This window comes from Pelecanus crispus, chromosome 10 (assembly GCF_030463565.1).
Source record: "Pelecanus crispus isolate bPelCri1 chromosome 10, bPelCri1.pri, whole genome shotgun sequence".
Taxonomy (NCBI): Eukaryota; Metazoa; Chordata; class Aves; order Pelecaniformes; family Pelecanidae; genus Pelecanus; species Pelecanus crispus.
In genome coordinates this window covers 33,610,376-33,732,271 of record NC_134652.1, presented here as the reverse complement: position 1 = coordinate 33,732,271, position 121,896 = coordinate 33,610,376, and the positions used below count along the sequence as shown (strand labels likewise).

Here is a 121,896-nt window from a genome sequence, read left to right as displayed (position 1 = left end):
CATTAGCATCTGTACCTTCACTGCTGCAGTTTTGAAGTCCAACACAAAAAGCAATGGAAACGAGTCTGCCTGAAAATTTAAAATGCTTCAAAACTTCCCAATAGTATTTGTTTGAAACTTGACTGCTCACCAGAAGACAGCAGAGACTAGAGCCAAGCATGGGAGAGCCAAGATCGAGGAGAGGTGAGCAGACACCACCAGCAGCCAAGAAAGGCAGCAGTGCCAGAAGTGTTATTTCCAGTCTCCAGTCGTGACTTTTAAATCTCTTTAAAAAAATCCTTCAAAGCTCTCGTCCACACTAGCGGTTCTGGATACTCTCCACATTAATCACTCCTAGGAAAAGAAGTGAACATTGTGCTTGTGCAAGCAAAAAGCTCATGAAACCGCATGTAAAATTTAAAAACTAGCCCCTTCTAGCATTTGGAGTCCAAAAGTATAATGGAAAGAAAGCACTGAGTCAACAGTGGAGCATCTGCAACCACTTTCAGTGAAGATGGAAGATAAATCAGTGCTGGAGGCATGCTCAGGAGGAGCCTTCCTACGTGACAGATGCCTTCAGCATTCCAGCTTGCTGGCTATTGTCAACGTTTGGTGCAAGGACAAACACTGCTGGGACAAAGATAATTTTAATATAGCTGCACAAAAATATCTATTGGCCCACAGGGATTAGTTAGCTAGTTGTCTCCCATCCAGTTTCCAAGCAAGATCCAAATCTGTCAGCAATTCAGCCTCACTTACCATGTTAGCTTTGTTTGTACTGATTTCTAGATGCTGGACTACATAAAAAAATATCTTCCAGTACCAAAAGGATCAGGATTTTTAGTGCTGAACTGACATTGCTAAGTATCCAGTGCTGCATTCAAGCTATTTCAGAGGAAGGATCTTTTTTGTACCATGCAATAGCAACTTCACATTTGAGATGAGCTTAGGCATGAAAACGGAGGCTTACTCTTGAGAAACCAAAGACTGTTCTGCTGCATGGTGGAAAGACTCCTACTAGAGGAAAAGGTTGTGAACATTTTGTTGTATCTGAACTTTAATTTTCTTTTGCTTTAAAATGGATTTACTCTTGGGTTCCATCTTCTTTTTCCCTTCATACATTCACACATCACACACAGCAAGATTTACTGTCTACTGAAGGTCTCTTATGTTACCCTTCCCCCAAAAATCTTACAGCTTTTCCACTTCTCTTCTATACAGTCCATATACAGCATGAGATTGCATTTTCCATGGATGGCTTTAATTTTGGAAACCATAACCTAGTGCCATGTGCATTTCAGGCCTCTTCAAATCTTCTGTCCTTCACAGATGACAAACTGTGATTTTTTATCATAACAAAAAAAGTGTAACAACATCTGTATGAATTCATTGTCCTAGGGTTATTACATTAGCGGCAACACTATTTCTTAAAACATTCATCACCTATTGTTAGAAGTGACAAATTTTTACTTCATTATATAGTTGGTTCTTTTTCTCATATTATGTTTTGCTTTTTCCATCTGTTAGTTTCCATGAAGTTGCAACACAGTTTTGGCACAATCTAGGTAATTTCCATCACAATGTATTCATATTCATATTTTCGTCAAACATCTGGAATCATTCTGCATTTCTCAGTAGAGCAAATATTGCCCAAGTCTTACTCCTTAGAAGAGTAGAGAAACTTGACACTAGAAGATGCTTTGACTAATGCCTAAGTTTCTGCATCTTCATAACCAAGTATCTCCATTTCCCAATACAATTCATATCTACTCCGATTCAATTCAATGTCAAAAGAAGTTCATAGAATACTTGTTGTAATTACAGCTCAAGATAGTCTAAAGAGTGCTGGGAATAACAAAACAATACACTGTAAATATATTTACATGTAATTACAAGAATTTCTCAGTATTTTCTGGACTATTTATTAAAAGAAAAAAACAACCAACAACTTGAGAGTTTGCAAACAATATTTCTCCTTCGAGGCTGAAAACTTGCTTTTTGATGAGAAGTTATGAGTTACTTGATTTTGCTTTTCCTTATGGCTGTTTTGCTATTAAACCTTATTACAGTAAGTAGTTTAACATTTGAGTATGTTCTTTAATAGCATACTTTCTTCAAAATAAGAGGAAAAAATAATCTAATTAATGACCATTAGCTCCTCCTAAGAGTTGTGTCAATATTAAAAAATGGTAAATATTCTAATACTTTAGCTTGATTTATAGAATAGAATATTTCAGTTGGAAGGGACCTACAACGATCATCTAGTCCAACTGCCTGATCAACTCAGGGCTGACCAAAAGTTAAGCATGTTGTTAAGGGCATTGTCCGAATGCCTTAAACACTGACAGGCTTGGGGCATCGACCACCTCTCTAGAAAGCCTGTTCCAGTGTTTGACCACCCTCTCAGTAAAGAAATGCTCCCTCATGTCCAGTCTAAACCTCCCCTGGCACAGCTCTGAACCATTCCCACGCATCCTATCACTGGATCCCAGGGAGAAGAGCTCAGCACCTCCCTCTCCACGTCCTCTCCTCAAAAAGCTGCAGAGAGCAATGAGGTCACCCCTCAGCCTCCTTTTCTCCAAACTAGGCAAGCCCAAAGTCCTTAGCCACTCCTTGGAAGCCATGCCTTCCAGCCCTTTCACCAGCTTTGTTGCCCTCCTTTGGACGCATTCAAGGACCTGAACATCCTTCTTAAATTGTGGGGCCCAGAACTGCACACAGTACTCGAGGTGAGGCCACACCAACACTGAATCCAGCGGGATAATCACCTCTTTTGACCAGCTGGTGATACTGTGTTTGATGCACCCCAGGGTGCAGATTGCCCCTTTGGCTGCCAGGGCACACTGCTGACTCCTACTGAGCCTGCGTAATTTATAAAATTTAAGTAATTTACAAAATTCCTGTGTTGATTCACAAAATCATGTAAAACATTAAAATCAGGAACACTATAAACAAACTTCTGTATGTCTGTAGCACAGGAAACAAAGACAAACCCCAAATTTTCCTTAATACAATGGCAAATCATAATCTGCAAAAAGTTCTTGTAATTTCTGGATTTAGTTCCAGATATAGAAGTGCCCCAGACAGTATCTTAAGCCAAAAGAAAAATAAAAGAAATTTATACCAAAAGAATGAGTTTATTGTGTGGTGCTTTTCAGGTTTTCCTCACTCACAACTACGCCCAATTCAAAAGCAGAGCTCATTTATGTTTTAACCATTTCAGGCATTCCGTAAACACTTTCCCTAGCTGCCTACATATCTTTATAGTTCTCCACTTTCAGAGAAGCTGCTGAAAATATTGTAGAACACCAATAATGCATATTGCAAAAATTTCTAGAAGTCCACTTGCTTTTCCATCTTCTCAAATCCCAAGAACCTTTGCAGCAACTCCAAATGAAAGCCAAACCTTTCTTTTGCTCAGATGTCTGTAACACAAAGCAAGCCGGTTCTTCAAGTACAAAAGGTAGCTCCAGCAGTGTCCAGGCTTGTCTGGAATCAAATACTTCTTGGCTTACTTCACAGTACAAGCACAAATTTCTGAATATCCTTGCCTACCACACCTTCCCTGACTAGCCTGCAACAGTACTCATACACCTTTTGTAACCATGTTTTCCAGGGCTTTGGAAAAGTAAGTCTCCTCCACCAAGTGTTTGATTGGAGTGGGGTCAAACAGTAAGGACAGATGTCTCACTGTTAACCTTTACGCAGCTTGGAGAATCCACCTCTTTTCTCTTGTGCATTGGCAACATTTCTCAGTAGGCATCTTCCTCTTTGGACTGGAAATCACCAGTTGTGCTCTTCTGACTGGTAGCAGAGAGAGGTGATGAGCACCCGGACTGCGAAGCTTCTTTGTTCAGGGAACAATCCTGTTCATGCTGTGCCATGCCAGCTGCTGGGAACACTGCTCGCACTGCGGGGAGAGCAGCCATCTAGCTCTGATGCTCCATCACCGTCCCTCCTCTGCCCCACACCATCTTTACCACTCTGCTGACTGAAGCCGCATGGTGGTCCACTAGGAGCAATATACCCAAATAAGTGGTCCACAAAGGAAACTATTTGTTTCAGACCTCTGTAGTTCACTATCACTCAGGCATCAGAAACGCCGAGCAATTTGCAAGTCCACCTGCCTGTGCAATTTCCACATAGTTCATGCCAATGCCTTGTGAATTGGTATTCAGCCCCATACCCTGCAGTTGTCCTCAACAGAAGAGCTTGTTGACCTGTCCCTTTCCCAGACTTGTTCCCACATCTGCAAATCCCAGGAGGTACTCAGGAAAATAACTCACAGATCTTTAAAAGGTCAGTGAGCCAGGAATACTGTAATTTAAGTGGAGATCTGTGTGTATAAAACAGTTAACAAAGAAAACACATTAGGCTGGAATAATGAAATGCCCGAATGCACTGAGTGAGGTAAGTAATATTAAACTTGTATCACTACACGTCAAGCAAACAGACAAGACTGATGTAACATTATGTACATATCACCTCAGTGTGAAAGCTATGCCTCTTGCTAGATTCTGACTGGTTGTGTGGCCAGCATCCCAAATAAAGAATATCTATTTTTTTTTTTTTTCCACTTTACACCGGAAGTCATAGTATAATGACCATCATGAAAGAGTACGTACAACTGTCCTGCTAACCACACTAACACATGTGTAGTCATTAAAATGGGAAGACCAAAGAAAGAATAAAACTCATGTAAGAGAGAGCATTAAAACCTGCTAGGAATTGAACCTGAGATAATTTAACTCCTTTCATATTCATTTTTAAGGAGAGGTATCTCAAAAAAAAACCCAAACAAAACAAAACAGTCTCATTTAAAAGCCAGACAAACACATTGTATGTGATATAAAAAGAATAGTAAAACACACAGAGCATTAGCATGTGAAAGAGCAATTATGTCAAATACTGCTTTTTATATTTTATTAACAAGCAAGCATCCCTGGAACCGGGTCTATATAAAAAATACTTCATTAACCAATCAGAATACAAGGGAGTTATAGAAATTTATTTTATGCAACATTGATTAGTTTTGAAAATTCCCATTTTTAACGTTTTAATTTCATCTTTTATTTTAAAAAAAAAAAATCACTAAAAGGACACAACCCACAAAAATACAATCTGTATCTGCTCTATATTTACAGATAACTGGTCACTATTAAGGCACAGATTTAAAACTAACATTTTTATGTAGCAAGTCAAATATTTGTGCATAATATAACACTAACAATACGGTACGCTGTACTGTCATATTCCCTTTGTGGAATCAAAATAAGTGAGAAATTTTTTTCTTCCAGTGTGTTCTTTTTTTAATGTGAAGCCCTATTGAAAAATAATGTTGTTAATGGGACATTCTTCACTTTGGTGTAGATGATATAAGCACTGCTCAGCAAAAGACCACATCAACTTAACACTGTAATAAAATCAGTTTCTGAGTATAGTACTGTCTAGACACATAGTATGTACTTATGAAAGACTAAAAGTCTAGGAGTGTAAAGGTTTTTTGATGCTTTTAAGTTTAGGCAAAATAAGCAAGAAGGGGTTGCAGAAAATTCTGTACAAGGTGTTGCTGAATACTTATTTAATTAAAAATACTTTATAAAATTAACATGACTGAATACAGTTTGATTTGCAAACACTGGTCTTGCAAATGCAAACATTTAAATGACAGCTTATCTGTAAGCACATAAGAAGTCCATTAGAATGGAACTATCTACATGCTTAGAAGTAAGGACAAGTGTAAATAGTTCTAGCGTTAGAAGTTGTGGCTTCCACAAGGCTTTCCATGAAGTTGCTCTTGCCCGTGTAACGTACATACACACAAATATCTCAGATACGTGGATACTGACTTTTGGCATTTGAGCACAGTAACATTGATGTGAACAACTGTGTGTGTACAAGATGCAGTTTTATCCATTCAGATCTCTAGTACAATATTTAAACCACAGGAAGCTAAATGCTACTTGATCTACAGGGGAGGTCACCCAGCTATACACCATTAAGTAGATATGGCTGAAACAAGTACTGAGCAGTTATTTCTTGCTAACCGCAACAAGACTTCATATTATTGCTTGATCATCTATGCCCTCAAGTAACAGTTTCTTTAAATTCCCTTTGTGTGTGCAAATTTCTCTATACGTCATTTTGTATTGTCACCTTAAAAGAAAGAATTATCCACGGAAAGTGTCAAAACTATTTCTCACCCATTTTTGCATAAAAACCAACTACTGTAAATGTTATTCTAATGCCTTCTGTTAAGAGCACTTGACAGTGGTTTATGTCCATCTCAAAAGGCTTGTACACTGAACATAAATAATACATTACAGTAGAGGTAATTCACAATATTTCTTATGGGAATGCTTTTCAACAAATTAATGCTTGGAAACTTCATATTGCATTGCAGAAAGAGGCACTTTATGAATTCCTTCATTGTATCAGAACCCTTCATAAACCCATAACAAGACATCTGTAAAAACAGAGGAATAATATTGCCAAATTATTTGGACTTTCACAGTATAAGACAGCAATAGTTAGCTCTAGCCACTTATTATATGGACTCTTTCTGTTGAACATAACTTGTTTCAGAAATAGTTCATCTCCAGAGTTTTAAACACTTCTGCAGCTGACAATTACAGATCTAGATTGAACAAAACAGATGCTATTACACCTACTTTATGTAGGTCACTTAATTGCTGCATGCATAGTCATGTAAGTAATATGCGTCATTTATTAAATGGCAACAGTGCTGTCTTGTCAAATTAGATTAGTTGTCTGCTTAATCAAACTGACAGCCCAGAGCTCTAGTTTGACAAATGCCTTTCATTCTCTACCATAAATCTGCAGTAGATCAGTTTAATCTGTTACGTATTGTAGGTGTATAGAATCTAAAAATAAAAGTCTGATATAAATAAGTGTCCTTTAGTGGCAGGGTACTAAAAATAGCCCTTTGCTTTGAGACAACCATTAAAAACAGTTTTAGCGTAACAGGCAGCAGTTAAATATGATGACTGCAAAGGGTTAATATTGCAAGGTCCATTTTGGTCTTTCATTGCATCTGTTACAGTGAGTGAGGATTACTGCAAGCAGCGTTAGACTGCTTCATAAGAGCGTAATAGGACTGGTCCACTACCAAGTGGCTTGATGTTGGAACAATCTCTTTAGATAACTACCGGGGAGACAGAGAGAGGGAAAAAATCTGCATAAGAACCAGTTTCTAGTACCATTATAGTGAGATGTGACTTAATGCAGGAACACCTGAAAAAAATTTGATTAGTGCCAATATAAAAATCGATATGGAAATGAAAGAGAGAAATAAATTTCCACAGGACAAGAAATCAGAACATGTAAAGTGCAGAAAGACCTCAATAATTATTTTAAGCAGTACCAGAAAAATCCATCTTGATAAAACCAAAATCTATGCTCTCTGGCATCCCAGCTCTTCATTCTTCCTTCATTCAACAAAGTAAAAATTCAGTGCATACATTATAGTTATAGGTAATAAAATACTAAACAAAGAACCCTATATTATTATTATTGCAAATTCTGTCCAATCTACACGAGTAAAACGTAACCCACATTTGGTGTTTGGAAAGACGACAGACAAAACGTGTTCTTTTTTTGTTTTTTGGCACAGTATCGTGCAGACAAAATGCTTTGGTCCTTGACACCCAAACTCCCAAAGTGCAGAGGGTGGTGTGCAGTGAAGGCTGTCCACAGGATTGCCATGTCCATCTTTACAGCTGACTTTGAGCCACAACTTACTGCTACCAGCGACCACTGACACTAGCAATGTCCGAATGATACTGACGCGGCAGTCTTCCACTAGCTCCACCTTCCAGGAATGAGGCGCGTATGTTTGATGGGTCAAAGAGCTTTCTTCGGTTTTTATTCAATTCTGTAAAGGGCACACACAAAAAAGAAAATCTCTCATCAGAAATTAATTTTAGTATTTTGAACTAAACCAAAAGCTAAACTTCTATTTAAGCAAACATAACATTTTAGACAGAACAGTATGAACTGAAAATGTCTGCGAGGTACTCGTTCAATTGAACAGTTCAACAGGATAGTAACAGTGCCAGGTTAAGACTCAGAAAGGCTGGCTTGGGATGCAGGCATCTATTTGGTGCAGTTCTTAATTGGCACTGATACACTGTGCAGTAGATAACATTTTGCAATATTGATTTAGATCCAATTGACAAGGCTAACACACTTCAAAAAGGTTCTGCTATAACGCTCAAAGGCTGCAATCTTCTGGAAGGTACATGCACACAGAACGTACGGCTGCAGCACAACCATGCAATGTAAACTGAGATGACAGAAAAGCCTGTTAGCAACTTGATCATTTCTCAATGCACGATTCTTTATTTCAAACACAACACTGAAGCAATATTTTAATAAGGATTTTTAGAAAAAACAGATGCTCACCTCTCATTCAAACAGGCACCCTAAGCTTGTATTAGCAAATGCTCATCCAAAATGTTTTTCCTTTCCCCACTTTTCTATTCTTGTAAACAAACTCTATGATAGATACAAATCACTGAAAGTTTACATAGGTTTTCATGACTGCTATTGAACTAAGTACATTGCATTTTTACCCTCTTTATGCCACCATTTTAAATTCATAGAAAACATTCACTAATGTCATCAGCAGGAGAGACGCATTGGGGAGAAGAGTGATCTAGTGTCACAATGAAGCATTTGAAGAAAACCCTTCCTCTGATACAGATTCATTGCCTAGAAAATGTACTATGAAATCTCATGCTTTTTATTACAATTAGAAAAAAATCTAGTCAGGCATCTTACAACGCATTGTAAGAAATTATATTTGGCCTTCATCTTTCTACATGTAGGGTACAAGACAACCTTTTAATTAAAGTGGGCTGGAAAATATCCAAATAAGAGCTACATGTTTCTTTTCAAACTTACACATTTTGCAGAAACAACTGGCCTTGGGGGGGGGGGTGTGTGTGTGTGTGTGTGTGTGTGTGTGTGTGTGAGAACAACAACCAAAAAAACCAGACCAGAACCAAAGCCCCCCAAAACCCAGGCAGTTTTTCCCAGTAGGATGATTGCTCTGCTAATCAATAAAGTGGAGGACAGGGAAACAAAAGCCTGAAAATGCCAGTTCCGACCAGTATGTAGTGCTGTTCAGACTCCGCAGAGCCGATAATCCCAGAGCTTCTAGGACCCACAGTTTTGGGGCATAAAACAAAGTTCAGAGTCTGCTGTGAAACAGACTTTCTACCAAGCTCCAACTTTACAAGGGGACACAGGAATATGCAACTGAAATCTTACTCTGTAATGAGAAACCTCTATCAAGCCTGGTTTTAAGTGCCTTCTGATGAGGAGCAAGCCAATATAACCTCTGTGGACTAGATTCTTAATTTTCAGTCTTTACAAGATCCTTTTCTCAACTATAAACACACAACTCAAATGAGAAGAATACAAACAATACTTAAAATCAACAAATGATAATCTGTGTTATTTACCCGAGATTGCAAGCAGCATTTTTCTTCTGGCACCAAAAGTGGTAATTCCTAACTCTTTCAAATCTTGATCAGTAAGAGTAAGGAATGTCTGCAGATCAATCTAGAGTAAAAAGAAATAGGAAAATTATGCAAAACAAGTCTCTCCCCAAAAGTATTAAGCCGTAAATGTGGTTCAGAATAGCTTCACAATTTTTTTTCCCTACTGCATTTTACAGTTATTCTGCCAACCTATTCTTTGCATGTAAACATCGATCATTGCTTTCCAATGGCTTCTTCACACAGTTGCTCAATTTGCTACTCTGCATTTCTGACAGATAAAGAGAAACTAAGAAGCGAACAGTTTTAGCAAAGCACAGATCAATTAATCTTATTTATTTGTGACTCTTGGGATTTTGAGTATTTACCACAATTGCTACAACGTACTTGGGAACAGCCAGGTATATATGTCTGTAGATATGGTAGGTGCCTCAGACTATAGCAGGTTAGCAGAGGATGATTGCCCAACTACTGGTGATGCACTTGAGTTAAAGCACTGAGTATTTCATGGCATTCCAAAGTGTGCGCAACCATGTGCGCTTGTGGTTTTTTTGCTCCCAATACAATTCACAGAAACGTAGTGGAAAATTGTTTAGTTTTCACTCTGGGCAAACTACTTGGCTCATCTCACACCTAATCAGCAATTCCAGGTAAGAAACACCAAAACAAAACCCCACCTGTCAAACAAAAGCCATCTTTAGTGTTAGAAACCAACAGAGCCATCTCTTCTTTTTAGGAGAGTGACTAACAGGAAAAGATTAATGACTGCATAATATGACTACTATGGAACATGCAGGGGAGTACAGAGGAGATAAACCTGAGGAACTGTACACGGAATTAACTGAGGCACAGCTGGATTTATTCGCTCAGACTGATGATTGACCTTGCCACTTTCAGACTGGTTGCAGGCAAACCCTGGTGTCTATCCCATACCTGCCAGTGCTTTGCAATCCAAAAAGAGTTCATTAGCTCAGGTGCAGCCAGTTCCTAAGCGCTTTTGTGCAGTACTGCACAGGAGTAAAATTCTCCCTCAGCGCTTAAGCAGCATGAGTAGAGACAGACAAGAAATGCTGGCAGGAAATGCACCAGATCCAGCCGCCCCTGGGCTGAGCCAGCAGCAAGACACTTCAGTGGACTCAGGACGATTCTGTGCGTGCATACACGAGTGACTTGGCGCACAGAAGAAGGTATAAATTTGCCTCATGTCTGCCCTTGGAATAGTGAAGTACACACTTCAGTGTGCCCCTGGCGAGTGCAGCTTTTCTCTTGTGGAAGCAAATCTGAGGCTCTGGCATATCAGAGCAACTCGTGCAACATGAATGGAAGGTCCTCTTGGAGTTTGTTCTTCATGAACACACACACGGTTCTCTTAACGACATGGTGGTCTGTGCAAAAACCCACTTTGTATGGTCTATTAGGAGAAAATACACAGGTGCAAATCCAAGACCAGCAGCTGGTGGAGACCTCACTGCTGATGAAGTTGCGAAACAGACATGTGGGTCCAGAACACAGGAAGATGCCAAATCCAGCTATGGTCCTTCCCCTGTACCACAGGAGGTACTGACACAACCCACATGGACGTCTGTCTTGCTCCCTAGTACACCCAATTCCAGTGGTGTGACACATACAACTACAGTGCTTTCAGGATAAGCTCAGGGGCTCTGTGTCTAAGCCAGTAAGTCTTGCAGCTGGGCTCACTGTAGTTTTGTGACACAGTTAAATCTGTCATCAGAATAAACTATCTGCAGATAACCAAGTTGACTCTATCTATATAGTATTTTACGGATATGAAATACTACCACTTGGACTAAACTGAGACTAGTTGGTGTGGAGGTGGCAAGCTCACAGAGATGACTGACCATATCTCCCTGTTGGGAGTGGATCAAAGGGAGTCAACTGACAGACAGAGGAAGAGGAGAGGGATGAGTACATGTGACTCCAGCACCAGCTGAGACAAGACGTTGCTACTGAGTACAGACTGGATTTCCATAACCTATACATAAAGTTGACCGAAAGTTATTCAATTCTAGTTAGCATCCTAGTTTACAAGTAGGACCCAAGGTTTAAACTTCCTTAAATGAAAAAACACCCAACCAAACCCCCCAAAACACCCAACACCCTAGTTTAATTCTTTGTTAAGTATAAATCAAAGGTGCAGGACAAAATAGTACTCATGTCCAGGCTGGCTATCTGGAAATTGAAAGACATAGGATACAGCTTTGAAAGAAGAACTCACAAAAATCCTGTCACAAAGTGAGACTTCTTAGTGGCTTTGGTCAAGAGACAGAACTACAACTATTGCTGGAAAACATGCTACAAACACAAAGGTGTCTTTCAAAGGAATACTAACCTCTTGCTGTTGGAATACGTCTGTGTATTTGCCCAAACCAAGTTTGCTGAACAGCTCAGGCAGATCAGATCCCTTGAACAAACTGTTCAGGTTACAGCCATTGCTTCCTGTCAGCGAGGAAATGCAGTCCATGTAATTACTGCTACTGAGATAGTGTTCAGCTGAAAGGGAAGTAGTACACTTTTTAGTCACATCACAGAAGTGCAACATTTTCTGTCATATCAACATTGTATTCAATTAGATCATTAAATTAAACAAACTATTGAAATCTATTATTCAGCAAAAAAAGCCTCTCGGTGGTCTGAGACAATGAACAGCACAACGCAAAGTTTTTGTTAATTAAGTTCCAGTGTGTGTTTTCTATAGAAAAAAAAAAATTGCCTCATGTGAACTGTTACATGCATACAAGTCAGGAACTTATACAGGGGAAAGAGCTGCAAGATCCCATTGCTTTTCCTCCTCTTCAGCCCTCTCCTTTTCTCCAGTGAATATTTTGGAAAACATCATCGCACACAAATGCAACCAGCCCCTTTTGGTCTGGATGGAGAGAAAACCATGCTGAAGCAATTCCTGGTAAAGGATCTACCTAGTAGTCACATGATTTGGCTATTATTTTAGTACAATACAGACAAAAAATAAATGCAATAGTTTTATAAAAGACTAAAACTAGAAATACACTCCCTACACAATTTTAAATTACATTCCTAAAAGGTATACCTTTTAAAAATGTTTCCAGTGTGAGGTTCTTAAAAAAACCTCAAGAAAACAGATTTAGCAGTGCAATCCCTTTCCTCTGTGTGTGCATACTGATAGTATGTAATCACATAGTTCATAATTATTTTTCCTCATGCTGCATAAGAAAAGGATAGTTCCCAGGGAGTGCATCAGGCACTTGTGTAAAAGGGGCCATTGTGAGTGCTCTCTCCCTTGTTACAGACACAGGAAAGAATAACAGTGAATACATAAGAAGCTTGCAGGAGGTAAAGAATACTTTCCCAGGTGAGTAAAATTAAGATTGCCCCAGAGACTTATACTATGGCTTCCACTATAGAATGCCAATAGGATGTGAAAACCACCATTTTTCACAACTGGCTACGCTACATTTCCTATTTTCTGGGCACAGACTAGTTAGAAGCATTTGGATTTACAGAGTTTGGAGAATTTCTATCGACCTCAGCTCCATTTTGGAAAAGAGTTTTAAAATACAGTAAACTGTTCAGTGTTGAAAATGTGAACATTAAGTTTGACAAACAAAGCAACAACTAAGTTGATGTTTTAGACTTTAAAAGGTCTTCAATTTCTTCATTATCAGAGTAAGATAGCACTAAAAATACCCAAACAGAAATTTATGATCCTACACTCAGGGCAGATAATGCAAGATCATGTACTGAAAACAGAGTATTAAGAAATACTTCTTACTGGTGCCGTCAGGAAGCATTATCTTAAAGAAGGAATTCAACACTACTATGCAATTGTGTCAATGAAGACTTGCGTTTTAGTACTCTGGCACCTATTCATTCAGGTAAATACATTTTTCCAGCCCGCTGATAACTATTTCTTTTGTCCCTCCACACATTTCATTCTCTGGGAAAGCTACAGCTGCTATAGAAGAGGTTCCCCCACTACCAATGTATTTACATTTCTAATTTTTTTCTAGTGCATATATAAATACATTTTTAATCCTTACTTTGATTAACCTAGAGCTTCCATTTTTGTTCAATTAACTTGGAAACATCAATAGCTTGATTTCAAAGATAAACTTTTCATCTTTTTTGTTCTATGAGTACTTACAATATGGTATGCAGCCATTCACAGCTGAACTAATGTGCTTTTTAAAATCATAAATAACTACAAGTACAGCAACCATGAATATTTTCTCTAATTGAAGCTATCATTTCTTCTGATGTCCAACTTTTACTATCTGTGTACTTTGCAGTTAATCTGGGATTTAGGTTTTATTCACCTTTATAAGAAATATGAAACAAAAAAGTAAAAACAGCCATAGTAGTTATTTCCCCATGATGCAGTTAGTTAGTACGGACCAGTATTCTCTACCTCCATTTTTCACTCTTCGGAAAGGGGTATATTAAGTTATTAAAAAAAAAAAGAAATTAAGTTTCAAAGAGTTCAACTGAAGTAAAATTTTGATTTGTAAGTTCTAAACTTTGGTTAAAAAGTAATTACAAAATTTACAGCCTGTATCCACAGAAACCAGTGTTTAAAATCATGTGCTAGGCCATGCCAAACATATGGCTAGTCTTATTTTATCACCATAAAGAGAATCATGCTTTAAAATTCAAGATCAGCACAGATTATGACTTCTCCACCAGCAAGCAAATAACCCAATAAAGACCTGGCTGTTGTTCTTGCATCAATAACAGAGAAGAATGATAGTAGTCTAGAAATAAGCTTTCATATAGGTCTGTTTTCAGTACACCTTTAAAATCCCTTCCAAGACAGAAAAGAGCTTTCAGCAAGAATGTCCTGCATTTAAAAAATTTCCTTATAAGTTTTCCTTTTGGACCATTATTCATATATCACATTACACAATCTTGCATATGCTTTCAATTTGTAAAATAAGTTTACTTTACAGGTGCTGGTAATTTAAATCCCTAGGGATGTCAGGAAACATTTATATTAAAATAAATATTCATTGATATCAATATGATTTTTTTTAAAAAAAAAAAATCAGATCTTAAGGAATTATTAACCTGATTTATTTTGTTTCCTTTTGGGGCTGCCAAGTGAGGAGACAAATTCATTATGAGCTGTGGGTCCAAGCCCATTACGGTCTCTCCAGTTATCAGATTCACTGCCACTTCCCAGGTGCTCCCGACTGTTGGACCGTGAGAGAGACATCGATGAACCCTGTAAATCAAAAAAAGAAAGTTTGGGCAGAAAACAGAAGTTTCATTGTGACTCAGATGTTTTCTTTGAAGCAGCTCAGTTAAAAAAAAAAAACCAAAACAAAAATAGCTTTTAATGCCTGCAAACATTCTTTTGGCAGTTGATCAATAGTCAAATAATTGCAAACCGGACACAAAAACAGCAGGTGTGCTTAAAACATATGCAGATTACAGATTTTAAGCAGAAGTTATTTAAAGACCATGCTTCAAAATAAATTGCTCAGTATTTCCAAGTTTGTTTCCAAAATGTTCCATGGTATCAAATTCCCACACAAATCCTAGACAAAGCAGCCTATTGACTATATCTCTTCACGGGGAAGGAAACATAACAGAACATCAACCTGAAGATAAGCACATCAAGTTCACAATACTTGGCAACAATATGGTACACAATACAACAGCAATTCTGCAATGGTTTGTGAATTTGCAGATTTTTTTTTAAAATAGATTTTCATATTGCTGTAAAGTACTAATTATCAACTCTCATCACTGTGGGTCAAAATGTTCCAAAATAAGGCATCAGTATTCCCAGAAAGCAGTAGGTAACTATGGAATTGGGTGGGGATGTACTCAAAAAAAAAAAGGATGGACATTACTGATACCTTACTCTTACATGAACTAAAAATTATGGAACCAAATGAACAATTTAATTCAATACACATGCATCAAATTCCAACTGAAAAGCGTAATTTAGGAGGCAGCAATCTTTTCTACTATTCAGGAAAATTGACACAACTGAAGAAAAACAGGCTAAAGCTCCTTGTCATTGGCAAAATCAGGAAGGCGTAAGCCATGTTTAGTATGACTCAACAAATGAAATAAGACAGGAATTGACTTCAAGTCTTACAGAAAAGCAAGAAGAGACAGACTCTTGACATTATGTTAGATCATAGTGATGGCTAAGAGTTGTGAAGTAAAAATAAAAGACATCATCCAACATTTCTGGAAAACTGAATGCACAGTAAAATATCACAGTGAAGATGAAATATGTTTGGTGAGCTTATTTTACAAATTAGTTTCCCAGACATTAGACTCTAATACCACTCCTATATCTGTTCAAAGACTTTAGCACATGACCCTCAAACATGCATATGTATGAAGAAGTGTGGTGGCACTGCCTCTAATACCAATGATGTTGAAGACTGCTAAATAGAAGAAGGATACAAGAAATCCAAGTTTTTTAGCTTCCCCAGATGTTTCCACAATAGCTCATACCAAATAATGAAAACAGGATTCCTAACACACTATCATTTCACTGGAAAGAGCTAAGCCTGTGGTTTGCACACGGGCAGACCCTGAGTGACTAAGACACAGCGTTCTTGGTTAGAATGACATGCCTGCTTAGAGACTTTTAGCAGTGATCATAGTTTGGGGGAAAACCCCATGCTAGCTCAACCAGTATAGAAAAGTATGTAAAAAAAAAAAAAATCACAGATTTTGGTTGTAGCTTTTTCTCTCCTCCTAGTTACTACTGCAAGCTCATTACATCTATCCAAACCTATTACACGTAGTTGAATGACACAAAAAGTTTACATGTCAAGTAGGGAACACCAAGGCACATTTTTACCACGGTTGAATACTTCTTTTGCACTGAAAGATAGGTATATCCTAGAGAAAAGCTGTCTGAAGTCCCAGTCCTGAAAAAACATACCATTTACATTTTACATAACTAGGACAAAAATGAAGAAAAAGGTGTCTCTGCAGAAGTTGAGAAAGATTACAGCAAAGAAACACGCTAAAAAGCAACTTCAGAACGCCTTTGAAAAGAAAGGAACATAAATTCCCTGCAAGATTCCCATGGTGGGACTCTGAAGAGACTTGCTGGATCCTATGGCTGCAATCTCCCTGGGAAATTTCTGGGGCCAGTGAATAGTGCAAACGGAGCAAGCTCTTCCACTTCTACAGCTTTGTCATCAGAACAGAAGATGACCTGCAGCCATTTCTTGTTCTAACATTTTGCTCCACCATGCAGTGATTCACATTATATAGTTTACCTGCTATATACACATTGTTTTAATTAGGTTACAAAATTTCTACCTCTTGTCTACTACTATTGAGACATTTGGTCCCATAAGTTGTTTTAAGTTTTTTTAAACAAATATATTTTCAGGAGCAGACTTCTATAAAGCTAAGTTTGTGTGTTAGGCTGAATGTATTCCATATGCCTTAATATTTATGTAAGAAACATTTTTGACAATAAAAAAAGTATTTAGAACCCTAAGAGGAAAGCTAAGTCTAATCTGCAAGACTTCTTTTTACAAAAGTTACAGGCATTTCTCAAGAGAAACAAGTGTATCATTCACTAAAAATAAAGTTTCCATTATAGTTTTTTATACCTCGTATGTAGTTGTCATAGATGGCTTGTAGGATACATGATTTGCTCTTCTGAGTTCCTTGATAGTTTCTGCAGGCATAGATTTAGAGAACCCCAGACCACTCCATGTATTTGTTGGAGTTCTCACTTCCGTTACAACTGGCTTCTTTAACATAGCTGAAGAAAATACAGCAACAAATTAGTAAAGGTACTGAGATGATAACCCTGAAGTCATGTATGCTAACAGACTTCAACCCACCAACAGGTAAATTCTAAACACCTCCACTTGCTACGCAGTTTGAATCCTGCCCTTCCTTAAGGCTATTTACTCTGTCACAAGATAGTTAACCCCCACAGGGCTTTGGCAAGGAAGCCAAAAGAACCATATCCATTTCAAAAAGGTGGTTTCTGGTTTTCTTTTGGTGTGGGGGTATTTGATTTATTTTTAACAGGGTCAAAGATATGGTTAAGTCCCTTATCAATTTTGAAACTTAATTTACCCCTGAAATAAGGAGCAACTGTGTCAATGACAAACATCTTAAAGTTTAATTTTCATTCAAATAAAATCAAGTATTACAGCTGTGAGGTCTCCGAAAACAACATGGGTCATTTGATATGGATATACTCAGAGAATATCACATCTGCAAGTTGTTTATACTGTTTTTTGTACTATGCTGATATTAAGAAATTTTTGGAACATGAAATCTAGTATACAAAAGTTTCACTATCAGCTTTAAATTTGATTAAAAATCAGATTACAAAACTGAAACTCCAGAAAATTCTTTCAGCTGTGTACTAACAAACTTTTCAGAAGTCACTTTTATCCGCATACCTTTGGTTGCCAGTAGCTTCTTCTGTTCATAGTCAAATGCCTAAAAATTAAACATGCAGAAGATAGCTTAATTGCCATTCTAACTAAATGTCATTCCAGTACTCAGCTCTTTGTAAAAACAAAGGTTTTGAAAGTGGCCAGTGAATACAACTAGGAGAAACCTGAAGTACTGCACAACAATTTGACAGTAGTTCAATTAGAGCCTTAGTTACTTAAAGTGTTCACTCAAACATAGACAACAAAGATTTTAAATAACTATCTGATATCCACTTGAGTGAGGCTGCAACAATATTTACAAGCTGTTTAGGCAGAATTTTTCTTTAATTCTTTTTTTAATAAGACATTTTTTCAAGCATAGTTTTTCTTCCTCAATCATCTGTTCTTTAGCATTTAAAACATTCCTGAACAGTACAAAAAAGATAATATATTATCTTAGACAGCAAATCTGTGCACCACAGATGTGTTCAATAATTTTCTTTCAAGTTTAGTTCTTCTCCATGCACTCATCTTCTGAAAAGAACCTAAGTTTTGAAAGAATTAAAAAAACCCTTGTATTTCCACTACCTATGACAATGGAATATTTGAAGCTTAAATACCCCTGGTTAAGTGAGTTACACTTCTTTCAATTATGGATTAGCAAGTTTAAACATACACATAAAACTACAAAAATGCAGTATCTAGCCTGAAGCGTTAAATTCACTACTTGAAGTAACTAGAGCTGTGATAAGGAAAAGGGCTGCAAAACACTAACCTTAATCTTGTTGCACTACTCCATGCAGTCTAGTTAAGCCCACGCCGATAGATCTATACTGAAAATTACTCTGTTACTACTGCTTGCCAAACACAAAGGGGTCTCTCTCTTTGGGGAGATTTGCAATAACATGGACGTGGTTTATAGCTTAACTAAGCCTAGCACTATACAAGTAGGAACAGTACAAGAAAAAAAAAGGAGTATATGTACAGATCTGTATTTGTAAAGCAAAACCAGTGTAGTTACTCTAGTAAATCCCCCTGTACTTGAACCTGAAGCTGTAGGAAAAAAACCAACCCTCTGCTGACACTGCTTATGAGAAGTTGTAAAATGGCTTTTGTATATATCATTCTCTCTTCTCAAAGCAATGATATAAGTTGGGGTTTTTGGGGTGGTAGGTTTTTTTTTTTTTTTTTTTTTAAACACACAAATGATGCTTGTGTAGACTAATAGAGCCATGCAATTTATTCTGTACTTAAATTTTTCCTATTCAACAGAAGCCTAAGGACTTTTTTGTCTTCAAGACTTTTAGTTGACAACCCACTCTTTAGTTGAAAGAGTTAACAACTTTGCTGGGAAATGCTTTTACTGAAATGGTAATGGCAAGTCAGTCTGCTGGTCAACAGTCACCTTCGAATTCCATGGTAATGTCACTTTGCAATTACCAACTATTGCACTAGATTTGAGTTTATTCAGGGAAACATACCTGCATATTTACATATGACGGCTGTGGAGCTAGACGTGCTCTCTCAGAGTTCTGCTGGGCAGCTGCTGCTCGCTCTGCTGCCCGTTCACTTCCAGGAGCCTTTTTATCAGCCATGGGACTTTCAGAAGCACTTAACTCTGCGTCTGAGAGCAGCCTCTCTGCGGTACTGCAGGAGCAAAGTCGGTATTAACTCCAGTCTTCTTTTTCACAAGCAGTGAACATTCAATGCAATTTTGATAATTGAGCTTTACCCCGAGAAGTCTGGCAGCAAAATTCAAGATTTTTGTCTCAGCTTTCCCTTACCTGTTTCTCTGTCAGCGAAACAAAGCATGTTTTGCTGCTTCCTATATTACCAAGTATGAGGCATAGTTTACAGATTTAGATTTGAGCAGTCTGGTATCTGGAATTATCACATGCAATCCCTACACAGTGTGACTTCATACTGTTTAGCCTTGCTCAGGCCAGCAGCTCAGCAGTTCTAACAGACTGCTAGAGTAGGATAAGAGAGGTGCCTAACGGGGACTAAGGAAGTTAAAACAAGTCCTACTTAGTTTTAAAGCCTCAATAATTGCAGTCGTACATGCCAAAGCACCTCTTAATATAATCATTTCTATCTAAAAATCAGCCACATTTTATGGCTATTTTACAGGAGTATAAACTCCTACTTCAAAGCAAAGTGACCATGTTTTAGGTGCTGTAGACTACCCCAAAAAAGTGCCCTAAGGAAACTGTGAGCACTATATCCTCAACAAAAAGAACAAGACATACAAACAACTAAGTGACATATAAACAACTGAGTCTGGTTAGCAGGAATCCTTGGATTTCTAAACTATGAGAGCAGAATTAATGAAATAAATATTATAGCTTTAACAGTGTAAATACATCAGGTAAGAGAAAACATGCATCTCAAGAGAGTGATGGTGAACAGTTCCCAAAAGGAATACTGAAAACACTACTTAAAAGTAGATCGGACAAAACATTGCGTTAGGCACAAAACCTGTGTTGCCAAGAGATATTATGACTCAAAAGAGCCTTTCCCACTGCTGGCTCATTAAAAAAATAAACAAACAAAAAAAATTATGGAGACAAGTGTTTGAGAACATGCTGTTATGCCCCGAATATGGTTAGGTTCTAAGAAGAAAAACAGCCTCAAGTACACACAGAAGGAAAAAGGCTGTCAGTTAGGAATTGTTCTCAAAGCAACCAATTAAAAAAAAAAAAAGTGCAAAAATGTATCCTTTAGAAATAGGTAATGAGAGAATGAGAGTTGCTCTGAAAAGAGTCCCCATTCTGAAACAAGTCCTCACCCTTTTGAGGGAGAGGAAAGGCATTTATTTTTTTCAAACCAAAGACAAATACTTAGGATGTGCAAAAAAGTATTCAAAGTTTGCAATTATCAAACTGGAGGGTGTATTAGTGCCCAATGTGATTAAAAATGAAGCCCAATTTAAATCAGCTCTTTGAGCATCTTATGACTGAACCACCCCTTCTACCTACAAAAACACGTTAAGTATTTTTACATGGCAAAAGTTCCAGTAATCTGTATTTGCACATTTAACTTACTGTAAATGAGAGTTTTTGGTGCCTTGCAGTAATTCAACTGTTTGTCTCTTAGAACAGGCCTGTTTGGAAGAGCTCATCATCTGCTTCAGATCGCTGGTATTTGCTGAATGGGATGGACTTCTTGGCATGCCTACTTCTACAAAAGCATCATTGCAGCCTACAAGACCAATAAAGAGAATAGTTAAACAAAAACCCTCTTATGTTCTAGTGAACTTCCTGAAGGAAAGACAACTATAGAACAATACCTGTTCTTCCTCCTTACAGAATTATTCTAGTCTTCAGGGAAAACAACTTGGTCAAGGTTAGGAAATCAGAAACGTACGTTTAAACGCACAAAAAAAGGTGTTAGTATCCACATGTATAGCAGACACACTAAGTATCTTCTTTTTTAAAAAAAATTATTTTAAGGAATATTCTGAAGATTGGCAATCAAGTAACTAATTATTTAGAACAAATTTGATTTTATATCCAGTTTTAATCAACCTTGCCAGGTAGGTGCTCAGGTAACTTTTGCTGGAATAAAAGCTCCCCACTTAATGTTCAAATACATTTAGAATGTGTTTTTACAAATATTTACCACCTTAATTGGGCAATGTACCTTTTATTCAAATCAGCATTTCAAATGACCACAACCCTTAATAAAAGGACATCTCCTTGTTGATCAGTATTTGCAAGGGAAACAAGGCCTTTACATAGATTTGCTCAAGTCTGAAGCGGAACTGGCTTTCCCTCTTTCCAAGAATGACAGGAACCGTTAATTAGCTCCTTTAGCTCCTAAAAGGCAGTGTAACTCAAGTGTTGTTATAAAACATGCAAATAAATCCTGCTTGCCAGTGTCATTTAGGTTTGATCTACACATAATTTTCTGCAATAACCTTCTCAAAGGCACTAATTATTTCCTTTCATTAAAAAGCAAAAATACAACATTGTTTAAACTGGCAGAGATCATTTTAACCAATGAAGTTAAGCTGCTGTAAAACATACTAAAATTCTCATAGGTTATTTCCCTCTGCTCTTAGGGAATAAATAAAATGTTACAAGTGAATTTACGTTGACTTAAGGCATTTCTATGAACAGTACAGCTCAGATACTACAACTTCCATTCACTTTCTTTGACAACAAATCTGGGAGATCCAGCAATATGTTCCTTCAACATGGCTGCAAAACCAATGCGCAGGCGATATATCTACATTTTTGATTCATGAACTGTACATAGACTGCACAAACACTACCAGACATAATAACAAGATACCAGAATTTTACCTTCTGCACTATTTGACTTGGCAGCTACTTGTTCTGAGGCACCATGAGTACTTGTTTGTCTTACTGGATCACTGTGGTTTGTGCTCAACACATTTTCTCCTAGCGATGTGGCAGACAGTGCAGCATACTTGATATTTGAGGTCTGAAATAATTGTCAAAAAAACACTAAAGTGATTGTTATGCTTAAGGAAGTATGAAAAGAATTTCCCTTTTCTACCTGATGCAGGAGAACAAGAAATTCTTTCCCGATACAGGAGAACAATATGCTTGAATGCTCCATTTTTCAATCTTTAAGTCATATTTTAGAAACGCCACTGTTCTATTTCTAAACTTAGTAGCTTTAAGGATCTACTAATGTAGTTAGTTTTCTCTTTCAGCTCTTCTTAGCAGAGGTTTCTTACAAACAGATCTGGTTCTCCAGAGATAACATCACTTACCTTTACATGACCATTTAAAGAAGGTGAGCCTTTTTTACTCTCTGATTGCATGCCGTTGACGTGGACCTCAACAGGAGTCAAGCCTGGCGGTGGAGATGGAGTGTTCTGACTATAACTAGGTACTCCAGACAACAGAATACTAGTTAAGGTTGCTTGGGCGGTAGATGGTATCATTAGGTGTGGAATAGCAGAAAAACCTGTAACAAAACTTGGTCATGTTCCGATTCAGTTTCTCATTCAACTTTCTCAAGTGCTATAGTACTTCATATAAATCTCTGTGTGGCTTTAATACATCACTAAACAAGTTTCCTTTAGAACTGCATGCCAAAAACACAATGGTTTATCTAACCATTACTTTGTAGGTTAACATAGTTTTCTATATAAAACAGATCAAAACATTGCCTGTGACAGCATGTCATAATTTTTTATTAAATTATAACTTTAAATTTGGATATTTATTAATCTGCGCTAAGATAAACTTAAGAATTATTAAAGCTCTAAAGAACGAATGATTCTGGACTTTTCAATTGTCATTGCACAATTCATTTAATTTAACTTCTACCAACCTGTGGCATTCGTATTAGCAAGAGATGTTGCCCATAACGTGGGACTAGGCGTGCCTGAACTTGGACTCTGTAAGGGACTCACGGAGCTATTAAGGGCATTCAACAGAGAGTTTGGAGCAGTTGAGGTGTTGACTGACAGGGCTGTTGGACCTAAAAGGCCTGCAAAAAAAATTATACAAGTGAATATTTAGTTAAGACTTACAGAAAAACATTTTTACAAAAGTACCAATTAAAACCAACCAAACAAAAACCCACTAAACTGCACAAGCACGTATTTTGCCAAAAAAAATTTTAAAATTAAACCTGCTGTTAATTTCATGCAGAGAACACATTAAGAACAAGCATTCTTAAACTGGGAATCATATATCCAAGAAGAATTGTAGCATCTCTTATTTCCTTCTACTGGACTCTAACTATTGTCAGAGCAAAGAGTCTGCACTGGCTGCTTCTCAGCCCCACCATCCCTTTGTATCCCCTTCATTGCTTCCGTCAGTTTGATTCAAAGAAGCATCACTTCGAGAACAAGCAAGCAACTGCACTTCACAACCTTACTTTCATTTCAAACAACCTTTTTCTCAGCAGCTCATATGAACGAATCACTACTTCCACACTAAGAAGTATTCAACTCCTTTTTGCATCTTCAATACTGACTGCAAATCATCCCCCAAATGCATTGTTTATTCTCAAAGCACTCCCTCAAACCAGCTCTTCATGTGAGAGCATTCACAAGGCAGCTCAGCACTACATTCTTTAAAAAGGTAAAAACACAACCCCAAAGTGCAGGCCTGACAAGAACAGCAACAAAAGCATCATTAAAAGCCACAGTCAAATGGCACAAACACTTGTCCCCGTGTGGCTCCCAAGAAATCATCTGACATGGAACTATGCAGCACTCCTGGATGGCAGGCCGCAAGGGAGCATGGTGGTTACATGAGAACTCCAAGTTTCAAGAATCAGTGTCATGATTTGTCACTAAATTCTTCTGGATCTGCTTAGTTTTCTACACATTTCTGATAATAGGGTATTTGAAGAGCTTGAAAATGAAATTGTAATTCCAGTCTGGACTATGCTTTTCTATAAAACTACATTAAGATAAAAAGCGTACACATTTCTGTCCTAAATTTCAAACTGATAAGTAAGGTCTCAACTAGTAGCACATGCATCCCTCAACTACAGTGAGACACAGCCAGAACTGAAGTGTGGTGTAATCTATGTTAATTTTCATGGTACTGTTAACAGGCTTAAGTACCTGCCCAAATTCAGGACAGCCTGAGACGTCACAATATTACCAAAGAAGAAATTTGATTTGAGATTCTTCTGAAAGTTGTAAATGCAATGTCCTACTTCACCTGTATTACCCTCCCTTTCACTTTCAGCTGGGTGGTTTGCAGGCTTCTGGAGAATTTTCTACAGAGATGAGTCACACGGCTGATTACGAAAGCCTTAGAGGAAGTTTTATAAAAACAATCCCTTGAAAGGCCAGATGCTTTTGGAATTCTCTAATGCTTTAACACGATACCTTGCAAAACACAACTCTGGTCCTTTTTTCTAGCACAAGTGAAGTAAGTTTCAAACAAATATATATCTATTAAAAAAAGTATAAACATATGTATAGAATAGAATGCATACCAAGCCCAGTGAGTCCTAGTCCTGCTGAGGACAAGATATCCAAACCAGGACAAGACAGACCAACAGGGCACGAGACAGTAGAGGGATTTGATGCTATGGTAACTCCACTACTTTCAAGTCCCAAGAGACATTTCCGTGCCTCGTACATATTTAAGGCATTTCGTTCAACACTTTTTACAATCACAGACTGTAGGGAAATAAACAAAAAAAAAAAAAAACAAAAAGGAAAACCAATGAGTAACACAACCTTATAACATGGATCTGCACTGCACACAACTCTTCTTAATACTCCCTCATGGTTATCAGTAACACAGCAGTGTGAGACAGCATGAGATAATGTCCATCAGCAACTCCCCAAAGTCAGTGGCCTTGATGGTAATTTTAAGGATGCACTTGGCCATGAGAATGATCAAAGTCCTTTCTGTCTAAGAAAACCAATTATTATTGTACCTTGGTGCTATTTGGTATATCAAATCTTAAGTGCCCCAAGATCTAGAGAAGTGAACCGATGATTAAAATCTTGTCTTCTCTTTTATCACAGGGTCTATACCTTGAAGTGGACAACAGAGTTGTTCATATTTAATTCAGCTATTAAATTCATGGCTGTCTGAGAATAAAGTAACGCACACCTGGAAAATTATATTACAAAAACCATTATTTGTTTCTTGTACATTCTCTACATGATGTTTCTTCGTATTGATTTTAAATATCCCTACACAGAGACGTTTACTTATCGACACAATGCAATGGTCATTTAATATTTTGAAATTTTTGTCTGTTACGGCATTCTGTACAACAATGCAGATAACTGTGAGAGTCCCCTACCCATACTCGCCTGAATATTTTACAATTAACATCTCCCATTAGAGGTATTTTCTAATTCTGTTTCTTGTGGTTCTTCTCAACATCTTGTGTAGAACAGTCAGACTTTTCTCATAGTCATATTATTTGGGGGTTTTTTGGTTTTGGTTTTTTTTTTGTTTGTGTGTTTTTTTTTTTCTTTCTTTAATTCTGATTGGTAAAGAACACTGCAGTTATGTGGGGGAGCTGCAATTTAAGATGAATTTCTTTAAAAACAAATCAAAAGTAGTTCTAGTCAGATACAATTTATTTCCTCATAGTTTGTTTCTTTTATTCAGTATGTTCCATACAAAAGCTAATCTCTGTATTGTCAAATATTTAATAACAAGGTCAAGTTACCATAAAGGAGAGCTGTTGTAACATTTAAACTGATATTTCAAGCATAAAATACACACGCCTTTAACAAGTTTATGATCCATTAAGTTAGGGAGGAGAGGCAGACATGTCAACTCATGAGCTCTGAAAACTTGTCATGAAAGCCTAAAAGGAATGTTGTACGTTCTTTTCACCAACCTTGCTTGGTTGCTTTGGCTTCGGCTTAATGCTTATGAAGACATCTAACTGCTCCATTAGCTGCGTTATAAACTGTGGTTCTACTTCAATTTCTTCCTTCATATCAAACATAAGCACAAGAGGAAGGCAACCCTGAAAAGACAAGATGCAAAAATTCATAAAACTTAAAACTTGCCCTTTTCCCATGAAAATGTTAGCAATAAACTGAAATATAGAGATTGTAACACATGTACATCATGATACAGTAAGTTCAGAAAAAACACCAAGGATGAAATTTTAAGTAAAGCCATTTCCTTGTATGCAAGAGTATGGGTGTAGCTTTCCACCCTGGGATTCTGAACAAACAGTTTGGTGGTATAAGGGCAAAATGATTTGTTGAATATTTGACGTTCCAATCAGCACATACGTACCCTGCATTAGCTATTTATACAGACTTAGAGGTGTCTGGAGGATTCAAATTCAGAAACTGCTATTACCAATTAAATCAGAACAAAAAATTGTCCGGAATTGTTAGCAGGACTGTCACATACTCAAATGACTCATGTTAAACTATGTTTGAGATAAGGAAACACAATTCTGAAAAAATTTCTCTGTAAGTCACCACTGCCTAAATTTTAACTTTTACCTTTCTCTTCCCCTGTCCTAGATCAGCTAGGTAAGTATTTTCCAGTGATATGGATGACATCTGAAACACCTGAAATACTAAAACTGTAAGTAAAAAAAAAACAAAACAAAAAAACCCCAAACAAACAAGTACACCTAAAAAAAGCCCAAACCCCCAAAATAACAAAAAACTCAAGGTCACAGGATATCTAGAAATTATTAGATTGCTACTTCTCATAAATAGAGGGTACAAAGTCAATGAAAACCAAATCCTACTTTTCATCAATTTAGATTCACAATAAACATAGTATCATGTGTATCAGGAAAAAAGCTACTATAAGATACATTCAAGAATTCAAGAAAGGGGTTTTATTTAATCAGTTTCCTGCTTTTGCTTCAGAATGAAAAGCAGCAAATTGATACGTTTATTCTTCAGATCACTAGTTCAATGTAATTTTATATTTAAATAGAATTTCTCAACAGTACCACCTACAGCTACACAGTACTTCCCAAACTTAAAGTAGTTTTAACTTAAGGAAAACTAAAGCAAGGCATCTTAACTATTTTGACTTCAGAAAGACTGACAAACACAGCTTAACTCCACAAAGTGAACTTGTCTGAAATGAACAATTATGAATAAAATCTTTTTAAAACCACCGAAATCAATAATCAAGGATTTTACAGTAACAGAACTGCTGAGAGCATGTCACACTTGGATGTTCCAAATGTTTTCGTAAAAAAGTTACAGAAAGTAGTATCAGAAGGTCTCACCAAAAGCCTGCTGAATGAAAATGCAACTAAAGGTTAACGGGATAAACAGGAAAGACAAAAACTTCAAAGTTGAAGTGTCAGGTTTTATAAGCATATTAAAAGGCTCAGTTTTTACACTACTGTTTTGTTATTGTATGTTTAGAGCACCTACATGGTGATGATGAGAGGAACAGGACCAAATAATGTTCTTTGACAGGAAGTGAGTGAACAAAACTAAAGTTGTCAATGTCTTCTGCAATTAAATATAGTACAGTCCTCATTATTAGATGCAAAACTAACAAAAAGTAAGCCTCAGTATTTTTTAGTGATGCTCAAAATACAGATGAAACCAAATGATTTGGAATGAGGGGAAGACATAGAACAAGAACATTTTAAACAAGTCTCCAAACCCCTCTCGCTTAGATAAGTATTTAATTTTAAATCACTAGGTATCCTTTCTTACTTTTACAATTTGCCCTCATCACTACTATGAGTATATTACAGTTTCCACTTAGACATACTACTAAGCAATTTTTAAAGATAGCACCAATACATTACATATGTCCTACTGTAAGGTATCTACACACTGCATTGCATTTTCTGTTGATATTGTAAACTCTGCCTCAAATCTAGTCTCTTATGAGAATTACAGATCACAACAGTTTAGTAGTTCAGAAAAAGCGTTATGGTATTTCTTTTCTTGGTATTGATGTTCAGACGCTTCTAGATAGTTATTCCTAGGAGCTCTGCAGAGATCAAATCACTTTTTAAATCACCTCTCCAATTCCATAGGACACTCGTGCTGCCTAGCTGTGAGCCAGCATCAGCTGTTATTCTGACTGAATAACAGAGGAACTGGCAGAAGGCAATAATAGCAATGGTGACCACAGTGAGGAGGCCAGCATGCAGCTGCACCTTGTAGGAAATCACTCCACAGCACAGAAATCTCATTCCACTGCACAATGCCCAAGAAGAAAACAAGTCAAGTGAAATTTACTTCAAAAGCTGAGAATGACTGCAGCTATCTATCTGTATGTAGGTATTAGCACAGCTGGCATATTTAAGTGTTTTTATCTGAAGCTGAAAAATACTGGTTTTACTAAGTTAGGAATTGGAGGTGAGTTTTTATCTGGTTGGTTACTTCTACGCTCAGCTTTTCAAGTTTTTATTGTTTAAAAAGATATATTCCTTCTTTGAATAACTTGCTTGTAAAACTTGTTTTATCTACAAAGCTGGAAACAACAGTTTCAGGACATATAATGCCTGTGAGGTGAAACAGGCCAAGTCTTCTGTTCAGTACAGTTCTTACAGGGTGTATATATAGTGGATGTGATTTGGGATACTAAGTTGTACTGATGTGTTTGGAATTATTAAATCAAACGTCAATATTTAAAAAAAAAAACACGGCCCTCACATAATTCTAAGTTTTGAGAGTCAAGGTGTACTTTGAAGTTCATATGAGAGCTTGTTGGCATTTCCTTCTACTTGGCGAACCTCCAGAAAAGTACCACTTAAACCTCACCAAGGAAATACATAGAATAAGGCTATCTCTTAGCATTTACAGACAATAATAGCCTAGAATATAATAATCATGAATATAACTGTACAAACAGAAAGGCACCATGTTTTTGTTTTCCACTCTACAGCAAGGCACAGTGCGAGGTAAGAGGTGTGGACTTCTGGAATTTTCTCGTATCTTGGTTTATCCTGATACCAGCTTTGAACTGGATTTGAATCCAAGCCTCCCATGTGTTGTTTGTAAATATCCATATATATGAAAATCCACGTACAAACATTAATACTACAACAATGCCTAAAGGCTCCTGTGAAGCCTAAAGACCAATATAACAAAAACCTGTACAAATAATAATACTACTACTAATAATATGCATCACCAGAGCTATTTTTATAAAACGCCTTATAGTACTGAGACTATGGTACTAGAAAGAATGTAAGACTGCAGAATGAGTAAGATACTTCCCATGGTTCCCCAGCTTCCTTGAAAGCTCGCCTACACAGGAAATAAGAAATTCCTGCTACTTCCTCCCAAAAGAAACCTACTTACCTGACAAACATGGAAAAGGCAGGTTGGCAAAACAAAACAAACAACCCACCATCGAACAACAACAAAACTCTCCAAAAATCTGCCTTCTACTCAAACACATATTGTTGTGGTAAATTTAAATTGCTTATGTTGCATTTATATTGCCAAGGTCGTTTTTCAAATCACGATACCAGAGATTACAAATATTTTAGACAACTACAAACACTCACAAAACACTGACAAAAATAGAGCATGAATCAACTTCTTGCAACGTGAGTAGCAACCCTTCCTCTCTAAGGCTAATTTACATTTGATTGATAAATACATGCAGAATGAGCATATTTTCTATAATCTGGCATATTTTTCAAGCAAGTTTCACTGAAAGTATTTACCATGAGATATTGCCTGGCAAGACAGACAGACTCAATTGTGCCCTGGAGGTAGACGGTGGATTTCTTCTGTGGGTTACTAGGGTCAGGGAAGTGGATCTGAGCACCAGTCCTCTGCATGATATGTTTGATGTTACTGCCATTTCGACCCATCATAAAGAGATGATGCTGCGCTGCAATGTCTAGTTGTGTGCTCACAGGGATTGCAGAGGCCAGGCTCCCAGCTAGGTGTTCTAAAAGCATGGCTGTTCCTTCCTGCGGGGGAAATGCAAAAACCCGGTGAAACAGTGCTCACAGGCACACAAAATGACATTTCCTTACTTGTCATGCATTCTACATTCAAGATAAAGAAAATCCTGTTTTGCTTAAAAACCCGATTGATTTGTTAAAGGTAACAGATGGACTAAACTCTACCTACTATTCCCATTTTATGACCAAATGCAGCATTTAATTGCCATGGCAAAAGGCAGTAAGAAAACATCAAACAGTTTGGTCCCCATAGACCTTCTGTGCCCACATATAGTAATAAGAAAGTCAACAGAGATTTATTTGGGTAGGTATACTTGCAAATTTGTCTTTCAATTTTGGCCTCAGATGTTCTTACTGGCTTGAGATACACCCATCTGAAACCATATCAATTTGTCTCACTGCCAGTTGTTAACAAGGAAACTTTTATATTTTAGGATAAATAGGCTCATGGCAGTTCCTTTATTTGACTTGTCAAATCTGCATCTCCCAACTCTGGTTTTGCAAGACCAGTTTTACTGACTGTTAGGGTAACTTTCAAGGTTATATATTTGAGTGCATGTTGAGAAGATCAGAGCATGAAGAATTCATGGGGGTATTTTTGTTTTGTGATTTTTTTTTTTGGTGGGTTTTTCGGTTGTTGGTTTGGGTTGGTGGGTTTTTTTTTTGTTGCTTGTTTTTTAATTTAAAGATGTGTAATATCAACACATATCTCAGAATTGCTGGAAACCCGAACAGGTGTGCAAGGGATGAAAAACAGATTAAAAGCTTCACACAAGCAATGCTAAAGCCTAAACTTAAAACTATTTTCTATGCTTTTTTACACCTCACGTATACCAGTTAAGATTAAAAAAATCCCAAACCCTCAGGCTTCAAAAGTGATTCTACAATAACCACATGTACTGATGAGGCAGGATGTAACATTAATATAGTTCTTAACTATCTAAATTACGATTATATTTATGACATGCAGAAACCTAATTAAGAAGACACATTACCTTCACAGCACTAGTGTTATTTTGTGACCCTCTGACAATGACTGTAGCACCATACATTCGAGAGCGTTGTTTAAAGGAAACTGAAATATTATATGTCTGAGATATATGCTGAATTGTGGGAGAATTAGGATCTGGGATTGGCTGGAGAATTCCAGCAATAGGCAATTCAAACATGAGTACCAATGGAAGCAGCTCCTGCAACAACATGAAAGAGCAAATATTGAAAACCGAAATCGTACTAACTAAAACTACAACAGTTTTGTTACTGAACCATAATGTATTAGTCAGTGATGATTAAATTGACATAATGCATCTTCTGCCCATGGGTCACTGATAAAAATATCAGCATATCTGGAGTTGGAAAAAGGCACTGATTTTTCCAGGGACACAAGGGTTTTTCAGTTTTCTGTGGGCTTTTTGTTTGTAGGTTTTTTTTTCCTCCCCCCTGTCCTGGTTTTGGCTGGGATAGAGTTAATTTTCTTCCTAGTAGCAGGCACAGTGCTGTGGTTTGGATTTAGTAGGAGAAGAATGTTGATAAAACGCTGATGTTTTAGTTGTTGCTAAGTACTGCTTATGCTAGTCAAGGACTTTTCAGCTTCCCATGCCCTGCCAGGTGCACAAGAGACTGGGAGGGGGCACAGCCAGAATAGTTGACCCAAACTGCCCAAAGGGCTATTCCATACCATATGGCATCATGCTCAGTATAGAAACTGGGGGGGGTTGGCTGGGGGCAGCGATCGCTGCTCGGGGACGGGCTGGGTATCGGTCAGCGGGTGGTGAGCAATTGCATTGGGCATCACTTGCTTTGTATATTGTCATTATTATTATTTTATTGTTACTATTATCATTACTATTTTCCTTTGTTTCAATAATTAAACTGTTCTTCTCTCGACCCAGGAGTGTTTTTTTCACTCTTACTCCTCCGATTCTCCCCCCCATTGCATCGGGGCCGGGGCAGTGAGCGAGCGGCTGCGTGGTGCTGAGCTGCTGGCTGGGGCTAAACCAGGACACCCCCCAAAGTAGCAGGATCTTGTGCAACTATGTAGCAACAATAACGACAGGTCATTTTCTATACTTACCCATGCAGACCTGCAAACGGGTCAGTATTTATAAAACTTCCTACAGACGTCTCTTTTCTGTCATGGATTAATTTGAGCTCTGATGTCAGCTACAAAGCTATGTAAACTTCAGCGCCTTTCATGACTGCCAAAACCAGGGTTGTGTAAGTGACATACCTGACTACAACAATTGTGAAAAAGCCTTCCTAATTTATTAGATTTATTATCCATGCCAAAACACACACACAAACCAAAACTAGAAGGTAAAGATGGAAAAGTACTATGAGTGGAGAATGGAACTGAATTCCACCAAATTATCTGCAGAAATTATACATGAAAATGGTTAAAATTAAAAAGGCAGCAATTGCCTTTCCCGAGTCATAGATTCACACAGGATGCCTGAGCTTCTACAGGCCATCTGTGGAGGGTAAGTTAAGACGCAGTTTTAGACACAGCATGGGATACTTTACATCTTGCTTATACTGTAGACATCGTGTTCAAGATCCACCTTAGGCTAGTTAAAAATTGGGCCAGAATGTGAATCACTGTTTTTATAATACCCTTTGCATTTTACCTTATATGGATACTCACGTTGTTCCTATATTTCTGCTGTCATTAGACAAAGCCAGACAACCCTAGGGTTCTCAAAACTATATATATATTTTTTTTTCCCTTTCAGGTGTTTTCAAGGGTACACTATACTGAAATAGACTATTACCCGAATTCTAACTCTTGCGGACTCCACTCCAGCTGGCTGTCCTGCAATGGACACCTGGAAGAGCAAGAATATAGAAAACATAGTGTCACATTTTCAAATAATGCAGTGGAAAAGTTATTCAGATACCTGTGTTCTCTGTTTAAAAAAAAAAATTTTAAAAAAATCAACACTTATTTCACACCTGGTAACATCCTAAGTGTTCTCTAAACAGTAGCTGAAAACTAAAACCGGTTTAAAAAAAAAATAATTTATGACTATTATAGCAGCTTAGGTTACATACGCTTAAACAACTGGAAAAAATTGATACATCAAGCAATACAGCTGTTTGGATCAAATAATGGAATTACTACTGTATACATGTGCTCAATGCTAATATTCAACACCAGTAGGTTTTCTTGAATGTTTTGAAATGACTGTATTTTGCTCAGCAGCCACTAGGATGCACAAGAAGGAATTCTAAATAATGTGATGAAAGACTTGAAAGTAAACGTTCCAGTAATATTAGCATTACACAAGATGTACAAGTCAGGTTCAATGACTTATTCTAATGAAGTTGAACTCTTACAATAGGACATTAATTTTTGCTAGATATCCACCAAGTCTAGTTTTCAACTAAGTTACACCATAAGCCAAAAGCACCAAGAAATTAATCAATATGCTAAATAAGTCAGGTGTCGAACAGGAAAAAAAAATTTACAAAAGCAGTGCTTTTCATACTGCTTCTCCACCATTCACATAAAGTTGTTGACTTCTGTATGCTCAAAATAATTTTAGTTTTAAAAATTAAAATTATTCATGAGCCATCACAAATTGTTTCCGTTTTTAAAGATTTGCTCACTTAGGAAGTCCCATGTTTTCCATACAATGTAAATACCAAAAACTTATTTCCCTTAACGTGAACTCACCTGTCCACAAAAAACCCAAATTGATGAAATAAGTTTAGAAATGTTTTATACTCCTAGGAATTACAGTATGAGTTAAAATATTAAACAATACTTACTTGGTTGCTTTTCTCTGCTTGATTATTCCTATTTGAGTCTGGAAAATGGATATGGCATCCTGTTTCCTCCATCACCTTTTTAATATTATTGCCACCTTTACCTATCACATGAGAATGTTCTGTATGTGAAACATCCATCTTCAAGGTTACCCGATTGCTCTGGAAATCAAGCACCCATAATTAGATGTGTTCACAGCAGAACCTGAGTATTTTCGAATAACTTAACTGCAAGAATGACATTCAAAATTGTATTTCCCAAGTATTTTTGCAGAGGCTTAACTTACTTAGCAAGTAAGATGTTTTTAACACAGATCATAGTCAGATGCTAAACAATTCACATTTTCTTTCCAATGAGGAAACAACGTGGAAATAAATACCCCAAAACTACATCTTCAAAAAATGTCTACGGCTTTTAAAATGTGCCCTAGCTTTTATCAACTGTGACTTAAATGTCCTTTTGCAATCCATTCTAATTTTTTTTAATTCTGTGTTCTTTCAGCTGCAGTCACATACCCCTGTCTGATTTGAAAGGATCATATGATGAAGACTTTGGCAAATCACAAAGCCATGGGACCTAAAATAACAGGATTTTTTCCTCCTTTAATAAACATATCAAGTTTTTCTAGTACATCAGTTTTTCAAATATACCAACACTGCCTGTAGCTGTTCTTAAAAGCTATATTGTTAACAGTCCATAATAATGTTGTTAATAGTTGTTCAAGCAATTGCGCTTATCACTGGAGCGTTCCTTTTGGCAATCTGTTTAGAGAATCAAAAAGTTGGCATACAATTACGCAGAAGCCATATACGCTGCCCCAAAGGACTTGCTACTGGATGAAAAGAAAGTCTAATGAACATGAGACCCCTGGCCAAAATTTAGACATTTTAGAAATTCTGGTCCTAGTGTTTCAGACTATAAGAATGCAGTTAAAAATAGAACTGCATAAATGCTCCTAAAACTGAATTTAAACAAAAACAAAATTTTAGGTTCGCTAAAGTGGCCTTATAATCTACTGTTTGCGGTGAAGCTGTATTTCAGATTTTAAAGTAAAAAACCCAATCCGATGAAGAAACTATGTATGCTTTTAGCCATATGGCTGGAAATATTATTTCTATGTAGTTCAAATCTGGAAAAAGCGCTTTAAGCAAGTATTTTCTTGTTCATGTTTAAATATGTGTGTATACACCAAATATCAACATCCAGAAGGAATATATTGGAGGCTTTGCTTTGGAGCATCCATAAATACCTTCTGTTTAAATGAGCCCATTTAAAGAGATCAATGTCACCACAAAATTAGGAGTTAAGGTGTCATTCTAAATAAGTTCTTTCTTACTTTTGTGTCCAAGACGGACATGATTTTCTCTTTTGCTTCTTTAACATTTTCCTTTTTTCCAGAGACTTTAATATGGGGATCTATAAAAGAAATAAAGACTTGTAAGAAAAATACTGTAAAATATCTATCAAAAAATTCCTCACTGTTTAAATAAATTTGAATCCATTACTTATAATTCAGCAATAAACTGTACCACCAACCTTTAGGATTCAGCTAAAAACCAAATGTATCATTCCATCCCTTCAGCCTCACAGTTAGGATTACCAGATGAGTTTATTAAACTTGATAACCAACTTAACATAAATAGAAATCAAATGCCAAATGTACATCAGTATTAAAGACATTGTCTGCAATGCAATTATGTAGCTAAGCCATCATGTCTTCCCAAACAAATATTAACAGAGAACAACTAGAAGTTTTCTTGACAGCCTTAGTCAAGCTTAACGCAGACAATGTCTAAAAAAACAGCCCCCACCAAACTCAAAGCCATCCTCATCATCACTTTCTTGTATTTAATTAGTGTCTAGAACTATCCTTTCCCTTTTAACCTGGCAATAAAGGTGCCTCCACCAGAAGTTTTCTGACTGCAGTTATCAAATAAAATTTAAAGTTACACTCAAATAATAAATCAAATCTTTGAAGTGTCAAGTATATAAATTAATATTCACTACTAAGGTATATACCAGCTGATGGCAGCTTTTGCCCAGTGAGTGCTAAAACTGTTGATTCTACAACACAATTCAGTTTACATTGGAATTTTCAGACCATTGTCCTTAAACAGGAGAAGGTGGTGTGCTGAGCTATCAGGCACAGTTCTGAATCCTGGAATATACACCTGGTTGGAAAGTACAGAACTGACTCTGGAACTCAATCAAGTATCAATTACTCAAAAAAGTGTGAAAATTACACATTAGCTAGTTTAGCAGCACCATCTGGTGTCCAGAAGCATAAAGTGCCACAGTGCAAAATTACTTTCAAAACATTAAATATAGGTTCAATTAAAACAGACAAAAAAATCCCCAACTAACACCTAAATTTCTAAGTATTAGAAACAAGGATATGATTTTGTAGGTGATACCTATTTCTCTTTCCCCAGTTCTTGAGTCCTCTACCCTTTTGCAGTGTAGTAGTGCTGCTTCTCCTGTGATAGGATGAATGTTCTCAAAAAGCCCCAAACTTCTAAACCCTCTTCTGGCTAATGAATTAAATCTAATTCATTATGCTAGACAGATGTATACATCTTAGGGTATATAAAAGTAAGTATATTCTCAATGGCAGGAGAAAACATAGCCATAATGCAACATATCTGCCTTTCCCATCATCGCAGTGATTGAAATCACTTCACTACTAAAGAAACGCCAAATAATACAACTTCAGATTGTAAACCTGTTGTATTCAATTGAAAATTGAAACTGCTTAAGCCATGCCCAGCTACTCTTTTTGTTCCAACAATAAAAAACCTCTAGTCTTTACCACTAGGAAGTTCTGAGCACTTTCAGCTGGGGATACAGAAATGATGAAGGAACACAGTATTCACTGCCAAGTCCCATGAAAGTCAAGAAAAATGCAGCATTTTGAGTTCTGAGAAACGGATATATTTCATTTTTAAAAGTGGGAAAACTGTAGTCGCAAAAACACGGTATCTGCATAGAATCTACAGAAGGTCCAAAAATCTGCTGCTTCAGCCTTTTCACAATGGAGCAAAGTAAAAAAAAAAAACCCAAAAACCCAAGAAAAACCAAAAAACCCAAACAAAATAGTCTTAAGGGCAATTTTTCTTTTCTTTTTTGAGTTGACAGTAAGCCATGTGGTTCTAATGTGTTTAAGCTGTGAATGATACTTGAAGTGGATGTCGCAGGCAGAAATTCCCAGAAGCAGATTCTAGCACAGTATGTATGCTCCAAGTGCTCTTTAGAGGCAACCAGAAAACACACAAAACCAGACCACCACCACTTTGGGGCTGATTTTCACATATTTGTAAACATTATATTTTAATGCACATTTAGTCACAAGTATGAAAAACAGCTGAAATAAGCCTGGCATCCTATTACTACCAAAGAAGATTACTACCATTCCATAATACTATTTGTTTAGCCATGGGTAAAAACACATTTTAGAATACCTATTTTTTCCATTTCTCACCTCAATTAGATGCCTCTTTTTTGTTGATACTGACAGCTTCAGCAAAAAATCCCATATTTCTACATTTATCCTTTCTTTGTTCTTTTTAGAAGGAAAAAAGCTCAATTACTCACTTTAAAAACAAAAGCAAAAAGAATCCACAAAGCAAAAAAGAATCCACTGACGCCAGTGACAATTTGAAAATATGCTATGAATACTTTCAAAATTGATCTTAAGTACCCTCTCCTTACTTGACTTCTTCTCAATGACACAGTGGTTGGTAATGGATATGAAGCAACTTGTTTTTAAGTTAACAGAATTCTTCCTTTGAGACTCGCTTACTCTTTCCTTCAAGGAAACACAACTTGGATATGACATCCACATCAAAATTTTGCATGAGAAGAGTTACTTGCAAGTAACAGAGTTTGAATTCTTTGAACTGGTTTTGCAGGAGTTGAAAGTACATTGAAATTATGTATGATCTGCAAGTAAACCAACAGGTACCCAAATAATTCTGAATCAACAAAAAAACAGATCACTTTAGAAATTGCTTAAAAATTCAGAGGGGCAATTAGATCATATAATCTGATTTTCTGTACATTAGACCCTTACATTTGTTAAATATACCTCTCCATGGAATCAATTTGCTTGTTGGCACTGCAGTTCCTGTGGAAAATGTGGAAGAGAGGAAAATTGTCTGCTCTAATGGTTCATCAGCTTCAGCCTCCCAGATTTGTGACATGGCTTGCACTTAGGCTCACTGGTTCTCGCGCTACCTTTCCCCCTGCCCCGAGATTAAAGAACTCTTATGCTTCAATAGCATCTTCCAGTGAAGGTCCATATATGCTAAGCAAATCACCTATCATTATAGCAACTCTTTTTCTGAGCCCAACCCTAAATAATCTAATTTGACCAATCATTAAGAAAAAATGAGCTAGAGAAGCTGCCTGTCTTTTTCCATGGCTGAATTACTTATTTTTCAAGTAAAGGACTTTCTGGTTTTAAACACGATACCACAGGAGATGATCAAAAGGCAAGGTTCTCCCAAACTTCTTGGAAGACCATGCTGCATTTGACCTCATACAACCGCCTGCTAAATGGAGAAAACCTGTCACTAATGGAATCAGCATTTACCTTCAGTTTCAGCCTTCTGGTTAATCTGAACTATTTTGTAGAAAAGACTGAAACTAGATCATATCTGAAAATTGTTTTCAGGATTTCTGAGTAGGAATGAAATGACTACGTAAGGTCTTACAAGGGAATAATTAAAACAGTTGACCTAAGCTCTCTAAATGTTTTCTGAAGCTGTTACTACCAATAAGGAGCCAAATACATTAAAAATGGTTCCAGAGAATCTGTGACATTTTGGCACCACAAACTTATGGTGTTCAGTACTTGTGTATGACAAGTGATGTCTGTTTGCTGTTGTATATTGCATATGAGGCTGAAAATAAAGCTTTTTCCTGCCACCTATTGTCCAGGTGCAACTATTTATTCCATGGATTTACAGTTACATTTTTTAATTTAGAAAAAAATCTACTACCTTGCCTTAGTACCAAGACAAAAATATTTGTTGGATAAAGCTCTACATTAATATTTGAAATACATACAGGGTGCAACTGTAGCAATGTATTCCCAACAAAGTCCAACACACGATAATTAGCACTCTTAAAAGTCTGAAAGTCTGAAGAGGCTTGCCAGGCATAAAGGTATAGCAGGTGTAATGTATATATAGTGCTGCCAGTACAGATAAGCATAAAGTAACTCACTCTCCGGTCAGTATCTAGACTGACCCGATTGACCACAGCACGTGCACAGTCTTAACTAGAATAAGACCACCTATTGAACAAGACCAACCCATTCCCACAGAAATGGCTCTTGGTGAGACTAGGGCCATAACAAAGCCATTTTTGTCCAGATGACAACTGGATCAGATCACCAAGATGTTATGCTATTCTTTATCCCTGAGAAACACTGGTTTTGGTACCTGCTTTTACTGGAAGAAAATCCCATTCCCCTGCCTTTTTTTTTGGTTTTTTTTTGTTTTTTTTTTTTTTTTTTAAGGTTTTGAACGCAACTGGAAGTATATTTTAAGTAAAATCAGAGTTACAGCAAAGAACAGATGCCTACCATACCATGAACGAAGAAATGAGACACCAAAGCTTCACAAGCTATTTGCAAACACAGAACAATGGCTTCAGAAGATGTCTGCATGCTAAAAGCATATAAGGGCCTAACGCTCTAAGTACAAGTGTAGTATCAGAAACTGGAAAAGAGTTTGACTCATAAGAAACCACACGACTAGTGTCTTGCAAAATATAAAAAATTTCATTGTAATCTATCTTTTAATCTATTTTGATGGGCAGTATCTTTTTCCCTAAGAAAATGGAAAAGATAAATTTAATTTAAAAAAAAATTCCCCCCTGCCTTTTCAAGAATGGGGGAATATTTACATTAATTAGAAAGCTAAAGTTACACAACAGAAAATGCTGGAAATTTTTCTCAACAGTCTTGATTTTGCCAGATTCCTGCCTTGAAGTGGCCTTTTATTGCTCCTATCCTCAAATTCCTCACTCCACACTTTGGCATAGTTTCCACCTCCTCGGTCTTTGTCCACAGCTATACCAGCAAGCCTCCAGCTTTTTTGCTACTATTGTGTGCAACATCTCAGTAAACAAAATAAAATTCCTCCAAGCAAAAATACATTTGTGCCAGTGCAAATGCATCTACACTAACTTTTGCCAGGCAAGAAGTATTTGAAATAATTAAGACATTGAACTGGGTAGGCCTCTCCTGCAAATCAGACATCACATTTAATGTCTGGGCAAGCCCTTCAGACCACAGCTATGCATCTAGCTTGTTTACAGGATGAACAGACTCTACTTAAGTTACAGAAATGCCACTAGTCTAAAAATAGCTAGACAACTAGGCAACACCAGGGCAGATGACAGTCATTCTTAATAAGTAGTTGATTAAGATCTGAATAGCCCATGAGTATTACAGAACTTGAGCCATTCAAAGAAAAACAAAGACAAAAAAGACCTAGCAATTTTAAGGACAAGTTATGAAAATATCTGTCCCAAAATTACTAGCAAAAACACAGTAAGCCATATGAGACATTAAAACAAAAAGAGAAAGCCAAATGAACACATATAAGTTGGTATGTTCTCAACTGAAAGAGCGAGTACATTATTCACCCTACAACAAGATGAAACAGAAGTCTATAAAAGTGAATTAATCAGAAAGGTCAAGTAGGACTTCCAAATTAATATGGAAAAAGAGATAATTGAATTGAAACAATTTATTTAATGCTTTTAAATAAATTAGGAGAGACTGTCCATATAGTTGTTAGAGTGGATATTCACTGACCAAACTAGATGGATGCATGAAAGCCAAGATAGACTTGAAATACGCTCAATCTATTCCCTTGGAAAAAAAAAAAAAACCATCAAGGCTAAAAGCATGCAGCAAATGCTCATGATTAAGGGCATAAGCAAAGTAACTTGACTGAGTAAGAAAGGAAATTTGTCACTTGGGCATTTCTTGCTGTTGGCTTATCAGTTTAAAAGAATTCGCACCCTCTCTCCAATGCACCTCAGTGCACTTACTTCACCTCCCCGTATCTAAACCACAGAAGAAAAAAGATACTCATGTATTAAGGCAGAATGGAATGGGCTATTTCCCACTGCAGACTCCCCGTATATCCTCAGACATATCACTGAACAACATAGGGGTTTTTGTTTCGGGTTTGGTGGTGGTGGTGGGGTTGTGTAGTTTTTTTGGGGGATTTTTTTGTAGTTTAAATTAGACTGCAGCATCATCAGCTCTGAACAAGATTTCAACTTGCTAACTTGAGCATGATCAAAAGCCTACCCAGAGCATCACAAAACTCAACACGGGCTGCAAGCAATTAATAGTGTCTTCAGAGTAGACGTATCCTGAGGCTCTGGGCGTTCTAAGGGATCTGTTTGTTGTGGGCAAACAGCTGATTACGAAACATCCTTGGAAAGAGCTAGATCCACTGCCTATATATGCGCGCACATTTGAAAGACTCTGTATTCTCAGAACTTTTTGACTGTTAACTTTCCCCCTTACTGGCATCTAACTCCAAACCATCTTTAGAAGAGTTTCTGTTCTACTTAGAATACGTTGCACTGCTTGTGCCACAGGTCCAGGGAATAGCAGTTTACACGCAACCCTTTGCTCTTTTAACATTTTGATTGCTGTTATGTAGTCACCTGAGGAGCATTAAATATCAGAGCATTGCTTTGCAATCCCACACCGTAACAACTGTATGATGGTGAAGCCTACTATCCCCTCCTTACTTCTCTCCAGCATTTATAAAGATACATATATATACACACACGTATACATACACAGACACACATATACATAAATATTCATGAAGCAGAGACTGGGTAAAACACAACCAACCTTACACACCCACATGCACAAAACCTAAGAAATGCTGTGCAACATCTGGTAGAGCAAAGAATCTTGTTTCTCAAAAATTTCATAGTGTAGTTCAAAAGAAAACTTCAAAACCTGTAAGAAGCTACTTGAAGTGGCTACTTGAAGTGAAATAGTTGTTTGATGCAGCCTCACAAATGAAAAGAAATAAAATGAGGTGCAGTTCCACATGAAATCATAGCTGAATCCCACATCCGGGTCTCTTAGCAGGCTTAAAACATCCCAGCAGAACACTGAAAATTAATATTCAGAATGCCCAGAATTAAGTGAAAATTAGCCAGAAACATCAGATAAGCTTTAAAAAAAAAAAAAAAAAGATTACCTGTACAACTTATTATTTTTGGAGAAATAAACTACTGATGACTGGATTTCGGACCCAGTGACAGAGGAAATGAAGTTGAAAAGACTTCTCTTAAAGCATAAGCAAAGAGGTAAGACAAGGAAGAGGTAACAGAACACATGGCAATTTAAACAGAAAAGTGACCGGATTTGAATGGAGAAGGGGAAGGCCAAGGTGGAGAAGAAGAAAACCTGAAACAAGAAATGAGAATGAATTAATTGTAATCACCCAGAGACTCCATTTCAGTTACACAATTTTAGTTTATTACCACCATAATTAGCTTAAATTCCTTATTTTACTTTTTCTAAGAAAGGTCATTAGGGACATTTTATAAATGCATTCAGACACTAAAAGGCACATGCCATGCCATGCCACAACTCTGCTACGTCTTGGGCAGTTGTTCTTCAGCCTTTGCCCTAAGCAGCCACCCAAAGCAAGGCAATCTCTCAGCAGGACACAAAGTCCATTATGTCTTATTTTTTCAGCATGGAACCAATGAATTCACAGTTCATTACTTAAATGTCTGTTGCCATTGTATCTCAAAGCACAAACACAGAACTCCAATGCCTGGGAAAGAAAATAAGAAATAAAGGGAAGAAAAAAGCTATAGTATTATAAGACCAACTTAACAGAGGACTTGAAAAAACCAACCCACAACATTCCTATCAAAAATAACACCATTATATCTTCACTGCACACAGACTCGTATTCAAGGCTACAATTTTGATGCATAAACCTCAAGATAATTTTAGTTTCTTACACACACATTTGCAAAAAAGTCATTGTGGCTGTGTTTTGCTAAACAAAAAGCATCATAACATCTGACTCACGAGCCTAAATGCATGCCTCAGGCTCAGCCTTCTTTGCAAATTCTCCCACATCCAAATACAACTACACTTACTTTGCATCTTCATGCTTTCTGATTACTGCTGCACCTTTTAATGTCTTATTGCTCTAACTGACTGCATTCCACTGTGTGAGCTGATTTTTACACAGCCATTGGAAAGTATTAATTCTGTGGCTGGAACACGAGCATGCAGCTAGTCTTCAAAGACCACTGCACTTGATACACCTGAGTGAACAGGACAAACAGGACTGTCCTCTTGGAATTACTATGAAATGAAATGTTATCAGAAAGATGGAAACAGATGGTTCTTGACAGGACATCAGACACCTGGTGACTAAAGCCAAAGACAGCTAAACGTAATATTTTTGGTTACCATTACAAATGCTCTATTACTTTCTCTGCTTTAGTATCACACTTCTACAGTGAATTGGATTCTCCCCATAGAAGTTTCCCTTCCCTGGATTATTATATTTTTAGAGGTTTTATTTCAACTGTGTTTCTGATGAACATGGTGAATGGGGTTTTTTGTTTTGTTTGGGTTTTTGGGGGGAAGTGTTGGAGAGTTTTGTGTTTGTTTCTTTTCAAATACAGAGAAAAAAAGAGTCCAATAAACATCCGTACAACATTCCTGAGAGCTAACCAAGTAGCAACAGCTACATGAAGTACATGAAAATGATTCTTATTTCAAGTTACAGCAAAGCATAGTCAGATCATGCATTATGAGTGTATTTGCCTTTCAAAGAAGGCAAAATTTCTTTTTGATACAGAAAGTTAGACCATTGTCACATACATTACATTTCTATGTCTTGGGTTTGAAATTGAAATGTTAGATATCAATACATATTTTGAAGTTATGATAATATTAAAGTGCATGAAATTTGACTCAAAATTGCTATGATTGTTATCAACTAGTTTCTGCCATTCATTGAACAAGATAATTTCTTATTTTTTTAAAAGCACAAGGTGCATTTCCGCCCCCCCCCCCCACCCCCCCAGCCAGCATGGCAATGTAAATGGCCTTTTCCATGCATCATAGAATCATAGAATCGTTTAGGTTGGAAAAGACCTTTAAGATCATCCAGTCCAACCATTAACCTAACATTACCAAGTCCACCACTAAACCAATCACTGCTGTGCAGGCTGTAGTGTCCAGGAAGAAAAAAGCAAATAGGCAGATAGGGGAAGTTGTGTTTCCATCTTTCTTCTAAATCCATTTGTGATGCACATAATCAAGAAAAAAATTAGTCATCTAGTGGAAATTATTTATGACTGTTGAAAATGTCAGGATGCTTTTATACAAGCAATTTTTGATACTAATACTGAATTACACATTTTAATCATACAATAATCTACCAGTTCTTGGCTTTTAGCACAGTAATATTCACATGGCACTGTAACGGTTGTATATCTTATATTAAAAAGTTATTCTTATTCACAGATATTAAATTATTTTCTCCAGAATGACAGGCACTTTGCAGCTGATGTGAGAAGTGAACCTTCATCTCCTGAAGACCACTGATCTACTTAAAATCTTCTGCTTTTCTTTTCAGGGAGGGGTTCATAGCAAGTAAACAATGTTGTTCCTCTGTAAGAGTAATTTCTTTGTGATATGCTAAAAAACACCCAAACCAACAGAAAGATGTCAAGTGTTGCCTTTTAAATCAGGAAACCATCACTCAGCTGTCCTCAGGTGAATTTTCCCTGCATCACTTCTCTCCATCTGTCTCTCTCCAGTATTAGACCAATAGCAAAACTCACCTCTAGAAAAATTAACCTCCTGTTAAGCATGTGTGATGCAAATTTCAACAGCCATTCTGATAAATTGCTTTTTGTGTGCCCCAAAATTGAGTTTAAATACAAGGATGGGGATCACAGAGTGGAAGACTGCACCAGGCTCTAGTTTACATGTAAATGCAGTATGGAGTACATTGCAAGGTATCTGCGAATGGCTAGAAGCTGCTAAAAATCCAAACCCAATATATTAGCTAATTCTAACTTTCGCTGAAAGATTGTGACAAATTTGTATTCCCAAGTAATTTAATTACAATGATAAGAGCTTATATTACTACATTCCAGGGCTTGAAATTTCAGTTTTTACTACAGTTACTGCCAAGCACTCTCTCTGGATGTCGAGCCCCTTGATAATTCCCTTCATATTACAACTGTGTTTGTATTTTGGCTCTCCCTTATCTGCCTAAGTATAAGCAAATTGCTGTTCTTTATGGCAAGTACAGCAAGCCCTAATCCAAAATAGAAAAGCCCCAAACTTTGTTCGTACTCTTCTGACACGAATGAACACAATTCAAATCAATGTGCTGTAAATTTAATTAAAGTACCATGCCCACCTGCTGGCTTCGTTGCTACTTACAATTTTTTTCCTTGAATCATTCAGGAATGTGACCATAAATGTATTGTATCTTTTTCTGAGCTGATACAAATTTGTGATTTTATGTTTTTGCATGGAACCAGCATTCGTTGCCATAGGCATACACACACCAAGCGCAGAAGAATCAACAAGCTAACTGCAAACAAGATAAAAGGCTCAAGCAAATGTGCCTTTCTTTAAAAGCTTTCTCAGTTGTCACCTACACTGCACGCAAAGAGGGGAGAATTAATTGATCTGGCTGTTTTCTGAAATGGTAGCAATCTGGAGGCTCGTTTAAATAACTCCAGTAAATGAAATATTTGCTGCCAGCTGCTGGCACGAGGGATGCTGCAGATTTGTGCGTGTCTAACTGCTCAGATCAAAGACAATCAACATGGACTCCTGCGGCCAAGTTTCGAATGGCCTGGGACAGTCTTCTGTTCATTTATTTATTGCAAAACAGGGAGGAGTCATCTATGCTTGGGTCAGCTCCTCCAGAAACAAAAGAAATAAATGAACTCGTGATCTAAACACAACGGTTCTTTAATTTTTAAAGTACACAATTATAGGGTTTGGGGAATTTTTCTTCAGAATATGAGAAACAGTATGCACTGACAGTTTCTCATTTACAGAGAAAGTTAACAAAAAGCAGATGTAGCTCATAAGACAGCGACTGCAATACATGCTGTAATTAATCTAGCATTCCAAACAATAAACACAATGTCAGCAAGAGACTTGCTTTAAATCTTTAAGTCAATTATGTATTGATTGCTTTAACAACACATAGCAGAAAATATTTACCATTTACAAAGTTGTGTTAAGATAAGCAATAGTTTAAAAACTGCAACAGGTAGTCTGTAGGTTAATTCGGAAGCTTAGCAGCAAGTACCTAAGGTGAATGCTTGGAGAACTATTAAAACGACAAAAGTTTCTTTTCCTCGATATATTCGCAAGCCAAACATCATAAACACAGGGAACAGCTGAACTGTTCCAGCTCTGTATCTCAGCCTGAGGAAAGCAGCCACCCACAAAAGAGAGGATGGATATTTTGTGCGCATGCATGCATTTCAGATCGCAAAATATGCAAATATTCTCAATCTTGGCAAATTATAGAAAAACTAGACTAGAAGATAGCGAGGTACAGGACTTTTGTGCCTTCAGGTAGAGAATATGTACACTGAGAAAAGGGGTGGCAGTGGTGTTTCATCTGAGATGCTGAGAAAGTTGTCTTTCAAGTTCTATATTCACAGTTTAAAGTAAAAAAAAAAGTTTCCAGTCTTAGTTTTCCACTAATTGTTTCTCTATAGCAAAAAAAAAACCCCACCCTACAGCCCCTTTCCAGTATCTCATACAAATCCATCATGTCACGTCAATTTAAACCAGGAAAACACAGAGCAACAGCTGTGGACAAACATAAGACAGCTGAAAACTGCCCCCACAGCTTACCTGTCTATTTGTGGGAGAAGACAAATTTTCCATTAAGTGTCGAAAAGTCAAGTCAAATTCTAGCTCACACAGTAAAAAAAAAAAAGTAAGAATTGGTAATTCAATCAATAATAAATTTATGCCATACTCTTGCCTTCAACTGATTTTACTGTGACAAATTTCAACCAGAATTAAACAAAGAATTTTTGCAAATACCTGCTTTTGTTTACTGCTACCAGGCATAAGAGTCACTCCAAAAATTACCTGCAAACACAAGACTTACAAAACAAAGACACTGCTTGAGAGAAACTCAAAAATATAACCTAGCACTCCCCATACACTACCATGACAGTTTAACTCCTGAATAGCAATGCTGGGCATAGGATTATGTCACTATTTTAATTAGCAGCTATGGTCTTACATATCTCACTGTCTAGATAAACTTTAGCCTGCCCATGCCAACAAATAAAAAAAAAAATTAGAAAAAGCTGTATGATTAGCGTGATTAAGCCAGTGGCAACTGGAGGTCAGCAAGTGAGGGGGGAAAAAGTCCATTTTAACAGCAGGAAGTAGAGATTTGCAACATTTTCAAAACAAAACTCTTCAGCGTCCCAAATGCAAACCCCCTGTCTCCCAGAAGTCCCAATTTACTCATCCGACCCTCTGGAGTCCCACCTTCCTTTGGAGAGGCACAGTAGCTTTAAAAAGCAAACTCTCCATCCCCTCCCAGCAATTTCATAGCCTGCCCTTGCAGCTCAGCAGAAGTCTGCGCTGCTTGTCCTACAGCTTCCTTCTCCTCCGCTTTAGCGGGTGGTGGAGCGTGGACGTGCAGAGCTGTCCTACGGCTCTTTATAACTACTCACTCATCTACTCCAAGCATTTGCACTGCACCTGACCGGCTTTTCTCCACCACTTGGCTTTAAATACCCAGGCACTGCTAATAGCAGAATACTGGTTGTGAAATAATACAGCTACACGTGGTTGGGGCCATGGCAGGAAAAGTGACAGGAAGTTAAGAAAAGCCAAAATTTTCTGCAGAGTCTAGCCCGGGAAGGAATGCTCCCCCCAGCACTGACTCTCAGGCCAGCTCTGCGCTCCCATCTTTTCCCCGCCAGCAGACGAGAACAGAACAGCAAAGGACACTGCTTGCAAATACAGATTGAGGAACCTAAATTTAGGCACTCAAATGTAAGTTACCAGACATTTGTTTTCAGCTGCTGCTGAAGTCAGCAGTGACCATGGTTCAAGTTTTATTTACTAAAATGACAAAAGAGGAAGAAGCAAAAAATATGCAAAAAAAATTCCCTATCATTGTATATTTGGGGGGTGGGGGTGTTAATTGCCAAGAAGCTCTTACTTCTTGACAATTTCTTCCTTTAGGCTGATAACGCTATTTAGGCTGCTAAGTAGTATTTTTTAATATGATGAGTCAGCTGATTAAAAGCATAATCCATTTTGCCATAAGCTCATGGACCTTATTATCTCTTTGGTCCTGTATTTTACCAATAATTAATGCTACAAATGGCCTTCTCTATAGGAGTTTTGTTTGTTTATTTTTCTTCTAATCCCCTCACTCTGGAGCAAACCCCATCTTTACTTAATCCCAAAGAATCCCAAAGCCTGCTCCCCTCTTTACTGCACCGAAGTGCGCTGTCATGGCTGTTCTACATGGATTCCTTATTGCAGCGTCCTTCAGTAAGCATCAAAATCAGGATCAGTTCTTTTTTTAGAAGTCTCAGAAGTGAAGGACTGAACTATTACAGGTGGTCATTTAAGCCACCTTTGTGGCAGGATCTAGTAGACTAAAGCACTGTTGATAGTTATTTAATCTGTCCTGAAAAATCTCCACTAGTAGGGACCCCAAAGCCTATGCAACTTATTACAATAATTAGCTATCCTTGTCCTCCCTAAAATCCAAGAGAAATCTCTGACAGAAATGTTTGCTTTTAACCCTAAGTAGACATTGACAACAATCACCTTCTTCCTATTCCTACATAGCCTTCATTGTTTTTCTAATTATATATAACATTACTTTTTTTTTTTTTTTCTTTTTAACACCCCTCCCAATTCTGGTTTTCAAAGCATCTCCTTTGCTTTCCCTTAGATTTTCTCCAAATTGTCCAAACTCTGAAGACCAGCACTGGTAACTGGCATGATTTCACAGCTGAAACCGGTTTCAGGCAAATTTCCTACAAGCAGACAAGAAAACAAATACTGCACCCAAAACGCTCACGTTCAGTGGTTCCGCCCCCCCCCCCCCCCCCCAAAAAAAAAAGTGTATGCTCATTCTGACATTCTGAAAGTTTGGATTTCTTTGAAGTGACCAAATGTATATCTATAAGCAAATCAATTCATGTTTGTAATTCTCCACATGACAGTACCCACAGGCAGGAAAGCTAATGTGAGCTTAACTTCTCACTGCACTCCATTACCATAGAAATGGGAGGTGAGACATATACACAGGAATGTATTTTGCACAAGTATAACTTAGCGTAACTCCCCAAATTTATTGCTAAAAATCTTGGTGGGAACTGTTTAGCATTGTAATATTTTAAGCAAGTTCCACAAAACAGCTTGTATTTTCTTGAAGCCCAATATTTTCTCAGCTTACTTTCTTGGCTATTATTCTCCTCCAGCATTGCTAAACCAAACAGTTTACATTATTTGACATTGCACTGGACACAAATCTAATAAGCTGGATGACAGCTGCACTCAAATTTAAGCCTTTTTATTGCTGTCTTGTTTTACTTGTGCATGTTCTAATTCTGTTTTGCGATTTTTAGCAGAAAGTGCCAATACCCTCAACTCCCATGGACTAGAAATTACTGTTTTGCATTTCCACTATTTTAAATCATACATATGTTTCAATGCAAGACGAGACATCTGTTAAATGTTTAACAAATTGAAACTGCAGTCATCTAAATTGCATCTTTATGGAAGGAGCACAAATATTAGAGATGAGAATAGTGACATGTTAGATATTTAATCACTGGTCTAGGACAGTAATGAACGTCTGCATCAATACAGTGGTGTTTACCACCTTTTCCCCAGGATATTCATCAAGCAGAAACTTCAGAATTGTGCCCAATCTCATTTCAAAGACTAGGATATGTATTGGAAGTCCATACAAGACACCTATGAGCACTGGGCTGTAATCTTCTTCTCCACTTCTCAGTATATACTTTTTCACCTGGTCCTTAGTCTAGACCTTAGTCTAGTCTACCCTTGATTGGCTTAGAGTAGACTCGGTAGTGTAGGTTAATGGTTGGACTGGATGAGCTTAAAGGTCTTTTCCAACCTAAATGATTCTATGATTCCCCCACACCTTCCTCCTTCCACCTCCCATCTGTTTTCCCATTATCTTTATACCATCTTCATCATTTACTCTTTATTATTCTGCTCTTTTGAAAGCCTAATTTCTTTAAGACTCCCACTCTAACCTCATGTTTCCTGCCGTTCATTTGCTGAATCATATCTACCTCTTTCCATCTTCAGCCTCTTCATCAGTCTCTCATTACCTCTCCATGTCTCTCGCTTCCCCCATTCCACTTAATTTCCAATTTTTTCCTTCCCCACACCTTTCCTCCCATTAACAAGAGATCGTTTGCCTTTCCCTTTCACAGGAGTTAATCTAGGGAGTGTGTGGTGCCAACAGTTCTCAGTGACTAGCCTTGGTTGATAAACATTGCCAGATGGTATCAGCCTCACTAGTTAAACTATACCAGTTCAGCAGCTTCAATTGCTGCCGCACAGCCAAAACTACAGGCTACCAGAGCTCTCGACAAGAATTTACCATAAAATAACAATTATTTTGTAACTGCTAAAAATCAGGGGGCAGGAGGGAAGAATCACAAGAACACTACTTATGCCCTGGATTTTGTTTCCTTTAGATCTGACTTGCTTTACAGGAAGTGTTAGTCTTGCCAAATAATCAAGGAATAAAATGACTAGCACAGTTTATACAAAGCTAAGTTTGTACAGATGAAAAGCTTAAAATTCTGAGAACCATATTATAGTTATTTTTCAGATACTCCCTCCTACTGCTACACCAGAAAAATCATATGATTCAAATTATAGTTTCCAGAGGAAGTCATTAAAGAGACTTTCTATCAATGATAGTTTCGTATGTTTTCACTTGGTCTTTGGCACAGACTCAGTCTATATTTAGAATGCACAGTACAAAGAATGTTTGAAACCAAAGCAATTTAAGAAAAAAAAAATCATAATTTCATTTATAATACAAAGAGATTTGCAGAGCCAGGATGATATTCACTTACACTGTAATTCTAGACAGTTTATAGGGGTTGCACAGGTTTGAAGAGGGGAATGCAGTAGCCAGCCCCACCTGCAAGTGCTGCCATCAGCAAGAAAGCCTGGAGCATCAGGTGAGGCACTGGCTTGCTTTGAAGACCACTGGTCTTTGGCTGGCAGTTACAGAAACACAGTATTTAGAAACTGGAAAGACTACAAAATCTTTTTATCAGCTACAGAATATCACACATTAGGTATTATTCCTTCAGAGTATAAAAGTGTAGTGTTCTCCCCAGTAATACCGGTGGGCATATGATTTATTTAGTTATTTTTTAAAAAACTGTGACAAGATCCTTAAGTGGATTTCTGCTATGCATGCTAGTTTCTCCATGCTTTTGAAAGCTCTTTTGGGGTCCTGGCCTCTGCCGCTCAAGCAATTTTTATTGCAAATCAAAACAAAAATTTGAATCACATTTACTATCACTACCATTCACTGACCAATGCTTAATGCATACTTGATGTGTTTAAATTAGCATCTTCAACTAGGCTTGCAATAAGTTTTTCATGTTAGTGTCAAACGTTTGCATACAATAACGCATTAGATGGGCATAAAGGACTTCTCAACATCCCCTGAAACCTTCCGAACCATTACGATTTAAACACATGGAAACAGGAGTGAGTTATATTTAAAAAAAGATCAAACATGACACTTCCTCTTTCTCAACACTTTTCCAACCAAACCCAGGAAAAAGTACATGCTGAAAAACAAAACCAACAAAAACATACTATGGGCTTCAACTGACATTTGACACCAAGAGTTTATCTTTTCATGAAAAATCCTAAAGATTATGAATAATCCTTTCTAAAAAGGAAAAAAGTATTAATGAGTGGTAACAGTTAACAAGCAGATACCATATAGCGTTACAAGCAGATGACTGCAGCCTCCCCAAGAGCTGCATTCTAAAGCCTGACAGGCTAAAATAGATAACTGATTGATAGGAATTATTGGATCATCATTTTCTGTATTCTGATGATTGTCACCGATATTGCAGACTATCAATGAATTTTTGTAATCTTGCTGCTTTTGAAAATGCCTGTTTGGTTTTACATCAGAGCAAAATCAAGTCAGATAAACCAATTTCAAGCGATTCAGAGGACACCAGTTACAATCCAGCATAATTAGAGAAAGGCACAAAATAATTGAGCAAGTAGCTCTCCATCTTATAAAGAACTTCCAAAATGAATGTATTCTGCATTTCAGATTATGTAACTGTTCAGTTTGATTTCACTTAAGTTGCATGATTTTAAAAAAGCTAAATGAGGTGCCCCATTGATCAAGTTAATCCATTTTTACCCACAGGGAAATGCAAAACAGCATTAGTTTTGCTGTAGAAAGGTCAAGCAGGAAAATAAGTTTAATGCCATTCTAAGGAACAGAAAAAACTTGCAACTTCCCAGATCATGTACCACATCTGACTGAAGTTCTATTTTATGAAGCAACTGCAGATATAAGAAATTATCTTCCTCCCCCCCCAAATCTTGTTAGCACTTTCAAGAAACATTACAGAGCCTCCTTTATCTCCTGACATGACTACCTTCAATATGCAGAAACATACTGTTGTGAAATTCATGTGCTTCTAAGATATGAGTGTAATTTTTTCTTAAGAAAAAAATCTACTTATATACACAGTTATCAGCTGGACAATTGCATAACAGGATGAATCTTTTTTCTTGTTTTTAGTGAGGTCAAATGAAAGCTGCAAAGGAATTTTGCTCCACACATAGAGAGCTGACACAGAATACCCAAACCAACGGTTCTGTTGTCATGGGCACCAACAAGGAAGAAAACATCTAAATGCCAAGATTTTCAAGAAAACCTTTACTGAACTGGTACAAAGTCAGACCTACAACTTTTACCTTGGGAACAAAAGCTAAATAGCTTTAAGAAAAACGCTGCTGACAAAAGAGCACAGGCCTCAATAAACCAGCAGCCCTGAATCCCTCTCCATCAGTGGGTTTGACACCAGGGCATGCCAGGCTGGAGGGCTGAGCTGCCTAGCAGGTAGCTATGGAGGCAGAGGGGCAGACCTTAAGCATGCAGTAAGGCAGGAAAGATAAGGCAACTGTGCTGTTTAGCAGCTGTGAAAACAGTCTCCCCAGTTTCATTTCTAGCAAACTAGTAGTTACTAGTCTTCCCTTTAGGAGTACTTGGAAAATGCACATCTGAGTGCAGCTTTGTCGTTATCCGCAATGTACAGAATAAGGTTGTCCGAGGGGTATGGCAGTCAAAAACCATTGTGCCTACTGCTGTTGTGTGAACTGGTCTCAAACTGATGCACTAGGAGCCCATTTCCACTTATGGATGGGGAAGACACATGGAATAGCTTCAAAAGCTCATCTTACAGCACCTTTTTGCTGACCTACGTGTAACCAGGTAGAGAGCTCCTCTCCTGAGGAACAAGTGCCTACAGCACATAGCCATCAAGTTGTCACCTCCACCCACCTTACCTGATCCGTTATTGGCAGTGGACTATTCCCCTTGCCCTGTAAAGGTGGTGACCCACAGGAACAAGGGAAGGCACCCAACAGCACTGCGAGAGCCTGAAACAATCCTCAGATCAGCAGCAGTGACAGAGCTGATGGCAGAGTCCCAGCTGGTACACAGTATGTTTTCTTTGCAAGAAGCGGCAGGACACTGGGCAATCTGAACCTGTGTGTCCACTCACCTGCCCCAAATTCAATGCTGAGACAACAAAAATTAAAACTTGATCATGAACTAATACAAAAGTTACCTTTGTTTTTAAGCACTTAAGCATCTAAGTACTTCAGAGGCTTAGGTGCTCTCTTTTCTGCATCACTTTACAACCCTAGTTAAAGATGACAGAACAGGCTGTGGTTGCTCAGAAGTGGACACCACTCCATTCGTTTTCGGTTCCTATCAAGAGTGAAGGGTACAGCTTTGCAGGACAGTTGGCTCAAGTTTCAAAAGCATCTTAGTGGATTAGAAGTTAAAGTTTATCAAAAAGCTCCATATACCACTACAGGTCTCCAAGGGCCTGACTAATTCCCCCCCCACCTTTTTTTTTTTTTTTAATTGAAGCTTAAGGCTCTAAGCCAATTAAATGGCTATTCATAGCGCTAAATTTAAGGTAGGAAAATTAGTTGATTATATCCCATGTTCACCCTCTTCCACCCTATTTGTTTTGGGTGTTTTTTTTTTTTTGTGAGAACAGCAGAAGCTACAATTATTATAGCTAGAAACAACACACAAAGAGATGAAAGTAGGTCAAGAACAAAAGTTGACCAAAACTATGAAAAATTACTGTTACAAGTACTGTTTTATTAACAATTCTGAAGTATTTGATAGTCCTGTGATGCCGTGTGACCTTGTCAGGTGGGGCTGGCTTAGCGTTTAAGACTGACGTGCAAAATAGAACTCATTGCATTTACAGAAACACAAACTATGAAGTCCTTTTACAGTAATTTACAGTAAAGAGTATTTTTCTTAAGCTTAAAGACTGATAAATTAGCTACACAGATACATACTGGCAAGCATACAAGCAATTCCAGCACATTAAGCTCTGCTTTCCATTATTCACCACATCATTTTTATGCAGTTTCAGAGATTACATATGGTTATGAATGAAGAGATTGACATTTTAGAAGTGAATGAAATTATAGGAGGGCTTTTAGAACTTATGCACATGAAGACTGTTAACACACAATTTACATGGGCATATTCTTTAGAAAAGTAGCAGGACTCACTTTTATATTCAAAGAATTAAGATCAAATCAAGTCTAAGAAATTTAGCCTTTGCAAGAAAGTGTTTTCATGCAACTTAAACCACCTCTGAAATATACAACCTGTAATTTCTTTTATAAGAAAAAAAAAGCCCTGATGCAGTAGCTCAAGTCTATATGCAGATGTAAATTCCCCTTCCTCCTGCCCTAAGATTTAAGGCTCAATTTGCCAAGCGGAAGTGTATATAATAAATACCAATTGAAATATTTCTATGTTCAGGTTGCAGCCATAAACTGTCTAAATCTATATAAAGAAGTCTTAAGACTATTCTTAACCTCGGTGTCCATTTTCACAGGAAAGAGTTGCTTATTTTCCACCATTATATGTATAAATATATGCACACCTTCACATATATCTTTATTTTAATTTTCCAGACTATACTGATTTTCTCCATGAAGAATTCAGTAATTCAAATATTAAAAAGCTGATATTGTACTGCCTCACTACATTGTACAAACAGCAAAGAGGTTCACACACAACCAGGCTAGCCTGACACAATCAACTCAAGTTTAAGAGAGTACCAAAATAGGTTAGATATTTTAATCTGGTCATTTTTTGAAATGCCAGTTTTATATATATAGATGAGTTTGAAAAAAAAAAAAAAAAAGCAATTCTTGAAAAAAAAAAATAAATAAAAGCAATTCCTCCTTACCATTCACTTCTAGGAACACTTTTAGAAATGGTCTTACAATATTGTACAGAATGTAACCATTATTGAAAGCAATGCACAGGGACAGAATTTATTATAAAAGAGCTTTTGCTGTTTAAATCAATGGGTTTTCATAGCCCTGTATTGGTTCTTGGATTGCGAAGAGGTTGTGGGGTTTGTTTGCTTTTCTGGTGGTTGTTTTTTTGGTTTCTTGGTGCAGGTTTGTTTGGTTTTTTTTTAAATCCAAAAAAACCAACCAAACAAGAAACACTACCTGCACACCCACAACCAAAATGAGAAGATCTCTGAGCTCAACAGGGGTAATTAATAGATACTTTGTTGCCAATAACTGCAGTTTTTCCACAATACAGCTAGTTCTAAATTACTTTTTAACTAAATTAAAACAAAATTAAAAACAGGCGTAGTATATATGCATTGTGAAAAAGGAAAAGAGAAACTAATCTCTCTTGAGCCCAGAATAATTAAGCCATTTAAGGAAAACACAGAATTAAAAAGCTGTGTCATGGCTGTAACTATATTAAGTAGGGATAACATGCACATGTAAAGCCTGAGAAGAGGAAAACACTGAAGACTTTAAAAAAATAAAGCAATCCTACCAGTCCGTGTTCTATACGCATACACACACACACACACACAGCATAGCATTAGATATTCAAGCTGCAAGGCCTTCAGTCTTGTAGATGCCAAATTGCTGGAAATGGAGTGTACAGTTTTCAACTCATGGCGTTATGTAAGACAAAGAAGTAAGTAGCCTAAACTAGTAGGTAATTTTTAGCTACTTTTATGCTTGTTTGACTAAGCTCAGACTTGGCCAATTTCTTGGGGAAAATTTCAGATTATATAACTGCACTTTGCAAACATGCCAGCCTCTGAAGTACACCAAACCACCTGGTATTTACAAAAAGATTAAGTATGTAACTGCAAGTTTAGTAGCATATACTGAAATCCTTTTAGTATTCCAGCGATAATTGAAAGCAGAGGAATCTACTGATTTCTGTAAACTTTGCATTTCTTACAAATTCTCATAAATGCAATGAGACAGAATCCCCTGAAGTGAGGGTCCAAGACCACTTCATGTCACACAAACACTTTTTACCGTACTCCAAAGTTTCTCAACTGCTGCCTCATTAGGTTCATTGCTTTGCTTCGGGGTGTTTTGGTTTGGTGCTTGTTTTGGGGTTGTGGTTTTTTGTGGGGGCTTTTTTGGGGGGGTGGGGAGTGAAAATCCAGAGATCTCCAGACACACTAGGCTATGATGCTGTTTAAAGCTCATGTAACTGCTACAGAACAGTGCTGTACAGGGTTATTAACTCTTCCATTTTCACTGACATTTCACCATAAAATATTGGGTTTGAACACGACCATTGACAATGTCTTACTTGCATCCATTAATACATTGGAACAAACAATTTGAGGTTTTATCCACACTTTTTTTGGCCATGTGTTTCACTGAAATCTCTACATGGGAAAGGAAGTCTCTCCTTCGTACAAATGTGGGATTCAGCTCAGTTCCAATATTGAAAGCAATATTGCATAACAGCAAAGGATGCGTTTATGTTTTAAGAAATTATGTAATCTCTCCAAGGAATATGTGTGTAAATTATGAAGTGTCTGCACATGGAACACTAAACTGGCAAGTACAATGCTGAACGGCTCTTATGTTAACCACTTCTCCATGTATGATATTTTACTATAAGAGATTTAGCATTGAAAGCAGTTTTCACTCTGTTCAAAGATTTTGTTGACAAACTAAATTGAGAAAATTAAGTATTTCTAAAGAGAAAAAGAAACTATCTGAAAAGTATAAAATCAAATTGGAGATTTATCAGAAAACCTATGCCAAAGAAAATAAATAACCCAGCATTGTATTCGCGCACATTCATATGGCTGCACAGCCTGACACCACATCTTTTCTCTCTCTCCCTCCCATTCTTCCTGTGAAAATGTAAACTTCAGCTTTTATTACAATATTGGGAAACAATTGAAAGTTGACTTAAAGGTCTGAAACAGAGATTACTTTTTAGCTTACTCTTGATATCTAATGCAGTAACTTGCATACAAGTCTGGCCTTAAGCTCAGTGACATTTCTGTTTTAACAAAAAAGTAATTCTCTAGCTTTTATCATAATGCTTCCTGGGATGTGCAAAGCTCTGCCCTTGTGTCTAAACAACATTCAAATAAATGGGAGCAATATTTCACTAATTTGGTTAAAGTCTCTCAGTACAGTTACTTGCCTCAAATATAGTATTGCAGTTGCTAACTTTATTTTGCATATTGTCTGAGCAGCTTAAGACGCAAAGAAGGAAATAGTGGACTCTGCTTGCAAGATAGCTTGCAAAAGGCAAAGTTTAAGGAAAAAGTGTAAAACCAAACTCTCAGGGAATGAATCCGTGTCCACTGCTAGTTATTGCTGCCTTCCTTCTCATGTCTTCCGTGCCACTGTTTCCTCCCCTCCTGCCATTCTCCTTAGATACGAATTTGACATGTTATGTACTTGACTTGCCTTTGAGATATGCTAATGAAAAATAGCATGTAATAAATATTTTGCTAATAGAAACTGGTTTTGATTAAAAAAAAGTTACTGAAGCTTGATTTTTGAAACAGAAAATGAAAGAATAAGTAAAAAGAAAAATCTGGCGAGTTAAAAAAGAAATAGACAAACAGAACACAGACCGGATTTTTTTTTTCTTAACCAACTTAAAATGCATCAGTAGTAAGAGGAGAAAAAACAGAAAAACACAAACAAAATCGCAACAAACCCCAAAACCAGAAACAGCAAATGAAAGAACAAGTGAAATCAAATAAGAGCAGCTCAAGAAAGAAAAGAAAGGAGTGGGTAACTGCAACAGATGACACAGATAAAGAGCTGGAGATTGTAATCTGAAGAAGAGGAATGAAAATATGGGAAGAACAGGAAGAAAGAAAAAAGAGCAACAGAAGTTCAGTAAAAGTGGCCCTTTTTTAAAGTGAGCAGTGAAAGAGACTCTATAGAGAGTTATCATCCCTGCTCTGTAAGCTCAATTTACTTTGCATTTCACCTTACCACCTTTTCTAACCTCCCAAAAGTTTCCCTGCTCCAACTCTCTGAACAAATTCCTGTCTAGAGCCACTAAGTGTCCAGGAGCTGAAATGATTCTTACGCTCGTTGTTACCCAAATGCTATTTCAAGGGTGTCTGCATTCTCAGCACACACAGCCCCATAACTTCTTTTTGGCTGTTGAAATACCAAGGCACACACCTATATAGAGGTGGGGGGAAATTAAGAGGAGGAACGGAAAAGAGCAAGGAATATGGGTAAAATCTAAACTCACATATACCCATTTCCTAAAGTTCCTAAAGAGCACCTTAAATTACCATCAAGAAGTACTGCTGCTGAATAACATGGTGTTCACCTGCTCCCAATGCATTACACATCACAGATCCATACCACCACATGGTGAAGCAGAGCGAGGATACAATTTGGTTAAAACAGCTAGCAAATGCACAAAAAAAACCCAACCCTCTCCAACAGTAAAAGTTATCCATGGTTAGTTTTAAGCCAGTCCCTATGTGGGACACAGCACCAGTGACAGCACAGCAGAAGGGGCTGGACAACAAGAAGTACAGGAGAGCAGGACAGGTCAGTATTTTGGGAAGGGAGAGGGGAAAAAAAGTGTTAGCTTATGCCTGCTTTGAAAGTATTTGTGGAACTATAGCGTCTGACCATTTAAGATTTGGCAATCTACTCTGAACTTTTATACCACCGGATAAGTCTTTAAAAGACAATTCCTAAGGAACAGTAACCATAACAGAGTGAAAAAGTATGTAGAGAGCAAATGGGGAACGGCTAGAAAAGTTGCTGTGTCTCAGTTTAATCTTTAATTCATTGGACTACAGAAGAATTGAAACGTCCAGAACGTGAGGTTTTGGTATGCCCTGAAGCCTTCAGCACCCATGCAAAGCAGAGCAGGCCATGCCAGTGCCGGTTGTTTCATTACTGCTGGACAGGAATCAGTCATTACAGAAGTACTTTAAATTGTTTCACTTCCCTCTCTGAAGCCTTAATGTTACGGGATCTTTTTGTCAACCTGAACAAATGGCTTGCTTAAAGATGCTACTGGAAGATTTATATCTGTTTGTGTGTTTTCTAAACATGTATTTCAAAATACTTTAACCCTCATCACCCCTCATCACTAGAGCAAGACTGCAGCATCTGGTGCTCATTAAAGCCAGGAAATTCCTGTTTTGGTCTTTGTGAAACTGTTGAGAGTTGATAATTGATTTCTGAATTCTAGCCTCTGCAAAGAGCTATTTTAGCAATTTCATAGTAAACAAGAAATTGAACTTAGCAAATTAAGGTCTGCATAATGCTAAATCCAGGCACTAGCATTTTGCAATTCAAAGTTTTCAGAAAATATTTATCAAGTATGAGTTAATGAATCACCATTATAAGACTCAATATATACTATTTTGTAATCATCAATTTAAAAGCTGTAATTAGCATAACACAGAAAAACAATTTAGCAACTTGCAGGTCATCTACTCTTAGCGCTTCAGCTTCATCACAGTAATTTTTTTTCCCCACACGAGATCAGAAAAATATTCTGGGTCTTGTACACAACTTATTAAAAGCTTGCTGAACCTTATTATGCACACCTTGTCTGCAAATTTCAATACCCACGTGTTGTAATTAGAAAGAAAATACGTACTCTGTCCTTACTGATTCGGTATTAAGGATCTTGAATTCAAAAAAGTGACAACAGCAGTGAGAACACTACATTAAGCCCTAAATGTTTCGTGATAGACTCAACAGCACGACAGAAACAGCAACGCAGTTAGAGACGTCTTCCTAATAACTGTTTTTCCCCTCATATTTTGGGAGGAAGGCTGTGAATGACCAAAGGCCACAACATACACCCACAGAATGTGACACTACTGAAACTGCAGGCAAATTATACTGGAGAATTATGTGAAAAATTTAGTATCACTTAATTATGATAGGGTACAGCGTATGGCTGGGGTACAAGACCGTCCATCTGTCACTGCTTCTCCCTCTCTGAATGACTGCTTACCAGGCACTCGTTCCCAGCCAAGGAGACAGGGAAAGATAGCATGTTGTGAGTTCAAGTCCCCAGAGAGCTGGCCAGTTATTTGTTACAGACCCTCCTCTCAATCACAAAACATCATTAAGTTAAGCTTGAGTATGTTAAACACTTTGAATATTTTCTCTATATAAACAGCTGCTGTAGCTGCAAATGGAACGTTAGAGAATTGCAAACAATTGATACCAAGTATAAACAGAATATATAAACTACACATTATTTCACAAGAAATAGGAACCTCTAGCTTAAGGGGTTCTTCATACACATATTGTAATTTACTCTCTTAGGTGTATATATACACACAACTTTCCAGAACAAAGCTAGCCAGAGAGTAAAAGTCTTAACTCTAGAGTCACCCTACAGTGCACAGGCATTTGAAACTTTTTTTTTTAAAAAGTATAGCATATTGCTAAAATGCCTAGTTTGCAGCCCATCACTGTCTGAAGTTTCTTTTGGCATAAAGACTTTCCAGGATAATCATTCCCACTGCAGATGCACTCGGTATCCCCAGCTGCATTATGCATTCCCTCCCCTCAATTTTTAGTTTTATTATCAGCTTATAACTTAGCTGGTTTATTTCCCCCGGTATTCAAATTCATTCCATCTACTGGTAGAGCTTCACCACAAATCTAACATTATCTTCTCTTTGAGATCACTAAGAGAGAGGTTAAATTAATTTCCGTATAAAGTGGCATCTCTAAGAAGCGATCCAGATTTCATCTTCAGAACTAGGCTTATTTAAATTTGAAAGAAAACAAGTGCAGGTACTTCTTTTCTCCCCTCAAAAGAAAAACTCTCCTGCCTCGGTTTCCTGAGGAGCTTTACATGTGTATCAATTCATAGCACCTCAGGCAGAAAGTACGCAGGACAACGCAGGCAGAGCACAGCTTTGCACAGACATCTTGTCACTCTTGCATTACTATAAACACTAGTTCCACGTATGAATATACACATACACAACACCTGCATTTTTTCCAGACTTAATTCCTTTCCCATTTTTTCCCTCTCACGTGAGATTCTTTTCCCATGCAAGTGGGGGGTGTGTGTGGTTTTAAATCAATTTGTACTTCAATACCATGTGGCAAAGTACCTCAGAGACTGAATCTCACTTAACACGATAAAAATGTTATTAATCCTGCACCCATCTAAAGAGATTATTTTTCTTCCCATGAGACCTTCTTCATTTACAAAGGTTAGCCCACATCTCCACCTATACATCCTAAATAAACATAGAAGTTACCCGAATTCCACTTTCTTGGTTTTTAATACGTATCAGCCTGAACAGAAATACATACAATGTTAAAAATCACTCCCAATTTCATTTTTCCTACAGAAAAGGAATTAAGTATTACTTTGATTCAGTCACAGCTATGATTCTTTAAGAAGAGAACTAGAAGGCTTATTTCAAAAAGGGATGTTCCAGATTGTATACTTGGTTCACATTAATAGGCTGTACTTCCAAAAGAAGCATAATTTAAAACACATAATACTGGCCATTTCTAAGAAACAACTCTACTTACGTTTCTTAAAGAAACCAAAAAAACCCCACACAGACTGCCCGTCAGGGACACAACGAGTATATATTGTTCTAACTGGGCTTGACCAATACACATCTTTGTACTCTATAAAAACCAAATAAAAAACCCCACAGAACACCCACAAATCTACAGTGTTACCAGAAAGACAAACTGGCTTTGGCTCTTGTAAAATAAAGAAACTGTTCAGATTAGATGTAGAATTATACAGAAGAAAGCACACATGCTAAAGACAGTAAGTACAACAGTATTGATAACAAAGCACTTGCAGAAGTGCCAAGCTACTTAAAATGGGTTTGTACATCAAATACCTATATAAAAGTGCGATTACTCTGTTTATAAGAATTTCTTGTTGAAGTTGACTGAAATGAAAATATTTCAGGTGTCCAGTATTGATATGGTGACTCTAAAGACAGAATTGTTTATTCTGTGGTTTCACCACTAACAAATAATTCCACCCCATAAAAAGAACAAACCAAAATACCTTTTTTCGATTTTGCTCCAATCTTCAACTTTGATGGCCAAGCAATCTGTGTATTTGTTTCTTCCATGATCTGTTAAAAAGAAAGCGTTTATGAAAAATTAAGTTTTTATTGTTTTTTTACAAAGTCAAACATTGCTTTTTGGAAAAGATGATGTTTACCATTTTTAAATCTATTGACTATTATTACTTATAAAGAGAACTAGTCATTAACTACTTTTCTGGTTTTCTTGAGAAGAATTTTTGTCTGGTGATAGGTAGAGCTGAGATCTGGTAATTCAAAAGAAAACCAAAGAGAAAACCAAGATGCTCAACAGTTTCCATGAAGTTCAAATGACCACTACTAGCTACAGCATGCTCTAGGTCCATCTCAGAGGGAATTTCAAAGCTTTACAATTGTAAAGCCTATCAAATTTAAATCAAGTCCTTTGGGGTCTCTCACACACACACTTTGAAATCAACGTAGACATTTGGCTCCATGTAGACTCTCATTCTGTTGCCGCCTTTGTTTTAGTGAATAAGTCCACTAGCCATAGGCATATTATACTGAAATTTAATACTGGCACGGAGTTACAGTGCAGCACTAACACGTTTAGTAGTAATACAGGAGAAGGAACTGAATGACACAAAAAACTTCATAAATATGAATTGAAATTCAGTTCTAAGAAATGCTGGGCCTGCCTACTGAGACTAAAGATCTTCTCATTTATATTGAGATCTCACCAATAAGTATGATGAGATCATCCCTCTCATCACACTTGAGAGATGAGAGTAGCTGTTCATGAGTAAGAAGAGAGTATCTCATCATTACGAGGACCTGAAGAAACGAGAAACATCTACCCATATTAGTCCATGACAAGATGGTTGTAGGATGCCAAGAAAACACACCTAGATGGTTGTAGGATGCCAAAAAAATACAGCTATTAAACAAACATCATGCTAAGCTGCATCAGACAAGGCTTTTAATAGAGATGTTGATTATAGAAGACCCTGATAAATTTTCACCTGGAACAAATTGTCCAGTTCTGCTCACACATGGACAAGATTTTGTACAACAACAAGCGGAAGGGTCCTCACTCCTCTGAAAATTTCAGTAGCTTATTATTAAAGAGATTAAGAGTGATCAGTTTGCTCAGCTTGACTAATGTTAATTAGAAGGGGTCCTAGAATCACAGAACAAGTTTGGAAGAAAGGGACCTCTGGAAAGCATTTAAGCCCAACCTCATGCTCACAGCAGGGCCAACTGCAAAGTTAGGTCAGGTTGTTGTCAAGGCATTGCCCATCAAGCTCTCATTACCTCCAAGGCAGGAGATTCCACAGCCTCTCTGCACACTTATTCCAATGTGTGGCCATTTTTACTAAGAAATTATTTTCTCATATCTGGTTGATTTTTCCTTTGCTCAGTCTTTGGGCGTTGTTACCTGTGCACTTTTAGGAGGAGCCTGACTCAGTATACCTTCTGACCACCCATAGGGCAGCTGAAGACTGCTATTAGATCCCTCTTTTACCTCACCTCCTCCAGGCTGAGCAAACCCTGCTCTCAGCTTCTCTCTGTACATCAACTGCTCCAGGCCCTTGATTAACCTGGTGATTGTCCACTGGAGTCACTCCTGCTTGTCAGGGTCTTTCTTGGGCTGAGAGGGACCTAACTGGACAAAGTACTCCATATGCAGCCTCACAGTAATTGAGCAGATAGGAATAACCACTTCCCTTGATTTGTTGGGTCATACTATTTTAGTTAGTGAGTCTATGTAAAAACACTTTCGCCAAAAAGGCGGGTAATAAGTACTAAGGAGATTATTTAATACATATAATGGTAACAAGTAAACAAGTGCTCACTGTAAACTCAGGCTGTAAACTAGAAAAAAACCCAAATCAGAAGAACTGAAAGAATATTGATTGCTGTAAGCAGGAAAGAGGTAAGAAAGGAAAAGGAAAGAGCTTTTCAGATGGCAACACTCAGGGTCTGGTTCTTCCTGTATAAAGAATTTTTGTTCAATTTCCACAGAAGGAGTAAAAAAAAAAAAAAAAATTGTGCTCTTTTGATTGCTGATACAAATGAGAATTATAATACACAAAAAAGCAGACACTATCTAAAAAAAGTCAACTCGCCAAAATTGGTGGTGGTGAACGGGGAGGGGAGAATTAAGCAAAGCAGAACATTTTAGTACTTCCAGTCATCTGCAACAAGCATAAGCAATAATAAAAAACTTCAAATTCCAAAATGATTAACAAAGCCACTTCCAAGAAGAGAATGAATGCAGTAAGAAAACAGCTACAATACCAATAAATTTTCCATAATAATGTAATTCAGAACTACGGCAGACTTCTCTAACAATTCTTGACTCTTATCTTCTACATCCAGATCCCTAGAACACCACAACAACTTCCAGATTAGTACACCATGTGGAAAAACGGAAAGTGTCAGCCAGACTTCATCATACTATATTTTCAGTTTCAGCAACTATTGGATAATAAGTTACAGCTGAAATAAGACATTTCCAGGAGGGTGAAATTTTATCAGCAACATACACATACTTTTCACAATTTTCCAATCCAGATGTGAAAAAAGCTATTTCAAAGAATTCACTTGTGTCTGATAAAGGGCTTTGGGCCAGGATTCTTCTTAATTGTGCAACAGGCGATGAAATACACAGAAAATAGGAATGCATTAGCTAAAAGGAGAAGGGAGATGCAGGACTGAGTTAAAGAAGTTCCAACATAAAAGGAACCACAAGAGAGGAGACAGGAGTGAATGAATGTCTTTCAAGACACGTGTTACATCCCATCAGTCCTTTACCCTCTCAATAAAGTTTGGAGACTTTTGTCTTAAAGAAATTAAATCCTCCGCGTTTCTCACACTAAACCAAAACAAAATGAAAGCCCACAACTTCAGAGATGCACACATTCTGGGGGCATACGAGAAAGATGCATATGAGGTTTTCAAAGAAAAGGTCTGCCTGCCAGCCACTGAGATTTGGCCACCTAATGCTCTTAAGCTCTTTGGCGAATGCAATGCTAAAAATTACCACATTAAACCAAAAAGATGACTCAGTCTGGTCAAGGGAACAAAGGTAAGTCTGGATGCATTTAAATTAAGTGCATTTATTGAAGTATAAAAATGCTCAGAGTATGTGCTGGCTTTCAACTCCAAGCAGTATACTTTATCATAAATTCCAAGCTGATCGCAATAATCATCATTTCCACGATTTTGAAAACCACATATTATGATTATATGGGGGGGAAAAAAGTTTCTGCTGCAGCAGTTGTTTTGTCACCAGTGAAAATAGTTTATCTTGTCTGTAAAACAATTAGAGAATTTTAACTGCCTAAAAAGGTTTGCAAAAGAAAGGAACTTCTGTTTTTGTTTTTGAGAAATCGTGGCTTTCATAGGAACCTTTAAGAAGAGTTTAAACTATTTTACTTGCTTTTTTAACTATTTTTTTTAATGTATTGTGTTTGCTGTAACAGCAGGAGTGTCAGAAAATGCTAGAAAACAAGAAACTGAGTTTTTACTATAGCTGTTAAACTTGCAGGTAAACATAATGTTGAAAACTGTGCAACAGTAAAACTCAACATAGCGTAGATCACTGCTGCATCAACTTTTAGTTCTGTTTTACCATCCTAACCCAGGCAGTTTTAAGTGCCAGGATTTTTTTTTTTCCCCAAAACAAATTTGGAATCATTCCATAAAACCCTCAACTGCATGTTGCAATGGAATAGTTTTACTAGTGAAAACTCAGTGTTATGCCACATACCTCAAAAACAGCAGTACTGTTCTCAAATGAACAAAACCAAAAACGGAACTCACTTTACAAGTGATGTAGATATATACATGTATTTTAATTGTATAAACACTTTAGTTACAAAACATTTAGAGGAAATTCAGCCTAGGGATGAGTGAATCAGAGTTCATGATCATCTAGACTGCAAACCAGCTGCTTAGGCTTCCCTTCTTTCCACATAAAGTAAGCAAGAGGGTTTGTACTAATCAGTACTCTCCTCACCTTGAAGGATCAGCTCACCAAAAGGAGGAGCAGGCACATTTGGCAGCAAGATTCAACCACATAGTAATTAATCTCATGCCGCTGCTTCTCAAAATGCAGGAAACCCTAAGAAATAATTTATCTACATCTTCCCTTCCTCTCCTTTCCCTGAGAGAAATTCTGGTGTTTACGTAGCCAAACTATGTAAGCTGTTCTCAGCGGAGAACATACAGAAGATGACACAAGATACTGGAAGATACCAACAAAACAAATAAGACTGTGCCCTGACCCTGAAAAAAAGCTAGCTCTAGTTACAAATCATTGGGCCTTCATGGGGGGGGGGGGGGGGGGGGTGGGGGTGGAAAACCAACCAAACCAAAAACCCAAAAACCTCTAGCTGTAGGGCAGCTGGAGGAAAAGCTTTTGGCTTCCTTGTATTCCAGCTTGAAAAAAGAAAAAAAAAAAAAAAAAAAAAAAAAAAGGTGTATTTTAAGCATTTTGGGGAGTTTTAACATTAAGACCGCAAGAAGTTTTTTTTCTTTACATTGTATTTTTTTGTTTAGCTGGTTTTGGATGGAAACTGGAATGTCCTGAATGCAAAAAAAACCCAACCAACCAAAACTCCTCAAAAGCCCATGAGCATTTCAGAATTCAAAGAAAGTATTTTACAGGCAGTAGATGAAAAAGAACAGCCTACCAAAAAGACCTTTCTTCATTTAAAACAAGCACATTAAACAACAGTAGTATTCTTTAGTTAGTGTTGTTACAAAGTTATCTATTTCTGATCTTCCCACCTTTGGGATTTGTGCATGTTGGCCATTTTGGCCCCTGTTCTTATTCTCAGTGAAAGGAAAACAGAGAGAGGAACCTGCATCTGCCAATGGGGTTCTGCAGTTGGTTGTCTCAACTTTAGCTCAACGAGCTCATTCCAACTGAAATGACAAAAGTAACTCTCAAAACTGCACGCACAACTGCCAGAAAAAAAGCCAGTTTGTTATTTCATCAATGGAAAAACCCCTCTCTTTCAGCGTGAGGAATTAGCTTCCTCAGTTTAACCTTGCTTAATGCAACAGAAAATATAGACACCATTTTAACATGTAGAGTACTTGGACAATGAATAAGCATAGATGTTAAAAACCTTGTGAACACATTTAAACTATATTTTTAGAACCGATACATGTTTATCTTGACTTATATTTAAGAATTTTTTATTTAATACACAATATTAGGTTTTGTAGATACCCTGAATTTTTCATGCTATTAAAAACCCTAGAGAGCAATGAAATTGTACGCCCACCGGTGTTTCTATTTATCTGTCCATGTCATGTTTTAAACAACTGAGGTTTTGTGTTCAAAGAGCTTTCCTGGGTTTTCCCCCATGCAGATTAAAAACAAACAGAAATGCCTAGGTTTAGATCAGTAACATCAATGGCACTAGACATTTAAACATACGAAGTACTGCAGTGGTACCTTATTTTCAACTATCAAACCATGCGAATCCTCAGAGAGCACCTAACTTCTTTGCTACTTGGAGTATTTCAGAGGCTACGCTCCATTTCTCGTAAGCAGACTGCGAATCCTGCCTGAGAGCCTGGTGACAAATGCTCAAAGCTGAATATCCTGCATGAAGTATTGCAGCTTAAAAAACCCCACAACACTCCAGTGAAATCCAGAATACATTGTAAGCAAGGACCTAAAATTTCAGTAAGTGGAGATAATGCAAACAACTGACCTCTGTTTTAATTTGGCACCAAGAAATAAGTTTTAAAAATCCTTTCCCTAACAAGGGGAACTACCTCTAGCATCCTCAAGGCTGCAGGCAAAGTTACTTCTTACAAGAGTTAGCTGTAAAAATGGCTGGAGCAGACTGGTTGGGTAAATTATACAAAAGAAAATTAAGCTGAATAACTATTTTCATGGATATGATCACCTGTAAAAATCATTACTGTCTCTGAGGCAGAATAAAACACAGAGGTGGATGAGAAGCAGGGGAGAGAACCAAGCAGTGATTCTTCTAACTCAATTAACCCTTCTAAAATTGATTGTCTTGGGTACTGGGGGCAGGTCTTTCTCCTTCAGCAGGTTAAGTGACAAAGAAAAAAAGGAGACTATAGGGAAAAAATAATGATATCCTTCCAGATCTTGGTTTTTACTCAGAAACTGCCCCTGTGTGCAGACAAAAAAATTACCACAAAGCATACAATCAAGACAGGGCCCAAATTATATTCTGAATTATCTTTAGAGTCACTCATGTCATTCTCAACCCTGCGTTTACACATCTCAGAGAGCATTTCTTAGTATAAAATCATCTTCCAGCAAGACAAAAAAGGTATGATCAAATAACGTGAGATTTTTTCCATGCAGTACGAAGTTTAAAATTGAATAAAGTTTGATGCAATGCTAGTGTAACAAGTCAAGGGAAAAAGCAAATGGGGAAAGAGCGGGAAACTACTGTAAATTAGAAAAAGCACAAAACCACAAGAAGCACAAGACAAAATATAGATGGCTGAGCTGCACCAGTAGCCTCCCCACCCCGCAAAAAAAAAAAAAAAAAAAAAAAGAATTTGCAACAATTGAGTTCTCCATCAAGCAGATATTGGGGAGGGACTGGAAATTCAGGGTAAACCCTGTTCATTTATATTCCGTGAACACACCTCAGAGCAGCAAGTATAAGGGCACCTCTAGAGAATTATTATCGGCAACATGACCATCTGGAACTTCAGAGCCAATTGCATCTGCAAGTTCAAGATGCCTCCTAATCTCCATTTTAACAACGCATCAATAAATAGCCCTTTCTCCACTGACATAAGATAAGAACCATAAAGTACTTGGAGCCAGAAACAACCTCAATATGTATTACTAAGAAACAAGTGCTTCCCAGTGTAAATGCGTACAGTCAAAAATTGCTGCAGAGGAGAGAATCCCATGTATGAGGGTAGGACGAGAACCAGGAAGGACAGAGAAGATTAGAAAAAGTATTATTTACATAAATGTCATGGTAATAGAAATTCTACAAGTCGATGGCTGGTAATCTTGTTTTGAAGTTGAATCTCCATCAGGTTCAAGAAAACACAGCAATTCTTTATGGATTACCGCAGATTGATAAGTTTATGGAGAAGAACTTGTACCCAGGAAATATTTCTTATACAGCTGCTGAAGAAAAGGTGACTGATTGTTTTGTTACATCACTGTATCCATCCCCATTTTTAATAACGGGACTGTTTTCTGAGTCCCATTCATTTTTCCCAGATCCTCACGAAAATTTATTCCATCAATTTTACAGAAGACAAAGATGAAAGTTACTGTGCAAGACAGTAGAGAAAAAAAAAAATGAAATCCAGGAACATCAATAGTAAAAGAAAAAGTAGTAGCATGGTAATGGCCTTTCAAAACTTGACAAACATGTTTCTCCATAAACATGGAATATTAATGGGAAGGTAGTTTTACGGTCATAACAACTAACACTCTTTTTGCAGATGCAAATCAGTTGAGCAGTTGTTGCGGGTGCAGAAAGCAAGCCAGGCATTATGTTGATATTCTACTAAGCTCTGCAGGTAGAAGGAAAGGTTCCTGCCGTCAACACCCACCCCGACTTCTCCCAGCACAACTGATTCCTGAACCCTACCACATATCTTTTTGCTCTTACAGGTACCTTTTGATTGCTTAATTATTCACAGGGAGCACACTGTTTAGAGGATAAAATGGAAAATACTTAAGCAGTGAGGTTAAATCACAATACTGGTTGAATAACCTTAAGATGAAAGAACTGCAGAAGCTTTCTAAGTATGGTTTTGAATGATAAAGTGAGCTTTAAAAACAAAGGCTGTAAGAAGTCAGATCTTTTTTTTTTTTAAAGCATCAAAACCACTTCAAAGCCAGGTTTCTTACAAAAAGGATACCAAAACATGATGGAACTTTATTGACATCCATGATCTGATATAGATTTTTAAGCATTTGTTTTTCCAAATATTACCTAAAATATTCTTCAGGATACAAAATTAATTCAGTAGTTAACTGAAAATACTACTAGAGATATCAGAGTGGTCTGATCACATTTAGGCTAGCACAAAATAAACATTGTCCTCATTTTGTGCCTGTTAGTTTTCCTTTACACCTAGAACAATCTTAAATAAGTAGTGAAATTGGTTTACATAAAACTGACATACAGCATTGTCTTTATCTCAGCAACATCCGTAAAACGGATTGTTAGTAGACACAAATACTCATTTTAAGACAGATACAGGTCCTTGCCCACCATCATTTACAGATGCACAGAAGCTGCATTTGATACCAACCCTTTTTGCTAAAATGCCCTGTTTTCATAAATCAAGTGCTCCAACTGCTTCAACTCAACAAGAAAGCCGCAAAAAGCGAACAGGCAGCTCAACAGGTGTTTCTAAATCAAACTGAACATGAAAAGCATAAGCTTGCCTTCCGAGTACAGCTTTAAGAACCATAATGAAAGCTGGGGCTCTGCACAGAATATTTAAAAGTTTGAAGTTCCAGTTGATCGGCAATTTTATTTGGTTTTGACAAAAAAAAAGTTTTTCTTTCTAAGAAGACACACACAGAGACAAAGTAAGTTCAACATAAACACAGTCACAGTTTTGATGCAAAATCTGCTCGTAATTAACAAGGCAAGAGTACCAGGGCAAAGGGATTAGTTATTCAATTTACAACTCTCACAAAAAAAGCCAAAATTCAGTAATGCAGATTTCACTTGTTAAAAGTTTTTAACATTCAAATGAGCACTTAATTTTAGAAAATGAAACCATTATATGTACAATCTAATTCAGTATTAACCAAATGGTGACGTGACAATTTTAAAACCAGACCTCAGGATGCCTAGTGAAAAGAAACACACACAAATTTTGCCAGTCTCTGAATATTTTGTTTCACAGACATAAAATTTTCATCTTACATCTTCTGCTTTCAGAGAGGTTGTATTACAGTTAGTGTGGCTCCCTCAGTATGTATGCATTTAGAGCACTATAAATGAGTTTACTTTTATAGTTTATTCGAAACATGGAATATCATTGGCATGAAAATTAAAAAGATATATTCCTATATAAGCAGAAGACCTGAGCTGAAGGGTCACACTAGACAAGTAAAATTCTACGTGGGCTGATATTATTTTTTCTTCTAATGGCGAAGGGGTGAAGCAGCAGTATCCGAGAGGATGACTAATCCCTGAACATCAATTCTGGCAGCAAGAACGGAGCCATGGGTGTAGCTGGAACCAGGAGGAGTATTGTATTTAATGGTTTGTTGGTTTTTTGGGTTGGGGGGAGGAGAAAGCAGGGGAAGAACACAGACGGGAAGGAAGAAGAAAACAAAAAGGAATTGTGTAAAGTTACTCAGGACCTGATAATGTGAATTCAGCCTCTAAAACTGTTGAGGCCAGAGCAAGCACTTGAGATGCCGGAGCCAGAACACATCAGTGGTACACCATCAAGGACTGCTGGGTTTGGTGAGGAAATACGGGGCATGTAAGACATTAAAAAAGAGGAGATAACAAAACTTAGCCCAAAGCTCAGTGCAAATATGTAGCTCTTTTGCAAGTTTGGCCTACATTTGGGGTATAGCAATGAATTCCTATCCCAAGCCCTGCTGTTTTTTCCCCCCTAAGGTGGTCTATGTATGAAATTCAAAACTAGAATTCACTGTTGATATTACAACTACTCCTCTAAAAAGAAGGCAGTACAGTATGTCTGACTCCACAGTATTAATGCTACTTTTCCGCAGGTAAGGGAGAGGGGCTATTTTTGAGCAGCCGGCCCCGAGGCACCCACACATTCCAGACTACACCACCATTTAGAGTTTGCAGTTCGTGCTCCTGTGTGGCAGAAAAAACATATCCTATGCAGAGTGGCAGCATAGTGAGAATCAAAACTATACAACGCAGAAAACATTTTAAGTGTGTTCTCAGTTTAGATTTACATGTAAACTATTAGTTTACATTTAAGTGTAAACTGCTTAAAAATACACAACAACACGATGCATAAGGAGGACAAGGATCAAGCCCCAGCTGTGTTAAGTTTCTGTACAGGGAGGAGCAGTATGAAAAACCTGCCTTCCCAAGTGCAAGGACATGACTGCATGTGTCTCTTGTAGGGTAGGGGTACCCAATTTTCCTATTTTACATTCCAACTGCCAGAAATGCCAAACACGTTTTTAGAAAAGTATCTGTAATGTGACTACTTGACTAGTCCTTCTCCCCTAAATTTACCTGTCCTTGAAAAGGGTAATATTGAAATTATTTTAGAGACTATCATATGGGATAACCTGTATGGATAAGGTTCAATGCCACCATACTTTTTTCTTCATGCTTCCACTGCAAGTCATTTGTTTCAATACTGCGGGAATTTGATCTTCATATACTAATTTGTCTGATTTTTATCTTAAGTTAGCTTTATTAACTGCCAAAATAACTTTAACCAAAAAAATTAAAGTGCCTCTGAATTTTCCAACAATCCAGATTCAGGTATAAAAAGGCAACAGAAGGAAAACATGCCTGTTTCCCATTTACATACTTCTACACAGCTTCATGTCAAACTAAGCAAAATACTAACATGCTTTCCTCCAGCTTCTCATGACCAATAATTTTGTGGTCTGCATGTGCAGACTTTGAGACTTCCACAAAGAAGCAAGCACACTGTTTGTTGTCGAGGACTATATGCTAGGCCAGATTAACTCTAAATGAACTTACTATCTCCACTAGGTATTCACAGCTACTCCTAATGACTTTATTAAGAATTAAGGCAGGCATGTGCAGGATGAAGAAGTGCTGAACCTAAATTAGAGGACAAGATTAACATCACAGGCAATGTATTCATTTACTCATAGTTTTGATCAATCGGTATCAGCTGATAATAATTAAAAAACCCTAATTAATGATTATATGTAAAGGCAACAGTGTAAACAACATCAGCTTTACAATTCAAGCTTCCAGGCTGTAAATAAAGCTCTAAATCAGCAAAGAAAGAATTGGGGAAAGCTACCTATGTGGACATGGCTTTGGAATTTATGTTGTTTCCTTTTCCATTAAGGCATTTTTAGCTTAGAAGGGAAGAGAACACATGCATGCACACGCACACTGCATCTTTTTTTAACCTTCACTTTACCCGAAATGAACTGGGAAAGATCATTCTTAAAACAAGGGTCTTGTTTAAGCAAGCAAGTATTGCAGTATTGTTGCTGCGTCCAAGAACTGTACTAAGTGAACCTTCTGCAACAATAACATTTACAGAACTTTGTACTTAATTTACAAATACAGCAAAGACAGTTAAGTGAGAAGAAAACTTAATCAAATGCCCTTACATTAAAGTCCTCCCTTTACTTGACTTAAATGTTTTGTTCACCCTCAATGGAAATATTAATCAAAGGTCACAGGTAATTCAGTCATTTATTTAAAATAAGTATAGTAAAAAATGTAAAGGGAATATCTAAGCATAGAAAAAAAAGCTATAAATGTATCTATGTGTACAGTATTAATGAATTCTACACCGGTAACAGAAAACAGGGGAAATTTATCTAAGAAAAAAAAATATTACTTAAGAATGAAGCCCCCACAGCACATCATTAGAAACACCAATATGCAGCCAACTCTTCTCTCCAAAAGCAGAAGCAGTAAGTCTCCTCTGTACAAATCAGGAACACACTGTATATTATTAACTTGTAATCTTCCTCATCCTCATACTCACCTATTCCTTCTTCATTTTTTTTTTTTTTTTTTAGAGGGCAAGAAAATAGTACAAGCATTTCCGAGGACCAAAGTCCCTCCTCTATTTTAAGAGAGGAATTTAATTTTCAGAGTGAAAAGGTTTAAGCATCTCAATTGAGACTGTGGTGACAAACTGCTCCTTCTCTGTTGCTTTACAATAAAAGAGATCTTACACAAAATGTTAAGTATAGCAGTAAGGTGGCATAAAATGGGACTTCATCATCAAGTAAAACTCTGATTCACTTGGAACTCAGACCGAGCTCCAAGCAGTGACGTAGACAGTCACTCAGTACAGTACTACAGGATCAAAATCCTCACTGTTTCTGGCCAAGGGAATTATTCACAAGCGAGTCAACAAGGACAGTTGCTGTCTTAAGACTCCTACCTGCAGTGGGCACTTCAAGGATTAGGCCCAGAGAGCATTTTCATATTACAGGTAAACTCTCAAGATTGTCCCCATTATATCAGAAGCAACACAGAAGAAACTAAAGACAAAATAAAAAAAAAAAATTAAATAAACCTTGTGATCACTCCATTCCCTTGACAGAATGATTGCTACACTACAGACGTGACAAATGCAGTTTTCCACAAGAATGAAGCCTTCCCACCACTTAGCTCTGCCTGAACTAAGCAAAAAGTTAAGTAAGCATTCTTGATTTACCTTTTTAGAGAAACCAATCCAACCTAAACAGTCTCCTTCTTTCCACTGGGTGTGGTTTTGCCAAAAGGGAGACAAACCTCTCAATCTCAAGATTTCCTGTGCATGTTGACTGCCACTGACATTTTTTCAGCTCTCTAATCCATACCACCCTCCCTGAGCAGTCGCTTCCTCTTCCCAGGAAGCTAAATGAGAGGAAGCTCAATGTAAATTAGAAGCGCATGCCAGCGTTCCCATCACAGCCTAGCGCAGCCGGGCGTTTCAAGCACATTCTGGAAACGTATGGCCTTAATATATCCTTGTCACATACTGTGAGCCAAACTCTACATCAAGAGGTTATTTTAATGCTAATGTAGATACTGATTTCTACCCAGAAAAAAGTGGAAGGTGTGGAACCACTTTCTGCAGTTCAAAACTGCTCCTGTGGCTGAAATAGAGACAAAACCCACAATAATGTATAAATAACCATGAACTCGGTCTGTCTCACTAGCAAGACAAATAGCAGTGGAATAAACCAATAGCTGAGTGGTTGCCATCAGAAATGGGAGTGTAGCCTTAGGGAAACTGTAATTACAAATAGGCAGTTCAAGAGAAGTCATGGATGAAGACACATGCAAAGCCCTCCAGAAGTTACTGCTGAACATGGATAATAATCAGCCTGAGACATCTTAGTCTCAGGTCAATGATTAATATTTTTTATGCCTGAAAATGCCCCAAGTCGTTCACATTTGAAGCGCTACCTACATGTTTCGTGTTCAGAGATTAAAAAGGAAGACCAACCGTCAGCCCGACCTACTGCAGACAGAAAAATATAACTTTTTTTGAACTAAATTTATTTGCATCACTGTATACTATCTATACATAGAAAAGCATTCATGTATACATAAACACTGTATCAATACATTCACACATAAGATTTTTGCAAAAGTTACAAGGTTTGCCCCAGATCAACCAACCAAACATTTTTCAAAGATACAGGTGAAAATACAGGATGTTGCAAAACAAGCTCTTTTACTGTCTTAGATAAATAAAGAGGGCTTGAGGCAGCTTCCTTACTGCCTTTGGTGCCAGAGCCTCCCAAACAAATAATAGGTAATATACATTAATAACTACTTCATACGGAAGAAGAATTTAACAGAAAGGCGATTAAAGATGCAGTTACATATATCTGTTTTTCATGTCTTCAAATAATTGCAATTTTTGGGAGGTTTTTTTTCTTTTGGTTTTTTTTTTTTTTTTTTTTTTTTGTGTGGTTTTTTTTGTTGTTTTTAATCTCTTACTGCTACTGTTTCCAGTATCTATACTGGAAAAGCAACTCATTTTAAAGGATGGTTTCACCAAATTTATCTACTTCCAAAATAGCCTCAGTATCTTTTAAGGTGCTACTCATTTAATCAAATAAGAAGCTACAGATGAAACATGTTATATGTAAGGACAGGAAGGAAAATGAAAAAGAAAAAAAAAAAAAACAAACCCTAAGTTCCTAATAATTAACAGAAGATATTTTGGTACACACATGCAACATGTCCATTTGCATCTTCACACTTCCAAGCATGATTATGTCCCCTTCAGGTAATAACGGAGTCTGCAGTCAAGAGAATCATGAGCAATTAAACACACATTTTGCCTAAATCAAGTGATACCTTAAAAAACCCTAAGTATCTGCAACTGTGCAAATAAATATATTCCTACAAACACCATTTCTCTTTGATTAAAAAAACAAAAACAAAAACAAACCCAAACAAAAAAAATCCCACAAAACCTAAGTAATCTCAAACATTCAGAAACAATAAAACCCACAAGTTGCAGCTGGCTGGTAGCATGTTGTACTTTCCACAAAACCAAATTCTGCAAACAGACTCTTGAAAGCCTGGAAAGGAAGAGCTGAGGAGCCCCTTCAGAAATACTCCGAAAGCCCATGACTCACACATACACACTGAATTATGCTGAAATGAGCATATTAAATCTGACCTAGAGTCAAGCACTTGGGCAGAGCACCACATGTGCATCACTTCCAGTCTGCACATGCAGTCCCACGTTAGCCCAAGGACTCCAACTTCTACTAAATCCACAACCTTCCCCTGTCGCCCACCATACTGTTGACAGTCCAATGATAAGGCTAGATATACACTCTTGCCCTGAGAAGTTTCAAAATGAAAGATTATCATCAGCACTAAGATTTCCTAGTGTTTAAGAAAAAAAAAAAAAAAGACTTGATGAGGCAAGAACTAAAAGCAAACAGAAATGATGCATTAAATTCCCCCCTCTGTCCACACAGCCAACCCTCATCTGTTTTAGATTATGAACTCTTCAGGGCAGAGACCTACCACCTTCTTACATTTTATATAAGAGTGCCATGCATATCTATAGTGCTCCATAAATTATATGTTCTCCTTGGAACAGTGTCCTGGCTTTGTCTAGGAAGGGCCTTACTTGCCTATGAGGCGTGAACCAGATGTTATGGAACTCAGTGGAAAAATTCCACCATCAACTGAAAACGGGCCTTGGATCAAGAACAAGTAATAACTTCATATTAAGTATTACTCTCACGGAATAAATTAGGACAATAATATATAGAGCAAGGTCCACAAGGATCTTTTACATAAATAATATGTAACACAACAGCAAACCAATCCATGTTTATCTAAGATTACCTGTCACTGAACTGCAGATCGGAGAGCTCTAGAGAGAAAACTATCACATTATTTACTTATTCCTTTTAAATGATTATCAGCTCCCAGTGGTTTTGAAAAATCCACATTAGACTATGTTAGGTTCCTCCCCCTTTGAAGCAGCACTAAAACTTAGAAATATTAGAAGAAAGTATGCTAAAGTCTTCAGATTTTTTAAAGTGACACTACCAAAAAACCTTGATCTGCTTTTCACTTTAATTCAGGAGCAGAGGAAGGGGCACTTGACTTGATCTTCCCCACCACGACAGGGCAGAAATATTGGCTTTCTTTGCCCCTTGCAGCCAAGAACTGGGGCTTATTCTGTAACTCCACCAGCGACTGCAGAACATGTGCTTGTTTCTGCTAAAATGTGCAGTGAAATAACGCATTTTTGTTGTTTAAATTGTTATTATTAACCTTCATAACTTAAAAGTTGATAGGAGCAGTTCACATCCACTGAGTGTCTGCTTGATTATGAAAATCCAAGAAAGTAATACTGCTCGCTTACATGTTTGAAGACCAGTAGAATCATAGAATCATAGAATGCTTTGGGTTGGAAGGGACCTTGAGAGATCATCGCGCCCAACCCCCCAGTAAAAGACCACTTAGCACCAAAACCTTGTATTAACTTAACTTTCTTTAAAAGCATGAGAGATTCATTAGAGCATACTACATGTAGCTTAACAATCCAGGCTGAATCCCTGATTTCGAGCCCAGCTCAGACAACATATGAGCAACTTTTGCTTCTCCTGAGGGCAAGCTAACGAAGAACTGAGCGCTATCCCCCACTGACCAGCCACCAAGCAAGACCCAGTAGGCACTTACAGAGCCATCTGCAAGAAGTCAGCTTTGTCTCACTCCTCCCTCCAGTACCGGCCTCCTCTCTCCTGCCTCTTGGTCTGCAGGTCTTGACATACAGAATCACTTGAATTTTTGCCCTGTTACTTCTGTCATTTCAGCATTCATACGAAAACTTCTCTCACCTCACACACCCCTTCCACCCAACAGTAACTTCAGCACACTGAGGGTAGAGTTTGTCAGAAAATACTATACATGGCACTATTTATGCAAATTACACTTAAATGATACACTTCCCCTCCCCATTCTACTCAAGAGCCTGCCAATAACACCCTGACAGTCTCATTTTCAAAACTATTTAAAAAAGGCATCTACTATATCTTCAAATTCATATTAAGTTTCTTAAAGTATCTTGCCGTCTTAGCTTACAATGTGTTTCTAATGTTACAAATCACTTTCTTCCTCACTATGCAACCTGAAACACATGCAAAGAGTCTTCACTTTACCTCCAGAAACTCTGCCTTATTCAGTTCACATGAGAAAGGAAAAAACTTAACCCTGATTAAAGGAAATTGCGCAGACAGAGACGGTGAGTAAGCTATGAGCAACTGTCCAAAGATTTTTTTGAACAAAAGAAAACTTGCAAAGACAGTTTCCATCTGTTTTTATTAGCTGTAGTATCATGTGTATGTACTCGGAAACTTCAGTAATCTAGAGCTGATGAGACTGTAAGAAGAATCCCAGTCAAAATGAAGTAGCTTTAACCTATCGCAGCATCCATACTGTGCCTATATAGTAGTTATGCACGTATATGACAATATATTAATGCCAAAATAGCCACTACATCTATTATCCATATGGCTAAGTAGTGTACTCTCATTCACATACTGGAAGTTCTAGCACATTTCACTTTCCTATTAAATTCAAAACAGTATTTTTTCCTACTACATTAATAGCTACATAATCGTAAGGCACATCACATCTACAGTAAATAATCAAGCATCCAAATACACGTCAAATATATAAACCACTCCATCCCACACAGAGGAAATATTTCTTCTACAGCTTCAAGAATTATGAACAGATTTCTACAAGCGTGAGGAAACACCGTGTTGTAAAATGAATGTCTAGAATGAAGTATACGTTACTATGGCTTAGCTTTGCTGCAGTAAGTAAAAAACCCCATGCATTTTGATAAAATCCTACGGAAGAAATATTGACACATTCCCCTCTATGCACACTAATATTAGACAGTTAAGCACAAGCACCACATTCAGAAAAGTAACCCTCATTGTCAGTCAAGAGCAACATAATCTGAAGACTCCCATAAAATACTTTCTAAAACAAACATTTTAGCAGTATACATAATCCTCCCCAACAGCCTTCATCAAAGCATCTGACAACCATGTGCAGGATAAAGTATTCTTTCACACCTAAAGAGAGACCTTTTAGAAGTACCATTTATAAATACAAAGAGAACATGGAAAATACGGCAAACAACTTGTTTAACAGACAACCAGTCAAAAAGGAGTTTCAAGGCATTTCAGTATACAGCATGAAAGTTTACACTGTCTTCTCTATAGTACAGAAAGACAAAACAGCTCATCATTTTCATTAGCATACTATATGCAGATCTTCATTAACATAACTCAAATAATATTTTACATGCTATTCTTAAAACAAAAAAACCCATGTTGCTTTGCAAAAGTAATTTCAAAGTCATTACTCTTGACCATGTTTCTCTTTGTAGTTTAGTTGCTGCAGGACTATTTTTTCAAGCCCTTCCGTGCCTCTGTCTAACCACAAACTTTATTGAATCACTCTGTGGATTGTGCATTTCTTTCTTAAAAGGCCTTTGCATTTCTCAACCAAATATTTATGCTTTCAACGATATCACAATAAGTTTCATGTCAGTTTTTCAATAACAGGATGTAGCATTTATCCATAGACATAAAAGCCTTCAGACCACCTCACAATGTCTTTTGGATGAACCCCCTGCTATTAAGCAAAATAAACTTTCATGATGCATATTTTGACATTTTCAGTTAAAGAATAATTACATTGTGCATGAATGACAGTAGCATACACCAAAGAACATATTTCTCATCACTTTCCATGCACAGCTGATGGTTAGCAGACACATTAAATGACAAAAACATTTTTAAGAGATTTGATCAAAGTGGAAACTGCACATTAAGTTTAATTAGTTGATCTCATGAATGAGCAATGGGCATAATTTTTTCCTCTAGTCAATTGATGTTATAGAATTAAAATTTCTTACCTTCTGAAAAAAGTCTTCCCCACTTTTCCCTTTGCCCTCTGCAGCAGCTGTAAAACAAAAGTGGGATCTGGTTATTAAATACATAGCAGAAAATTTACAGGTTTACATATAGAAATTATCAATGTGTACATGCTACTGTGAAATTATAACTCCATGTAATTTTTTTCTCAGGCAATAAACATTTGTCAACAACTGACTAATACCCAGAACAACCTTTTGCAAGTCCCTTGCTAGGGATGGAGTCCAAGCAGATGTTCATATTTGCATACTAGTGCTATAATATACTGATACATATTGTAGTTCCAAAGTTAATATGGTCGTCTAAGTCTAATGATTTATTCACACTGCATACTTTGCCATGTAATTCTACCAGTAGGGGGATCAAAAGAAAGCTAGAAGGGCACAAGATTTGCTATATCAAGAACCAAAACAAGAATAAGCATTTCAGTAAGCCAGAATCATGTTAAAAATATTTTTCATCTATTCTGCTATTTTTTATATTGACGTGAAATATAGCGCTACTACTGTGTGGTTTATTGAGCCTGAGAAAGCGCCACAAAAATCTAAACACTTATTAGTGCTGTTAAATATTCCTTTCTCAGCTGCTTGTTATCTAGTGAAATTTTGCAACATGTCCTTTCCACCAGCCAATGTTTATGAGCTACTACATTCAAAGCAGCTGAAAAACAAAAAGGCAACCCTAGATACTTCCACCAGAAACGGTGCCTTTGTAGAAACCAAAGGCATGAGCACATTTGAACATTTGAGAAAGATGACTCGAAGATAAAAGTGGCAATGAACATGGCTACTGGTAGGGCTTGGCAACCGTGGGCAAAGAAGCGCTCGTTAAGTGGGGATAAACTAAGAAATCTTGACACTTTTAGCCTAGGAAATCAAAGCCTGAAAGGTGAAAATCTTGACTTTCTGAAGAGAAACACCATCAGAAAACGCTCTTCACACCGATCCTATTTGGAGGAGAAGAGACAACGGAGAATGCCACCCTCCTCCTCGCATCCAGCACATGCCTTGCGCAGTGCCAACTGGCCCACTGCAAGGGGCTAAGCGGGGGGGGCAGGACCTCAGCTTCAGAGAGGATGAGCAGGGAAAACAGGCATCGCCACAGGAACATCCGCTAGCACACCGACATGCTCCCTGTACTCTAGGGCTCTGCTGGTCACACTGGGACATTTGTATTTACAGAAAAGGAAACGCTGACAAAAGGAAGAGTGAATAATAACTAAATACATGTGGGCTGTAAACAAAGTGTAGAGCCTTCAGAGTGCTTCTCAAAAACAGCCGCCGACACCACAGAACAAAAGATCACTGTAGAACACAGCTTAGAAGCTTACAAGAAACGATCATATAATTCAGCGATTTCAAGAGTAAAACCTGGATTAGGGCCTGGATTATCTTCCATATGTATTTAAACCCATAACTGTATACTCAGGTAACATGAACGATTGCACTTAAAATGATACAATTGCATATAGCTTATGTTGTAGCTTATCTGCGTTGCAACCCGAGACCTAGCAGCCAATTCAAAACACAGTAGGTCAAGCTAATTATGAAGACGATGATTTCCTTTTCCCTGGTGAAAGGGATGTCTCCAAATGGAACTATAAGTGCAAAAAAAAAACCCCAATTCAAAACACAGTAGGTCAAGCTAATTATGAAGACGATGATTTCCTTTTCCCTGGTGAAAGGGATGTCTCCAAATGGAACTATAAGTGCAAAAAAAAAACCCCAAAAGTGTCCTGAATGGTACTGGATTGCTGTAGAAACTCATTGTCATTGTGATTTTCCTGTATTTCTCATGTACAAAACAAACATCTAGCTCACTCCATCACCCTGGCTTCAAAACTGTTTCAGGTACTTACCTCTCCCCACTCTTCCAATTGCACAAGCAATCCCAAACTCCTAAGTTAACATTAATTCAGCTAATGCAACCTAAGAACAAATGCAACCGAGCAGATACAGGCTAGAGGCATGAGATGACTTTTTCTACCCCAGAGGAAGCAATGCCACTACATTTGAAATAGGTTTCTCAATATCAGTAACACTTAAATACCATGAATAAAGTGTATGCTACAAAGCTTTATCTAATACAGTGCAGAAGTTCATGTTATTTAACTCAAGTGTAGTCAGAGCAGAGGCAACCAGTGAAGCCTGTCAAGCAGCCACCTTGCTGTAGAGCATTTCCAGACTCCACAATTCCACAACTCTGTGAAGGAAACAAAGCCCTCCTCGCCCTCAAAACCCACAAGTGCCTCTAAGAGAAAAGTAAACTGGTGCATGTTTCACCAGAACAAGGCTTTCTGGAGGCAGACAAACCAATTGGGGAAGATTTCAGTTTTTCAGATTTACAAGCTACAAATACTAGCAGAAAAACACAACTTTCTTTTGACAGCAGCCACTTCATAGATGCAAGTTGTTTTACAAGTTTTCCATTAACTCAGGAACAGCTATGAAACACTTTTGGGAAATGAGTAGCACCCACACTATTTCAAGTGAAACATGGGACCAACGTGCTTTTAATCAGAGGGTACAAGATATAAATTGGAGATGAGAACATGACAGATGTGAGGCTGAAGTTGCAGTTTTGAGAGTAGACAGATTTTGTTCCAGCTGCAAATACATGATTTCTAAAGCGAATACAAACAAGAGATGGCTTAGATAATAGCAGTGATGCTCTGCAGGGCATTTAAACAGAATGCTGACAAAGCAAATTCCAAGCTTTTTATTGTAGGTTTATTTTTAAGCTGAATCATTCTGGTGACCTGATTTACAGCTTGGCCCCACCAATAACTGTATGGCACAACAGATGGACTCCAACAAGCTTGGACGAAGTAAGGAAGAAGAGGAGGGAAATGAGGACACCCTAAACAGTGTTCACAGGGGAAAAAAAACCCAAAAAAACCCAGCCTAGAGAATAGTGAAGTTGGAACAAACGGCACTTTAGGAACATCTTTAGTTAGTAATCAGTGGTTTTAGTTGTTACGCCGTACTATTAAGATATGGTCTTTCATGATAGCTTTTTAGCACATAAGATAATGTTTTATGATAACCCATTTGTCAGGTCTCATGATATCTACAACAAGGCAGTGAAGACTGCATGGTGTTTTTTGGAAAAGACACTGAAGTTTAAGGTCTCTGTACCTTAAGGCAGTTCTTCACATGATTAAAAACATATTGCAATGTATTTGTATTTTGTCACTTTGTGTCCATGATGCAGCTCTATTTAATCCATGAAGAGGTATGCCTCTGATCATTTTTCATATAAAACAGTTTTTGTACATTAAGGTGATCTAGTCATTACCATCTCCATTACACACTGAATTTAAAATTAAAGATGCTCAGCATTGTGGCTTCAAGTACTGAGTTACACTTACGATGGTGTCTTTCACTATAAAAGAAAAAAGTGCCTAAAAATTTGAAGATAAACTATGTGAGGCAGTATATTATGCTTCCTTTTAGGTTAGCTACTCTCCAGCTATCTCCTCCATTTGCCCTCCCTCCTCTCAATAAAACTCTTTGTACCAATTATATTGGTTTACTCTTATTTTACTTAGCTTCCTAAAATTTGCTTTCTTACTTCTATAAGGAGAAATTACAGTTAAGAAAAATTCAATTTCATCAGCAGTTCATGAATTTTGGGATGCTACCCACAATTACATGCATTTTAATCTATATTTACCTCCAAACTAAGCATCTGTATTTAAGAAAGTTTCCAACGTGTCCGAAACATTTACTATTCACATGAAATTATCTTGAAGCCTTTCTTCCTCTCCAAAGCAAAGACAGTTCTAGCACTTCTGAAAACATTAAGAGTGGCCAAACACAAGGGGAAATTTATCCATTTCTTTCACAACTGAAAGGCTAAACAGATTTTGTTCAAACAAGATGAAACCAGCGTCTGTTGTAGGGAAAGGAGTGAGAGAAGCATTCCAGAGTTATGAAATTTATTGCACAAGTCATTAAAAGTGGAAACCATTTACAGTGTTCACTATAACAAGCTGCAATTCACTAAGTCATTGAGGTTTACCTCAAATCAGATAAACAGATAAAAGCAAGCATTAATTTGTGTTTAGGAAAAAAGTCTGCTAGGTCATTTCATCCTAAGCTCAACTTCTTTCTAAATAAATCTTGAGAGTATTAACCCCGACTCTCAAAATAAACCTCATCTTTGAAATATCATATTGAGAAGCTCTCAAAATTTACATCCGATAGATGTAACCTGACAGATTATTTCAGTAATCTTACTAACATTAATTAAAATTTTAATATGAAAACAAGCTTTCTTCAAAAAGCAGTAATTTCCCAAGTTTTCAAACAGCCAAGAGAACAAGCCTTTTGCAGGAGGCGGAGGGGGCTGGAAGTGCTGTACCTGTGCTGTGTGGAAGGCACAGTGTAGCCCATCTGATCATTAAATCTGAAATAAGCTTTCAGATTGTAATAAACAAAGTTTTGCACTTCCTGACTTTACAAACAGAATTAATGATTTCAAAACACCATGCCAGTAACAAACAACATTAAGAAGTGACACTAATGCCTACGCTTCTTGAGTTACCATCACTAATCCCGATTTAGGAAATACTACGTCAACAAATGCAGGTCAGTTATTTAATGCCTTGCTAAATTCCCCTTCAAATAATGGTTAAAAACCACTTTTAGAGCTTTCTTCCTACAGATGCAGGTCACTAGAGCCCCACTACTCTCAGTTGCTGTGAGAATATTTTTAAAAGACAAGTCCAAGTAGTTACTTGTGGAAGACAGACGGACTTTTGGTTTTATAAGAACACTTTCAGCCACCAAAAGAAAAAGCCTTCGCTGCTCACTTCTACCTTGTGCTGCTCTCCCGCATTTCTGTGCAGCCATGGCAGGGACCACGTCTAGCTTTATACTTGGTGGAAAGAGTAGCATTTACCCCCCCGGACTGCTGGGAAGGGCAGAGGGCAGGAGATCTTTGGGGCTCGCTTAGCTGGCAGCTCTGGCATACACCAGCTGAAGGTGTTCAGGCAACCACAGCTTCACAAAGCAGCAGCAGACAAAATTGTCTGTTTGTAAGTCTTCTCCAGAACCACAGGCTCCTCTGCCAGCAGGACCAGGCACCACAAATACGACCCGAGTAGGAGAAGAGCAGTTCACTTTCTAACAGTGCGTCTTACAGCAAAAATGCTACCAAGTCAACAAAAGTACTCCTTGAACTCAGCTAAACTTGTATAATGACAACTCCTTAACAGCGTCTCTAGTGAGAAATAGGAAGGCATCAGTGCTTTGACAGGATTTCCAGATGTGCTCTGGAAAGCCATGCCTGGTTACCCACCTTAGGGGACCACTCCACCCTTCTGCCAGTGGTGCCTGTCCCCAAAGCAGATTTGAGAGCAGCCACAAACCAAATGGTAATTAATACAGCGTACTGACTTCTGACTGACAAATTGATTCATTTCTGCCAACCTCTGCTACTCAGGAAATACTGTTTTCTTTAGAAACAGTATTTATTTTATGGTATTGAATAATCACTTAACTGACCTTCACAAAAACTATGATTATTTTTACACAAAATGGTAACACTGGTTTCAGAAATACAGACGAAAGGCTACGTAAATGTGCATAATAAGCATTTTATATTTTAAGCTGTACTCTGTTTATTATAATTTCTTCCATACCGTGAAATATTTTATATTAGGTTTTTGCTTTTCAAGATATATTGGATTGCTGAGGTTCCATCCAATACAAATATAAAACAGTTGAAACAGGTGTTAACTATTATGGTACCCATGAAGTACGCTGCTTGTCTACTTAATCGCCAAATCATAAAAAAGCCCAATTGTAATTTCTTCTAAGTTCACATGAAAAAATTAATTTGAATTTTTACTTTAAATGTTAATATAATTATGGGAAAAAATGTTACAATACAGGCCATATTTTACAGGAGCTGAACCCAAGTTAAACCAGACTTGACTTAGTGTAAATGAATTATCGTAACTTTGTGTTGATTTTGCATATCAGCTTTGTGTCTCAGTTTCTAAACTCTTGAAATTGTTATTGAAAACACAGTGTAATATATGTTTCTGCCTTTATGTTGATTACTATCAAAACTTCTTCCTCTAGCTGCATTGAAAGACTACATCTATAAGAGAACATAAAAGCATGTTCTGCTCTTCAGATTTCGGCTATAATGAAACAAAATCATTCCTTGCAAAACACTCTTTAACAGGAAAGATATTGTTTTCTTTTTAGCAAGACAAATCAACTTAACAGGATTTCAAGAAACTGTAGAATAAATATACCTGAAGGTAAGTAATCAATTATCCTTTACCCTCCCTATCCACTGAATGAGAAACAATTCATAACACTTATGTTGAGATTGTCCTCATGTTAATTAGATTTGATTTTTTCTGAAACTGCCATAGAAACATGCTAACTACATAGCCAGGTTGTTTTTTATTTATTATTATTTTTTAAATTAAATGGGCAGTTATTCATATTGGAAGCCCGAGCTATTTCTCAGAAGCTACCAAGCTGGTTATCATACACAAAAAAACCCCAACCAAAAACTTTTTTCATCGAACCAGAGACCACCTGACAAAAAGATTATGTTTTCCAGTGCACAAAGTCAGACACTAACCCATACATACTCTGAAAGCTTGCTTATATCAAGCCAAGATAAAGAATTCCACGCCAACGGCCACAGAGTTAAGCCAAATTGCTGAAAATATGCCTTTAGGAACAAAAAGATAGAGCACACGTTGTTAAGAAAAAAAAAAAATCTGACCTTAAATTGAATTCATTGAAATCCAAACAAAACAATTTTCCATTTTTCTTACAATTACAAAGCTAGTCTCATTTCCTTAGTTTCTAAGCTGAAAACTGAAGTTAGATAGAGAGACAACTCAGCTAAAATGAAAGGGTCTGGAAAGAAAAGTAACAAGGCCTAAACAAACAAGAAATCTGCATAACAATCTTGAATACTGTTTTTCAATTGGCTTTTCAATAACATTACATATTCTTCTCACTTCTTTATTTATTATAAGTTACATGAAGTAACCTGTAACACATATCAATCTCAGTATTTTAGGGTCTCAAGTGGCTTCATAAATATGACCAAGTTTTCCACAGTCAATCAATGAAAATCAGGCACTTAAACTTTCTTAAATTCATATTTAAAGCAACCTTTAGGTTTTGAGGATGCTCACTGTAGACAGGTCAGAGTAAAGCCACAAAGTCAACTGGAAGTACCAGAAAGGGAGGGTGGGCGAAGGGAGACAAAACCCAAAATACTTAAGAAGTTACTGGCACACTCAACCAAGAAAACTAGCAAAAATACACCTGTCCATATACCATCCTGACAAATTTGTCAAGTCAGGACCTACAGGATATCTGGCATATTACAAAAATTACCCAATGTCTACACATTCTGTGACAAAAGGACTCTTGGACTGAAGGTGAAAATAAGAGTATCACCTTTTATTAAGAAGTTAGCGGGAAAAAATTAAAAACAATGCAGACAAAAAGATATCCATGATACAAACTGAAAATGTTTATATGGGAACATTTTTCCTCTGGTAGAGCAGCCAAAGAAGAATTGGAAAAATTTCAGCACGCTCAGTAAATGACAATAAATAGACTGTTAAATATCTGGACATTTTTGGGCGGGTTCCACTGTATCTCCTTCTGTTAGAAGGAACTTGATATGCAAGCTACTAAGCTATCCATAAAGAGGCCAGATGTGCTATAACTTCTGACAGACATAACTAATTCTGGGAAAAAAAAGCAGACTGAGTAGAGGATACTTTTACCATGCTGTTGAAATACAGCATCTACAAGCCCACTGAAGTCCAGCATCTATGGCCTCTTTTCAGACTACTTGCTAGCTGGATGAGGCTTCTTGGATCAAGGCCTATGTCATCTGAATGCACATGTAAACACAGACAGGTAAGATGTTCATATTCTTCATTCTCCCCTTAAGCCCACATTTACTCTCAGATACAGAATCATGAAGACTATATAGGCATGTTCACTAATTAGAATATTTACTTTTCAATAACCTGTTTTCCCCTGCATACTATATTAAAACTAAGATCGTTGGCAAGTAACTAAATACTTCCTACAACCAAAATTCATAAAGTTTCATCCATCCATCATTTGCAATGAATAGAGAGAACAACAATGCGGAGAAGGGAAAGCTTAGAATAAACTATGCTTACTTCCATTACCTCTGCATACATTGCCAAGAAAGAATGCAAGAAAAAAAAAATACATATACACTCTAAAGACCAAAAAGACATTGATTTTGAAGAAATATTCCTAGAGATTTGCTTTCCTTTCTGTAAGGACTCCATGGATTTGGTGACTAACAGCATTGGGGCGGGGGGGTGGAACTGAGTTACACTGAAGGCTGCTTGCCTTGTCAATTCTTCCTCTCCCCCCCTCCTCCCCCCGGCCCCAAAAAACAAAACAATGTTTTTAGAGTTGCAAAACTATAAAAGTCTATCCAGAACCAATAATCTAGTACATAAAACCTGTAAATTTTAGAGATCTAACAGCAGATTTTTCTAATTTTGCAAAACAAATTTATCTCTAGGGAAAACGCTGTCTGCCAAGTCTCTGCATAGAGAAAGTCTGCTTATTTATTTATTTTTATAGCCAAGTCACAGCTTGAAAGCACGCTGTGAAGTTGGGGTTGCTTTGGGAGCCTCTTTTTCCTTGTTAGAAATCTCTCCTTTGAAAGGCACACATGGGTCTAACTCATCCGCACAACCACAGAACACTTCCTTATGTGATGTGGAGCACAGTCGAGTGCATGGCACAAGATTTAGGATTTTAATGAAGATAATGAAGTGAATGCATCGCTTCCTGCCAGCTACTCTTTAAGAACGAAGCCAGGAAAACTGACTAGCTGTCAGCACTGTATTACCTGATTAAAACTACTCTATTAGCTGCCTCAGATGGACTCTTGTTCACTATTAAAGCCCCAAACACCCTGTCATCTCTATTACTTTGCTTCTCTACCCTTGCATAAGGAAATCCCGGTAATAAAACTTTCCCCTTCACAGCTTGATTAGGATTGCTATGGTAGAACTGCAATCACAGATCAGGAAGAGGCCAAAAAGCAAAAATGGTTACTGGCAGTCTATCCCAACACGGCGCAAGTTGATTCTTCTTCTCTGTGCTTTAGCATACTGGGTAAAATATTCCTGGAAGTCTCCTACACCATCCTTCAGATGTATTCAAGGACTTTTGCTCTTTCCTATAGTAGATATGCCAGCTGATGTTTCTAGATGAAGTTTTTAACTTCCTCTTCCTTCATCCAAACTTTTACCAACTTCCTTAGTTTGATGCTAGCATTTCTAGAGCCTGTTCTCACCTTTCTGTTTCTCACTGTCAAAATCTCAGTTGAAACCAAAGCCTCTTTTCCCTTCAAATACTCAGCTGCTCAACCATGACCTGATAAACCAAAGAGTAAAGAGTCTCTTTGGAAGTCACTACATATCCTACACTTTTCTTCAAAAAAAAAACCCTTCCGAATACTTATTTGGATGACTGACAGAGATTAACTCAATGGCCCTGCTTCTGAGAGCAGCAGAAGGCTTGCTGAAAATTCCTTAGCTAATAAAAATTCAACTGAAAAAAAGAAAAAAACCCAAACCAGAAAAACTTCACTTAATATTTTCCTTAAAGCATAAGGAGTCTCAAGCTAATGCAAAGATTCCATTTCAAGTTTGTAAGCACTTTAATTGTATTGTAAAAGGTTACAATTATAGGAGAAAATTATAGGAGCATATCCATGCAGAAAGCGTAGCCAGCTGCAAGGGCATAGATGAGATGAGAATTCAAAGGAAGAAAGAATTCAAGACAGGGCATCCCAACTAGGGGGCAGCTGGTCATAAGAGATACTGGATATTTTCTGGAAACAAGAAGAACAGTTGGCACATTACTGTAAGCATTCATAAATTAAATTTTAACACTTCTAATTTTAATGATTTCTTGGTTTATCACCAGGACTTAAATAACACCGTTAAAAGTTCCAGATATACTGTACAAAGTTAGAGAACATACTTCATGTGTTTTCTTTGCTTTGTGAAGAGGTTTCTTCTCAAGAAGAGAGACCTAACTTTTGATAATTTTTTCACCAAGAGATTCTCAGATTACTGTCATCAGATGTTTTAATTATAAGCAACATTTTTCTTCCATTTTAATCAATGGATGAAGACAGCTTTTTGGCATCTAAATGTTATAGTAGCTGAGTTTGACAACGTATCGCTAGTTTCTTTTAAGACAGAAAGAATTTGTATCTGTGCTACTGATAATCACTTTTTAAAAAGTGAAACTATCAAGCACTGTCAATTACAATGAGACAGCTTTATTAAAATCCATGGCTATTAGCATGAATGAAACCCGATTAAAACATTATATTAAGTACATTCATGCACTGTAGCTCACCCCAGTATTTCCCCCCAGTTTTGAGAAAAACTTTTTGAAAATACATCAGATACCATGCTAAAAAGAAAAGAGATTGATTCATTCTAATGTTCATAAAACATTTTTGCTACCGAAATATATAAGAATAAAGCATCTGTGACCTCAGTCTTCCTACACTCCTTGGCCCAGCTGCCCTCCAGAAAGACGCAAAGTGGAGTCACATCCCTAGAAATGTCACATCTCCTGAGATGTGGAGAGGAAAGATGTGGTGGTTTAGCTTTTGTTGTTTTATTCGAGGAATTAGTTAATTGCCTCCCTTCCTTCAAAACAGGCCTTTCTGCGTTTCAATTTTTCAGGAAATTTGGGAACCTGTGGTGAAAACGATAGGCTGGCCAGAAACAGTTTTCATATTGTATTAATTTGTTCCAAATCCTCTGTAGGCAAACAACTGACAGAAGCAGTGAGTGGCCAGCCATGAAGTCAGCAAGAGCACTCTCCCACATTCAACACAGTCTAGATAATATCAATTCCCCTGACCCATGATCCAAAGAGAAGGAGTTTTGGAGGAGACAGCTGGAGAAGGTCTGCTCTGGTAGCTGTAGGAAAAATCTCACCAATATCCCATAGGACCCACTGCTGTTAGAAAATACTTCTCATTACAGCAATGCAAAGCTATTTGTGCCAGCAAATGACTTTCCCATTACTATATGTTTACTCCCTGATGCAAGGGAAGAGATCAAAACAATGCAGTAGGGTTAAGCCATTCCAGCCATGCTTTCATCTAGCCTACCTCAGATGACTCCCTTGTTATTAGTGTATGAGCTGACATGCACTTAACTCATGCTGAATGTGGGGACTGTTGTTCACCTAGGAAGATATTTAGTGAGAGGAAAAGATGGAAGACAAGCACCCATCTTTTTGGCTCTAGCAGTTTTCTTCTTCCCTGCAACCTAGCCACCATAAACACTCCAAAAGGGACAGGACAGCTGATTGAGCTACCCCTGCCTGTCACACATCTGCAAATGAGTCAAAACATTCATGTAAGAGTAAAGGAAGTAAGAGATGTAATGCTTGGCATTTTTCTAAAAAGCTCTGCAGCAGGGCTGCCTTCTTGTGTCACTGGATGCTGTGAGGGCTCAAAAAAAAAAAAAAAAAAAAAGCCCTTGAGTGCCTCAGGAGGCAGAACCTGTCCTGCTGCCAGTGCCCCACAGACCCAACTCTGCCCCCAAGCCAGAGTATCCATTTAACAGAACTTGCTGTTTACAGGTGGAAAGAAAATCATAATATCGTAAATGCCCCAGGGGCTGACAGAGGGTAACTGCCAAACACAAAAGCTCTGCTCTCAGCAGATTGATGGCTGGGGATGTTCTTTCTAGTTGTTTAGCATTCAGCTTTCTCTCAATGCACAGCCACTCTTCTTGTCAGGTATGCATACAGATACCGTATGATTCATTACACGAGAGGGAAGAATGTAAAAAAAATAGAAAAAAAAACCCTACAGATTTGGATAAAAATGTACACGATATTTTTCTGATGGCCCTGCTTGTTATGAGTCATTCACAGATGTGGAGTTACAGGAGAGAAGCCAAGATTAAGTCAAAGACAAAGCTTTATACAGGAAACCAGTTTAAGTCTGTTGCAACGCAGGTTACATACTAAGCTACAAGGAAAAAAAAGCCTTTTTAACAGTAGTGAGACACCGTGAGTAGTTGGAACCATTATGCCAAACAAGATTCTGCAAACACATACAGACAAGGACAAAAAACGTTATTTGGAATGAAGAGGTCTCTTCCTTTTCTAAAAACCAGCCAACCCACACTCTGCAGCTTCCAGGATGCAACTGGAATATCTGGAGAACAAAACACAAACGCGGTTCCCTTTTTCTGTCCAAACCCAACTTTCTTTTCATTTCTGTCTCTACTGGAATAAAAACCCAACAGCCTCAGAGTTTTTAAAGGATACATGTTATGAATCCTTTTCTAGGCACCTGAGCTCCTGTTTCTGCACATCTACACAGCTGCTAACACCTCGTATGAAAAAGACCACACTCACAAATCCACACATCCAGGCTGTTTGGCATCATTTTTTCCCTTAACCTGAGCATTCTGAATGCCTGCCTTCTTCTGTTTTGTGTTAATCAGTTTGAAAACAGATGGATCACCTCAGATGTAAATTCTTTCCCAGATACCATTCACAGATCCTTTTATTCTTTTTGCTTCACATCCCCAGTCTCCTTACAAAGTATCCAGTAGTCAGGTCAAGTGTTCAGTACTATTGTACTACATGTAATTGGCATCATGAAAATAAGTTCTATTAATTGTCAAAAAAAAAAAATGATATAACAAGCCAATAAAATTCCATTTCATACAGAAGCATGAAATGCCTTAACCCATATTTCAAGTATTAATCAAATCCAATTCAGTCTTATTTTTAGTATATTCTAGTTCTAGGATGTAAGGCATGTGACTATAGAGCAATTCTAGAAGAGAGCTGTTAAATTTAGAATAACTGGTTTCCAGTTCAGGGTAAGATTGTGAGTCACTCTTCTGGATTAAATTTATAATGTGTTATGATACTGACACTACTACTGAAGCAGTGACCACTTGGTATCAACTGTTGCTTTGAGTATTTGGTAAATCGGATCCTTTTTGTATCTTTTACTCCTCCTGAATGAAGAAACGGAAGTATAAGTTTACATGCAGAAAAATGTAAACCCACTTAGATACTTCATGAAAAGCATAACTGGGCTATAAACTACTACAAAGTAGCAAAGAAGTAGCAAAGGACAAAAGGTTAAAAAAGCCAAGAAAAGCATAAGATATTAACAGATTTAAATAACCACATGCATAAGTACTGGGGCAAGGCATTGAAGTATTTAATTAATTTAAAAAAAAGGAGAAATACCAACCCTTATACTTTAACACAGAAGGTAAAAATCACATTTTAACACGTAACCCAACTTACAGCAACGCATTGTATGTCTCAGTTCATACTGTTCACAGCTTTAAAGACAGAAAAAAAATTGTCCCAGTTTGGCTTATTCTTAGGTATCACCATAATCTAGATAACATTTGAATAGAACACGTTCATCTGTTTCACTCAAGAATAAATACAATTAGTTCTATGCATTGCAAAATATAGAGCAAATAACATCAATGTGGAAGTGCAGAGTAGTTGTGTAAAGAAGAGAGAGTGGGATGGATCTTCCCAAAGGGTGGAGGTAGAGGAAATTATAAACTTCCCCACACTTCAAATTTAGAGCTCTGTATCACCACAACAAAGCGTGCACTAATTTGTCACCCATTTCCCCATACATTAGCTAGGCATGGAATCCAAATTATGTATAAGCACAAAAACACAGCAATATAAGTTATTTCACCAAACTAAAGTTTACTCACAACATCAAGATCTTTCTGCTTTTGAGAAACTAAGGAAACGAAATAATTGTTTAGGTAAGAAGATCAAAGCACAACAGAAGTCTAGACCCTTCTGGTAAAGGTGAAAGTTTTATTTTCACAGCTGTTTTTGTCCATGTTTTCAACATCTACATGATTTTTGCTTATGAACTGTTCCCATATAAAAACCACAAGTGCTATATACAGCTGACAATGCATTAAATGATTACATTTATGCATACGCATAAAAATATACAAACATGCACACACAGAGTGAAGAAAGAATGTCATGTTGTATAATTAGGATTTCTACGTACAGTTTACAGTAAGATAAAAGCCTGCACTGGTTTACGTTGCAGTGAGGTAAAATTTAGCCAGAAGCCTAGCATCCATACCAGCTCAAATCATGCTATGTTAGCAAATGTAGACTGCATTAGCTGTTAAGAACAATTTATGAGCTTTTACTTTAGCGTTGTGGACTGTTTAGCAGAAAAGAGGACAGCTAGCTTAAGACAAGCAAAAGCATTCCAATTTCAGAGACACAAAAATAAATTAACACAAATACATTAGTTTTATCTCCTAAGTTAAGTTACTCCGTTTGGGAAATCCTACCCGCTTCTTCACTGAGGCAATGCTATGGATATAAATAGTACTGCACTGAGACATAGCACACATATTCGGAAAAAAATTGCGCTAAATTGGCACCAGGAGAAAGCCTTCTTCCAGACAAAAAGATGCCGCTCCACAAAAAATTCTGCACTTACACTGGTAGAGTATCTTTTATTACCAACATGTTTTTCAAAGTAAATCTTCTTCTATAAAACGTTTGCAGAGAGGTAGCAAATCCTTGTGAACTTCAGGTGAAAGATAATTACATTCTTTCACCAACTATTTCTAGTCAGTTTTTCATCAATAACTACGGAAATACTACAAAATATTATTTCTCTACAGTGAATGAAGAGCTTGGAGGACAGGAGGATAAATCTTTTCCATTGGAAAAAGTTGCATACCACGTTCAGTTTACTAAATGTGATTTCAGAACACCTAAGTATTCTTGCCAAGCTAACTGTAAGGGTGGCGTATAAAAGCAGAATTTCAAGTTATACAAGCAAGCAGCAAAGCAATGTATTCATTACTGTTTCATTGAGAACTGCTCAGTTTAATGCTTTACAGTCCTGGATGCTATAAATCCACAAGCTTCTCCAGATTGCCTTGGAACCAAGTACCTCCCAAGAATGCATGATAGTTCAAGCATTATGAAGTTGAGCTCATGCTATGTATTACAGAGAGTCAAAGGAAAGAGACCATAAGTTAGTCACCCAAAGGTTAAAAAAACCCACAAACCAAAATATTATTTGGCGGAACATACAACAATATATATTCAAATAGCTCAATGCTATTAAGACTTGTCCATCAGAAAGATCCCAAAGCTCTTTTTTAAATTAAACATAGACATGCTGAAAGCACACATCACTAAGACTACATATGGATGGTGGAAAACTGATGAGACATTTTAACTGCCCCATTCACCTTAAAGCACTGACCTAAGCTGTTAGCCATCATGGGACTAACATGGGACTCCCACACAGGACTCCTCCCAAATTTAGGCTGATCTCAAGATGACAAAAATTAGTCAAGGATGCAAATTTTGAAAAAAAAAAAAAAAATGTGCACACGCTATAGGAATAAAGATTATCACCAGCTTTATAGCTCAACCATCAAGCCCCACATGTATTTTTGGGCCATGCTTTTGTAAACTTAAATATACTCAAGTCAATTTTTCTTGGTTTCCAAATTATGTATTCTGGCTACACAGGAGATGTATAGAAGTACAAAGTTCCCCCCACCCCCTCTTAACAGATGGGTCTTTAGAAAGCCAGATCTATTAACTGTAAGATTCCTTGTGATTTCTACCCACTAGAGGCAAGGTCCTGCCATAGGGTAGCTGAGATGCTCCCAAGAGACTGAAGAGTCCTGGCAACACCTTTGAATTGCTACACTTGCAAGACGTGAAAAATCTTCATTTGCACTTTTCAGTATTCAGGAAGCAATCCCGCAGAGGACTGAAACCTGTAATATGTTTGAGCAGTCAAAGCAAATATCACAAAACTGCTATGGGTATCAGACTAATTCTAAATAAACACCATTTGTGAGTATGGATAACAAGATTTGAAAGCCAGCCTTTGTGGACCAGTGAACCTTTTATTCAAACTTTATTAAACTGAGCGATGCATTTAAGAAACACTCAGGAAGTGGAGAGTTGTTCTGAAGTTATGTTGCCTACACAAACAGGCCCAAAACATGTTACTCAAATCATGCAAGCAAATCATTGCCTACACTGCACAACCTCGAAGACTAGTATCTAGCCCCCTGCTAGCTCATTTGTACTTTTATGGACACAAAGCTATTTCTAAAACTGTTGTTTCCAAGAAATATATAAGCCAGAGATATTCTACAAAACTCCATTTATACAACCTTGTGATACAGCTTATGCTTAAGCTAAATTAATGACCACAAGTAAACAAGAAAGCATTGTTTTGTGGTTAGACAGCTGTAATTCTGAGTTACGCAACTCATTTATCTAGTAACCTTGAGTACTTCTGAAATTAAAGTTCCTCTTTTCCACTTTTAAGGCTCAAGAAAAGTCCTGCTTAGAGGAGCTGATATAATACCAAAACCCTTTAAGTTCATGCAAAATAAACTGGAAAGAAACTTGTAAACTTAAAGGATATAAAATGTCAAGTGTGGGGAAGTGAAAAATTAAAACAAAGAATGTGCAATTTCTGCCAAAATCTAGAAAAACAAACGATAAAGAGTATGGAACTTAGATTTGGCCTAGTTCTGCCTCCAGTTCCTGTGTGGGAGCTTTAGCTCAAGAAATGCTGTGTTTTTGCAAACAAAACCAGTATTAAGTGGCAAGATGTTAGCGCAGCTGATTTAATGTAATGCTGGTTTCAGGAATAATTTTTTACCATTTCTGCTCAGTATTATTCAATTCAGATCCTTTCAGTAAAATTCATGTGAATATGTTTTTTCTTCTGTGTTATGTCAAGTATCAACTCCTTTTTCAGTGTTTACACAGCAATCAAGTAACGGCATATGGGAGAAATAAGAAGGTTAATTAAAACCTATCTGTAGCAGAAAATTTTAATACATCATAATGCACATTTATAAATTACCTCAAACATGACTTAGTATTTCAAATTGCCATTTTTAAGTGTCTGCTGATCAGCGCAAGGCACATCTAATGACGAAATGATGGTTAGCGTCGTAGCAAGCATTTAGCATATCTCAACGTAACTTTTACCAGCATAAACAGCGCCCTTAAAATCTACATTTACATTTTCTTTTGTATGCATATTCAGTACTAAAGCAAAAAGCTTGCAGAGGCTCAAGTACAGCGGTAAGTACCTCTTTACTCAGGTGGCATGCCACCCTACTCCTCTAAAAAACTATTCAAAGACAGTCTACAGTACCCTGCATAGTAACAGATAAGACTTATAGCTCTTTCAAATTAGAACAGATTTTAAATAATGGGGTGACAAATACAAAAATCATAATTCTTTATCACTAAACGCAGAATGATGTTACCACCTATCAGTATAAAGCATTTTTGGACTAAACATTGTGTAACATCTCTCAACATGTTGTACTTGCAAAATACCCCAGTTTTTATAAATATTGTCCACGTGTTTCATGCCTGCATAAAGCTTTTGCCAAAACACTCGCTTTTTCACTGATATGGAAGTTTTGCTCATTTGGAAGGAATGTCAATGAACCAATGAGAAAAAACAAGTCTACTTTAAACCCCTGTTATTTGCCCTGTTACCTGCCAGTTTGTGTTCTCTGGAGTAGTGATAATTAACTGAAATAATTAACGCACATATCCAGATCTAACTGTTGAAGCTGAGCTGACATAGTACAAAAGCCTTATCATTTTTTTTTTTTAAGAGATATTTTATAATCAAGGAGCATAATGTCACTCTGAGGACTTGATAGTGAATAAAACCAGAACTACAGCCAACAGCTGGACAAAAAATATTAACAAAGTGTTATCCAAGAACATGTAAAGATTAGATTGCTATGGCAGCAGACAATGTTAGACTGTTAGCCACAGGAAAGCATGCTTTTATTTGACAGGTACATAAGTATTGATAGAGTTATTTTAGAATAGGCCAAGAAATAATGAGCCTAAACTATCAACTTAAATATCGAGTAAGCCTGGCAAAAGGAAACATATTACCCAAAAGTCTTTTAAAAAAAGATGCACAGCAAACAGCCATAATTGGGGAACACTAAAAGAGATTGTTCTTGAGAATAATTCTAGCTAGGAATGATAAAGACATGTAATATGAGAAAAAAGACTCCTTTATTTATGGAGCCATATTTGCTCCTGCATTTGATTTATACAATGTAAAACACAAGTGAGCATATATGTACAGATTATTTTCAATTCTATTATTTTTTAATTTACAATAATCATATCTATAGTAGATATGTGGGAAAATAAGGACACTGTATAATGCATAATTTCTAATTCAACAACAGTTTTGTTTCAAACAGGCAAGGGTCTTTCAACTGCAATCCTTCCTAAAGAAATACAGTCCACTTGACAGCACGGTAAAGTAGCTCACAGTCAGCATTCCCAGACATAAGCATGTACTGGGGTCAGGCTTCTGTGAAGGAGACAAGTTACCCATCAATAAAAAAAAAATGACTATATGCTTGTTTACAAGAGCCATCAGTAGTATCTTCAGCCAAAAAGGAACAATATCACCATTTTATGCTCAACAGAACTAATGATAAGCCAAACCTCGAGTACTCAGTTTTGCTGGAGAGTAAAAACACAATGGCACCTTTGCCTCTTGACAGCCAAGGGGATTCTCAGTTTTGTCCTTCAGTGAAAAACACCCACCACCCTGGAGTACAGATCCGTCAGCACTCCTTATGTGCCTGTATTTGGCTACTGTCTCCCCTAAACACCAGTTAGTAGTTGATTTTTTTTTTTCCCCAAAAAGAAAAAAGCAACAATGCCTTGCTTTAGTTACTAATCAGATCCAATTAATAAATACTGAAAAAAAATTGCTTTAGGTTTTCATTCTCCAAAGTCTGTATTGAGAGTAATACCAGGAATATAAAAACCCCACCAAAAAGTATACAGTTTACCTAAAAGGTAGACACACTCTAACTCAGTCTCTCTTTCTTTCTGGTGACTATTTTAAGCCACATGATTTTTCAACACCAAAATGCAATGCATCCAGGCCAGTATCACAGTCACAGAAAAATCTGAAATTTTTTAAGTCTTCCGTTACTTCCTCTAGGCTTTATCAAGCCCCCACAAAAAGAAGTCATTCACATGTTGCGTGATATTTATACTTCTGGGAAGTTCTGCAAGTTAACTTTACCCTCTAATGCTTCTTCCTCTTATAATTTAAGAAAAAACACTCCACTGACCACCCTCCTAAATTATGTGTTCTTCTCAATATACTGAGCCCTTCACCTCTACTTCACCTCTATTCACACACAGCAACTCAGGACAGAGAAAGCCAGGTCAGTATTCTCACAGGTTTGCAAGAGCTATGCAAAGCCTAGAGTAATGCTGAATAATGCCACTAAGTCATCCAGGAGAAAAAAAAAAAAAAACAAAAACCAACCCAAAAAACCCACACCCAAAAAACAAAAACCAAAAAGCAAGGGTGTGCCACCAGCTGAAAACAGGAAATTTAAGGATATGTATCTTACCTAAAACTGCAGTCCTACAATTTTTATTATCTCTTTTTCCTAAGACAGGAAGGAGAGGGTAGATTACGGAGCCCTTGCATCAGAAAATGCCTACTACTAAGGAATAGAAAAATTAAACAAGCAATTACAGTCTTTGCTCTTCGCCATCCAAAGCAAGAATACAGAAAGCTCTGAGGCAAAAAATTGTCCACAAAAGATTCCTAACATTCCTCTTCCATTACAATAATATAGACTTCAAGATGTTCCACAACATGAACTATAGCTTCATGCAGTGCAAACCAGCTAACAGAAAAAGTACATTCTTCGTGCAGTTAAAATGGATTAGCTTTAAAACTAAGCAGAAAGGGAAAAATGAGGAATTGCCGCTCTAGTTCTTCTGTTGAATGTTTGGAAAGTTCATGTTCCATGAGTCTTTAAGCAGACTAAACAGTATCTCAAGGCTGCAGAAGACTGCACTTGAAGGGGAAAAAGGTTACTAATACTCTAAGTTATACTAGTATGAGCTTTCTTGCACATGTATCATACTGGAAACTTCCACTTCCAGACATGAGGTATTTGCATAAGAACTAGCTCTTGAAATCTTAAAGGAGCCCTCATTCAGTAATCTCAAACCGCAAAGGCATCGAGAAAGGATACAGACAAGTCACCACAGAGAGAAGTCTAGCAGCAGAGCAGATGCTCAGCTCTGCTGTCACACTGCAGATGCAATGGACACCAGAGAAAATGAGCATTTTAAGTTCAGAAAAATTCTCCCTAAAGTGGAAGTGTCCACTTAGAATAAGAAGCATACAACTACAATATGCCTGCTCCAGAAAAATGGCAAACACAGCCCTACCCACACACAATAAGTACCAAGCAAAGCCTGCTACTATTGACTTTATTTAACTGGGTCTTCCTAGAGCTGCAATTAACCCATAGGAACTTTCCCAGTTTCTCAGTTAGCAGAGACTCTGAGTGTTTTTATATCAAGTCTATTTTTACAGTTGAAAAAACTGTTAAGTCCACATATTCACAGAAATGCAAACCCAAGATTCAGAATACTATCTCCTAATACTGAAATCCGGGTATTCTAACAAAAAAAAAAAAATTATACAACACCACACACACTTTATTTGGCCACATTCTAAAGGCAATACTTACCATTAGTACTACTTATTCTTGAGCTCAAGATATTACAAAAGTGTAACCATGCACTGCATGCAATAGCACAAGTACAATGCATCACATGCAGCTCCAATCTTCACACTTCATACAGTCCCATTCTCTGAGAAAAATAATTTCTTCTACTGCCTGTTCTTGAGATAAACATGACAGTACTGTGTTTTCTACTGCGCAAACAACTACTTTATCACTTAATTTACACTTTTAAGTTTTTTCCTTCATGCTGTTTTTACCAGTGCTACTTCAACTATTTCAGCAGTCCCTTTAAACCAGAATTTGGCTATTGTTTGGGTTTTTTGGCACATTACTAAAAAAATGAGGCACTGCACATAATTAAGACTAATTAAGTTCTTTGGAGACTAGTAGATTGTTCTGCAAGGACAAGCATGTAAGTTTATAAATTATTCTCTTTCCATAGACACAGCAAACCTCCAAAAGCCGTCTTGACATAGAGGAAATAACGTTGCAATGGCCAGGATAAAAGTCAAAAAAGCTCATGAGATTCTGAAAGTCTGCAAATCTCAATCGTGCATAATAATAATAAAAAATCTAGAATTAACAGAGGTGGAAGTTTGGATGATCTACTCCATTTCTAGAGTTCATAAGCTGTTATTATTCCGACTGCCAAAAAAAGCAACATTTCCTGTTTGCATTTTTTTCTTTTATTTTGATTTTGGTTGAATTTGGGTTTCCTGTTACAGCTCAACAGGCTTTAACCATGAAATACTTTTCAGCTCTGTAAATTGCTACCCTGAAATCATGAGACAGCTTGGCTACTATGAACCCACAACCTTGGCAAAACCAATTTGCAGAAATTGATACAAATCTCTTCTGTAACTTGCTGAAAAATAATCACCAAATTTAAGGTGTCAGAAGAAACATTTTGTTTTAGAAGAAAAAAAACCACAAAAAACAGATTGGCTTTTGTTACTTAAGCTGTCACAGTGAAATGTTTACCAGCTCTAACTGTGCATGAGCCCACTTGATAACAGGTTAGAGAGGTTTCTCCAGAAAACTACTCTTACGTTGCTAGAGAAATTGCATCAGGGAGCTAGCTCAAGCACCAAACCCTAACATATTCAGTGTGGATGCTCAGTCAGCTGCCAACCTCTACTTTGTAGCGATTAACTAGTTCCTGCCAGAAAGTCACAAACCAGCCTGTATTTGAGCAAAAGAAGCTGGTAACATACTAGTTTGGACCTGCAGTCAATCTGGGGCACTTAACAGAAGAATAGTACTAGAGTCATTACAACACATTTACAAAAACTGAATTCAAAGTTACATAATAACTTGCCTAAAAGGTGTCTTCCTCCTAAACAAGACTCTTTTTCTCTTCTTCTGTCTTCAAACACACTGGAATACTATCCCTTTAAATTCAAGGAAGTTTAACTCACAAACTACTTAAAAAGATAAATTACCTCTGCATTTCTGAACCTGAACTAAAGAGATACAGCCCAAGAGCAGAATCTTTGAGAAGACTACATCACTTGGCAATTACAAGAGAACACAATGAAAGATTTTTCTATTCTATAATTACAAGAGATTATAATGTTTTAACTTTTCCTGATGCTAAACTCCTTTACAGGATATAAAATTACTTAGACATTGTTAAGAATGCATTCTTATTCCTTTGATTATTAAAATTTTGTTAAGAAAGGATAAATTACAATGTAATAATGCTAAGTACTAAGGACTTGAAAGTGTTTCAGAATAAGAAGCTCTCTCTGTAAGTTTACCATTACCATCACACTACCAGGTGAAATTTATCTACCCTGAAAATATGTATATTCTCTAAATTATGTTTAAGTAATTCACAAGATATTAAGATGATCAGTAAAACAGCACAAATACCAATACCTTACACAGTGCATACTCAGCTGTACTCAAAGCTATAATCTTAAAGTCTCTATCGTTATCTAGAAGATTACAAAATTTATTTTATGGTTGTTGCTTTTCTCTTTAGAGTAGAATGATGCAAACCAATGATGACTGACACACAACCAGCAGCTCTACATCATGGTCCTCCAGTTTAAATCTTTAACACGGAAGTCAATATGCACCGAGGCATCTGAATTTGCTTTACCGCTGCAAGTAGGAAATGCGCTAGTCCCAACTATCTCACCACTGCCTCCACTCCAGTAAAGCAGATCTGATCAACTGGAGTAGCTCTCTTCTGACGTACGCACCAGGTCTTCCTACTCAACACATCACACGGAAAGGCAGCAAGCCTGGGTAGGTTAGGTAGGAGAGCATTTACACCAAAGCCTACACTAAAACGCAGGCGTTCACTAAAGCACTACTCCCTCTCAAAGGGCAAGGTAGGAGAGGAGGGAAGAAAGCCCAATGTTCATCCAGCCCCTGAGGGGTCCCAGCTCTCCATGCCAGCCCTTCGCCTGCTCTTGCTCACGCAAATCGGTAACAGCCCCGAGCCTGTGTACCAGCTGCAAAAATCCCCAATGTGTTCCAATTGATCCCGGTTCATCACACTGCTGGAAGGAGGCAGAACAGAGATGGTGAGTGGTTTCTCCTCCTCTCCTCTCCTAAAACAGTACGAACAGAAAGAGAGCTGAAGAGAAGCACCGAGAGCATCTCCTCTCTGAGCAGCACGTCTGGCGGCCGCGTGATGTACGAGGAGATCTTTCCTGTGTGCACCCAAAGCTACTGGACATTTAAAATCCTCTTAGTCACGTCTCCGTTCGCCTCTCTGGTCCCAAGATTTCCCACTTTAAAAATATTTCCTATTTGTCTGAAAAACTTGGCCTTTACACCCTTCTACTAAAACTCTGGTCTGGCTAACCTGCACGGGCAGCTATGTAAATCTTTCCTTTAACTCAGCCACTCGCTTCTCCCACGCCTTACTCTAGCAGCACGCTCCTGCTAGACCCAAGCCACGACTCCCCTTGGGGGGTGAACGCTCCTTTAACTTGTGCAATGTAGAAAGAAGGTAGCAGGGAAGAGGGACACCAAAAGCATCCTAAGCCAGCAGAAGCTGACAGCAGGTAACTCTAACATGTATTAAAACCAGTCTCAAACTCTCTGCTGGCTATTCAAGCCAGAGTGGAAGAGCACCAGCTCTACAGCAATACAGGAGACCCACCCAATTAAAAGATTCTTGTAAATATACATTTGATATCCCATAAGGAAAACAAAATAAGTATATTTAATATTTTACACTTGAGTTGGTTTGAATTGTATTCTCAAAACACCACTAACAATACTCAGCTCTATATATAACTACAGAAAATATACTCCCAAGTAGATATATACCAACCTTAATTTGGATATAATTAATCTGTAATCAAAGTTTGCATCTTTCAGGTGGCAGTCACCTAAAACTATACTTAGCATCCAACAAAATACTCTTCTAGCACTCACTTCTCCCAAACATTTACTACAACGCAGAATATAAAGTTTTGTAAATGTTTAAATATGAACAAAGCGTTACAATAAGCTGACCCTACTTTTTTCACAGCTTAAATGATTCCTCATGTTTCAAAGACTGGAATGACTTTTTTATTTCTGCCAAATCTCTGAACAATCTAAAGATGTCAGCGAAGGCCACTTAAAGTAAAAAACCTGACTGCTGCTAAGCAACCCAGAAAACGTCCTTACATGTTCAATTGTTTAGCGCATCAAAAAATTTCACACATATTGAGAATCCATGTATTCTGGACTCTAACAACGGTAATGTCTTCCACACAGAGGGAAAAAAGAAAATTCTGCAGGATATGTTCATATTTCAAGAAGGAATTGCTTATAAAGGACTAAAGATTTGATCAAATTTATTCACTGTTTCTGCACATGGAATAGATTAGAAACAGATTCTCTCTTATCCACTATTTCACACACACTCCAGAAGTAAATTTACTAAGGAAAAACAGCACTTTGTTTGTTTTACTTAAAAAAAAAAAAAAGTACCAAGATTCTTTTCCACTACATAAAACAATGTTTAAAAAAGTGTATTCCATATCCAGACTCTTTAAATCAATGCTATTTTAACTGCTCTAACTGCATATAAACAAAGGCCGTTTAACATAATTTAATATTTCACCATTCTATAGCACTTCTCACCCATGGATGCACTTACACATTCAGAAAAAGTGAGTCCAAGTCTTATAATCTTTGAAGTAGATCACAATGAAACAAAGTATTTCTATGTCACAGTAAGGACAACATGCATGTGCATCCTTCACTTGAATTACATAGAAATACATACGCATACTTGTTATTTAAATATATGTATTACACACAGAGAGATACAATTTTAAACACAGATTTTTTTCATCATATGATTAACCTTTCACTCATCACGGCTTTTGTAGCACAGTGTAATGTTCTGCACAGGAACCACCTTACAACATAGCTTCTGGTTTAATTACACAGCAAACAGTTCACTGAATCCCAGTTTATATTCCCTCAAGCAATTCAATTATCTTACCATAAAGGTCATGGGGAGTATCTTCAGAAACATCAGTCTACTAAAGCTTTCCGTAACATAAAAACGCTTCACTGCATCACTTAATTGACCTAATATTTATTTTGGAATTACGGACATGCTTAGTCTTAAATTACCAATCTCATATATTCAACTGCCATAAATTTATTGCAGGCACAGTCTGAACAGAACAGAGCCAATAAAAATAGACATAATCAGAGTCCTCCGTTCACACAAAATTATTGGCAACAGGGAAAAAGGCAAATTTAAAGGCTAGTTTAAACCACTAATCGGAGTGGCAATACAGATTCCTAAAACCAGACTGCTTAAAATGGAAAAAAGTATCATCACCTGTAAGTAGAATTTAAAAATATTTTATAAACAAAAAGGAAGAGGTGAAAACACATTTAAAGCTTTGGAACGTCTGGTAACCTCACCATGAAACTTGACAATATCAATATAATTAAAAATTTTTAAACTTTATATAGCAGGATACTAATAGCACAGGTAGCTCATACAACAGACAGCTTGTGTATGCACATATTACATTAAGAAAAAAATCATATATATATCTCATATGTTCAAAAGGACTGAAAAGGCACTTTTTTTAAACTAGGATAAATTAATTGGTATTACCAATTTCTATCTGCAATTATCTATTAACACTGCCTCTTTCAGGACAGATTTATTTAGCTTAATGCTGATTTTCAGACATGTTGTCCTACAAACGGTTTAACTGAACTTAATTATAAAAATGTTGCACGTTTTCCTCACAAGGAAATATAGCACAATTCCTTTCCAAGAATGAAGTTTAATCAGACGAAGCCCATGATCTGACCTGTTCCACAAACAGCAGAACAGCATTTTGGTTTTGTTCTGCTAGTCATCTCATAGGTAGTATGGGCAATGAATCTGGTTTTTACAGATACTTTGTACCAAGCAAGTGAGAAATAATGTAGCCCAATCTTTTTTTTATATCCATATTCAAAGTACATACTTATTACACTTGAATGATCTGGAATGAGGTTTCCTTTTTCTTTCCTTGGCACTCATTTTTATTTGTAACTTTTGTTTTCAAAAGTTCTGTAACATTCTAGCATCTAGAGCAAAAACATCCTGTGGTATTGTAACTCTTACAAATAGAAGTTATCATTGCAAGTTAAAAAGCTTTAGAGAAGGACTGAAAGACCTAAAAAAAAAAAAAAAAAAATGACCAGCCCATAGCTTCTTAAATAAAATACTGGGCAGGCCCACAACCTTTCTGTGGGACAGGGGGAAAAAAGTACCTATAAAAGCCACAGTATTACAAAGAAATTCTTCAGCATCTACATACTGCAAGCCTCACAATAACCGTGTAAGCACAAAGATTACTGCTTATTTTTCCTCGAAAACAATTCTTACAGACCTGATTCATACCACGTAGTTTTAACGGAAAATGGAACCAAGATTCCTCAAAGCCTCCCAGGCCTGGCCTGCACAGAAGTTTAGCAAATGGAAAATGGACGTCTCATGCTTCACTTGCATCTACACATGTTCCCAACAGGCAAAAAGCCAAAAGAGGAATGGGAAATCACTATTTTCTTAAATTAATATTTGAGAGAAAGTGGCTCCATACAAGTTTATCAAGTTTTTGCATAAGGAGTATTTTTCACAAGGTTTATTGCAACCCTTACACACCAAGGCAGTACTGAAATTGCATGGGAACAGGGAATTTGAGGCCACGTTGTGGCTGGCGCCACGCTGACCAGCTTCCTACGTCTGGGAAAAGGCTCAGTCAAACCAGACTTGGGAGAGAAAAGCGATTCAGTCGAGGACTCAAGGCAGGTCAATGGAGGATATTGCTCCTAGTCCACTAACATTTCTGTCAGGCTGCATTTGTGCCTCTCTAGAGATGGCGTAACAGCTAAAACATTTAACTATACGCACACGTATTGCTTATCAGGTACTAACTATGTCTTCAAAAAATCTTCAGCTGCTCACAGATGTGTCCTGGTAAGTGACCTCCCAAGTGACTACATTGTGCTCCAATAGTCCTTAGCCTCTAATAAAATGGGTCAAAATCTGATCTATGAAGTTCTAGGAGATATCAACCTGGGCAACTTAAGAAAGAAAAAAAAAAAAACAAACCAAACAACTAAGCATTAAAAGTAGTAACTTAATTCCACAGCATTTATAAAACTGTTGATCTCAAGATGCCAAATTCCAAAGACACAGCTGCTGGCAGCTGGCCATTTGGGAGGTAGTCAGAATGACTGGAAATCTCATGCAACATCTCTTATTGTCCGTCTTTCTCATCACAAGTGATACATTTATAAACATTTTGCAAAAACCCTTCACCCTTGAAAGGAAAGAAACTTAACGAACAAGTTATCTCCTGTTTGTTCTCACTCGCATGTACAAGGAAGAGGCATCCAGGAAGGGTACGTTGAGCAACAAGTTTTTCTGTGGTTTACACAACAGAATCCAAGCAATAGAGATAACATGACTGCGCTCCAATCTAAGATGCATTAGGAAGTCCCATTTTCAAAACTTGCTGACATGCCATCACCAACAACATGAAGCCCAGTAGGACACAGTGTAAGCCATAGCATGGAGGCCATGAACTACACCATTTGGACCAGCGAGGCTGCTCCAACCCACAGCCAGCACCCACTGCTTGGCCACTGAACCTCCAGTTAGTTTATCCAGTTCCTGCAAGTGAACCCTGATGCTTCAGTTTAAGCTCAAGCAGTTAAGAAGCACGCACAAGGTAACTAGAGATAGTTATATCCTTGCCTGATGATGATTTTAGAAGCTGTTTGAAGGCAGCAAAACAGCAGCGCTCAACGCGTTGCCGCAGGAGACCTGTGTCCCAATTCGCCCGGCCAGGCTTGCAGGTCCCCTTCCCGCCAGGGACCCCCCAGGCACGCTCCCAGGGGCCAGATCACCCGTGGCAAGACTGTAATCTGCACCCAAACACAGCACCCACGCACCCCTCGCACGGACGGGAAGAGGCTAAAAGAAGGTGCCCACCGAGACCCTGCCCTGGCAGCAGCCGCCTGTCCCAGCCACCGTCTTCCCCGGGGGCTGCGGGGACACGGGCGCCAGCACCCTTCCCAGGCACGGGCTGCAGCGGAGCCCGCGTTAGCCGGACCTGGCCCTTGCACACAAGGGATCCAGGGTACGTACTCGACTACCGTGTGCACGCACGCAGCTGCCAGCCGCGCAGCGGGGCCACCACACGTCGTCTCGCACGCCGGACCCATGACTGCCTCGTTCAGATTGGTGCGAGCAAATGAAACACGAAATGTGCTGGGCATTGCCACTTGTTCTCAGTTCCGCTTACTTAGAGCCCTGGCTACATCAACACGTAACACAGACTATCCAAAATATTTCCATATTTTTTTGTCAATATATAAATATTTAAGGAAATGAGACAGCATACAGCCTTGGCACAAGAGATGATACAAGGGTCAAAATAAAAATGAAAAGTAGGTATAAGGAGGAAGAAGTCAGCTGCCCCAACATTTTGATCTTCACTCTTTATTGTGAGACAACAGTTCCCAGGCAGAGGCCAGTGGTCAGCAACTGGCCTGTGAAACAGCATCATACACATCTTTTCTGGGGGTGAAACACTACAAAACGGTAAACATTGACTTGCAAGATAATTAGCCAATATTGAGGAGCCACCATAAATTATAAAGTGGTGTCTAAAAAATAGCAGTGACCACAATAAACAAACAGAACAAGAATAAACATTTAAAAAGCATTAGTGATTTTCTACCTGTTCAAGAAAACCACAGCTTAAAAATGCAAAGACAAACTAAATAAAATGCTGATGGAGCAGTCAAAAGCTAAGTTTCACTGACATGACACTAAAAAGCACCAATAATCAGGCATAGGAAATCTGAAGTTTAAAAAAAAAATTACTTAAATCCTACCAGGACCTCTAAAGGTAGGATGTACAGACCATTATTTCCCAGCAGATGTTTCTTGCTGCCCTGGGGAAGGCAGATGGACCCCTACACTCAGTCACCATTTCATGAACTCTGGAGTACAGTTCAGGCTACAAAGTGCCATTTTTAATACTGGTATCTGATCAAGCATTTACCTAAAAAAATGTGTATCTATAGCCTTATTCAATACATAACATTAATAAATATTATGCTCTAACATTACAGTCCAATATTAGATTTAGTATTTTAACTCAACAATTAAAAATGCAAAATTAATGTTAAGCTGTGTAATTAAGAATCCTTTGATTCCTTTGCTCTCCAAATGAGAGACACTAGTGACCTCACTTCAGCACTGAACACTGCAAAACTCACAAGTCTCCAGATTTTATGGATTGTTTCCTTTTCAGAAAAAGGAGAAGATTCGTAAAATGAAATTTTGCCTCTTCTCCTGCCATTAGGCACCACCGAGAAGAGCCTGGCTCCATCTGCTTATACCCCCTGACACACATAGACAAATTTAAGGTCTTCCCTGTGCCTTCTCTTCTGAAGATTAAAGCTAAACAGTCGCAGATATCTCAGCTTCTCCCCCTATGTCAGATGTTCCAGTCCCTCAATAGCTTTGTGGCCCTGTGCTGGACTTGTTCCAGCACACCTATGTCTCTCTTGCACTGGGGAACCCACGCCAGACACAGCACTCCTGATGCGTCTCACCAGGGCTGAGCAGCGCGCAAGGTTCACCACCTCAACCTGCTGGCAACGCTCTTCCTCATGCAGCCCGGAATGCTGCTGGGCTTTGTCACAACGCCACACTGCAGGCTTGCTCATGATCAGTTTGTCCATTGTGACCCCCAGGTCCTTTTCTGGGATGCTACTCTCCAGCCTGTCAGGCCCAAACCTGTGATGATATATGGGGTAATTCCTCCCCTGGTGCAGGACTTCATGTTTTCTTTTGTTGAACTTCATGACATTCCCGTTGGCCCATTTTTCCAGCCTGTCGAGGTCCCTCTGAATGACTGCCCTCCATCTTCACATCCCTGACCAGTTTTTCCTTCCTTGCAAGTACAAAGTCCAGCAGAGCACCTCCTGTTGTCACCTCCTTAATCCCCTATGTTTGGAAGTTATCATGAATGCACTCCAGAAGCCTCCTACATTGCTTGTGCCCTGCTGTGCTGTTGCTCCAGCAGAGAGCAGGATGGTTAAAGTCCTCCATGGGGACAGAGGCTTGCAAACATGAGGCTTCTTCCAGTTGTTTGAAGAAGGCCTCATCTGCTGCTTCTTCCTAATCAGATGGTCTGTAGCAGACACCCATAACACCACCCAGACTGGTCTACCAAATAATCCGGACGCATGCACTCTCAACTGGCTCACTGTCTGCCCCAAGGCAGAGCTCCATGCAATCCCACTGATCTCTCACATAAGACACCACCACCTCCTCCTCAGCACCCCAGCCTGTCTATCCTAAAGAGCCTGTCTGCAGTCACTGAAGGACTCCAGTCCCAAGAGCTGTCCCACCACACCTCTCCAGCCTCAGAGAGGTCATAGCCCTGCAACTGCCTGCAGACCTCCAGTTCCACCTGTCTGATATCCATGCTGCCTGCATTAGCATCAGGCACTTCAGGGAGGTACGTGCTCATGTGGATCTCCCAGAAAAGGTGTGAGAGCTTCTGTAACTGTCCTGCAGGCACAGGCCTATTGCACGCCTTCCCAATCTCCATGCCCTGGTTTCTACTACACTAGAGCTATGCAGCCAGGATAACAACTAGGACAGACCAATGTTGCTACATGCCCATCAACCTCTTTCCATGAAATCTGGTTTGCAGCAGCAAAAATAGTTGTGCAACTGACTTATTCATTCAGGCACCTAGTGTTACCTCTGTTATGTATTTGTTTTCAACCCCCTACCCATCACACCCATCTCTTCTTGCATAGACATCAAGAGTTCTCCCCCCGCAGTATCCAGAAACCACACTTTTCATATAAACGAGAGAACTTGTTGAATACCCAGATCCCTTAGACTCTATTAGCTAGAGATAACAGCAGAAAGGATATAGCCCTCTGTTTTCTATGAGGATTACAGTTATTCCAATAGCTCCACACATACAGTGTGACCTGGCAGAGGGTTGCTGTCACTCATGAGCATTCCCTCACAACATCCATGAGCTTTTACCAGGAAACAATTTTTTCGAAAATTATGTATTCCTATTCCAGGAAAGAGGATATCACTGTAGACATCTTTACATAAATCAGCTATAAAAGTCATTGAAACATGAAGAGTTACATTGCCCCATGTAATACAATCATACTGATTTGAACCAGAGACAAGAAAGCCTAGTCATAAAAAAAAAAAAAAAAAAATAGATACTGAACACAAGTTGCAGATACGTTCAAGGAATGTTTTTAGTTGCTTAAGTCAAAATTATCTTTAAAACTACCACTGATGAACAGGTAGCATCTTAAAGAAGAAATCCTTAAATCAAGTACCCATTCCTTCAGCTACAAGAAGTACACGCAATTAATAATCTATCTGAACTTCCACTCACGTGTAGTCATATTAGTTTTTAAGCTCAAAGTTCATGAAAGTCACTACTGAGTCTTCACAGTAAGGGATATTACTGTAAAAAAAATTAAAAAGCTATTAGTTCTTCAACACAGAGGTCTGAAATTAAAGAAAACTAGCATGTTTCATTGTTCGACAGGCATAAAGCCAAAAGCCTGAAATAAGTACTCAAAATAGGACATATTTTCCAATGGAGGTAAAGATTACAATATAACCAACAGGAATGTGCAAGCCAGCAATACTTAACTTAGCAGTTCATGCCAAACCATGATAGTCCGTTGTACTACTTAAAAAACACTGAAACTTGAGAAAGTGGTATTATTACAATTGTTAACAATGGAATGCAAGAACATTTTTAAACTACAAGTCACACAAATTCATTTCATATATTTATTTTTTGTAGAAATAGACTATTCAGCACTTTAGGGATTTGAAAGCCTGACAAAGAAGTTGAATTTTTTTACATGCAAGTTAAACACCAAATGTAAATGCTATTAGAAAGGTTCCAGTTTCCCTACAACTATGTCCTTGTCCAGGTTATGCTGATACATTGCAAGGAACAAAAAAAAAATAATAAAAACCACCAACTGAAATCTCACAATTCAGTAGAAAAAACACCATCTTCCTCTAGGAAAAGAAACTGTGTTTAGAACCTACTAAAAAATAAAGAATTTGAGAAGATATTTCAGTAAGAATCTGGTTAAAGGAAAGACATACTTCACATCTCTTAAAGCTCCAACAGGGACACGTGGAACTTTAAACAGGAATATAAATCAACAGCACTCTGAGTATTTTTAACTTCAGTTGCAAGCAAGGTACACTAATTATTTGAAGGATCACAGCACATTTAGTTTCATTTTACAGATTTCTGCCACCATCTCACACACACACAAAAAAATCCAGAATAGTAGCAGTAATTCCTGCTTAGCCATTTAAATATAAAAATCCAACACAAATTTAACACAGATCTTGCCGTCCCCACACAGAAACCATCACAGTCAGAACCATTCTATTCAAGTTATCACTGCCTATTAAGCAGCTAAACTCACTCAAAATCTATTCATTCATGTTTTCAAGGTCTAGTCTCTAATAAAACTATGGTTCGTAGCAAAGTCTCAGTAGAGGCCCAGGTTTCCTAAAACATCTCCGTCGTCTTTAGTACATTCAAATACAAGCATCTTCCTTCCCCCCCACTTCCTCCAAATTTTGCTTGTCACACTTATCAATTTATCTTTCTCTGTAGTTGAAACAAACTAGTAGAGAACTCCAAGAAAAGTATTAAAAGTACACTTTCCCACATAGTTATGCATTAAGTAGGGAAAATATACTTGTTTAGATACAGCAAGTTTCACCTGATGGATCAGCAAACAAAATAAATTGGTTATCATCCAAGCATGAGAACTAGGCATTGTGTAAATACAGTCTTAGGATCGGGCAACAGCCTCAAGGGTGACCTTTAGGCAAAGGAATTAACAACTGATTTTCGGTAGATTTACAGTAAGTAAGTTACACCTAGATTAAATTGTGCAAAAAAAGCGATCTAAATATTTATGTCACTTCCCTCTAAGAAAAGTAGGGCTGCTTTTGGTGAAAAATTACTAGTTCCGCATTTTTCTAACTCCCCATGACAAAGAGCACCGAAACTGAGGGAAGAGGACAGTGGAGTGCTCACCCAATGCTGCAATGGCAGGAGGGAGGGCTACGCAAAGGTACTCGAATGAGCTGCTTGTACTGACTGTTCACACTAAATTTGAGTTACAGTACTTTTATCCTTACTGCCTGAAAAATAATGAAGATCCTTTATTATTTTTAGCAATCGAGTCTACATGACATAAATCAAGATTGAAATGATTCCTATAATTCTGACCTACTCCAGTTAACACATGAAGGCATTAATGACAGCGAGCACTAAATCAGCACAGGGCACTGCTATTTTCCAAGATTCCCACTCTGTATCAACACAACCTGCTCTGTAAGATGAGTTCAACAGCAAACAGGGTGCTTGTGGTGCTGAGCACACTTCAGAGTTTCCTGAGCACGTAGGTCTGTGCTTTTCCTCCCGTGTTTGTTTATCAAAAGTCAAGTAAACGCTGAATTATCTCATTGGTGGGGAGGGAAGGTGTGTGGAACAAAACAAACGAAAAACCCCACACCACACAAAGTTTCAGATCCCATAATTAGAATTACCCCAAAGACTCCTCAAACTGAAAGATAATGCATAAAAAACCCAAAACAGAACAGAGAAAAACAAGAATTCTAACACCATTGGGTTTTTTCCCAAAGAAAGAGCCACATATAATATGGCATGCACACCACTGCTAGAGTTAGACTCATTAAAAAAGCAGCGCGGATTTGTTTTTTTACCCAAGTACTGTTGTGTGATAGTGCATTATAAAGTCAAAGTATTTAAACATGCTATACATACTTCCCATCAAAACTCCCAATATCTGTTAAAGAACATGACATAGAAAAAGGATTATTTGAAATACAAGCCTGGCATAAAACTTTGTAGCCAAGAATAAGACACACCATGCACAAGAAGAAGGTATTGCTTTTTTTGTTTGGTTGGTTTGTTTTGGTTTTTTTAAAGTTCATGGTCAACTTGTCCAAGTCTATTGATTACTGCGGTATTAGCTGTTAGAAAAGCTGTCCAAAAAGTGTAATCTAAGTTTAGTGTTTTGCATTTTTGTACTAATACTCAGCTGCTATGGTAACAGGCACTCAAACATGCACCAAGTCAATCATCCCACAGTATTAAGTCACCTGAGCATTCACTAGAATTTAGTGCAGAGCAGCTATAATTAATAGGGCTACTATTAAATAGCATCTTCTGTCACTTCTGAAAAGAATAGCTGATCCATTTCACTCAAATTTGCTTCCCAGGAAAAAAAAAGTTTATTCTGAAGAGATCTGTTCACCAACAAACTCTAATGAAGACATGCAGCATAAGATAGCTTACACCCTACTGTAAAGACTGAGATTTGTTTATGGAACATTATTCCAGTCATCTAAGACCAAGTAATAAAACACTCATACAAAGTAGTTGGACACAATAAGAAAAAAAAATTATTCTTATGTTCAAGGTTTTTACCACAGCTTTTGCATTTTCTGCTATTCCAAACACAAGAAGCAAAGCTCTGCGAAAAGCTCCCTCTACCTTTCATTTAACATATTTATCTTAAGGCTATTCAGAACCAAACCTCGAAATACCAGAAATACTAAACCAATTATTTCAAAGTGAAAAAAAAAACAGCCCAGTACCAGAAGCACCCTCAAATCTATCAAGATTTTCTGACACCTTAATTCAGATTTGGTTTCTGCTTCAGATACAAGTGGTAGCAAACTAGCCACATCAACTCTTTTTTTGAGAGCGAGCTACCCAGTGTCTTGCTACAGCTCTTACTCCAGTTGTGGGCTCTATCTGACAGTAAGGTACCCCAGTGCCCCCACGAGCTATACAGTCTGCTATGCCCAGGTGAGTCTCTCTTAAGTCAGCATTGTCCCTCAACAAACTATCCACAAAATATGAAGTGCAGGAAAGATGAAAATAACCATGGCAGAAAGGCATATAAAATTCAGCAACGCAATCACAGAATGCAACAGAAGCACAAAGCCAAACACTGAGCTTCTTCGTATTCCTTCTGCTCCTGATTGGTTTTTTTTTTTACATTTCATCATTAGTACAGTAAACAACAGATGTTGACTAGCAAAAAAATAAGGGATCCCCGAGCAAGAATGAGAACATTTCCTGACAGGTTTCTTCAACAGATGCAGTTTCAAACTTGGCTTTAAAGACAACTTAACTAAAGATGACATATTCTCATTTTCACATAGGAAAGCTATGGTGAACACTAGAAGAAATCATAAGCTTTCAAACCATTTAAAAAGTAACTTGCACAAGTGTAAACATGCTCTCTAGCAGCTGGTAAAATCTAGAGAAGAGCCTTTAAACATCTAATATGAACAAGAAGCTCTATTTACATCAGCTCAAATTAAAAAACAAAAGGAAAAAATTGGGTAACTTTTGCAAATCAGAAATCTGGTCATCACCACTTAGACTACAGAGATGTTTTCCTTCCAACAATGCAATTTCTGCATATTTTAAGAACTTCCAGTGAAGGATCTGGTACTAGAAACCATAGGAAACACAACCGTATGAACTGTCTAACAACAGTTAGTTTCTGGAGATGGCACACTGCTTCTTTTCCATTGTTCCTTTCCTACTAGGGGGAGTCAAAGCTTCCACTCCCAAAAGCTGGCCAAAAATAAAAAAAAATAAAAAAAAAAAAAAGAGGAAGAAGAGGTTAAATAAAATCAACATTGGCTTGTAATCAGCAGTGTAATTGACTCTGATTTTCTGGATACCAGTTACAGATCTGGCTTCATGATGTTCTTTGTGACACCCTGGCAGAGCTACTCATGGCTTGAGGCATTCTCCTACAAGAAAAGTAAAACCTATATCTCGTAGGAAGTCAAGAGATGAGATAAAAACTTGTAAAGTATGGAGAGGAAAATGAATGAAAGCAATAACGTTTAACAAACAGTTCCTAGTTTTCTGACAGAAGGAACTATTATGTTTGCCTCATGTTTCCTTATAAGCAGTTTTTCATTACCAATAAGCCAGACAGTTTAGGTTTTCACACTAAATCACTTATTACCAAGTCCAACGCATGCTTTTCTTCACAAAAAAGGATAACTATCTGATGCAAAAACTCCTCAAACCATCACCTGAAGCATGTGTATTCTAGACTGGACATACAGCAACCTCTCATCAAAAAGTAGGCAGCATTCTGTTTGCACTTACTCTACTCTATCAACCACACACTTTTTACTACACTCTTACGAGGATAAGAAAAAAAATTTTAAAAGGAGCAAACAAAAAAATCTCACATTTTGTCACTGGCTACTGCTGGATGACACAACCTATACAGTATTTGGATTCTGCTTAGGATTTTGTTTACCCTCGCATGCCTACTACCTCAGGCAGTAGAAGGACGGACTGCGTGTGGGATGAGATAATGGAAATTTATTTTTCTACTAGAGGAAAATGTTAAGGCAACCTTCAGTCTTCTTACAGCACTTTGTAACTTTTGACCCTTTTTCCTACCACTTCATACACAAATACTTTCCAATACCCACGTGTTTTTGGTTTTAAGACACTTGTGATGAGCAGATCTTTATAAATAGTCGCTGCTGATTACGAGACTTCTGTTTCTCTGAATTCCTTCCTCTTTACTGCATTACATAACGAGATTTTTCTACTAGCGCTAAAGTATTAACTGATTAAAGATTAACTCACCCCCAGGAGAGAGAATCTCAATTAAAAAAAATTCCAATCATTGTAGTCACCAAGTCAAACCAGAGCTCTTCAGTGGCCAACCCAACTCACCCACTCCTGCTCCTCTGCTCGCTCCCGCAGCCTGCCATCGCTGGAGGAGGCAAGTGCTCTGGCAGGGGATGGGCAGGGAGCGGGTACCGAGGGTTTCCAGTAAGTGAGGATGGTCAGGGAGCGAGTACCGAGGGCTTCCAGTAAGTGAGGATGGTCAGGGAGCGAGTACCGAGGGCTTCCAGTAAGTGAATGAAACACCTTCGTGTGACCCACATCAACGACAGCGAAATATTTGTCAGGGGTTTATTTGTTTTGAAAACGTACCTAAGTACTTGAGTTACCACGTTAGGTGTAATATTAAATGTTTAGCAAACAGTAGTCCCAGAGGAACCAGTACGCGCCTCAAAACCCTCATCACCTTTCCTTGTTGATCCAAACACGCCCCAAATTTGACAACATAAGACCCAAAACTCACCGCGTTCTCATAGGCTCTTCAGAGCAGACAGCAGGGAACACCCCAGGGGAATTGCCCCACTCAGCAACATCCTCAGCTGGTTTAAATCTATTTATCTGTTCTTTAGCAACAAAACCAGCAATTGCTACTCTTATACTATTTCGTCAAAAACTGCCTACGTAACTTCCACTGAGAGTTAGATAATTCAAAACATACTGGGACAAAATATGTAGTCTCAAAGAAGAAAGGGGGGGAAGAAAAAAAAAACCCAAGCAAAAAGCAAAAGCGGAGCCAAGGGCAGAGCGAGTCCTGAGGCGGCGGCTGCCGCTGTCAGCGCCGGCTCCAGCGCCGTCCCCGCTCCTCCGGCCGGGACGCCGGGCTCCAGAGCCTGCCTGCCCGCTGCGCGGCGGCCTCGGCTGTTCCTCGAAAGCCGGGAGCCCGGGCCCCCCCGCCAGAGCGGGGATGTCACGTTTTTGAAGAGGGATCTCTGAGAGACCTCGACCTGCAGAGCCGCAGCCCCTCCGCGCCGGCTGCCGCTGCCGGGCGAGCCCCGGCGGGGCCGGGCTCCGGCGCCACCCGCGACGCCGGGGCCGGCCCGGCCCCAAGCGACAGCCGACGGCCCGCGGCTGGCGAGGCCGGCACCGGGGCCGCGACGCTGGGCTCTGCTCCAGCGGAGGCACAAGGAGCCCCCCCGCCCGGGGAGGCCACGGCGGCGCCCGGGACCGGCCCGCGGGGCTCCCGCCGCCCCAGCGCCCGGCCAGCGGCCGCCCCTCTGCGGCGCCGGCGGGGCTGACAGGACAGGATCCCGGCCCGGCCGGGAAGGGGAAGGCGAAGGCGAAGGCAGGGCGCACGGCAGGGCATAGCGGGCCGGGCCGGGGATGCGGCCCCCTCCCCTCCCCTCCCCTCCCGGGCCACCGCCCCGCGCCCCCCGGGGACCGCCGTCGCCTCTCCCCGCCCTTACCTTGGAGCATGGCCTCCAGTTTCTTCCTGTCCACCCGGAATCGCTCCTCGCCCCACTCGGGGCTGTGCAGGGGCCGCGGCGGGCCGGCCGAGTCCTCCTCGGAGCCGGGCACGGGCGAGTCGGTGCTGCGCTCGCTGTTGGAGCCCGGGTCGGAGAGCGGCTGCTGCAGGTACCCGCTCAGCGGGTCGCACTGCGCCGCCATGGCGCTGCCGGGCGGACCCCGCCGCCGCTCCGAGCCCCACTCGGCCGCCTCCCCGCGGGACGCTATCTGCCCCCACAGCCGCGCCGCCGGCTCATCCCAGCCGCCGCCTGCCAGAGTCCCGGCCCCGGCGCCGCCGCCTGCGCCCGCCTCTGCCTCCGGCTCCCCGCCGAGTGTGCGCGTCCCCGGGCCGGCGGCGGCGGCGGCGTCCGCGGCTCGGCGGCGCCCCCAGCCCGCCCGCAGCCCGCACAGCATCTCCGCCTCCATTGGGCCGCCGCCGGCCCGCCGGGGAGGGGCCAGGGATATCCCCGGCCGCGGCGCGGGAGGAGGGGGCGGCGGCGCGGCGCGGCGGGAGGAGGGAGCGGAGCGGAGCGGAGGGGAGGGAGGGGAAGGGGGAGGGGAGACGCCCGCCCCGCTGCCGCCGCCGCCGCCTCCGCCTCGGGGCCGGGGTCCCCCTCGGCGGGGCTCCGGGGGCGCCGCCGCCGCCCTGCCCGCCCCGCAGGGCCGCTCGGGGCAGGCCCCGCCTGAGGGCAGCGGAGCGGGGCGGGGGTGCCGGGCTGCCCGCGGCCGCCTCAGCGCTCCCGCCTGCGGCGCCTGAGGGAGGCTCGGCCGCGATCGCGCGCCACCGGCTGCGCTGCGCGACGGGCGGGGTGGCGGCCCTGGGAAACGGGGCCTGAGTAACACCCCCGCCCAAAAACGACCACCCCCCCCCCGCCCTCACGAAGCCTGCGTGTGCCGGAGAAACGGGCAAGCCCAAGTCCTGGGAAGCTCGGCGGCTCGGCGGCACGGAGCCTCCGCCGGCGAAGCGCCTGGGGCGCAGAAGGCGGCTCCCGCATCCCCCGCAAGGCCAGAACGGCCTTAATCTGCACCCCGGCTCCCGCTGCCGCCTTCCAGCCTGGCGCAGGCCGTCCCCCTTTGCAGCCGGAGCCCAAAAGCGCGCACCAGCCTGAGGAAGCGTATGTCAGCCGGACACGCTGCCCCAGAGGCCGATCTACGCCCAAAGTTTGGCTGCCCAAGGCAGGTAGGCGAGGGTGAGGCATGCACCCCCACCCCCCCCACACTTTGGGCCTCTCCAGTGCCAGCCACCCCATTTCTCCTGAATCTGAGAAATCCGTTCCGACAACAAAGTTACGCCGCGCATGACGCATTCCAGCAGAAGATTTGTGTTTGGATGAATCACTGTTTTCTGGTGAAAAAGCAGTCTGCTACGAGACGCTCCGGGAGCACCCTGTCTGGAATCCCGGAAGGTACCTGACCTGGGAGCATCACGCCTCACCTGCACCACTGCCCACGCCTGTCATCCGTCTTAGAATCACAGAATGCTTTGGGTTGGAAGGGACCTTGAGAGATCATCGAGCCCAACCCCCCTGCAGTGAGCAGGGATTGAACCTGTGAACTTGGCGTTATTAGCACCGTGCTCTAACCAACGGAGTCTTCTCCAGTACTGGGGCATCCGCGTATTTATGATGGCCAAACCAGGCTGCTGTACGCAGTCTGGAAAGCAATGCAAAAATTACAGCTGACCTACGTGATGGTTACTCACCTCATAGCTAACAGCAGCTTGAAGGACCGTGTTAAAACTCGTCAGGAGCTGCACTGATACTCCACTTACATTAAAACACGCTGCACTGATACTCCCCTTACATGGGAACTGCGCCGCGTCCAGTTGCAATATGCAGTCATTTTTAGAGAGGTTGAGATTTTGGCTTACTGAGTCTTTACGTATTTCCCACTTAGCGCCATGACAGTGTGAATTCTACAACACCCACGGTTTCATTTCTACTGAACATTATGTGCACGGAGGGAGGCACTCTTAGTGGAAACGTCTGGTATTCAATTGTAGTATTTAATTCTTTTGGTGGTCTCGCAGCCTCTGTGGATGCTAGCCAGTGGCTTGCAGGCAACATACTGCTCGCAAGATCCTCTGATACTGCTCATGACCATGGGAAATAAAACAGCTAAAGTCAAAAACAATGGAACAAAATATAAATATAGGTCATGAAAACAGCACAATCTCCACGTCTTTCAATAGTTTGCTTGCAGCATGATAATACTTTAGGTGTGCAGGGCAGTCTGAGGAAAGACTGAAAGTCTTTTTCTTCCCAGTTCAGAAGTTCAGTTATCAAACAACTTTTTTTTTTTTTTTTTTCAGACATGAAAGTGAACATTGTCCATATCAAAACAACCTGAAATTCAGTGAAGTCTCCTGCCTCGCCCCAGATCAGCACCCATTGGAGTTGTCTGTCTTCTAGATGCCAGGACAAGTGAGCTACACAATCCCAATGTTCAAAGTTATGAGTGTTGACAGCGCCAATTACAGTCCACAGCAGCTACAGGTGCTTAGCACCTCCGAGCAAAACAATTATTTGGGTATTTTCCACTCATAAACTAGTGAGATTTACAGTCAGAGATTCTCAATGTAGGAGGTCCCTTTTCTTGCGTTTTATCAGTTCCTGCAATATAACC

At 38.4% G+C, this 121,896-nt stretch overlaps 1 protein-coding gene across 1 annotated transcript; it reads right to left on the bottom strand.

Annotated features, from left to right (window-relative positions):
• Positions 1–7,742: 7,742 nt before the first annotated feature.
• Positions 7,743–119,697, bottom strand: BICC1 (BicC family RNA binding protein 1). Its single transcript, XM_075717809.1, has 21 exons — positions 119,232–119,697; positions 80,841–80,887; positions 62,726–62,795; positions 35,335–35,414; positions 34,001–34,159; positions 33,001–33,054; positions 31,225–31,419; positions 29,984–30,235; positions 26,195–26,326; positions 24,821–25,007; positions 23,192–23,350; positions 22,626–22,822; positions 22,189–22,330; positions 20,926–21,082; positions 19,363–19,528; positions 17,906–17,945; positions 17,096–17,250; positions 14,565–14,721; positions 11,854–12,014; positions 9,468–9,567; positions 7,743–7,873 (listed from the first exon to the last, which is right to left on the bottom strand). The coding sequence occupies exons 1-21, from the start codon at positions 119,695–119,697 to the stop codon at positions 7,743–7,745; spliced, it is 3,207 nt and encodes a 1,068-aa protein (XP_075573924.1).
• Positions 119,698–121,896: the final 2,199 nt, after the last annotated feature.

Coding starts and splice junctions, on each gene's coding strand:
- BICC1 (XM_075717809.1), bottom strand. CDS start 119,697: ATGGAGGCGGAGATGCTGTGCGGGCTGCGGGCGGGCTGGGGGCGCCGC. Junction 34,160..35,334: donor TGTCCGTCTTGGACACAAAA/GTAAGAAAGAAC, acceptor CTTGATTTCCAG/AGCAATCGGGTAACCTTGAA. Junction 25,008..26,194: donor AGCCAAAGCAACCAAGCAAG/GTTGGTGAAAAG, acceptor ATTTCCCTACAG/TCTGTGATTGTAAAAAGTGT.